Source organism: Adiantum capillus-veneris, chromosome 22 (genome assembly GCF_014529385.1).
Source record: "Adiantum capillus-veneris isolate H3 chromosome 22, ASM1452938v2, whole genome shotgun sequence".
Classification (NCBI taxonomy): Eukaryota; Viridiplantae; Streptophyta; class Polypodiopsida; order Polypodiales; family Pteridaceae; genus Adiantum; species Adiantum capillus-veneris.
The window spans coordinates 74,317,947-74,462,125 of record NC_140952.1 but is presented as its reverse complement, the minus strand read 5'-3'; the positions used below and the strand labels follow the sequence as shown (position 1 = coordinate 74,462,125).

The window sequence follows — 144,179 nt, the reverse complement described above, 5'->3', positions numbered from 1 at the left end:
TTAAAAGGTGGAGTGGAGTTTGTGATGGGATGTTTTGGATACATTCTGTCGCCAGCCAAAGGTCCGCATTTTTCATGCCTTGCGATCTTAAGTTCTCCTTCGAAGCTTTAGAAAGCATCTGTTGTTTCTTTTTCTTGCAGAGGGGTTCATACTCTCGTGAGAGGTCTATGTGCATGTGATACACATCTCTCCTATTCCTCGTAGAAGTTTTTTGTAGAGAAGCTACAAGTGTCGACTGAAACATGACTGATCGAAACTGTGTACAGAAGGAGGTGGGGGCGATAGAAGAATGGCAATTTGAATATCACACATGCGTGAGAGAATGCAGGAGGGAATTGGGGGGGGAAGAGGGAGGCGAGAAAACATAGCTTAGTTTTCAAAAATGCATAAGATTGAGATATTCGGCATTGAATTTAGTAGCCGCCGCGCATAGTGAAGTGTTATCATGACTGGAATACTTTTTGGGTTTTTTAATAAACGTACCTTGCATGAATAAGGTATCCAAATTTTAGAAAACATATATGAAAAAGGGTTGAAATGAATTTTTTATTATCTCTCTCTATGCTGACATGGCATTTCTTACAAGGCCCAAATTTGAGTCCAAACTTTTCCTAATGCACACACAAATCATATCTCACTGGTGGAAGCTTAAAAAATCTTCAATGGCCCCCCTTTTGTTAAATTTGCATAATCCTTCAAGAATGAGCCCCTCCTTGAATGAGAGCATGACCTAATAGATTATTGAGGGTTTGAAAATATGCATGGATTAGGATTATTCACAAATATGATAAATGGATATGATGGGAAAAACAGATTAGTATATAAACAATTCATGGAATCTAGAATAGTGTCAGTTGTATATAAATATAAAATGAAAAAATATAATATATAAACATAGGGAATCAAATGAGGGGACCCTCATTTTTTTTATTGATTTAGGACTATTTACAAGAAGTAAGGAAAATTGCATGTAAAAAAATGGTAATTTAGTAAAAGGGAATGACTAGGTGAAAGGTATTTTTGTGATTTTTCTTAAATTGGGTTCACACCAAGATTTAGAGAGGTTTGCATGAAAATATTTCTCTATGCTATATGGAATAAAGAGTATGCAAAATGGTAAGAAAAGTTATGGTAATGGTGAGTCAATGTATATAGCATACTTAAGCAAACAATGCACACCTAGGTAAAAAATAGTCAAATAAATACCAAAATAATTATAATTAAAACCCCTTATATTTAGGCCTTATACACGATGAAATATTTACACATAAATGGGTCATAACATATTTTTATTTATTTTTTTGGCTCAAATAGCCCAGTGACTAGATAGCTGAGGGTTTTTAAGGAGATATGGGAAAAGTCCCCTAGCTCACACACTCCTATGTATAATGAAAATGTGAGGATATCCATAGTGTTTGAGTGATTTTGGTAGGGTGAGGTAGCTCACTGTGGCAATTTTGGATAGCCAAAAAATGGCTATCACTATGATGGAACCTTTGGAGCAACTAATACAGTGTTTGTCCAACAATTTGATGCGGCTTTTGGAGATGAAGACTTCTCGAAATCTTCAAAGCTCCAAAATGTTTCTATGCATTTCCAAAAGTCAGCTCATCAATGATGGGCAAGCCTATGTAGTCAAGATGAAGCTCCATAGACTTGGAAAGCTCTGAGGATTGGTATTACAAAGAAATTTCTTCCAAGTGATGCCAAAGACAAATTCCTCACAGAATGGTGAAGCTTGAAGATGACCCCATACAAGTCTGTCCAAAAGTATATGGATAAGTTTGGGAAGCCATTGTCTACAAAAAGATAGACTTTGTAGAACAAAAGCAACAATTTTATGCTGGCATATGTGAGGAGATGAGTGAGTATATCAACTCATAAAGACCTAAAACTATTACGGAGGTAATACATCATACTATGTCTGCTTCAAAGATTCATTTCCAACAAGGGATCAAGAAGTGCTCAAAGCCAATGGAAACCAAAGGATCGACTGAGCCAAAGGGGAAGAACAAAGCGATGCAGAATTACCCCAAGTTTAAGAACAACAGCAACTAGGAAAAGGAAAAAGGAAAGGGCTACAAAGGTAAGAATAACTTACTTGTGAAGAGGTTGAATGTTATTGTAAAGATAACAAGTGTTTCAAGTGCAGAGAGCAAGGTCATATTTCCCGTGCATGTCCCAAGAGAAGTGAATATAATGACCCTTCTAGAGTCATCATGGTGGAATCTCTTAAAGAGGAAGGCCATTGCAAAGGAGTACAACTCTCTTATGCTTGGGGAAAAGTAAGAGATCATGATGGTTTCATATTTTTTGACCCTAGCTCCTAAATGAGTTCCAAGATGTGTTTACACAGGACATTCCCAGGGAGGGGACAAGATGATCATTCTATAGAACTTATACATGTAGTTCACCCTCCTTATCGAGTCTCACCAGCTCAGCAAGAGGAGATTATGAGGCAAGTGAACGAGCTTGTGGAAAAAGGGATGGTTAGGCCTAGTTCATCTCCATTATATTCACCCGTTCTAGTAGTACAAAAAGAGATGGTACATATAAAATGTGTGTGGATTATCGGGTGCTTAATCAGATAACCATAAAGAATAGATTTCCTATTCCCAAGATAGAAGATCTATTCCATAAGTTAGAAGGGTCTACCTACTTTAGTAGAATAGATCTCAAAAATGGCTATCACCAAATAAGGATAGTACCTGAAGACATTCATAAGACGACCTTTTGGACAACACCCAATGCCCCAGCTACCTTTAATCAAATGATGGAAAGGCTCTTCAAACCTCATCAAAGCTTCACGAGAGTGTTCTTTTGCGACATTATCATCTACTCAAAGACTGTTGAGGAACATAAGCAGCATCTTCTAGTAATATTTCAAGTTTTGAGAGACAATAAGCTTTACATTAATCAAAAGAAAAGGGAGTTCTTCTTAAAAGAGATTCAATATTTAGGTCATATTATCTGTCAAACAAGATGGACCTTGCAAAGTTGAAAGTAATAAAAGAATGGCATATACCAATGAATCTACATGAATTGAGAAGCTTTATAGGCATGTGTGCATACTATAGACGCTTCATAGAAAAATCTCACTCATAGCAGGCCCATTGTATGATTTAACTAAGAAGAATATTAAACTTGTATGGATTTCAAAAGAGAATGAAGATTTTGAAATTCAAAAGGCAAATCATATCTCTCAACTCGAGCTAATATTATCAGACCTTTCCACAGATCATCAAAGTCATAAATACTTTTTGATGCAAACTAAATTAAGCGATAAGAAAATGAGATGTGCAAGCATTCTCACAGTTTAATTTTCATATTGCTCACATAGCTAGTAAGCACAACCAAGTGGCCAATGCACTTTCACGAAGGCCAAGGGTGAGTGTTGTATCAACAGCTACTAACAAAAATGATCTATCCTCTATGATAGATGAGTATGTTATGGATCCAAACTTCAAAGATGTAATCTCAAATATTGCACTAGGAAAGAAAGAGGAACTATACAATGTGCAAGATGGTTATCTTCTCTATGGAAATAGGCTATGCGTTCACATAATTTATGTGATTTATAAAAAGGTTATGTATGAATCTCATGTTCCACCTTATGCTGGACATAGAGAGATTCAAGCTACTCTCAAGGGAGTAGAGATGTACTTCTATTGGCCAACAATGAAGGTAGACATACTGGACTATGTTGCCAAATGCATTGTATGTCAAAAGACAAAGTATGATCGAGGAAAAAAGCCTCGCTTGCTTCAACATTGTCTATACCTGATTATCCATGGGAAAGTATATCCATGGATTTTATCGATCTTTGGATTACCCAAGTCCATACATGGAAATATAAGAATATGGTTGATAGTAGACCAGTTTAGCAAGCAACCACATTTCATACCGGTCAAAAAGACTGTTAAAGCACCATATGGCAACCCTCTTTATCTCACAGATCTTTAAGTATCATGAGTTATAGACATCTATAGAATTCGATAGAGATCCAAGAATGACTAGAAATTTTTGGAGGGGTCTCTTTGAGAATTTGGATACTAAGTTGAATTTCTCCTTGGACTATCACCCACAAACGGATGGCAAAAGTGAGATACTAAATTCAATGATCATTGATTTACTTAAAGACTATGCTACCAAAATAGATCAAAGAGATCAATGGAGAAAGTATTTACCCTTAGTAGAGTATGTGTACAATAACAATGTCCATACTTCTACAGGAAAAGCACCCTTTGAAGTAATTGAAGGAAGACCCAATCTCTCATTGATAGTCAAGATACTTGGGAGTTGTATAGCAAAGATCGTAAAGAATCATTTCAAAAGTTCTAAGAAGTTATATCCATAACACGACAAAAGGCTACTGCTGATAAGCATATACGAGCCTTGACCTTCAAAGAAAATGATTGGGTAGTGCTCAAGTTTCCAAAAGCACACCTAAGTCATACTATGGGCAAGGGAGCACAAGGACACCCGACAAGTCACCAGAAATATTGTGCTAAGCCTAGGGGGGTGCACCATGTAATCATGTTAATGTATAACGTGAGTTCAAAAGGAGGAGTTTTAAAATGCAACAATTTTAAGCAATTTAACAGAGATGCATTAAAATAAGGGGTTTTTATATTCAATTTTTGTTTGTTTTTTTTTTTTAATCCAGACATGTTAAAAGAGGGATTTTTTTAATACTCTGTGAATGCACGTTATATAGGGGGTACTGAATGGTGAACCCCCCGAGTGCTAAGCTAGCAAAAAGATATTATGGCCCATTTCAATTCCTCAAGCCAATCAATGAAATAGCTTACAAGTTAAGATTACCAAGTACGTGGCTCATTCATAATGCCTTTCATGTGAGCCTCTTGAAACCTTATAAGAGCAAGCCACCCAAAGAACCAATAATTGAAGAACCACCTGATTTGAGGGGTCATGAAGAGATTTTGCAGCCAGAGAGTATCCTACAATACGAAGACAAAGTTTTAAGAAGTGGTAAGACTATCCAACTATATCTTGTCAAATTTAAAAATTATCTTTTTGAAGATGCAAGGTGGATACAAGACATCCAACTAAAGGATAATGTAAAGCTTGTAAATACTTACAAATGACTCTTATCAAAGGTAAGAATTAGGTATGAACAAGTATACTTTATAACTAATTTTGTCTTTTTTGACTCTAAGATTTATTTTAAATGTTCATAAGTTTTAGTGTATGCATACCATGAATCAAGCTTGAAGCACCTTAGTTTCTCAAGCATCTAGTAGACCTTGCCACTCTACCATGAAAGATGATTAGGGATAAGTAAAGACATGCTTGCGACAACTAAGCCTTCCAAGAACTAAGTGGAGTTAGTCACCACTGTGGAAGAATGTCGACGGATAAAAAGGGATCATCTATCCAAAGCAACATGACTAATTAAGACTTTCCATCCCATAGTTGAGGACAACTATGATTTCAAGGGAGAGGTAATGTCATGAATATTAATTTAGTATTTTCCAACTTAAATTGGCCACTTAAGTTCAAGGAAAATAAAAGAGATGAAGTTGATTAAGTGCTAATGGACCAACACAGTCAAGGCTTGGGACCAAAAGGGGAAAGTCCATATAAGAGCAAGGGTAATTGCTAAGTAATTATGTCAATCATAGGTACACGTGAAGGAAAGATATTTGTATCTCGGATAGCCTTGATTAAAGGTACTACACAATGGAGATGACCAAGAGAAATTATGGGAGTCTAAAAATAGAAAGTGATTGTGCTAAGCTCAAGTCTTTAGAACAACTCTTTATACTTTAATTATGAAGTCTGGAAGCCTTAGGGTGAAATTCTAAGTTTCCACAAAGTGTTTAAATTTAGCAGGCCTAAATTTAGCAGGTTTTGGTAGCAGCTTGAACTTGGGGGGTGCACCTTTGAGAAACTATTCATATAACTTGCGTTCAAAGGGTATTAAAAAAAACCCTTTATTTACATACTTAAGGTAATAAAATGATCCCTTTTTTAAAAAAAAAACTTACGGTTTTTTCTCTAAAATCGATTTAAAAACCCGTTTTGTTAATATAATCCTGTTATTAAAAAACCCATTTATTTGAACTCACGTAGTAACTTACATGTCTAAGAGGTGAACCCCCCGAGAGCTTGATGGCACGTCCAAAGCATTGTGTGCTAAGGTTGTGCACAGGAGGTGAAAGTTTTAAATCCCAAAGGGTGAGTTTCATTTTTACTAAAATTTTATCCTAATTTACCAGGTCCTAAATTAGCAGGTAAACTACAGCCCCATGTAAGCTTCGTAAGCCTCCACGGTTTGTGCAAAGATCTTGCGCTTGAGCTATGAATTAAATGTAAGTTTATGGTTTTTATTAAATGAAAGAGAAAAGATAAAGACTAAGGCTACATTGGCCCTTCCTCATTTAGTAAGTTGATTCTAGTCTTTGTTTCCTAAGCTTAGCTAGGCCACGTGTCTAAAGTAGCACACACTTGCTTTGTGTGAACTTTGCAAGAGTATGTGAGTGTGTGTGGTATGTACACTTGCCAAGAAGAGTCTAAGAGAAGTGGGGCCAAGTTCTAGCATGCAAGGCAAGAGGGGACAAGTGTTGGGCATGCTTCAGTTGCACTAGGAGGTGTTCCCACCTCATTGGTCAAGAGTGAAGCATTTTGATTCAAGTTTAGTTGCACACTTGCATAAGCTATATAAGAGGAGTCTTGTTGCATTTTTGAATACCTAGCTCCTCTCAGACACTCTCTCAAGTGCCCAAGATTGGGAAAGCAATCTCTCTCTCCCTCTCCCTCTCTCTCTCTCTCTCTCTCTCTCTCTCTCTCTCTCTCTCTCTCTCTCTCTCTCTCTCACACACACACACACACACACACACACACACACACACACACACATTCTCATGGGAGCTCTAGAGATGGACTCTATGCTCAAGTTCTTCACTATGGATGCAAATCCAAGCCAATGAAATTTTCTTCTTCTCCATCTCTACTATTCTATTACTAAGGTATGCTAAGAGCTTGTCCATGAGCAAGTGTACATAGAATATCACTTCTCTTGCATTGAAATACTTCTCTCCACCTTTATCTTCCTCTTTCCCTGTAGTTCCTTTCTCCCTGTTGGGTGTCTAGGGTTTGGGAAGGAGGGTTATACCATGGAATTTTGAAGACATCATCTTCTTGATTCAATTAAGGCTCTGCAAGAGCACAAACATGTATTGGAACAAATCTCTCTTTTGAGAGGATTATAATACAAGTCCTGTTGGAGGAAGGACCGCCGGCTCCAAGCAAATTCGATCATCACCAAGTTGTCAATCTTAGTTGGTTATTCTCTTTAAATTATGTGCATGGTTAAAGTGTTTTTAAGGTGTTGTAGTGTAAAGAAATCATCCCGGCACAGCTTATGTTCTCCTTGCTATCTCTCTCTTAAAGAAAAACTCTCTCCTTTCATAGTTAATTTCCGCTAAATCTAAAAGTAAGTGTTATATTCTCTAAGACATGATACATAATTGAAGAAAGATGAAGAGCATGAGAGAGCACGAGAATATGTGTATGTTCACCTGTTAGAGTGGAGTGATACACATGCATGGAGAGGAAAGGGGAGATAGGAGTGTAGAGGAGAAGAGAGATTTAGGAACTGGGTACAATCTCTTCCGTACAAGAGTGAGCATTTCCCTCTTGCACATATTTACTTCTATTCTATCAATGCTAAAAAACGATTACAAATGTCCACTTGAACATAAAATGACCCTTATCAACTGCTCTTTTCCACTTGTCCCTTGCAATAGAGGTTTTTAATCCCATTATAGTAGATGCATGCAAGTTTCTAGGTGATCACACATTTCACAAGTATTTATAAGGTAATGCTCTCTGTAAGGAATACCATCATCCTTGCAAAGGTAGCGTACAATTGTTGTGCTTGTGAATCAAAATGAATTCAAATTTAGGACCTTAAGATCTAGATATCCGAGTTGAGTTGGTCTGTTTATAATGATCTATTATGGTAGAGATGTTCAAGTGCTAGTTGGTATCCATTAAGATTCCTATGAAGGCCAGTTTCTACAAGAATCACTACTTATAGATGTGAGAGGGCTTTTTTTAGGGCTCTCTATACTCATAGTTCAAATGCCTTCCTTGTTGCACAAACTTGTGGTTGAGCTAAGTACATGAATGTTTTGCAAACAAACATGACCAATGAAGAGTGTAGTGCACGGAATGTGTGCATACAGTGCGGTGTGTGCATGTGGGAAGGGGAGAAGGAGAGAGTGCAAGGTAGTGTGTGGGTGGATCGAATCTTAAAGTGAGAGGTCCTTATTCTATATATATGTGAAACAATAAGGTTAGTGGGTGGCCGAACATTGGATGTCCAGCCTCGGGCAAAGGCACAATGCCTTTAATCCCAACAATCTCCCACTTAAAGGCAAATGTGCCAATAAGTGGGTGCTTCTAGCTAAACTACTAGCATGTACAAGAAAATTGATGAGAGAATCTCTCAACCTATGTCCACTGACTTGCTCAGTCAATCTACATGCAACCGTATCATCTCTAGGGATAGGAAAGCATGCATATCCATGCTAGAGATTGCATGCAAATCTCACCGACAACTTTGTATACTTTACAAAACTCCACTATGCATCATGCTAGTGTCAGTCATCATCGTACGACTGATTGCTGCAAATGCTCCCACCGTAGCCTCTAGGTCGGGCCTTGTAACATTTAATGGTCTAGTAACTTGTGTGTAGCGGAAAATAGCATGAACATAGTGAGCATTTCATTAGAATAGATTCCTAATGAGATTAACAAGAGTGCTTGGGTAGAGAGAGCAACAAAAAGCATAACACCTAGTTAGATAGCATGAACAATACTTCAAAAGAGAGAAATTAAGCAATTGACAACAGTTGAGGACCAGATTTGCATGGAGCCGGTCCCCCCTCCAAAAGGCTTTGTATTATGGTTTCTTCCATCAAGAGAGACATTTTACAATACAATTCTTTGTGTTCCTTCAATACTAGCTAGTGCAATGAAGATGGAAACTTCATGCACTAAGCAACACACTTATCAAACACAACATCAATTCCCTCACGGTCTCAGACCCAAGACCTCACACACCTTCGAAGATGGTGAGAGCTAGCGGGGTATGAGAGTAGATTGAGAGGAAGAAGGAGTATTCTTACGAGAAAGATGTACATATCCTCACATTATCACTCATATTAGCATAGCTTAGCTTAGTAATTAGCATGGCAGAGGAGATGAGCATGCATTGAAGCTTGGCTCTTGGTTGGAACCGCATCACAAAGCCAAGAGTTGTGGTGTAGGCCTTCCTTCTCACAAGCTTGGAGTAGGTGATAAGCTTTCCATTAAAGCTTGAGAAGGAGAGAGAGTCTTCTTACTTCCACACATGAGCTAGTGTGAGTGTGTAGGTGATAATGCCTTTGAGAAATCAGCCCCCTCTCTCTCTTGGTCGACCCCTCTTGTTCTTTGCTCTTGCTAACATCCTATTGGACCTCCCCGGGCTTAGCCAATGGTAATTAAGTAGCATAAGTGATAGCCTTTTGACATGTGTCCCCCTTTCCCCTTTTGTGAGAGCTTTAGGTAATTAATAAATGCAACTAAACTCTCATTGGACCCCTTGGGAGACTGTCCAATAGTCCTCTAGAGAGCTTAATTCTTATTGGTTCTTTTATTAAGTGTTTTAAAATGACTTAAACTAGATTTACTCTAGCTTAATTCTGATTGGTCCACCTCCAAGGCCATCCAATAGGAATTCGGTACACCTTGTGGGCATCTAGGCTAGGGAGTTGACATGTGTCCCTCATTCCCTTTGTGTAAAGGGAGCTTGTGTGTGTGTGTGTGTGTGTGTGTGTGTGTGTGTGTGTGTGTGTGTGTGTGTGTGTGTGTGTGTGTGTGTTTCTCTCTCATCCCCTACTTGCAAGGCTCGCCCCCTCCTATGTAGGGATTGATAAAGACTTTTGGGACACACACAAAGCATCCAATTCCCCCAATGTTTCACCTTTGGACACAACCTTTGAATTTTGGAACCTTAGCATTTTGGAAGTCTTAATGGGCTGAACCTTAGGGTCTTTTAAGCCCATTGTTGCACATGGCTCTTTCACAGATGGCCCCTTCTTTGGATCCCTATTTTCCCTCCTTTGGATCCCTACTGTGGCCGATCTGCTAGCTTAACCAATTTCTAGCTTTTTCTCCCCTAGCACTTCCCCATATTAAATGATCAGTTTAACATGAGAAAATCATTTAGGAGAATTAGATATTGATTATCATGACATTACCTCTCTCTTGAAATCATAGTCGTCCTCAACTATGGGGTAGAGAAGATAAAGAATATTCATTAGTCCTTTTCTTAGCGGGTAGAGGATCCCTATGTTACCCTACGATATCGTTCCAGACTGGATGACTAGTCCATTTTGTAAAGAGTGAGGATGCAAGAGAGCTACACAAGACAAGCACCAAGCACACAGAGATGGAAAGCTTCTTCTTCTTCATAGAAAAGAGAGTACAAAATGACTAAGTGCTAAAGCTGAAAAGTAGCACATATGTACATGCGGTCACTAAGTGTGAACTCGCTAGAAGCGTACTAGGCTGGCACTATATGTGTAGTCCAGCTGTAGAATCACTGGCAGAGATCCTCCGTGTTGGTCACCTAACGCACCAGTGAGTAAATGCCGTAAGCGGCCAAGACCCGTAGTGGATGCCAGCTCAAGGTGTAGAGCTCGACATCTCAACACATTTGGTGCTTGAGAGCCTAAGCTGCCACAAGCATGTCTGCACATTAGTCCTATCAGTCTTCCATAGTAGAGTGACAAGCTCTACTTGGTGTTGGGAGACGTCGTCTCCGCAAACTTGATCTAAGCATGCATACTACTTCATTTTTGTGCACAATAAAGAAAAAAAGAGTCTTATAAGACAAAAACTTTGTTCATTTTTGACATTTGTACATTTGCTTACTCTAGGGAAGCATTGTAAGCATTGACAAGGTTTAGGTTATCCTTTAATTGTATGCCTTGCATCCATCTAGCATCTTCAAAAGGATAATTCTTAAACTTAATAAGATATCGTTGGATAGTCTTACCACCTCTTAGTACCTTGTCTTCATGTCCGAGAATGGACTCGGGCTGCAACACCTCTTCTTGGTCCTCTATCTCCGGTGGGTTTTCAATAGTTGGTTCTTGAGGTGGCTCTCCTTTGTAAGGCTTTAGTAGGCTCACATGGAAAGCATTGTGTATGAGCCAATGGTTGGGCAACTTGAGTTGATAGGCCATCTCATTGATTGGCCTAAGAATCTGGAAAGGACTATAGCCTTGGGAAATTTGAGTAAGACCCAATCATTTTCTTTAAAGGCTTGGGCTCTTCTGTGCTTGTCAGCAGCAGCCTTTGCCTTTGTTGTGAGATAGAGATAGCATCCTTAATCATTTGGAAATATTCTTGTAGGTCTCGGCTATACTCGTCTGCAGCGAAGACTTTTTTATCTTCCCTCTATTACCTCAAAAGGTGCTTTTCCCGTGGAAGTATGTACAGTGTTATTGTAGGCATACTCCACTAAGGGTAAGTACTTCTCCCTTTGGGATCTTTGATCTACTTCTGTTACATATGCTTTTAGTAGACCGAGAATTGTTAGGTTAGCTATTTCACTTTGGCCATTCGTTTGCGGGTGATAGGCCGAAGAGAAGTTTAGCCTTGTTCCTAAATTCTCAAAGAGACCCTTCCAAAAATTACTGGTCATTGTAGGATCTCTATCCGACACTATGGACATTGGCGAGCCATGGTACTTGAAGATTTGTGAAATGAAGAGGGTTGCCATTTGATGGGCTTTGATAGTCTTTTTGACAGGTATAAAATGAGCTTGTTTATTGAACCTATCTACTATCGTCCATATTCCCGTATTCCCATGGATAGACTTAGGCAATCCAAAGATAAAATCCATGGATATCCTCTCCCATGGCGAATTAGGGATTGGCAAAGGTTGAAGCAATCCAAGTTGCTTCCCTCTATCAAACTTCGTCTTTTGGCATACCACACATTTAGAAACATACTCTTGTATGTTTGCTTTCATGGTAGGCCAATAGAAATATGTTTCAATCCCCTTTAGGGTAGACTGAATCCCTCTATGCCCTGCATAAGGTGGAGCATGAGATTCATACATTACTTTCTCACGTAGTGAGCTAGTAACGCATAGTCTATTGCCATAGAGAAAATAACCATCTTGTAAAGTAAATGGTTCCTCTTTCTTCCCTAGTGCAAGGGCTGAAATCACATCTCTAAAATCGGGATCAATAGCATACTCATCTATCATAGAAGATAGATCATTGTGAGTTGCTATGGAGACCGCATTCACTCTCGGCCATCTTGAGAGTGCATCGACTACTTGATTATGCTTGCCAGCAATGTGAGCAATATGAAAATGAAATTGCAAAAGGAAATTTCCCACCTCATTTGTTTGTCGGAGAGCTTGGTCTGCATCATGAAGTACTTAAGACTTTGGTGATCCGTTCTCAGAATGAAAGGAGTCCCCAATAAATAGTGCTTCCATGAGTCTAAGGCATGTAGAACTGCAAGGAGTTGCTTTTCATATATGCCTAGAGCTTGCTCAACAGGGTCGAGCCTTCGACTTTCATAGCCTATGGCGTGCCCTTCTTGACGCAAAACAGCTCCAAGGCAATCACCACAAGCGTCACATTGGACCTCAAATGGCTTTGAGAGATCCGGTAGTGAAGCACAGGTTGAGAGATAAGCTTTTTGAAAGCATTGTTCTCCTTGGCAGACCATGTGTACCTAACGTTTTTCTTTGTTAGGTTTTAGGCCATCCTTTTATTACCTCTAACTTTGATGGATCCATTTGGATGCCATCTTGAGAGATAATGTGACCTAAATATTGAATCTCTTGTAAGAAAAATTCAATTTTATTTCGATTAACATAAAGTTTATTCTCTCTTAGAACTTGAAATATTACCTGGAGGTGTTGCTTGTGTTCATCTAATGAATTAGATTAGATGATGATATCATCAAAGAACAATCCAATAAAGGTTCGGTGAGGCCTGAATAGATTCTCCATCAAGCGGTTGAATGTGGCTGGTGCATTGGTCAAGCCAAAAGGCATGACAATGTATTCATAAAGACCAAACGTAGTGCGAAATGCGGTCTTTACAATGTCTTGATCAACTATCCTTATTTGATGATAGCCACTTTTTAGGTCAATCCTACTGAAGTAGGTAGACCCTTGTAGCTTATCAAATAGGTATTCTACCCGTGGAACAGGAAACCTATTCTTGATAGTGATCCTATTTAATTCTCTATAGTCGACACGCATACCATATGTGCCGTCCTTCTTTTGCACTAGTAGCACAGGAGAACAAAATGGAGATGAGCTAGGCCTAACCATGCCCTTCTCAACTAACTCATGCACTTGCCGCATAATCTCCTCTTGTTGAGCTTGAGAAACTCTATAAGGAGGTTTGTAAGGTGGTGAACTTCCTGGAAGAAGTTCAATTGCATGGTCATCATTACCTCGTTTAGGAGGTAGCTCACAAGGGATGTTTTCAATAAAGACATCTTGAAACCCGTTGAGAAAGTTGGTTAACTCTAATTCCTTTTGATTGTGTATATTTTCTTTTGCTAAAACATTAGGTTCATTTTGAGAATGTTTAACAAAAATCATGTACATGGAAATAGAGCTCTTTATTGACTTGTTGAAAGCTGGTGTATGTACAATGGGTATAGTGTTACCCATTTCCTTAGCATCTATATACATATCTTTTTCCCTGAACTTAAAGGAGATTCTCCTTTTAGGGAATTTAACATTGGCAGCCATGCGATCAAACCATGGTGCCCCTAGGATTACATCCTCATGCTTGAGAGGAGAGATAAAGAAGTCCTCTTTGTCCACATAGCTTTGGACATGGAGCCTCAATTTCCCGATTAAGGGAGTGACTGAAGTTTCTTGCCCCTTGAAAGCACCATCTGCGGGTAGGACATCTCCCATCTCGTAGGCTTGTATGCCTAGCTTTGTGGCCAACTCTATAGATATAAAATTGTGAGTAGAATCGGGGTCAAAGAGAATAAAAGCATCATGTTCTCTTATCTTTCCCCAAGCATGGCATAGAGGAGATCCTTTGTGGTGAGTTTCCTCCTCTTGGATTTTGACCAAGGTAGCTCTAGGAGGATCATGGCGGTTGTTCTTTTGGGGACAAGCGTGGTACGCATGCCCTTGTTCACCGCACTTGAAACACCGGTTATCCTTGCGATAACACTCAAGCTCTTCAGGAGAGAGTTTATTTTTGCCTTTGTAAACTCCCTTCTCCTTAGCTTTGTTGGAATTGCCCTTAGGAGACTTTTGGACATTGTCCTTCCCCTTAGGCTCCTTGGAACCCTTGTTTTCAGGGGGCTTAGAATTCCTCTTAGTCCCTGTTTGGAAATTGATTTGAGAGGCCACCATAGTATGATGTATTACCGCCGATATGGTGCGTGGCCATTGGGAGTTGACATACTCCGCCATTTCTTCGGTTAAGCCCGCACAAAATTGCTGCTTTTGCTCTCCAAAATCCAACTTTTTGAAGATAGTGGCTTTGAGTTGTAGGTCCCAAAACTTGTCTACATATTTGTGGACAGATTCATAGGGAGAGAGCTTCAAGATTCGCCATTCGGTGAGTACTTTGTCTTTGGCATCGATGGCCAAAAATTGCTTCATAATGGAAGCTCTTAAATCTTTCCATGTTCATGGAGCTTCACCATTGGCCCGTAGGCTAGACCACCATTGTCTGGTGGACTTTTGAAAGTGCATAGCTACATGGCATAGCTTAGAGGACTCCGTGAAGCCCTCATCTCCGAACACCGCATCGAATTGTTGGATAAAGGCCAAGACTTTGTCCGTAGCACCAAAAGTGCCATCGTAGGTAAGGAAAGAGATGCTCTTCCCTCCCTCTTTGAAATCATTGAGCTTTGATGACCTCTTCCACGCGGCATAGGATTTCCTATGGCCTCTTCTTTTTGATGGTTCAAAGGTTGCACCATCACTTTCTTCAGCAGATGAAGAATTTGAGGAAGATGGAGCAAAGGGTGACCTCTTTCTCGCCTTTTTCTTGCCTTGATCTTCGTTGTTGTCACCATCCCTTTCATAAGAGGAAGAGGATGAAGAAGATGGAGAAGAGGGTGTCCTCTTTCTCGCCTTTTTCTTCTCTTGCTTTTTGTCATCCCTCTTTGAAGTATGGTGTGGAGAAGTATGCAATGGTCTTCTCCATTTTGGAGGTGATGGACAGCGTTTAGCCCACCGTCTTCGTGGAGCCATCTCCGTTGAGGTGGCAGGAGACTCACTTCTTTCTCGTTCCTTCGGTGGAGGCTCTTGAGTTCTCCTTTGAGAAGGAGAGGCATCATCAAGGAGCAAATTTCTTTGCCCTTCATAGGGATCCTCTTCTTCTTCCCGAATCGGAGAGAGACCTCTTTTGGAAGTCTCGCAAGGAGGCTTCCTAGGTGTTCTCTCGTCATGGTGGGGAGCTTGAAGAATCCCATGAGCACGAAGCTACCGTTGCACTTCACTTTGGAGGGATGGATTGCCCATGGCTTGTTGAAGCTTAGAAACAAGATAGTTAACAAGCATCGGGGCATCATTAGTAGCTTGCTCATTAGCAAAATCAAAGTTATCAACATTAATTTCACTCTCTTTACTATTGTTAGCCATTCTAACAACTTTTAGGTGTAAAATTTTTAGGTGTACTTTGGCACTTCAAGCCCTAGTTGCTACTCCTCTTTACCCCTTTAGAAAAAGCACTCAAGCTATTGTACCCGTGGCTCGAATACCATTAATTGCAAGGAATAGAAGAGAGGATCGTTCAACACCAAAACAGCACCGGCTCCTGTCAAGCTTCTAATAGCCCCGTAAAACTCCACTATTAAGACCATAGCTCTCGACAGTGATGCCCCGTTAACTTCACAAAGGCAGGCGTACTGCAAGGCTGAAAAATCCTTATTCTACTTACTCACATGCAATTAATAGTACCAACCATTTATAGCTAGCTTGAGGACCTATGCATTTGGAAAGACTGCTCTCTAAGCAGTGTCTGACACCCATAATCTGCTAGCCGTCTCACTGAGATCAAGCTTTGTCTCAATTGAGGAACATATTGCACATGTCGTAGCGTGTATGATGCACCCCTGGGAAACGACAAGCAAACATCACGTGCACGTGCAATGTCAAACATTGACGAACCATTAGCCAAGTGCACACATCCAAAGCTTCGACTAGAAAACTGTTGAACCACTCAAGGTGGGTGTGACATGGAAAATTGCATCCTCATCAATCAACCAATGGGAAGGTGTGTCACCTCTAGAAGACAATGTAAGGAGGAGGAATGCTAAAGGGAAATGTGGCATCACCGTCATTGGCATATGAAGCCATCGCTCTAGCATGTGTCAAAACCTCATCTCCATCTCGCATACATTTCCACTGCTATCTCATACATCTGAAATAATGGTGCCTAATGTGCCCTCGGTGACCACAATGCCAGCATAATGTATATCGGCAACTATGAGACCGCCGTCTCTTATGATTGTCGACTCCAAACTGTCACACATAACTGCAACCATAAGTAATTGTCAAGAAACCAAACTATTTGTGAGAAATCTTGGGAGAAATCTGGCAGAGTCTCCCCTTTAAAGTGAGCAAAAAACTCAAGAAAAATCTCAACCATAAACCATACCAAACTGGCAACAGAGTGGGAGATCACTCCATCACTACACAATCATGAAAAACCATGACCAATCGCATCAACATTGATGCTTGTATATGCGTTAAATAGTTCTACAAAGGTATACAATCTGAAAGCATAAATAACATCACTAAGCCAAGTGAGCTAAGTCTGGGACAAATAGCTCAACCAAGCATAAATCGCATAACGATATGCACAAGTAGTGAAAAAATAGTGCTACAAAAATGCATCCCAAGTAGGCATGCAAAGATCTTCCAAAAATCTAAAGAATCTGTAAAGCCTATGATTATCCATTTGTAGCCACATGAGCATATGCAATCCTCTCCTGCGAGAGTGTGTACTATAACACTAAAATGTGTCCAAGCTGACAAAACCTATCAAAGTGGGAGTCAAACTTGACCACTAAACCATCAGAGAGTATACCGTGTGAATATGTGCAAAACATGGTGAGAATCTGGGGACAAATGGATTGAGTTTCTCTTATATTTTGAGAAACATCTCAAAAATATCACCAAAAAATGCATGAAAAGTAGACACTTAGTGTCTCAATAGCAAAATCCATAATCTGGTATAATCAACTATCAAAACCCTCGCAAACAAGCTCACTCCTAAACAAGTGGCTCTATGGACTTCTACCTGTCCAAGAAACAATGTAGACATGTGAACCTGCTACCTACAAGCTATACCTAGCTCAAGCTGTATCCGCAAATGCATACATATCAAAGGCTGCACAAACCATGCTAAAAACAATCTCTGGAATGCCCCAAATAGTCATACATGAGAATCAATATGTTGCATAATGTGCAATGGAAGGACTACGTAACCTATGAGCAAACCGCATGGAAACTGGCACACTACCTCATCGATTGGAAAACACATCAACCAGAGAACAAACACATAGCACAACCAAGCACCTATGGTTGTAAACATCATCCAAAAGCCTTGCTCATGGGAAATCTACTCCAAAATGGTCCGTTAAAGCCACTATGAGCCGATGTGTGCCGTTGAGTTGAAAATTGGGGAACCGTCGAAATCGAAGCTCCTCCAAAGGGGAGAGGGGGAGGGGGGGGGGGGGGGGGGGGGGGGGGGGGTCGCTAATGAGGAGATGCTATGGGGCCAAGTTGGCTCCGATAAAGGAGAGCCGATGTCGCTCTCACTTGATCATCTCCTGCTAAGTCGAAATCAAGAAGCTGGGATGTCGGGGATGTTCGTCGAAGCAAATCCGCTCCGAAAACTTCCACCACTGGAAGGAAGCACGCTAGCCAAATAGCCGCCAAATCAGTTGGGGCTAATGCCGAGTCGCCAATGCAAGGCCAAGAAGAAAACCATCGAGAGCCGAGTTGATGCCGAGCCATAGAATAACGCCAAGAAGAGTCGGCCAAGAAAATATCTCTCAACCGGGATACCCTAGCTCTCCAATGCCGAGAGCTAATACGAGAGCCGAGGCCACCGTGGGGAGAAAGCGGCATAGCCAATGCCACTTTCGCAAACCCGAGAGAGGATGTCGTCGATGTTGAGGGCCGAGACTCAGCGCAAGCGCTTGCCCTCCTATGTATATGCACCCAAGGGCACATGCTCTCTCTCTCTCTCTCTCTCTCTCTCTCTCTCTCTCTCTCTCTCTCTCTCTCTCTCTCTCTCTCTCTCTACTTTTCGCTGCTGATGCCAGCTCTTCTCTTTATTTCTTGCTTTTTCTTTCGCTAACGAGTGTGTGTACACACTCTAAGAATTAAAAAAAAAATTAGCTCAATTTCTTTTAATTTCCTACTTTCTCTGCCAACTCTCCCTCTATGTGTGTGTGTAATGGAATTAGGCTAATAACATTGATTGTGGCGGAATTAAAACAACAGTAGTGAGCATTTCATTGATAGAATTCCTAATGAAGATAGAGAGGAAGTACTTGATTAAAGATAGCAATATAAACATAACAAAAGAGAATTAGAGAAATTGACAACATTTGAGGACCGGATTTACTTGTGCCCCCTCCAAAAGGCTTTTTTATTATATGTTCTCCCATAAAGAGAGACTTAGTACAATACATTCTTTGTGTTCCTTGAGACCTTGTTGATGCCATGAAGTGGAAAGCTTCATGCACCAATATTATGCCCAAAACAACAATTAAACTTACTTGCAATAGCATAAACTTGTCCCCGGCCTCAATACCAAGACCTCAAACACCTTCAAAGGTGAAGAGAGCTGGCAGGGAGTGAGGAAAGTGAAGAGGAAGAAAATGTAACATACAAGAAAGAAGTATTCTCCTTACCATAGATTACTCTTAGAGCTTAGCTTAGCACACTAATAGAGATGGTGGAGAAGATGAGCATGCCATTGAAGCTGGACTCTTGCTTGGTTTTGCATTCCATAACCAAGAGGTGTTGGTGTAGGCTCTCTACTTCTCGAGCTTGAAGAAGGAGATGGAGTTCTTGCTCCACACATGAGAAAGTGTGAGTGTGTGTGTGTGTGTGTGTGTGTGTGTGTGTGTGTAGCTTTCTCTTGCTTGGTCTACCCGTCTCTCCACAAGGGTTGCTCAAACCATAGTCCAAATTTACAAAGGTTTAAAAAACCTACCATAGGTAATAGTCACCCCTTTGGTCCTAGGCCTAAAGGCTTTGAGCGTTAACCTTTGGAGGTTTTGATGAAGCTTAAACCAAGGTCTTTTAAAGATCCATTAAGTGCACATTGCTCTTTGGTAGACCTCTCTCCATTTGGACCCTTTTTGAGATAAGCTTTATCTCTCCTCTCGTCCCTGTTGAGAATAGATCTAACAACCCATATTAATATTCTAACTCTTGCTCCCTTTTATCTTCCCATATTAAATGATCAGTTTAGTATGAGAAAATCATTTGGAATAGTTAGATATTAGATTTTATGACAATGTGTGTGTGGATCACACACACCTTCCCCTGCTCAATGTTTTGCTCGATGCTCTCTAAGATCCGAGATTGCACTAAGCCTTCAATGCCTTCCCAAGCTCTTCAATGCATGAGAGCTGCTATAGTGTGTGTGTACACAGACACTACACCACACACAAAATGCCTCTCATCGATTTGGGTTGATTTTTTTTCTGAGCGATGTAAGATTTCCTCGCTTTGAACTTCCACTGCTGCACTCCCCTAAGCACACAATCAACCTACAGATGCCGCTTTCAATTTTTCTTTCTCACTTCAAGATTTCAATTAAAAGCTTGCACCTAACTTGATTGAAATTGGCTGCCCAATTCTGCTCACCAACATTCTTCACACGGACTTACTTGACGAGCTTGATTCTCTATCAGAGAGCTGCTCGTTATGTAGCTCTTCTATTGATTGTGTACTGACACACAAGCCCTACTCACTGTTACGCTCCACCACCGCACCCCGCTTTTCTGAGCTATTGGGTGCCAAGAGTGTGTCTGTGTAACACACACAACCTACCCCTCGATTTTGTGCAAATCTTGTTGCTCCAATGCCTTGAGCTCTAGAGCTACATACTTGATTCTCACTTCCCCCAAAAACTTGGTTGACTTGGCTATTGCAATCCAAAGAGCTTTGAAATTTTTTGCTCTGTTTCTTTTTGCACTTGATTCCTCTCTCCTGTAGCAACTTTCTCTTACACACGGATCCCCCAATTCCTTTGCAGATACCAAGATACTTCTCAAGATTCCAAGCTTTTTCGAGAAGGTGTTGTGTTGGAATTAGGGTTGCAGAGAAACATACACAGCTTGGAGAAGACGAAGGAAGCTCAAGGCACACAATAGAGAGTGTGTTACTTAGTGTGCTTTGGAAAGATGGATAGCCCTAGAGTGATGGGCGTATATACAATGCACGGGGGAAAAAACCTCCTAAAGAGGGAAAAAATGCCCCAGCGGTCCTAATGTGCTCACACACATCACTACCACATGTATATGGTAACAAATCCCCCCTGGAGTGATGCGGTGAACGAGAGCTGGCACATGAGTAAAGGGAAGTGCCATGCCCTGAGGACAGGATCAATCCACAAAGGGGAGTAAGCCCAAAGCTTTGCAGAAAGCTTCAAGCTTCTCACGAGACAATGCCTTTGTGAAAAGATCTGCAAGGTTGTCCTGTGTTGGCACATAAGCCAAGCTGATCTCTCCTGCTGAGAGCCTCTCCCTGACATAGTGGTAATGCACCTCAATGTGCTTTGTGCGAGCATGAAAAACTAGGTTCCTCGCAATTGCCAATGCGCTCTGACTGTCAGTGTAGATAGTGTTGGCAGTGTCTTGTCCAACACCCAAATCAGCCATAAGGCGTCTGAGCCATACACACTCGACCGTAGCTGTGAAGACTGCCCTGTACTTAGCCTCACAACTCGAAGTGGCCACAGTAGGTTGCTTCTTGCTCAACCATGATATACATGAACTGCCAAGCATGAAACAAAAACCACTTGTGGACACTCTTGTGTCAAAACAACCAGCCCAATCTGAGTCCGAAAAAGCATGTAAGTCTGGCGGCAATGATCCCCCCTTGGGATAAAACAAGCCAAGATGTAAAGTGCCACTAAGGTAGCGGAAAATCCTCTTGACAGCCTGCCAATGCTTAGACCGTGGGCTATGCATAAATCTGCTGACCTGTGAGACTGCAAATTGAATATCTGGCCTCGTGTTGCATACATAAATGAGGCAGCCAACAGCAGTTTGGTAAAGAGTGACATCAGCAGGATCGCCATCATCATGTAGACTCAACTTCAAACCTATTTCCATGGGAGTGGCAATAGGTTTGCAATCCTCAAGTCCAAACTTACATAGCAATGTCTCTATGTAACTTTTCTGACACAAGGCAATACCACCATCACACTGCTTAAACTGTATGCCCAAATAATGATGCAACAGCCCCAAATCTTTCATCTTGAAAGTAGCATTCAAATCAGCCTTAAATTCAGCAATATGTCTCTCATTTGGTCCAGTGATCAGCAAATCATCAACATAAAGAACCACGATGAGAAATACATCACCCTCACGCTTTACATACAATGTGCTTTCTGTTGGACTGTTACGAAAGCCTTGTTTGACCAAATGAGTGTCAGCTTTCTCATACCAAGCACGAGGAGATTGCTTCAACCCATACAAAGCCTTGTTACATTTGCACACTTTGTCCTCTTGTCCTTTTATGACAAAACCGCGAGGCTGCGTTACATAAACTTCCTCAAATATGTCACCATTCAAGAAAGCAGTAACAATGTCTGATTGATGTACATCCCAACCAAAATGAGCTGCCAATGCACATAGAAAACGTACAGTAGTCGTATGACAAGTGGGAGCAAAAGTCTCTTCGTAATCTATGCCTTTTTGCTGTGCATAACCCTTTGCAACAAGTCAAGCCTTATGGCGATCGATCTCACCATCCGGTTTGCGTTTCAACTTGTAAACCCATTTCGTACCAATGGCCTTTTTGCCAGGAGGCAAATCACATAAAGTCCATGTGTCATTTTCTATAAGTGCATCATATTCTGATTGCATGGCAGCCATCCAATTTTCTGAATTCTGTGCTTCATCAAAAGTCAGAGGCTCCTCAACATCATGTAAACTAGACACAGCCAAAGCATAACAATCTGATGCATAAGATGCATGGCGAGAGCCTGAACGAGTACAACTAGACAAAGGTGCATCCAATTTACTGTCACGCAAAGTGTGCACCAACCATTTTGGCATACCTCTAGCCTGCTCATTTTCAGCCCTTTCCTCATCAAGTACATCATGTACATCTGCATCAGTAATAGGCTGATCTAAAACATTTTCAGAAACCCCCATAGGCTGTACATTTGCCTCATTGGAACTTACATTCATATTTCCACCACTAAAAAGAGGCAACAAAGTGTCATAAATGTCCTGTGAGCTTACATTACTGTCTCTAGTACATGACAGCAAGGGCTAAACAGAATCTTCCACAAACACTACATCCTGAGAAACCAGAGTACGTTTTGTTTGCGGATGATACAACTTGTAACCTTTGCTTTCAGCACTATAACCAACAAAAATACATTTGACAGCCTTATCATCCAATTTTCTGCGCTGCACTTGTGGCACCAAAGCATATGCCAAACAGCCAAAAACACGCATGTGCTCAATAGAAGGCTTTCTATCATGCCATGCTTCATATGGAGTAATAGACTGCAAAGCTTTCGTAGGACACCTGTTTAGTACATAAGTGGCACACATGATGGCCTCAAGCCAAAAAGAATGCAGTAAAGCTTGACTTTTGACCATACATCATGCCATTTCCGTCAGTGACCTGTTTTTCCTCTCAGCAACACCATTTTGCTGAGGCGTATAAGGCACTGTACATTGGTGTTTTATCCCATGACTAGCCAAAAATGCATTAAATTCATGAGACATATACTCCCCCCCTCGATCGGAACGGAGGGTGCCCATAGTACATTTTGAGACATTTTCAGCCATAGCCAGAAATTGTTTGAAGCACATAAAAACTTCGGACTTCGCTTTAAGCGGAAATACCCATGCATGCCTGGAGTAGTCATCAATGAAAGTCACGAAGTACAGGTAATTGCCCAAGGACGGAGTTTGCATGGGCCCACAAACATCACTATGCACAAGCTGCAACCTGCATGTGGCCCGAACTAAACCATCCTTTGGAAACTTAGAACGCTGCATCTTACCCAAAATACAGCCTTCACAAACATGTTTGATAGGTGCTTCAAGAGGCGGCAAAGAAGCAACCATATCAGATTTCTGCAAACGCAGCAAACTGGCAAAATTCAGATGACCAAAACGTGCATGCCAAAGTTTTGCATCTGAAATAGCCCTTGAATCTGCAACAGCATTTGCAAAATTTTGTCCACACTTGTCATACAAAGTGAGCTTATACAGCCCACGGCACAAAAGGCCAGATGCAACAATTTCATCACCAAAACTGAGATCATGAACTGTACATCTGTCATCCACAAATTTGACTACAAGTCCAAGTCTAACAAGTGCGGATACAGACAAGAGATTCTTCTTGATCCCAGGTACATAAAGTGCATCAACAAGTGTGAAGGAACTGCCATTAGTAGCAGTGAGCACAATCTTTCCAACTCCCTGAACTGGATAAGAGGCATTGTTGGCACAAGTGACTGAATTCCCATGAGGGACAGACTCGAGAGAGGTAAACAATTCACGATGTGAGGTAATGTGCTTTGTAGCACCACTATCGAAATACCACACATGTGAATCTGCAGCAACTGACAAGCATGCATCATGGACAACAGGATTGTAAGTGCACTCTGCGCTAAAAGCCCATTCTGCATCAACATCAGTAACACTGTCTCCTTTCACACAAGACTCAACAATGGCTGCATTTGTAGTGGAACCAGCATTTGCAGTGGAACCACCCTCTTTCTTCTTAGCCTCTTTGGCCTTCAACTTAGGACACGACTTGATCAAGTGATCATTGGCTTTACAATAATGGCAGCGCATCTTCTTTTTGCCCTTATCACCAGAATTGCCAGACGAAGTACTGCCAGCATAAGCATTAGGAACAGAATTTTTTCCACTCGCAGCAGAACCATAAGAAGTGGTTGCATTACTGTTACCACCCTTTCTTTGAGAAGCAATAAAAGCCTGTTCAACTGCACGCTGTCTAGTCCTGTTTTTTCTGGACAGTGACTCTTGCAACAGCAATGTGCATAATGCATCAAACTTGACAACTTCTGGATTTCCTTGGGTCATCAGTCTCCAAGTACTAGCAAAAGTCTGGTAGGAATCTGGTAAGGCATCAAGAACAATCTGCACAAGGGAACTGTCTGAAATGACTTCACCTGCAGAAATAAGCTGCTCATTGATATCCTTGACACTAGCAAGGAAAGTGTCCATATCATCTTCCTCATGCATAATCTTCGACTCCGGCTCTTTACGCAGCAAAGCAATTTTAGCCTCATTGCGGCTTGCATAAAGACCTGCTAAAATATCCCAAGCCTGTTTTGCATATTTTGCTGAACGGATGTGAGGAACAATGGTGCGCTTCACAGACAACGCAATCAATGCATGAGCCTACGCATCCTTAACATCCCAACGAGCTTGTTCTGTCGTAGGCAAAACAACTCTAACAGCTGCAATCCTTGCAGCAAGACCTGCAACATCCTCAACATCGCCTACATCCTCAGAAGCCAGGACGTACATCAATGCCCTGCACAATGTTCCAGACACCCTTTGACACAAGAACATGTTGCATCATATAAGCCCACATAGGGTAGTTGTCCCCATCCAACCTGTCCTCGACAGCAAACATCTTGAACACATCTGTGTTGTTGTTGTCAGCCATGGTAAATGCTGCACCTGATGTGAAAACTGCCCGAAAATAGGAGAAACGAAGCGGGAACAACCTGTGCTATATAGCACAAACCGTAGAAAACTATAAGGCACCTGTTATGCAGAAATTGACACTAACAAAAATTCTGCACAAAATGACGAAATAGCCTGTGCAGTACTGCCTGTAGTGGAAATGGAGGCCGAAATGAGTCCAAATCAAAATTATGAGCAAACCAAGCTCTTCGAGCTTGCCCAAAATATTTGTCGACCTGCGAACGCTTGCCAAAGCTCACTGAAATCGGAGAAAGTGAACAGGCGTTTGCTGGAGCAGCTGACGACTAAGCCCGGGAGGACGTGACCTGCTCTGATACCAATTGTTGGAATTAGGGTTGCAGAGAAACACACACAGCTTGGAGAAGACGAAGGAAGCTCAAGGCACACAATAGAGAGTGTGTTACTTAGTGTGCTTTGGAAAGATGGATAGCCCTAGAGTGATGGGCGTATATACAATGCACGGGGGAAAAAACCTCCTAAAGAGGGAAAAAATGCCCCGGCGGTCCTAATGTGTTCACACACATCACTACCACATGTATATAGTAACATGTTGCACGTGTTGGGACTTCCGAGCTCCGAGCTCCGTGCAGATCTCTTCCGATTCGACTCCTTGACCCTAGATCTATCGCCGTCAAGCTCACCATCGTTTCTAAGGGACCGCTCTCGCCGACCGATCACCAATGCTCTGATATCAGTTGAAGAGTGCACCACGCGGAATGTGTGCGTGTGGTGTGTGCATGTGAGAAGGGAGAAGGAGAGAGTGCAAGGTATTGTGTGGGTGGAGCAAGTCTCAAAGTGAGCTGCCCCTTATTCTCTGTATATGTACGTAAATAAGGTTAGTGGGCGACCGGACACTGGACATCCGGCCTTGAGCAAAGGCACTGCGCCTTTAACCCCAACAAGTGGTACTAAGCAAAAGAATCTTTCTAGGGATGTACACAAACTTCAATCTCATTATCACCATTCACATTCATCTAATCTCGTTTACAATAATTTCAACCTCCTTAAAAACATTTGTAACTATGTGGCTACATACAAGTGCACTACTACAGGCTAAGGTGAAGCATACTTGCAAATATACAAAATAACATGCGTACGAGCGATAAAACATACCCGGTGAATCGTACAAAGATTGAATGTGATACACAATTGGAGTAAGATACAAAGCAAGAGAGAAGCACAGGGGCACATGCATGCTTCACCTCTTAGAGCAGAGTGCTATGCATGCATGCAACCAAAGGTGAGAGAGGGAGAGGAGAGAATAAGGGAGACACAGAGCACTAGGTGCCATCTCCCCTGGTGCAAGCATGAGTATTTTCCTCTTGCACGTATTTATTTATAGATTTTTGTCAATACTAAAATATGATTACAATTGTCCACCTAAACATAAAATAGCAGTTCTCCAACTATTAAAATGTCCATAGGTTTTCTATTAATTGCATACAACATGAATCTCCTATGCTTGCCACCTGTCAATCATATAGCAAATATTCATTAATGCACATTATTATATATTATTAAATGCACAAGTTTACCTACAAGCTTTTCTTAATGTGCACATGTTGCATTGTAAAAAGCAAGATGATTGATTCCACATCATCCCATACATGCATTGCAAATTGCTATCCAAGTTGCACACCATATATAGAGGTGTTGCAATCATGACTCCATCAAATAATCAAACCATAAATTGCTTATTTGTGAGCACGTATGTGTGCCTCAACATGGGTGACCATTGGAAACTTTCAAATTATATCATCTCTATGAGCAGCGAGCACTCTATATCCATCCTTTAGTAAACCCCCCCCCCCCCCCCCCCCCCCCCCCAACCAAAGTGTATTTCAAAGACCAAGCATATTGTGTGCCATTCATGTTGTTCCACATGAGCTATTGTGTACTCATGTTATACTTATTTTTAGCATACAACCAAATCTTGCAAACGAGAAGAACATAGTTCATAATCTTTATAGAATTACTAAAGCTAGAAGTTTGTAGATTTTTGAAAAACGCATATAATGTGTAGCAAGTGAAGGATAAGAAAAGAAGCATTTTATTTGATGACACTGGCATGAACTGCGGTGTGCCTCGTTTACCCACAAAGTGTCAAGGAAATAGAGATGCTACTTTTGCTACTCCGTACGACGAGGAGAGCTATAATAGCAGTACAACTAGTGAAACAAGAAGTTCTGCCACTCTATTGTTGTGTCTTCTCCATCCAAGTGCATATTGTGCCCTTCCTTTCTCAAGTGGTGTAGAATGGGCCTATAAAACAAATGTCAACTATCGATCATAGTGGCTTCCATAAGATGATGCATAGTTGATGCGTCTCATACAAGGAATAGGAAGAAAGAAAATTGTCATCTTTAACTTTGCCATGTGGCACTAATCGAAAACCTAAATTTATCCAAGGGTCCACAATTGCTTTCAGAGACAACAACGGTCTACTAAGGCCTTATGCAGGACCACAAAAAAAACCTTTGTAAAGGGCAAAAACAAAAAGAACTTTTGTACTTAAAAGACCTTTGAATGCCAGCATACCACTTTTTTTCTCCAGTGTCTAGAAAAATGACCTTCGGGAATAGTGGAGCAGGCAGGCATGAGTAAAATAGTAGCGATGCTCTCTCTCTCGGGGGACAACACTGTGCGTGAAAAGCCAGAGAGAGCAACTATGCCAGCCTGCGCTAACATCTCATCTGAGAAGCGTCCTTTTGGGTGATAATCGCTTCACACACATTAATCAACGTCTCCACTATTGCTGGTGAGTCTCCTATATTTTGCAGCTCTGACTGTACATCTTGCCCGAGAGAAAGCACTCTATCTTTAATGCATCTTGACATATGCCCTGTACCCCCTCATGCTGCGTAGCTGGGTGCTCTGATTCTCCTTAGGAAGTGCTGTAAACTGTGACCAGTCTCTCAAGGTGCGGGTCTCTTAGGGTGCGAGTTGGACCCTCTCCCATGGGACCCCATGAGACATGGGGTCTGCTGCCAACCATGTGACCTCACTGTGCAATGACCAAAGGGTTTCATGTAAGAGGATGCCTCAAGCGCTCCTTAATGCATGTGGGTTGGTGCTGCTGAAGTCCCCCCCTCAGCTGCTCCCAAGACCAAAGCAAGCTCAATGCGAAACGTTCCTCCCATCTCTTGCTCAGGCCAACTGCAGGCATCTCTGTGAAAATCCAACGAGTGGATGGGCTTCAAGGGCCACCCGTCTGTGGGACTTGGCCTCTAATGGGGTCCAACAAAAGCTCCTTCTAGGGGTCCTCTGAAACCGGCCCATGGTAGGGCGGTAGGCGTTGGCTTTCACTCGAAATTCTTTACTTTAGACACACACACATAGCACTTTGCAAAGGAAACCTGCGACGGGAATTAACACTTGAATACACACACTGCTCGGAAGCTAGAATGCCCCGAGCAGACGCCGACAACCTGTAGGCCCCAAAATTGGCGTCCCTTTCGGTATTTCTTTATACCTTGAGAGGGTAAATTTACAAAGTAGAGTCCTGGGAATCCTTTGTCTATATCCAACTAGATACCACTTGATTTGGCCAAATTTTGGCAGCATAACAGTCCCAAAACTTGCGCGAAACCAATTCCCCTGCTTGAACTCACTTCCACTAGCATAAACCCTCTGATTCCTGCCCAAAAACAGTAAATTCAGCATGCTGTATTTACTGGTTTTTGCCCTGTTTTCAGCCCCAAACAGTCCCCTAATTGTCCTCTACCAGTGAGGCACTATTCCCAATGGTTCTAGCGTCCGTATGGCTGAAAAACAGTCAATTTACAGCGCATACACAACACTGAAAACGCACCTGTACGGTGAGGTTATGACCCTCACCAGTGCCTGCTTTGGAGTAGCAGTTAGCCACCTCTGTTCTTGCTCAAGGAGGCTCTTGCTTCAGCACAAAAGCATGAAACCACACAACTGTACATCAGTCAAATGAAGAGCACTCTTGTGGGGCATCACATAACTGCACGTAGGGGAGAGAGGGAGCAGTGTGTAGTGTGCAGGCCATCACTCCTAGCACCACACTGTACATAGAGAGGAAGGCAAGCACTCCATAGCTCTTAACCTGTGACAGGTTCTCAATGAAGCATCCCCTAAGGAAAAATCGAGTGCCCCCTCTGCTGCCCTTGACCTGTAATGCATTTGTGAACAAATAGATGCAAAAAGGGAAAGATTTTCATGGCTGCCAAAATCTGCGTATCGTTGAAAACGTAGCAAAATAGCCCTGTAAACACGCATCTGATGCCTTCCAATGAAAATGAGCTTCTTGGTCCTAGGTAAAGTCATGGGAAGCTCAAAAATGGAAAGAAATGGTTGAAAATCATAGTTATCAGCCTCCAAAACTCCTCTAGGAAGTCAGTTACGAGTTCTGTTTTCTCAAACTTGGTAAATTGGCCAAAAAGTGCCACTTGGCACTCATACATGCAATTTCCCCGCATTGGGCTTCCTGCTTAAAAATCTCTCAACTGGTGCATCAGTTGACTTTGCAGCAGAGTAATAAAATGTTTTCCTTGTCATTCTGATGCTAATGACACGAACAGATTTCACGGCCCAAAATAGCAGTTCCCTAATTTTTAGGAGATGCTTTCGTTGGGCTCCCACTGGTCATCTGACCATCTATCCTCATTGGGACCGCATCCAAAAGTGCAATGTGGCCCAACTGTCGGATACTTTCTGTTGGTGATCCCATCTTGACTTTATGCCTTTATTGAGTTCACTTCCTAGTATCCACCAACTTGCTAAGTGCGACGGGGGGACCTACATGATCTTGAATTGAGCCTAGACATCCTTTTACTTTACGAGTTCCAGTGCCGGCAAACTTCCCGTCTGCGGGTGAAACTACCGTTCACATTGGCCATACAATGTCCGACCATTTGCAACTTCAAAAAGAGGGTCTCAAAAATTAATAAAAAATCATTGGAAAGAAACCAACAACTAAGGTTAGCAGTTGCCACGTCCTCGCGACATACCCCCCTTTTGAAATCGCAAACGTCCTCGATTGCATACCATAAATACATGCCATAGATGATCTTGTGTGGTAAGCACCCTTTTATCATCGCATGTATCTGCAAGAAAGGTCGTAACACATAGATACAAATGACTTAATGAGACCTTCATACTTTTTTCATTTGCATCTATTATACTGAATTCATATGTACATTTGATGTACTAGCTCTATCATTACCCCTCCTTTGCAGACATTGGGTTGAGGCATACGTAGGCTGTAACCCAAAGGCCTCAAGGTAAATCTGTAATACATTTGGTGACTCTGACAGTTCATACTCTTCCATCCACTTTGCATCCATAGGTGGATAGTTCTTGAACTTCACCACATAGCATCTTGCAACCTGTCCCTTAACTTTTTACCTGTGCAAGAGGCTCTTGCCTCTGCAAACGAGCATAATTTCACAACCTGTGACGTACCACCCATGACCAAGTAAGCTCAAATTTCAAGATGGTAAGTCTTCAGAGACTTCATATATATCGGGTTCTGGGAATATTTCATCAATCTTTTTACACACTTGTCAACCTGCAGTTGACATTTGTACTCCGCTTTGGCAAAGTTCCCCATCGGAAATTTGCCTAAATCTTCATTGCTTTCTTCAATTCCTGCGCGGGGCCTTAACTTTTCTACACCTCCTCGCAGAGAGGTGCTCTCTTTCACATTCTCCCTGGGAACCCATGTGTGCTGCAGAAGGGATTGGATCCTTTGTAGAAGAAGAATTTTTTGGAGCTTTGATACGATTGTTACAGGCTTGGACACTCCAAGGGAGAAATCAATAGCAACACACAAAGAGAAACTGCAAAATAACTGAACTGACGCGAGAGAGAGAGAGAGAGAGAGAGAGAGAGAGAGAGAGAGAGAGAGAGAGAGAGAGAGAGAGAGAGAGATTTTATTATCGTCCTCGAAGGTCAAATATGACCTATGGGACCAAAGTTACATGTAATGTAGTATGTGTGTGGTTGATGAGTGACAATTGACTCTCGATGCTTCAAATTTGTGGTGATGAGAGTCGCAATGGAGAGCCCACACTGTTGCTGGGAGAGGAAAGTGTGTAGGTCTAAGTCATAGCTAAAAATGTGAGGAAAGCAAGTTCGGATGTGACCAAAAGCTCAGCACTCTAGTATAGTGTGGTACTTAGACTCTTGAACTTGCAGTGAGCATAATGTGCACAATCGATTTGACTCTTCTCCATTGTCCCAACGCCCTGTCTCGCATCGAAGGGAGTGGGAGCTAAGCCGAATGGTTGCGATAGTGCGTATCGTTGACAAGGGGATAGGCTCAAGCATGCAAGGGTGAGTACGGTTTCCTCTTTCACCAAAGAACATGGTTTTGTAGTTGGGGACAATATGGGTGGTGTAATGTATGAAGCGTGACCCACCGGATTCCTCCCAAGCCGTAATATATTGGCGTTGTAGAAAAGCTTCATTCACTTGGGAGTCAATTGAGTCATCATGTAACAAGGTAATGCATCCCATCTCCCAAACCACTTCTTTATGTCTTGCATCCATCCCGTGCTCCAGATCTTGCTTTTATGCGTCTTTTGAACTTTTTTGCTTGCTTCCCATGCAATTGTAGGAAGTTGATGTGAGGGGTTTTGACGCATCTTTGTTAGAGTTTTGGCATCTCAAGTGAACTGCCCAATGTGATTCCATTATTTAGTTTGGCTTTTAGGTATTTATTTTACTTATTTGTCAAATTCTGGGTAGGGCAATTTATTGAGGTCGCTATATAAGCAACCCTCAGCCCCCATTGTATTACATCAATTCATTGCCAAGGTTGGTTGGTTCACATTATCTCTCTCTCTCTCTCTCTCTCTCTCTCTCTCTCTCTCTCTCTCTCTCTCTCGTGTATTCTCCCCGCATGTGTAGGCTTCCGCATCGTCGACTTTGACATGATATCAGAGCCTCGTTCTCCTTGATCACGGAAGAGAATCGGCACGAAGCAGAGTGCGTCACAAAGAAGAGGATTGGTGTTATTTTTTGCTCCCTTGCAGCGTTTTGACCACGATGCCTAGAGGAGCAGTGTCCTGGGGAAACTTTGGAGCCGTTTGGCGTGCAAGAAGGAAAGACCTATTCATTTTTAGAACTTGTACCTCAAGATGGTCCCCCCCTTGCTCAACAACGGATGACTCAAAGAACCAAGACCAACACACGGCTATGGAAAGATCGACTACCATCCAGTTATTAGTGGCCTATGCTTTGACATAGTTCTCAAGGAAACTGGCAAATTGTTTGGCTCGAGATTGTGAAGCCAAAAGCAAATGGTCGAGTTCACTAGAAGACAAAGGCAAAGGCAAGCTTGACAAGGATGGCAGTACCAGTACTTAGTTAGCTGCCTCGGTACCCTCATGAGGTACGACAACAGTTGTTATAAATGTGATTGGACGCTTTGTTTGGCTTTGTTGGAGTTTGAAGCCAAAGACAAAAGCAGGAACTCACAAGAAGACATAGTAAAAGGCAAGTTGGAGAGAGATTACGGTAATAAAGATTTGACAGAGGAGATCGACTTGGCACACGTGGTGGAGACCACAATGGCCACAACACCATATTTCTAGTCAAGAGGCAGTTGCCGCCACTAGCTTCCAGAGAGAGGCTTGTGAGTGGCAGAGAGGGGCAAACAATGCTTTGTATAATTTATTTGGACCCTTGTGTTGGAGTTCAAGTTATCGGTGTTTGAACCCACCCGTAGGTCAGAGTTCAATGCACATGCATCTGGCAAGAAACCAATCACACATATCTAAAACACTATGGATGAGTGCACCAATCCATTGTTGTTGGTCGGATTATGGACATGTGTTTCAAAGCTCATTATCTGGAAAGTATTTTCGGATGTGATGTGTTCACTTTTCATGAATGGGGATTCTTGGACGTAGTGTGGTCTACAATTCAATTTTCTAAAAGGCAACCAATGCTCAAGGTGGCATTCTTCTAAGGTACAAAGTTGAGGGTAGCATAACCGAGGTGTATCCGGTAGACTGATCAACTACTGGGTTGTCCATGGTAGCTTCTTTATCGACTTGGTCTCACTATTTATGTCCACTATCATACTATGAGCTACAGAGAGGGTGTTAGAGTTTTGGCATCTCAAGTGAACTGCCCAATGTGATCCCATTATTTAGTTTGGGTTTTAGGTATTTATTTTACTTATTTATTAAAGTCTGGGTAGGGCAATTTATTGAGGTTGCTATATAAGCAACCCTCAACCCCCATTGTATTACATCAATTCATTGCCAAGGTTGGTTGGTTCACAATCTATGCAAGCAAAGTGTCACAAAGCGATGGGAAATCAAGTCTATGGCATTTGATGTATGCGTGGTCCAAACAATACTTTACGGTGTAGAGGTATGGGGGGGGAGTATCCCCGCTAGCACTTGGAAGTTGGAATGACATTGAAAAGATAGAGAAAAAATTCCTATGTAGACACATGGGGATCAAAACTACCACCCCATACTCAGTGATGCTTTTGGAGACAAGCAAGAGACCCTTGGAAATGTAAGCCTTACAGAGGGTACACAGATACCTCATGAAAGTTAAGATGATGCCGGAGAGCCGTCTACCCCACATGGCATGGCAAGCCGGATGTAAACCGCAAAAGAATTACAAGAGTAAATTTCTCACATCCAGTCGCGTAGAAGACATACGGAAATGGTTCTCTAGATGGAATGTGGGAGACCGTGTGGACATGTATATAGAGGAAGGCCCTACACACTAGATGGAGTACAACAGCGCACAGGTCCAAATTTGAATACTACGGCAAACACATCAATATACGATATTGGGAGACCTACAAGACTGGGGACACCCAGATGCATATCAGGACACCTATGTCCCACCGGGCAAGACGGGCCATTACTTTGATGTGGACGCGATCACACATGCTCAAGATTGAAATGGGAGGGTGGCTGAATATTAAGGAAAATAGAAGGACATGCACACAATGCAATTTAAACAAAGTGGAAAGCGAGGCCCATGTCACCATCGAGTGCCCAGCATATGCACACATCCCTGTTGATTTCCCATTGCTATTGCAAGGGGATGTCACCTTTGAGGAGCTTCTCTCTCGGACACACCCCTCCCCAGTAGCTTTAGGCATCTACTTTGCCAAAGTATTGGATCATCACACAACACTAACACACAAGAAAGCTACTAGCCCACTACCCCCTCTACACACATGAGGGGAGCATCTTGTAGATTTTTTTGTGGTCCCATGGGTCATTTTGGCCCCCCGAGGACGTAAATACAACATCATCATCATCATCATCATCATATCTCTCTCTCTCTCTCTCTCTCTCTCTCTCTCTCTCTCTCTCTCTCTCTCTCTCTCTCTCTCTCTCTATCGTATATTCTCCCCTCATGTGTACGCTTCTACATCGTCGACTTTGACATCTATATCATGTACTCCACGTATCACAAATTGCTGACGTGTCAAACCACTGAAGAACGGAGCCGACTTGCAAATCCAGGCCGAGGGACCTAAATCCTAGAAGAAGCAGAAGAAGAATTACGTGGGGAACTGATGATGTGGCAAAGTTGTACGGAATCCGGGATTTCAAGTTGACATGCTGACGTGGCAGCTGTACGAATTTCCGCAATTTTTGCTGACAGTGTTGACGTGACAGTTGTACGGATTTTCGTGTTTTACGTTGATGATGTGACAATTGTACGGATTTCCGCAAAACGCGCTCGCAGCTTTTGGCACTTTTTGACCAGTTGCTTTTGAGTTTAAGGCTTTTCATGTAAACTGCTTTGAATGGTCAAGGGCCTATAAATATGAGACTAGGGCTCATTCTCTGAGACACTCTTCTGGGAGAAGGTGCCGAGCGTGGAGTATCGGCTTATACTGTGTTGATGCAATATAAAGAAATACCAAAAGGGGCGCCAAGGTTTGGGGCCAATACTCTCTGGGTGGAGTTCCTCCACTCCGTGTCGCGTGTCGTCTCTCTCTTTCAGTTCAGTTCTTATTGAAGTGCTAAAAGTCTAATCAGTCTGCTTTTTTCTTTTGGTACGTGGTGCCCGTCATGTGACAATGGTATCAGAGCATCAGGCGTGTGCTTTTCTGAAAGCATACCGGTCCTACAAAAGAGCAGACAGAGCAAACCAGAGACTACTGGAATTTTATTTGAAGTATCTTCAGGTCCCGACCCCGGACTTATTAGCCACTCCCACCCTTATTTCATCGCGCATCGGGCGCGCTCCCGTCTCACCGCTCTGTCTTACAGGGCATAAGCCATAAAGAACCCAAGACATGGTGTTCATGGATTCAACAGAATATTTGCAGTTTCTTCTCGACGAGCTTCACAACATTCTTTCGCAACATCCTCAGCACAATCTTCCGATGCTGCAAAGTTTTGAACAATTTTTGAACTACATGTTACCCCCTCTGATGCCCCAGGTGGTACCTCCTCCGGCACCAGAAAGTACGAGAGCTTCCAATCGGCAACCTTCTCAGCCATCTGTTCCGATCGGGGGAGTCTTCAGGAGTATGGTGCAGGCATCTGACCCTGATCCAATGAAACCGCCTTTGCCACCGCCATTGCCCCCACCTTCACCACCGCCATCGCCACCGCCACCAGGCTACAATGGTTGGAGCCCATATGGATATCCTTATTATCCGTACCCGGAATACGCGCTTAACCAACCCAAAGATTTCAAGGATGGCGGCATGACAATCAAATTTTTCACTTTTTCCGGGGTAAAAGATTGCAAGAAAGCATTGCAGCTCCTAGAACAATTCGACAACATCTATGCTTTGGGGAACTATACAGAAGAATCGAAGATTTCCCGAGCAGCGGGATTTCTTAAAGATAATGGTATGCAATGGTGGAGTTCAATCGCGACACAGCCGCATGCTCCAAGGACTTGGCAAGCTTTCAAGATAGTTTTTGCACGTAGTTACATGATTTCTATGTTTGAAGTCCGGATTTTGGCAGAGTGGGGCAACTTAAAAATGCTTGCCACCGAAACTATGGACGACTATAACCAAAGGTTTCTCGACGTGTACCTTCCGATGTCCTTCTTTAGATCTGTTTCCTTGGAGGCCCAATGCGAGCGATACACCATTTGACTACCATCACCATTGCAAGAATATTCTCTTTCCAAGCAAGTCTCCACCATGCAAGAGCTTATGGACCATGCCGCGGTCGGCCACAAACTCATGAAGGGAAAGTTGGAGTTCACCACAGAAGAACGTGCGGCCACTAACCACAACTCTCGACAACAACGAACAAAGTCTCGTGAGTCTTGTGACACCGAACCTCAAAGGCCTCGTCTGACACAACGTCAACGAGAAACCCTTTTACAAGAAGACCAATGCTTTGGATGTTTTCAAACAGGACATACATTTACTACATGTCCTAAGCGAGCCTCGACGTCTTCAGAGCAACCTTCTGCTCCCATGATTGAACGATCCTCAAGGCCACCGCCAGCCAAAAGAGCTAGACTAGCTATTGGACCAGTCCCTAATATCTATGACATACGCCTTGAAAGTACAAATGAATTGTGTTGAGCATATGGCAAAGTCCCCGAAGCTACAAAGAACTTCATCTATCCAGAATTCTTGAAGCAGACGCACTTTGATTATGATGCAGAGGGTGGAGAAATTGAAGTTGGCTAGCCATGGGGCAAACTCAAAAAGTGGTACTACTCATTGGTGCTCTTTGAGTGACTATCCAAGATTATCATGGAAAAGCCGATTTTCACATTATAAAGTTGGGCAATTGCGTGGGCATGCTCTGGCATGACAAGAATGATGCGACACTCTAGGTTCGGAACCGAACCATCGCTGTGTCACAGAAGGGCAAGCCAATCATCCTCAAAGTTCGGTTGTTCGAACAAAGCCCTGAATGAACTCTCTAGTTGTTTTATAGTTAGATACTTTGAACATTGTTTGAGAAAGTATTGTTTGAAATGGATGCTATCTCTTTTAAACGTGTCTTGGTGTAGATTTGAATTGTTTGACTCTGGTTTTAATACTGGTTTCAATGATTGGTGATTTTACTCTCGGGTGGAGTAGTGAGACATGCTGTTTTGGTATTGTTTGAATCTCACGACGACGCAGACGGGATGTCCGGGGAGCGTTTGGTTGTATGATTGAACGTCCAAGCAACGCAGGCTGCGGTATGGGGAGCGTTTGGTTGTACCAGTCCTCTAAACTCATGGCCCAAACCTTTTTTAGGTTATTTGCAGGGGGAGTGACGAGGTAGTCATTGAGTAGCTTCATACTGTAGACCGTTTGTCTCGGGGGAGTACTCAGCGGCGCTGTTTGTTGTGTCTGTAACATGCATATGTGAGCATTTGTGTTGCATTGTGATGTGCCAACCACTGAATATTCTTAATTGGACGAGATTACCTCGATATGTAGTTTTAGTGCATCAAGACTAATTTAGGGTATGTAATCTGGGTGTGATGGCTAATTTTACTACGTCGGAATATCAAGAGTTCCGATCTGGACGAAAGGAGAAGCCAACTCCTTAACAAAAGAGCTGAAAGAAGAAGCCAACTCCTTAACAAAAAAGCAAACAGACTGTCCCTCGGAATGTCCCTCGAAAATTTTTGAGCTAACTTGAGTTGTTTTGCAGATATGCTGTAATCGCGAACGATTACTCTCTTTTAAGAAGGGGAGATGTCACAAATTGCTGACGTGTTAAGCCATTGAAGAACGGAGCCGACTTGCAGATCCCGACCTAGGGGCCTAAACCCTAGAAGAAGCAGAAGAAGAATTGCGTGGGGAACTGATGACATGGCAAAGTTGTACGGAGTCTCGGATTTCACGTTGGCATGCTGACATGGTAGCTGTATGGATTTTCGCAATTTCCGTTGACAGTTTTGACGTGACAGTTGTCCAGATGTCCGCGTTTTACGTTAATGACGTGGCAACTTTACGGATTTCCGCAAAATGCGATGGCAGCTTTTAGTACTTTTTGACCAGTTGCTTTTGAGTTTAAAGCTTTTCATGTAAACTGCTTTTAATTGCCAAGGGCCTTTAAATATGAGCTAGGGCTCATTCTTTGACACACTCTTCTGGGAGAAGGTGTAGAGCGTGGAGTACCGACTTTACTCTATTGATGCAATATAAAGAAATACCAAAAGGGGAGCCAAGGTTTGGGGCCAATACTCTGTGGGGTGGAATTCCGCTACTCCATGTTGCGTGTCCTCTCTCTCTTTCAGTTCGGTTCTTATTGAAGTGCTAAAAGTCTGTTCAGTCTGTTCTTTTTTTGTGGCACGTGGTGCCCGTCTTGTGACACCACAACCCCTTCCATGCCCATAACCTCAATTGAAAGAGATCCCGACTCAAGAAGTAGGAGCATATATGGCGTTTGTGCCTTAACTTCGAGAAAGTTTGTAAGAAAACGCTTTTGGACATTCTCAAACTCTTTCCAAGTAGACTTTGAGATGCTTCCGTCCCACACTTTTACTGCTTAAAGAAGAACCAATGTCATCAATGTGTCGAAAAGGTACTTGAGAATCCAACAGTTGAGAGAGAGAGAGAGAGAGAGAGAGAGAGAGAGAGAGAGAGAGAGAGAGAGAGAGAGAGAGTGTCACAAATTGTTGACGTGTCAATCCATTGAAGAACGGACCCAACCTGTAGATCCTAACCAAGAGGACTAAACCCTAAGAAGAAGCAAAAGAAGAAGAAGCAACAGAAGAAGTTTTTACCAAATTCTTGGACCCCGTCCAATTGGGGCCCAAGTGACCTAAATAAAGCAGGAGACACCTTCTTGCCTGGAAACTGATGACGTGGTAGATTGTACGGAGCTTCTGGATTTTTCGTTGGCATGATGACCTGGTAGACTGTACGGACGCTTGCGTTTTACGTTGATGACGTGGCACCTTTACGGATTTCGTAAAGAGACCAAAGGCCTTTAAATATGAGGCAAGGGCTCATTCTTTGGCATGCTCCGCGTGGAGGTGCAGAGGATGGAGTACCGACGATGTACCGAGTTCAAGCAATATAAAGAAATACAGAAAGGAACGCCAAGGTTTGGGGCCAGTGCTCTCTCGTGGTGGAACTCGTCTCGTGTGTCGTGCACTCTCTTCCAGTTCAATTGTTATTTGAAGTGTTTAAAGTTGTTCAGTCTGTTCTTTTCCGTTGGCACGGGGTGCTCGTCCCCGTGACAACCTCTGATACCAATGTCACGGGGACGGGCAACACGTTTCAACGGAGAAGAATAGACTGAACAACTTTAAGCACTTCAATAACAACTAAATTGAAAGAGATAGAGAGTGCACGACACACGAGACGGGGAGTGGCGGAGTTCCACCTCGAGAGAGCACTGGCCCCAAACCTTGGTGCCCCTTTCGGTGTCTCTTTATTTAGCTTGAACTTAGTACAATGCCAGTACTTCATCCTCTGCGCCTCTACTCGGAGCATGCCAGAGAATGAGCCCTTGGTTCATATTAAAAGCCCCTTTGCCTCCCAAAAGCCGTTACAATGAAAAGCTTCAAGTTCTAAAAGCATATGGTCCAAAAACTGGCGTTGAAAATCAGCCAGTGCAAATTACGAAAATCCGTACAAGTGCTACGCCAGTAGTGTAAAACGCGGGCATCCGCACAGTCTGCCTTGTCATCATGCCAACGAAAAATCCGGAAGCTCCATACAATTTACCACGTCATCAGTTTCTACGCAAGGTGTGTCCTGCTTTATTTAGGTCACTTGGGTCCCCATCGGATGGGGTCCCAGAAGTAGGTAGAAACTTCTTTTGTTGCTTCTTCTTTTTCTGCTTCTTCTTCTTAGGGTTTAGGCCTCTTGGTCAAGATCTGCAGGTTGGCTCCGTTCTTAAGTGGCTTGACACGTCAACAGTTTGAGAGAGAGAGAGAGAGAGAGAGAGAGAGAGAGAGAGACGCCACGAGAGAGTTTCGCGCCCTGAGGTCGATGCCTTGTCTATGGATGAAATCTCAACGGATTCCTCTCTCTCTCTTTGAGGACTATGTTGTTCCGATAGCTATTTTGGCAAGATATGGAACGAAGTCGAAGTGGGACATGACTCGTGTACAGGCTTGGGTGGTCCAGAGACCCAAGTGAGTCATGTTGGAGAGACGGGACAGTGACAATATTCCATTAGAGGTGGAATATTGTTTAGAAATGGGAAGGTCTGCATGCCGAAAATCGATGAGGTTCGACAAAAGATTTTGTTCGAATGCCACGATGTTCTTAGAGGCATCCAAAGAACTTTGGCTTTGGTCAAGCGATATTTCTATTGGCCAAGGATGCGCTCCTACATAGAGAGCTATGTGAAGAGATGCACTCAATGTTAGGTCAATAAGATAGAGCGCCTTAGGAAAGCTGGCTTGCTACATCCATTAGAAATCCCAGATGCCAAGTGGCAAAGCATTTCCATGGACTTTATCGTTGGTTTGCCAAATACTAGTCGGGGCAATGACGCCATTTGGGTGGTGGTCGATAGACTCACAAAAGTGGCGAAGTTTATACCATCGAAGTCGACAGTAAAAAGCCATGAGTTGGTGGTTTTATTTGTCGACTAGCTTTACAAGCTAAATGGTCGGCCAAAGGATATCGTCAGTGATCGAGATACTAAGTTCACTAGGTGATTCTCGCGAGGTGTGTTTGCTCATCTTTAGACGAAGTTGAGTACGTCGTCTTCTGACCATTGTGAGTCCGATGGACAAACAGAGAGGATGAACCAAACGTTGGAGGACATGTTGAGAGTTTATGTCTCTCGCAAACAGTCTGGTTGGGAAAGGTATCTTCCACAGTTAGGAATCACGAGCTTGGCGATCCTTGACTTTCTCTAAGCCAATAGCAATCGGGGATTTAGGCTCAAATCCATACATCAGCATGTCAGCCGCCTTAGAGAAAAATTAGGCAAAGCCTACGTTGTTGTGCCTATCGAGGAAAATATATGGCAAGATATGAAAACTGAGTATATTCCTCGAGAACCAGAGGCTGATTTAGATCATCGTACCCGTCATTTGCGCCAAAAAGCTTATGACGAGTACTTAATTAAATGGAAGGGTCAATTGAAAAGGTTTGCTACTTGAGAATCAGTTAGAGCTAGCTCAATACCCCCACTTCATTGGTGAGGACATCAATGGTTCTTAAGGGGGGAAGTATGTTATGTCCTGCTTACAAGAGAGGGGATCTAGCCCAGACGCCGTCAGGATGGGTGTCCAGTGTCCGGGCGGACGTAGTGTGAGCCTGGTCAGTGTGGCCAGCCATTATTATAAAAAGGAGGCCAAGGCCTCATTTGTAGTTATCGACCCCCACTGGTAGAGTGCCAGTGGTTAGCCCGTGAGGCTAGGAGTGCGCAAGGTCACCTCAAGGAGGTGAGGCCGGGTGGTATGGGACGCTCGGTCTTAGAGGTGCATGCTTACGTCCTCAGACGCTGGCCCGAGCACGGGGAGCTACCGGATGGTGGCTATGGTCGGGTGGTTCGTCTCTAGGTGTCTCCCGGTGTGTGAGCCTCTCTCTTTGAGTAACCCTGCTCGATATCACTGAATCTCCAATAGATAGAGGTCAAGATGAAACCGGCCCGTAGGGCGGTAGGCGTTGGCTTTCACCCGAAAATCTTTACTTAAACACACACACAGAGCACTTTGCAAAGGAGACCTGTAACGAGAATTAACACTTCATCACACACACGGCTCGGAAGCTAGAATGCTCCGAGCAGACGCCGACAACCTGTAGGCCCCAAAATTGGCGCCCCTTTCGGTATTTCTTTATTCTTTAGGAGGGTAAATTACAAGGTAAGGTCCTGGGAATCCTTCACGTGTATCCACCTAGATACCATTTGATTTGGCCAAATTTCGGCAGCATAACAGCCCCAAAACTTGCGCGAAACCAATTCCCCTGCTGGAACTCGCTTGCACTGTCGTATACCCTCTGATTCCTGTCCAAAAACAGTAAATTCAGCACGCTGTATTTACTGGTTTTTGCCCTGTTTTCAGCCCCAAACAGTCCCCTAACTGTCCTTTGCCAGTGGGGCACGATTCCCAATGATCCTGGCGTCTGTATGGCTGAAAAACAGTCAAATTACAGCGCATACACAGCGCTGATTTTGCACCTGTACGGTGAGGTTATGACCCTCACCAGTGCCTGCTTTGGAGCAGCAATTAGCTACCCCTGTTCCTGCTCAAGGAGGCTCTTGCCTCAGCACAAAAGCATGAACCCACACAACTGTACATCAGTCAAATGAGTAGCCCTCTTGTGGGGCATCACATAACTGCACGTAGGGGAGAAAGAGAGCAGTATGTAGCGTGCGGGGCATCACTCCCGTCACCATACTGTGCATAGAGGGCAAGGTAAGCATTCCATAGCTTCTGTACCTGTTGCAATCCGCCTGTGGTTGAAAATGGCGCCCCCTTTGATGATATGCAGCTCGTTTTTGCCTCCCAGAGTGGCAGAATCGCTCACAAGCTGACACGTCGCCCAGTTTCCGAGTTTGGGCTTTCCCTGCTAAAAATATCTCAACTGGTGCGTCAGTTGACTTCGCGGCAGAGTTGTAAAGTGTTCCCCTAGTCATACCGAAGGTAATGACGCGAACACATTTCGTGGCCCAAAATAGCAGTTCCCTAAATTTTAGGAGATGCTGCCGTTGGGCTCCCACTGGTCTTCTGACCATCTATCCTCATTGGGACCGCATCCAAAAATGCAATGTGGCCCAACTGTCGGATACTTTTTGTTGGTAGTCCCACCTTGACTTTATGCCTTAATTGAGTTCACTTCCTAGTATCCACCAACTTGCTAAGTGCGACGGGGGGACCTATATGATCTTGCTCTGAGCCTAGACATCCTCTTACCATACGAATTCCAGTGCCGACCCCTTCCCGTCTGCGGGTGAATCTACCGTTCACATTGGCCATACAATGTCCGACCGTTTGCTACTTCAAAAAGAGGGTCTTAAACAAATAAAATAAACCCCATTGGAAAGAAACCAACAACCAAGGTTAGCAGTTGCCACATCTCTGTGACATGGTTAATAACTGCCACGTCCTCGTGACATACCCCCCTCTTGAAATCACAAACGTCCTCGATTGCATACCATAAATACACGCCACTGATGATCTTGTGCTATCAACACTCTTTTATCGTCGCATGTATCCGCAAGAAAGGTCGTAACATACATAGATACAAATGACTTAATGAGGCCTTCATACTTTTGCCATTTCTATCTATGGCACTGAATTCATATGTACATTCGATGTACTAGCTCTATCATTACCCCTCCTTTGTACACGTTGGGTTGGGGCATAAGTAGGCTGTAACCCAAAGGCTTCAAGGTAAAGCTGCAATACATTTGGTGACTCTGACAGTTCATGCTCTTCCATCCACTTTGCATCCATAGGCGGATAGTTCTTGAACTTCACCAAATAGCGTCTTGCAACTTGTCCTTTAACTTTTCTGTCCTTATGTGCCAAAACTTGCTCAGGTACCAGGATCTCATCAAGTTCCTCAACTTCTGGCTGATCCTCAACTGGCATATCTTCTGGCACATCACCCACGAAGGGTCTTAGAAGACTCACGTGAAACGCATTATGAATCTTCCATGCATCAGGCAATTTCAGCCTGTAAGCCACATCGCTGATCTTGTCAAGCACTTGAAAAGGCCCATAGTAACGCATGCTGAGCTTAGGAAACAGCCGTTCCTTGCCCTTCATCTTCTTTAACCTTGCCTTTTCGAACCTTAAGAGAACCCAATCACCAGGTGATAGTAACAATTCACGACGGTGACGATCAGCAGCCTTTTTCTGTTTTGCCTGAGTTTTCTCCAAGGCAACTTTAATCTTCTTATACATCTCATCCATGTTCTCAACATATCGATTTGCCTCAAAGATCTTGTCCTTTGTGTGCAAAATGGGAGGAACCTTTTTGCCGCCTTCAACAATTTCAAAAGGTGCTTTGCCAGTAGACGAATGCACCGTATTATTGTATGCATACTCAAGCATAGACAAATACTGTTCCCACTTGCCCTTATTATCTGACACATAGCATTTCAGCAGATCTAAGACAGTAGAATTGGCCTCTTCTGACTGTCCATCAGTTTGTGGATGAAACGAAGACGAGAACTTGAGCGTAGTACCCATGTTCTCAAACAATCCTCTCCAGAACAAACTGGTCATGCGAGGATCACGATCACTGATAATCGATTGTGGCATACCATGGTACTTAAACACATTGTACATGAACAAGCGTGCCATCTGATCAGATTTTATCTTCTTCCTGACAGGGATAAAATGGGCCTGCTTGCTGAACCTGCAGATAATGGTCCATATACCATCATTCCCTGTTGGCGTCCTTGGAAGATCAAAGATAAAGTCCATAGCAATGCTTTCCCATGGCTTATCCGGAATCGGCAGTGGTTGTAACAACCCTGGTGCCTTTTGCCTGTCAAACTTGACCTTTTGGCAAACTATGCATGCTCGCACAAAGGCATCCACATCTCTCCTCAAGGTAGGCCAATAGAAGAACGTCTCTACCGCTTTAACTGTTGCATCAATGCCACGATGCCCTGCATACGGTGGGACATGACTCTCTTCCATGACCTTATGTCGCAGTGGCCTAGTGACACAAAGTCTGCCATGCATCGTCATAAAACCGTCTCTGAGGAGGTAGTGCTCGTGATGTTGCCCCTCTTGTAACTGTTCAAAGATCCTTGCAAAATCTTCATCAGCAGTATACTGTTCCTTCATGTCATCTAACTCATGATGATAAGGAATTGACACAGCTGAAATTTGTGGCTTTCTTGATAACGCATCAGCCACAACATTCTTCTTGCCTTCCACATGCATAATCTGGAAGTGGAACATGGAAAGAATGTTTGCCCATCGCATATGCTTTTCGGATAACTTTGATTGTGTCAAGAAGTATCGCAAGGTCTGATGATCTGTTTGGACAACAAAATCAGCACCTAAGAGGTAGTGCTTCCAGCTAGAAAGCGCATGAATAACGGCCAAGAGTTCTTTCTCATAGACTTGCATAGTCCTCTCTGGCCCTTGCAAAATTCGGCTTTCATATGCTACTACCCGTCCATCTTGCATTAGCACTGCTCCGATGCTACTGCCACACGCGTCACACTGGACCACAAATGACTTCCTGAGATCTGGCAAAACAATAACTGGATCTGAAGTCAACTTTTCCTTTAAGAGACTAAAAGCTGAAATCTCTTTTTGGGTCCATCTGAAAGTGACCTCTTTCTTTTGCAATGCGTGAAGAGGCGATGCTATCTCTGCAAAATTTCTGATAAACCTTCTATAGTAGGAACACAATCCCAAGAAGCTTCTGACATCGTGCACAGTCTTCAAGCCTGGCCATGTCTTGATAGCTTCGACCTTTGCGGGATCCATTCTAACACCATCCTTTGAGACTATGTGGCCCAGAAAGTGGATCTCTTCAAGGAAGAATTCACTTTTCTTAGGATTGACAAGTAACCTGTGACTGCGCAGCTCTTCGAACACAATGGTCAAGTGACGCCTATGCTCCTCTTCATTCTTCGAATACACAATCATGTCATCGAAGAACGTTCCAACAAACTGTTGATGCGAGCGGAAAATCCGGTCCATCATTCTGTTGAACGTGGCAGGAGCATTTGTTAGCCCAAACGGCATCACTAGAAACTCATAAAGACCAAATGTCGTTCTAAACGCAGTCTTGTGCACATCCTCTGGGCGTATACGAATCTGATGGTACCCACTCTTCAGGTCTATCCTACTGAAAATTGCAGCACCCTCTAAACGATCGAGAATATCATCAATGCGAGGAATAGGAAACCTATTCTTGATGGTATTCTTATTCAACGCACGGTAATCAATACACATGCGCCATGAGCCATCCTTCTTCTGCACTAGGAGCACTTGGGAGCAAAAGGGTGAAGAACTAGGCTGAATCAGCCCCTTCTCTAATAACTCCTCAACCTGGCCCATAATCTCTTTCTGCTGCGCCGCACTAACCCTGTAGGGAGGTCTATTTGGTGGGCTACACCCTGGCACCAAATCTATCCGATGGTCCTCAGGTCTCTCTGGCGGTAATTGCAACGGTAATGAATCAGAAAAACAGTCACTAAACTTTTGCAAAAATGCTGACCTTTCTTTATCTAACATAGATAAATTTGACTGATCCCTATCTGAGACATCACGTGCAAAAATCAAGTACACAGAAAGATGATTCTTTATTACAGAAGTGATAGCAGAAGCAGATACAATAGGGACTGACTCTCCTTTAAGCTTTACATCCAAGATGTGAGTTTTGCCCCTATGCTGTAGAGTGATCTTTTTGTTGTAGGCATCCAAGACTCCATGCACTCGGAACATCCACGGGATCCCCAACAAGGCGTCACAACCTTCCAGCGGCATGATGTAGAACTCTTCAGTGTCCACATACGATTGAATATGCAGACGCAGTTTTCCAATGATGGGAGTAACACACTCTAAGTGGCCAGGACATGCCAACCCTGCCTCTGCTGTGTACCCCATCTCTTCAGCTTTGATGCCGAGCTTCATAGCTAACTCTGGTGAGATAAAGTTGGCTTTGGCACCGGGATCAAAGAAGATGAGTGCCGTATGATCCCTAACTTTACCCCATGCCCTGCATAACTCACTGGCATCTGTGCTGGGCCTGTCACCCACCATGTCTGGCACTAAACCTGCCGTGGGTTTTGGCTTCTTGCCTTTCTGGTCTTCTTTATCCTCTGAGTCAGCTGGCCTTTTCCTTTGTGGACAATTGATAGAAATATGACCAGGCTGCTCGCATATAAAGCATTTGTTCTCAGCCATTAGGACCTTCTTTTCCTCGAGCGACTTGCGCACAAAAGGCTTCCTTTTTTGTTTCTTTGCCTGCGCTCCAGAAGTCCCAGCTGAATCCTTGTCCTTGGTGGCCTTTTCTGACCCCTGTGACGCATCAGGAGCCGTCTTCACAAAGGGCTTCTTCGCTGAATTTTTCTTTTGCTGCCCTCCTTTATCACTGCTCGGAAATCCACTGTCCTCTCCTTTCAACAGGGCAAGACCAGTGTTCGCAACTTCCATAAGCTGAGTAAGGGTAGCCACTCTATTCTTTGTACAGTAATCGCGAAGCCCTTTAGGCAACCCACAACAATACTTCTCTATCTGCTCTGTCAGTGGCACAAATCTGTAGGAGGTCACTGAGAGTAATGCTTTACAAAACCTCCTATTGTACTCCAGCAAGCTCTTGCACGAAGCTGCCGTAAGCTGGTGCCAATCTGTCAGGACATCGGCTTCAAATTCATTTGATAGCCAAGCAGATGCAAACATTTGCTTGAAGTAAACCCAAGTGGCGGGTGCCTGTCCTTGCATTAACAATGTCGTCCACCAGGTAAGCGCATTGTCCTTTAAGAAAGTGGCAGCTTTCCTGACCTTCGAGGCCTCTGTAAAATTCCCTCCCGCATAAGCTGTATCAAACTGCTGGAGGAAAGTGAGTGCCTTTGTCTTGTCCTCGAAACCACTGAAGGTACTGAACTTTACTGTTGCACCACCCTCTTTGTAAGCCTTCGGCTTCTCTAGTGCCCCCAAGTTGTCATACGGAATGGTCTGCAACATGGGCAGTGTACTAGGCATGATCGGCACGTGTTGGCCATTCACATTTTGCGTCAGAGGTGCGATATCTGGCTGCTGTCCAGAAAAACAAGCCATGCCAAAATGACCTTGTGGCACCCCAAACTGGCCCTGGTTGCCGTGGAAACCTTGCTGCATGCCGATAGTACCATACATGGGGTTTGGCATGATGCCTTGCATACCCCCGAACACTGTTCCTGGCATGTACGGCTGACTTCCAGACGCATAACCAACCATACTTTGGAACACTGATCCACCCCCGAAATACCCAGGATGTACCGTGGGTGGTGGAAAAACTGAGTGCATAGCCTGGTATCCAGCTCCCTGTCCATACAAGATAGTATGCTGGCTCTGAAAGGTGGCGGGCTGAACTGGCATAACCTGTGGAATAGGCGTTCTAGCCACCTGTTCAAGCACGGGAGGAACCTGCTTTGGAGCCCCCGACTCCGCAACATGCGAGTGTTCCCTTTCCTCCTGCGCCTCATGTAGTACCTGGGCTTGAGCTTCAACAAGCTCCGTACGCGGCGTAGGTTGCCTATTTTGATGTTGCACTGGTGGCGCTTGCAAGAATTCCATAAACCTCGGATTCTGCACCAGCTGCGAAAAGACATTCACCGCGGCAACTAACTGAGTCTTAAACGCATCATCCTCGAGTTGCCCTGTCATAAAGCCCTGTACTACTGGAGGGACATTCACGTTGACAGGAGGTACAGACTGACGTGGCCGTGAGCTCTCGCCAATCTCAAAAACCATAGGAATCTCCTGCCTGTCCTTTGGAGAGGAACCCTCTTCCATAATTCCCTTCCCCTTGTTGGCCATAGTGTAATCCCCGTGTTCTTGCACTGTGTGTCTTTACCCTGAACAATCCAGGCTCACTCTTTGAGGAAAAAGTGATTGATATCCCGGCGATGGAACCATGAAACCGGCCCGTAGGGCGGTAGGCGTTGGCTTTCACCCGAAAATCTTTACTTAAACACACACACAGAGCACTTTGCAAAGGAGACCTGTAACGAGAATTAACACTTCATCACACACACGGCTCGGAAGCTAGAATGCTCCGAGCAGACGCCGACAACCTGTAGGCCCCAAAATTGGCGCCCCTTTCGGTATTTCTTTATTCTTTAGGAGGGTAAATTACAAGGTAAGGTCCTGGGAATCCTTCACGTGTATCCACCTAGATACCATTTGATTTGGCCAAATTTCGGCAGCATAACAGCCCCAAAACTTGCGCGAAACCAATTCCCCTGCTGGAACTCGCTTGCACTGTCGTATACCCTCTGATTCCTGTCCAAAAACAGTAAATTCAGCACGCTGTATTTACTGGTTTTTGCCCTGTTTTCAGCCCCAAACAGTCCCCTAACTGTCCTTTGCCAGTGGGGCACGATTCCCAATGATCCTGGCGTCCGTATGGCTGAAAAACAGTCAAATTACAGCGCATACACAGCGCTGATTTTGCACCTGTACGGTGAGGTTATGACCCTCACCAGTGCCTGCTTTGGAGCAGCAATTAGCTACCCCTGTTCCTGCTCAAGGAGGCTCTTGCCTCAGCACAAAAGCATGAACCCACACAACTGTACATCAGTCAAATGAGTAGCCCTCTTGTGGGGCATCACATAACTGCACGTAGGGGAGAAAGAGAGCAGTATGTAGCGTGCGGGGCATCACTCCCGTCACCATACTGTGCATAGAGGGCAAGGTAAGCATTCCATAGCTTCTGTACCTGTTGCAATCCGCCTGTGGTTGAAAATGGCGCCCCCTTTGATGATATGCAGCTCGTTTTTGCCTCCCAGAGTGGCAGAATCGCTCACAAGCTGACACGTCGCCCAGTTTCCGAGTTTGGGCTTTCCCTGCTAAAAATATCTCAACTGGTGCGTCAGTTGACTTCGCGGCAGAGTTGTAAAGTGTTCCCCTAGTCATACCGAAGGTAATGACGCGAACACATTTCGTGGCCCAAAATAGCAGTTCCCTAAATTTTAGGAGATGCTGCCGTTGGGCTCCCACTGGTCTTCTGACCATCTATCCTCATTGGGACCGCATCCAAAAATGCAATGTGGCCCAACTGTCGGATACTTTTTGTTGGTAGTCCCACCTTGACTTTATGCCTTAATTGAGTTCACTTCCTAGTATCCACCAACTTGCTAAGTGCGACGGGGGGACCTATATGATCTTGCTCTGAGCCTAGACATCCTCTTACCATACGAATTCTAGTGCCGACCCCTTCCCGTCTGCGGGTGAATCTACCGTTCACATTGGCCATACAATGTCCGACCGTTTGCTACTTCAAAAAGAGGGTCTTAAACAAATAAAATAAACCCCATTGGAAAGAAACCAACAACCAAGGTTAGCAGTTGCCACATCTCTGTGACATGGTTAATAACTGCCACGTCCTCGTGACACAAGACATCTCCGATCCCGGTATCTCATAACTCTAGCTAGACAGAGGCCCAAAACCCTCTCTAAAGAGGTAGTGAAAGCGGCCACGTACCTCATAGTATGTTGTACAATGGCATGTATAGTGAAGCTCCGTCTCTGGCTTTCTCTGGCACAGCTGGCACAACCTGACCTCGACTGAAATGCCTCGATATCGGCAGTCTCAATCTCCAACTAGTGTGATAATGTCTGAATTTGTCCAATAGCACACTGTAACCCTTGGAACAAGTGTGCCCATGTAGGCAGGCATAGATAAGAACCCATCCTCTGTGAGCCTGAGAAAATGCTCTCTATATGTAGTCATCTTGGTGCTCATCTCGTGTATAGGCTATATCCATGTCCTCTGGGCATCCAATTGAGAGAGAGAGAAATGAAATGAAATGAAATGTTATATTAACATCTTCAAAAGGCCAAAGTGACCTATGAGACCAGAAAGTTACAATGTGGTGGATCTGATACAAAGTCAGAGTAACAAGATGACAAAAATGAATGACAAATGTCACAATAAAATACTATGGAATCCTAAACTACTAGGTGTGAACTAAGCAGCTAGCTGGGATAGCTAGATCACAAGAGATCCAGCATTGGTTGCTGGCGGATCTCATCAATCTCCTCCATGGTCAGTAGTCTGACCAGGCGTCGTGCATGTCGAGCCAAAGTGATCCGAATCCTCTGATGCAGCCTCCGTCGATGCTGTGTAGTCCTCCGCAGTCGTGGGCATCTGGATCTCCCCAGCTCAGTCGCTCGGTCGATCAGTGTGCCTTTGGTGTGAGACGACGAGCTCTGCTGTGGTAGTAACTCCTCCGGGTGTCCAGGGCAGGTCTAAAGAAATCTGTGATCTGTCTCTGAGACTGGCTAGCCTTTCCTCTCATCAGGTTCTCTCTGTGTCTGCGTAGCTCGAGCAAAAACAAACCCAAGCATCTCTGATCCTCGTACTGCATGACTCTGGAGAATGGTCCAAAGCCCTCTCTGAACAAGCAATGGAAGCGGCCTCGTATCTTGTAGTAGACGGGGCAGTGGCATGTGTAGTGCAACTCTGTCTCAGGCTCGATGTCACACAGGGGGCATGTCCTGGCCTCTGCTGGTACTCCGCTGTATCTCCCAGTCTCGATCCGCAGCTGGTGTGAAGATGTGCATATCTGGCCGATAGCACATCGTACCCCATGAGACAAGTGGGTGTCCATGTATCTGGGCCTCGTCACAAAACCATCAACCGTAAGCTGGAGGAGATGCTCTCTGTAGAAAGCCATCTTCGTGCCCAGCTCCTGTGCTGGCTGTATCCATGTCTTCCTGGTGTCTAGCTGAGTCAAGTCTTGGCGGATGAGCTTGGTGATCTCGGACTGTGTAAGAGTCAAAGAGGGTGCACAGAGAGAGAGAGAGAGAGAGAGAGAGAGAGAGAGAGAGAGAGAGAGAGAGAGAGAGAGAGAGAGAGAGAGAGATGATGATGATGTATTTACGTCCTTGGGGGGCCAAAATGACCCATGGGACACAAAATCTCATATATGAGACTCCCCCCTTCCCATGTGAAGGAAGGGCGTGTCATGATTCTGTGGTGATCTTGTTTGTGAGTGTGGTGTGATGTTCTAGCACTTTGGCAAGATAGATGCCTAGTGCTACTGGAGAGGGATGTGTTCTTGAGAGAAGCTCCTCAAATGTAGTACATCCTTGAATAAGTTGAGGAAAGTCGACCCGAATGTCACATATGTTGGACATTCAAGGGTTACATGTGCCTCATTTTCCAATGAATTCAAGTTGCATTGAGTGCATCTCCTCATGTTTGCATCAATATTCAGCCATCCTCCCGTTTCACTTTTGAGCATGTGTGATCTTGTCCGCATCAAGGTGATGGCCTGTCTCGCACGGTAGGACATGGGTGTCCTGATATGTATTTGGGTTTCCCCGGTTTTGTATTCTTCCCAGTATCGCGTGTTTATGTGCTTGCAATAGTATTCAAACTTGGACCTGTGCATTGCATTCTTCCATTTGCTATGAAGGGCCTCAAGTAATTGTAGTTCAAAATTCAGCTCGTACTCATGCTCGGTACCTTCCTCTACATGCATGTCCACATATGCTCCCACATTCCATTTAGAGAACCATTTCCTGATGTCATCAACAAGGCTAGAGGTGAGAAACTTGCTTTTGTGGTTCTTTTGCGGCTTACATCCTACCTCCCATGCTATGTGAGGCAAACGGTTATTAGGCATCAACTTCACCTTCAAGAGATATCTATGCATTCTTTGCAAAGCAAGCATTTCCAATGGTCTTTGTCTAGTCTCCAATAGCATCACTGAGTATGGTGTTGTGGTTTTTATCCCCATAAGTCTACATAAGAACTTTTTCTGAATTTTCTCAATGTCATTCCATGTGCTGGCCGGAATACTTGATCCCCATACCTCTACCCCATACAATAGCGTTTGGACCACACACGCATTGAAAGCCATGGACTTTATTTCCCACCTTCTAGTGACGCTTTGTTTGCACATGTTTTCAAACTCGTAATACCTTGCTTGTCCTGCCTCAAATCTTGTTTTTGCACATTGCCCCCATCTATGATTCGAAGGTATAATGATGCCAAAGTATTTAAAGCTGTCAACTGCTTGAATCTCATGCCCATCATACATAAGGGCGGGCTGATCCTTTGATTTGTGTGTACAAGTCGCCATACATTTTGTTTTTGTGACATTCAGTGAGAGTCCTGTAGCTTCGCAGAAAGCATGTACCGCATCCAAAAGTTTTTGCAAAAGAGATATGCTATGCGCTAAAAGAACCACATCATCAGCATAAATGAGGAGTAGCAAAGTAATGAGGCCTATGTTTGGTGCATCTTCATTATCTTGCGTCGTTTGGCATATAAAGTCCTCAAGCTCATCTATGCATAGCCCAAATAATGTTGGGACAAAGGACACCCTTGTTTGACGCCTATTGTGCTAAAGAACTCTTTGGAGAATCCTGTTTGCATTTTCAGTTTACATCGAACCGCATGGTATAGGCGTGCCATCGCAATCCTCAAATGCATGGGAACCCCAATGGTCTCCATGCGGGACCATAACCCATGACGAGATACCGTATCAAACGCTTTCTTAAAGTCCACAAAACAGCAGTACATAGTTTCCCCTTTGAGTCGCGCCTCTTCCATCATAAACCGGATTGTAATCAAGTGGTCTATGGTACTATGTTTTGCTCTAAAACTTGCTTGACCGATAGCCCTCTTTCCACTATTTTCAGCCCATGTGCTAATATCTTTTTCTATCAGACTCCCAAAAAGTTTTGCCATGCAAGAGCCCACCATGATGGTGCGGTGGTTTGTGAGTAGGTTATAGTCTCCTCCTTTAAACAAGCTTTGACCCAATTCTCTTGCCAATCTTCAGGCATACCTTGGTGAATAGCTTGATTCATCATGCAGTGTATCCATTTCTTAGCTTCATTACCCGACCATTTCAACATTTCGGAGTTGAAGTGCAAAATGTCAGAGGCTTTCCCAGTGGCTAGTTTTTTCAAACCTCTCAAAGCCGCTGCAAAAGTTATAGGTTCCTTAGTGTCAGCCTGAATTTCAGCATTCATCATTATTTGAGCATCGGTGGGAGCATAGAGAGAGAGAGAGAGAGAGAGAGAGAGAGAGAGAGAGAGAGAGAGAGAGAGAGAGAAGAGAGAGAGAGAAAATAAATTAAACTAGGATAACAAAATATAAATACTGCGGAATCCTAAACTAAGCTGATAGGTGTGAATGGTGAAAGGCGTGAAATGTGTGAACTAAGCAGTACAATGTGTAGACAATATGGGAGGGAAGTAGAGATCCATTTTCATCTGCACTCTGGACGACGAAAAAGTATGGCTCGAATCCTTTGTTGTAGCCTCCTTTGAAACTGTGGAGCTCCTCTTCTCCATCGGGGTCGTCTAGATCTCACTAGCTCCAATGCTCGGTTTATGAGAATGCCAGTAGTGCGGGCAGACCTCTCCACTGTTGGCTGCTTCTCTGTCTGTTCTTCTGGATGTACAATATCTAGTGTAAAGAAATCTGTGATCTGTCTCTGGGGTTGTCTCTCTTCAACTCTCCTCAGTAAAGTTTCTCTATGCCTGTGTAACTCAAGTAGATATAACCCAAGACATCTCTGATCCTCATAACTCATGACCCTATATAGAGGCCCAAAACCTTCTCTGAATAGACAATGAAAACGGCCTTGTATCTCATAGTACACTGTGCAATGACATATGTAATGTACCTCTGTCTCTGGCTCTAGATGGCATAAGCAGCATATTCTACTATCTGCTGGCGTCCCTCTGAATCTGCCAGTCTCAATCTCGAGCTAATGTGAGGACGTGCGTATCTGGCCAATGGCACAACGCAAACCATGAGAAAGATGCGTGTCCATATAGCTGGGTCGAATCACAAACCCATCCCCCGTGAGGTGGAGAAGATGCTCTCTATAGAAAGCCATCTTTGTGCCTAACTCCTGTATCGGCTCTATCCATGTCCTCCTCGTGTCCAGCTGGATCAGTTCCTGACAAATGAGTCTATTAATCTCTACCCGCGTCAGAGACCTCAAGGGTGCCTGTAGAGAGTATTGAAAAGGAGGCAACCTGTCCATGGTGAAACCATGTGTCTGAAACCATGATGCCATCTGTGCATACCAGCATGATGTATCCCCATTAAGAGCTAATTGTCTAACAAGACTCTAGAGCCACCCTAGCATATCTGTCTTTGGTAGTATCCCACAGACTGTGTACAAAGGAGACTGATCTGGTAAGCGACTCAATCTCCATAGGGGGGGCAGCTAATTCCGCTCGAATGATATCATGCGGTACGGAAGCCTTGGCTCTAATCAGCTAAGAGATCATAGATACCAGGGGCTTCTCCATACGCCTCCAACCATCCTGGCCTACAGAAGGTCCCCAAACCCGCGCCCCATATAACATATTAGAGGCAACCAAAGTATCAAAGAGCCATAACTTTGTCCTAGGTTCCTGGCACTGAACCTGCGAACACATCCTCTCCATTCCTCCCAGAGCCACACCAGCTCTAGTTAGTCTAGTCTCTGTTGCTCTTCTCAAAGAAAATGTAAAGACTACCCCCAGGTAAGTGTATGCATCTGTATACTCTAGAGTCTCCTGACCATATTTGAAAGTAGGTACTGATCTCCTGACCCATTGCGGTGTGGTGTTAAACACCATAACCTTGGTTTTACCTAGGTTTACACACAATCCACTATCCTCTGCAAAACTGCATAGTGCATCCAAATGTCGTTGCATACCTTCTGGTGAGTCAAATATCAGCACAATATCATCAGCATATAGCAACAATGGGATCCACGTCCCCGCCAGCTGGGCACCCCTGTCACCCTCTCTGTCAATGTAATCAGACCCTCATCAACATACATACCAAATAGAGTAGGAGATAGTGGGCAGCCCTGTTTCACTCCAATAGTAGAGTGAACTAAATCAGATACCCCTTCCGGAGTGCGTACATGTCCCATCATTGATCTGTACAAAGCCATAATCCCCCAAATCACCTCTATGGGCACCCCCATCTCCTTTAGTCTGCACATCAATCGAGCTCTTGGTACCATGTCAAATGCTTTGTGAAAATCCACAAAGCTACAATAGATCCGTCACCCATGTGCTCTGCCCTCCTCAATGATAGCCCTGAGTGTCAGAATATGATCACGAGTGGAGAAACCCCTCCTGAAGCCGGCCTGACCCTTTGCTCATACACCCTCGCCCTTTGCCCAATTACTCAAGTGTTGCTCCAGAATAGACGCATACAACCGTGCCAATGTGTGTCCAACCATAATAGTGCAGTAGTTCCCAGGCTCTGTAGGGTCACCAGCCTTGAAGATGGGCACAATATTAGACAACCTCCAAGTCTCAAGTAATCCCTCACACATGGCACGATTGAACAACACTGCGAGAACCTCCATCAGCATATCCCTGGCATGTATAAAGTGCTCTGCTACTAGACCGTCATGATCATATGCCTTCCCGGTCCTCATCCTGTCGATGGCCTTTTGTACCATCTTAGATGTAAAGAAAGTGCCCGTAGCTGGGCAAGGCTTGGTAGGGTCTGGAAGGGTTCCTGTCCAGGGACCGTATATAATGATGTCGCATATTGGCCCCACACATCAGGTGAAGTAATCACTGGGGGAGGGGAGTGCTCATGGAAGAGTCGCCATGCCTCTCCTGAGTCCCTACTCAAGAATATCTGATATAAGTCTCGCTCCATCTGAGCTAGGTAAGCTCGCTTCTTCCGTTGCACAAGGCTTCGGAAAGCAATCCGAGACTGTCTGTAAGTGATGACTCCTAAAAGAAGATCCCTCTGAAGCTGGGCTCTCATCTCTTTGCACTCCTCATCATACCAACTATTCTGGAGCATGCTCCCAGAATGTCGTCTCTTGCCCGGCTAAGTGTGTGGGTATGCCACTGATGCAGCCCCATGCAGTGTCTCAGTCAGTAGAGTGGTGCACTCCTCCACTGAGAGGCCTGTACCATTTGTGCCAGCTGTGCCTTCCAATAGACGGTCCCAAATCTCCTCTGTATAAACGAAATCAGTCTCTGGTGTAAATGTATAGCGGGTGTGTGACCTGTCTCCTGATGTCTGGGTTGTACTATACTGAAATTTCACGGACAGTGTCAAGAGAGCATGATCTACTGATATGCCCACTGGCCTGGCTCCCACTGTGAAATCCTGAATGCAGGGGACAAAGCTCGGTTGTGTCATAACATAATCCACTGTACTGGTCCCATGTTTGTGTGGAAAGCATGTGAAACCGGCTGCTCTAGGAAATCGTTGTAAGCCATTAAGTATGCCTAATCCATGTGTAGTCGTCATTTCCATGAGGTATCTCCCATACTCGGTCTGCTCTCTGTCATCTGAGTATCTGTCAAGTCCCAACTCACCCACATCCAACTCTCTAAGCATCTCATCTGAAGTGTCGTAGAAGACTGTCTGCGAGTTGCCCGTTCGGGCATTGAAGTCCCCTAGGAGAATGATATCACCATCCCCAGAAAACTCCCATATGTCATCATCTAGTATAGAGAAAGGCGACTGCCCTCTGGATGCAGCATACACTGATGCACTGGGAGGAAAGTAACATTTGGCAATATATAGGAATCGACCTGTGTCAGCTCTCAGTCTCACCCACATATATCTAGCATGATCATCTCTTCGTACAATATGCAGTAATGGTTGTAGTTCCTCTCTGAATAGCACTGCTACTCCTCCTGAACCTCTACTCCCATGCTCAGATCTTGCATTTGTCCTGTGAGCTATCTCCCATCTGTATCCCACCACATGTGGCATCACTTGTCCAAGGGCCTGATGAGTCTCTGAGAAGAATACAATAATCCTTGTCTTTGAAATTGTCCTCAAATGCACCCACGTCGAACCTCATAGACCCATTACAATTCCAGGTAGCCATCTTCAGTGTGGTCCCATAGGTCTCGCACCGTCATGCAGTGCGCCGCTCTAAATTCACCACCCGTCCATCTCTGTAGAAGGCTATCTTTCCCTTCTCCCTTGCCGCTGTAATCTCTGGCATTACCTCTCTCATATACGCGAGCTTTGAGAGAGTCAGGTCATCACCGAGGAAAATACTTGTCTTTTTGAGAGTAGGCCTCTTCCTCAAGAATTCCTTCTTCTCTTCCAACGAGGGGAAGCGTAGTATGAGAGCTCTCCCCTTTGAAGACTTTGCCGTGCCATCACTTTTCTTACCTACCCTCCATGCAGGGTAGTTTTCGTACGACGTACGGAACGTCTCGTTCCGTACTGCGGGTCACGTACCGTCGCGTACGTTTCGTACGTTTTGTACGGTTTTTAAAAAATAAAAATAAAAATTATATAATGAAAGCAAAATTCACAATTTTGAATGGATTACATTGAGCAGCCCAACTCTCTCTCTCTCATGCTCTAGCCTCTTCCTATTTAAGCAATGCCTCTCCATCTTGTTCTCCAACACTTCCAAGCTCTCAATGCTCATTGCTCTCAAGCTCTCAATGCTCATTGCTCTCAATGCTCTCACTGCTCAATGCTCCCATGTTCTAGCTCTCAAGTGACAAGCTCTAGAGACTAGAGTCTTGCCTCTCCATCTTCTCTCCATTGGGTCTCTCCCTCTCAAGCTCCCATTGAAGATCTCATAACGTCAAGTTTCTTTAAGTGTAAAGTTTAAACCCAAGGGCCTGAGCCTTAGACGTAAGAATTCTTTGTTTTTTTATTTTGAACGTACGTAACGTCATCGTACATCTTAATATCTTTTAGTTCGTTTAGTACCGCACATCATCGTACGTGTACAAAACGTATGGGACCGTACGAGACCACTATGCCTCCATGCCTTTGTGTGCAAAGGCTTCTACATCCCCATCATGGATGTAAGGCTTGTTACCTCTTTCTCCACATTGTTTATGTCCTTGAGACCGGTCACTCTCACATGTAGTGCTCGCATCCGCCTTCTTTGTTCCTCGTCGAGGGTCATGTTGATAAGCGTCGATGTACAAGGAGTTTCTTGACCTTTCCCTTTCTTGGCGACCTCAATCCATTTTTCGGCCTCGTTTGCCTTTTTGTGTCCTTGCTATCATCTCCGCCCATGAAGATGTCTTTGCCACACTCAGTTTCTCTTCCTCTGTGATCATCCTTACCTGTTCCTCGATTTCCTTGATTTCATCTATTACCGAGTGCTGAAATTCGCCTTAGCTCCTGTTTAAGGGCTGAGACTTCTTTTTTTAGTGTCTGTATCTCGGCGTTTGGGTTCTTTTGTTTGAGGGCTGAGACTTCTTCTTTGAGTGTCTGTATTTCTGCGTTAAGGCTCTCTTTCTCCTTCTTCCATTGTGTGCCTTCATTAAAGACCATCTGAAGGAGGTTGGCCTTCTCCTTCCACCATCCTTCCATCTCTGTTTTCCACTCCTTCATTTCCCTCTCCATCTGCGCCATCCGCTTGTTCGTGAGCATGAAGGTTGCCTTTGCTCGCGACTTGCAAACAGGTGAGACATTGAGGGCTTCCGTGTCCTGTGCAGGGGAGATTGCTTCCATGTTTTGTCGTTCAAGAGATGTATCGGGCTCACTTACCATTTCGAACACAAAATTTCCCACTGAATCCTACGCGTATGATGTCCCTTTGTGTTATGATGTTCTCACCTGCACCTATCAATAGAATCAAAAGCACACGACCCCCACTGTGGGTAGACTCGCGGCCTGCACAATCAAGAATGCACGCGGCCCCCTTGCTGGGTCAGCTCGCGGCGAACGGCCCCCAATTTGCCAGCCCCGCTGGAGCTCATTGGAGGCTGCAAAGGGTAAGGGAGGGTGTGGGGGCTAAGGCCAGGGAAAGGCTGGGGGTTAAGCGGGTGGGCTGAAGGTGAGCAGGGACGGAAAGGGCAGCAGCGTCAGTGAGCAGCGGCCTAAGGCTATTGGCAGGTGAAGGCAAGATGACCGGATCCTAGCCCCTATCTTCAGCGGGTGAGCCAAGCAAGGCAACAATCCCCAAACTCAATCAAGACGCAAGCAGCAACCAACCAACAGACTATCAAAAGCAGGACCGAGTGCCTGCCGAACATCAGGCTACACTAGAGCCTCAACATTTCCAAGAGACAGGATCTTCACAAGCAGGACCATGTGCCTGCAGACCATCAGGCTATGTAAGGGCTAGTTAGCATTAGCAAAGCCTTGGACCCGATCTCGACTCGGGTGGATCGTGCACCTTGACACTCAGCCAGCCGAGGACCCGATTTCGACTCGGGTGGACCGTGCTCTTTCTATACAGCGAAGCCGGGGACCCATAAGCGGTGGACCGAGCCCCGGCAGCCCTTCAGCCATGCCGGGGACCCAACTCGATTTGGGTGGACCGTGCACTTCTTCTTCGAAGCCGGATGACCCAGAAGTGGTGGATTGAGCACCACAGCGAAGCTGGAGGCCTACGAGCGGGCGGGCCATGCATCTTTTTCCTTAGCACACAGATTCGGGGATAGCCCCCCACAAAGATGGCTCAACGCAAGAGCCACATGAGGAAGGCCCCCTCACAAGAAGGCCGGAGGTTGAGTGATGCCTCCCGCAGTGATGGTCTACGAGATAGCACTGCTCATATTCCTAAGCCAACATCAACCCAATCAGAGTGGGTACATCTTCCGCAGAAGAAGGCAATCAAGGCTATGCCCACTCAGCGGTGACATAGACCCAACTAGCAAAGCTACCTACATTCGGGCTCAGACAGGAGCCGCTACAGGTACATTGAAATCCAGACCTACATTCGGCTCAGACAGGAGCCTCTACAGGTACACATGCAGTCAAGCCCCACATTTGGCTCAAGATGGAGCCTCACGGGCACACAAGAAAAGGTATGTGGTGCTTCCACATCGGGCTCAAGAGGATGAGCCCCACCATCAACCCTCTTTCTTTCAACCGAACTTCAACCGTTCATCCAGATCGCAGCAGATCCAAGCAAGGGAAAACAAGAAGACCCAAGATGAGTGATTCTCAGGTTTGTTTTCGTCGGCCAACGAAAGCAGGTTTGTTAAGAACAAGTCAAAGTTCTTCCAGATCTAAACAGATATATATGAGCACTCAGGCTCAACTCAAGCGACAAGCTTCAAGCAGATAACAAGGAACAGAAGCGGATCGGCCAATCTTCTTCTCTACGAGTTACCTACTTCAAGTCTTGCCCTCAAGTTTGCAAGACTCACATCAGAACATTCAGGTTCAACCGAGTCCTGGAGTATGCCAAAGCTTCAAGGTATCAATGGGATTGACCCTCCGGCAATCTCAGGAAAACCTTGGTTTGTATGCCAAGGAAGGAATCAGATAGGCTTCGTCTTTTTGGTCAAGGGATGGACCGGTGCTCAATAAGCCTAAAAGGTACCCTTCTGCAACGTGCCTTACTTCAACGAGCAGGTAAGCTCATATCAAGACTTCCAGGTCTACTCGAGCACTCAGTAAGTGCTTCAAGAAGGAAAATCCAAAGGCAAATCAAGCCTACGGATCCAGTTCGGTAGAGTAACTTACTGAGTGAGAGAGACAGCCCCAATGTTAGGTGCAGCGGAATGATTTTTTGCACTTTGCTCAAGATGAGTGCTCCGAACTGTGCTCAAGGTTCCTTTTAGTTCTTATGGAAGGTAGAGCCTTCCGTTCTTAATGGAAAGTGCTATGATCACAAACAAAGTGAATGGACACTGTGCGTGCAAGTGTATGAGACTGAGAGATAGAGAGAGAAGAGAGATACGACACCAGAGTTGTTGTAAAACCCTCCTCCGAAGGCCCCACTCTTGTCGGCGAAAGTGGTCTACTATTGATTGCACAAAGTGGTACAATGCGTATGCAATGGACTGATGCAACTTGGGACTATGCTGACAACGACGACGGTGGTGACGACGACGACTTTAGGGCTGAAATCTGTGGTCTTCTAACTACTGAATTTCGGGGCTGTTTCGGTGGCTGAAAATGACTGTTTGGCTGCGTTTTCGAGGGCTGAATCTGCTATTGTGTCTAATGCTGAAAACGCTGCTGTTCTGACGCGAAATAGGCTGCAAACCAAAAACGCTTGTCTAATTTTACTAACGCTAGGGAAAAGGCTAGGGCTGAGGACAAAGTTGGCGATGACGGCAATGGGAAACGCCAGGCTGTTGGTAGGGCTAGCGACAGATGAAATCTGCAAACGCTAGGGAACTGTAGGGTTTGGCGATCATGGGAAAAACGCCAAGTGCTGAAGATGCGCGGCGATGAAGGAACTCCAAAACGCTGGGAGTACTCCTGAGAAGGTGTCTGTTGAGCATGTGCTCCTACTGCCTCTTCTGCCAAAAAGTGCTAACTTGGGTTTGCTTATATATTAACTTAGCAAAATTGCCCTACCTACTTTTGTTGGGAAGTCACTTAAAAATAATAAGTGAAAATACCAAAAATAGGGAAAATAGGCTAAATGCACTGGAAAATTCCCCTAACTGAATTTGATGGATTCTGAAGGGAATACTGATGATCATGCTGTGTGCAACCAGAGGATATGCATCTATGCTAAGTGACTGGGCATGCACGGTCTACGAATAGACTCACAAAAGTGTCAGATCACTGCTAATCTAGACTGACTGGACTGACTGAACCCTGATCATGCTGTAGCTTGTCCACGGACACATAGGGTTGGATGTGTCACGTGACATCCCCTTCTTTTCAAAGTGAGGTACTAGTATCGAACTGTATGGCGTCGAGGGAGATCGCCAATAGTATCCGAAATCTTGGAAGGGACCCTTCGCCGGCCCACTCTGATGTGTGGGTCGTGCGGTACTTGAACTTCATAAAGGTCTGCAACGCTTGCTTCTTTGGGCCGCGCTGAAAGCGACACAAAGTCTTCTGTGGCTCCTTCCTTGCTTCAACTTCGTCTAGAGACCTGCTTCTTCCGTCTTCAAGAATCTCCATGGCTGAAAATTCCTGAAACCATCTCCAACACAAAACCATGAACATACCCATTCCATGTAAAGTGAAAATCTTGTCTACCTCAAAGATTGTGCATGCAATGTGGTTGAACAAAGAAACGGAGTGCTAAACCGTTCACCACATACACGCAAACAATGAGATCGAATCTTTCTCTTATGATCTAGAGCAATCAACTGTGGCAATTCACAACGGAAATGCCCATGCTTGGTGCTCACACTTTTATGTGCTCGTTCGGAAACTGTGTCATGCCAAGGAAGAGACATGGAATGTGACTTCCTTACATGCATACTTTTCAGCTTTTCACGAAAAATCCACATACATTCGTGCTCATCCATGAGAGAAACGTGCTCAACATACAATATGTCATGCCTAGGAAAAGGGATCACATAACGATGCTGACGAAAATACAGGAAACGATCACGAATGAAACACTCGAACAATGCGTGCGTATCAATCATGCGAACACATAATACTTCCTGTGAGGGTTCTTTGGACCTAGGCTCGAGAGCCAAGATCGATCCTTCTTGAATGATCGAATCGTTCTGTGGGGGTTCTTTGGACCTCGACTCGAAAGCCAAGATCGGTTCTTTGTGATTGATCGAATCTACAACGAGGTTAGCTTCGCTAGAAAAAGCATCCACTAACACATCATCCTTGTGAACAATCACATCATCTTCATGCAACTCATCATTCTTGTGAGAAATCACATCTTGATCATGCAAATCATCATGCTTGTGAGAAATCACATCTTGATCATGCAAAGCATCATGCTCATCATTATCATCCAAATCATCATGCTTAGCAATATCATTCAAATGATCATGCTTATCTTTGTCATCCAAATCATCATGCTTATCATTGTCATTCAAATCATCATGCAAATCATTGTGAGTCATGCTTCACACAATCATGCAAATCCTGTGTGTCATGCTTTGGAGAAGAAGGACTGAGAGAGTCTCCTTTTCTCGATCCTGTTGCATCTGTGCCTGCATTCGAGAAAAGAGTCGCAACATCTCTTGCCTTATTGCTTTGTTCTTGCGATCTATGGCTGCCATTCTTTCTGTGTAGTTACGCTCTATGGCTCCCATTCTTTCTTTGTGTTCACGCTCTATTTCTGCTTTTCTTTCCTGGTCCAACTCCTCCATAGAAGTTAGCGCAATCCTTGTCGTAGATGGTGAAGGGGGAGGGTCGGAAAAACCTCCTGGTGGGGAAAATTCTTCTTCGCCTCTCTCATGCTCATCACCTCCAAGCGAAGTATCCATTCCGCTTCGAGTGATGATCATTCTGAAGTCGTGGGTTCTTGTGGGTTCTTGGGATCTTCGGTTCTTAAGTCCACGAGGAACTTGGGTTCTTGGGTTCTTGAGGTTCTTGAGGTTTTCTTTGGCTTGCAAACCGCGTTTGAGAAGGATCTTGTCACAAGGCGGGCACCACGTGCCAATAGAAAAGAACAGGCTGAACAAACTTTTAGCACTTCAATAATAACTGAACTGAAAGAGAGAGAGACGACACGCGACACGGAGTGGCGGAATTCCACCCCAGAGAGTATTGGCCCCAAACCTTGGCGCCCCTTTCGGTATTTCTTTATATTACTGCCGATTCACAAAGTACAACAGCACCTCCTCTGCAATCTGCCCGCTAAAGAGTACAAGAGAGGGCCCCCAAGGCTCATATTTAAAGGCCCCAAGCCTAAAAGCATCAAATATGAAAAGTTGACCCCAAAAAATCACTTTCCTAAAATTTCGGGATTTCCCTAAAAATTCGCCGCGAATTCCGGGACGTCCGTACAGGTGCCACATCATCATATTTTGATGTGCAAAGTCTTTTGAGTGTGTTTAGCTTTATTTTTAATGCCTTTATGTCACTTGGGGCCCCATCGGACGGGGTCCTCATAAGTTGGTAGGACTTCTTCTTCTGTTGCTTGTTCTTCTTAGGGTTTCTAGAATTAGGGTTTGCAGGTTTCAGGGTTGGGTTTCCAGAATTAGGGTTCGCAGGTTTTAGGGTTAGGGTTTCCAGAATTAGGGTTTCAGCAGTTAGGGTTTCTGGCAGAAATTAGGGTTAGGGTTTTTGCTCTTTGGCAGCCACATCATCTGTAAGTTGGCTCCATTCTTTAGGCTTTGACACATCAGCAGTTTGTTACATCTCCCCTTCTTGAAAGAGAGTAATCGTCCGCGATTACAACATATCTGCAAAACAACTCAAGTTAGCTCAAAAATTTCCGAGGGTCATTCCGAGGGACAATCAGTTTGCTCTTTTTATTAAGGAGTTAGCTTCTCCTTTCGTCCAGATCGGAACTCTTGATATTCCGGTGTAGTAAAATTAGCCATCACACCCAGACCGTACTGATCTTCCACGGGTGTCTTGATGCACTAAAATTACATACCCAGGCAATCTCATCCAATTAGGAATATTCAGTAGTTGGCACATCACAATGCAACACAAATGCTCACATATGCATGTTACAAGACATAGAAACATAAAGCCGCCAATGAACACTCCCTCCGCAAATAACCATCCAGGTCTGGGCCATGAGCTGTTCAACGACTCCCTCATCACTCCTCCCGCAAATAACCTAAAAAGGTCCGGGCCATGAGATATAGACGCCTTTTACAACCAAACGCCCCCCAGACCGCAGCCTGCATCGTTTGGAGGTGCTGAGAGTAACCACTGCTCAGACTTCTTAATACTCCTCCCGCATAACCATCCAGGTCCGGGCCAGGAGTAACAACAACAATACTCCCCCCGTAAATAACCACAAGGGTCCGGGCCATGACTAAAAACAACACTTTTTAATCATTCAATACTCCCCCCGCAAATAACCACAAGGGTCCGGGCCATGAGTATGAACAATCATTCTCAAACATCATTTCTCACTTCTCCACCCGGGAGTAAAATCACCAATCATTGAAACCAGTATCAAACCAGAGTCAAACAATTCAAATCGGCACCAAAACAAGTTTAAAACAGATAGCATCCATTTCAAACAAATTCCAAACAGGATCATCGAACAAGTTCTCAAACAGATTTGAAACTTAAAAAAAGCAATCTCGACATCAGTCGAGCTCGAAAAGTCGACCGACTTTCCATCCTGGAACCTGCACCAAAAATTAGGGTTAGGTTCATTCCGTAAGTTCGTAGCCGAGCACAGCATGGTCCATCAGCTCTTGGATAGACAATGTTTTGTTGGCGGCGATGGTAGTCTCAAGATAGCAATCGCACTGGATCTCCAAAGTCATCTGCTCGTGAAGAGACATCTACTGAAAGATGTCGAGAAATTTCAAGTTATAATTTGCTAGGGTTTCCATGGCAAGCATTTCAGGATACCCCACTCTGCCAGAAGTTGCACTCCGAAGAAAGATGTCAGAAACCATATAACTTCGGGCAAAAATTTTCTTGAAAGCTTGCCAAGTACTTGGAGTATGCTGCTTGGTAGCTGTAGACATCAACATCTGCATGGCACTGCTTCTGAGAAAAACAGTGACTTGAAACAAATCTGGATCCTTCTCTTGCAAGGGATCTTAATTGGCTTATGCCCTGTAAGACATGAGCGGTGAAGACGGGAGCGCGCTCGATGCGCGATGAAGTAAGGGTGGGAGTGGCTAATACCTCAAATATAATTCAATTCCAATAGCTCTGTCTGCTCTTTTGTAGGACCGGTATGCTTTCAGAAAAGCACACGCCTGATGCTCTGATACCACTGTCACAAGGCGGGCACCACGTGCCAATAGAAAAGAACAGACTGAACAAACTTTTAGCACTTCAATAACAACTGAACTGAAAGAGAGAGACGACATGCGACATGGAGTGGCGGAATTCCACCCCAAAGAGTATTGGCCCCGAACCTTGGCGCCCCTTTCGGTATTTCTTTATATTACTGCCGATTCACAAAGTACAACAGCACCTCCTCTGCAATCTGTGCGCTAAAGAGTACAAGAGAGGGCCCCCAAGGCTCATATTTAAAGGCCCAAAGCCTAAAAGCATCAAATATGAAAAGCTGACCCCAAAAAATCACTTTCCTAAAATTTCGGGATTTCCCTAAAAATCCGCCGCGAATTCCGAGACGTCCGTACAAGTGCCACATCATCATATTTTGATGTGCAAAGTCTTTTGAGTGTGTTCTGCTTTATTTTTAATGCCTTTATGTCACTTGGGGTCCCATCCGACAGGGTCCCCATAAGTTGGTAGGACTTCTTCTGTTGCTTGTTCTTCTTAGGGTTTCTAGAATTAGGGTTTGTAGGTTTTAGGGTTAGGGTTTCCAAAATTAGGGTTCACAAGTTTTAGGGTTAGGGTTTCCAAAATTAGGGTTTCAGCAGTTAGGGTTTCTGGCAGAAATTAGGGTTAGGGTTTTTGCTCTCGGGCAGCCACATCATCTGTAAGTTGGCTCCATTCTTTAGGCTTTGACACGTCAATAGTTTGTTACAGATCTTCTCTTCACCCGAGTTCTACTCCGTTCCGTGGGCGCACCCCTAGGCGGCCTTGCGCTCACACCAAGGTTTCTTTTTCCCACCTCACGTCGATTGGCCGGCCGCTAAGTGCACGGTCCGCTCTCAATGAGTGAAAAGAGACACAAGGGGAGGGTGAACAAGCCCTTCTTTCTTGGGATTCTTGTCACTCTTCAACAAAACACGATTATGAATCGACACGCCCAAGCGAACTTGGGTTCGTGCGACCTCAACAAGCAAAAAAAATTCTTGTGGTTCTTTCCTTGAGTGATACAGAACACTGCCAAAGCTCTGATACCAATGTAAGGTGCAGCGGAATGATTGTTTGTGCTTTGCTCAAGATGAGTGCTCCGAACTGTGCTCAAGGTTCCTTTTAGTTCTTATGCAAGGTAGAGCCTTCCGTTCTTAATGGAAAGTGCTATGATCACAAACAAAGTACGTGCAAGTGTATGAGACTGAGAGATAGAGAGAGAAGAGAGATACGACACCAGAGACGTTGTAAAACCCTCCTCCGAAGGCCCCACTCTCGTCGGTGAGAGTGGTCTACTATTGATTGCACAAAGTGGTACAATGCGTATGCAATGGACTGATGCAACTTGGGACTATGCCGATGACGACGACGGTGGTGACGACGACGACTTTAGGGCTCAAATCTATGGTCTTCTAACTGCTGAATTTCGGGGCTGTTTCGGTGGCTGAAAATGACTGTTTGGCTGCGTTTTCGAGGGCTGAAAATGGGGGTCTTCTGCAATGCTTCAAGGGCTGAATCTGCTACTGTGTCTAATGCTGAAAACGCTGCTGTTCTGACGCGAAATAGGCTACAAACCAAAAACGCTGGTCTGATTTTACTAACGCTAGGGAAAACGCTAGGGCTGAGGACAAAGTTGGCGATGACGGCAATGGAAAACGCTAGGTTGTTGGTAGGGCTAGCGACATATGAAATCTGCAAACGCTAGGGAACTGTAGGGTTTGGTGATCATGGAAAAACGCCAAGTGGTGAAGATGCTCGGCGATGAAGGAACTCCAAAACGTTGGGGTACTGCTGGGGTTCTGCTGAGAAGGTGCCTGTTGAGCATGTGCGCCTGCTGCCTCTTCTGCCAAAAAGTGCTAACTTGGGTTTGCTTATATATTAACTTAGCAAAATTGCCCTACCTACTTTTGTTGGGAAGTCACTTAAAAATAATAAGTGAAAATACCAAAATTAGGGGAAATAGGCTAAATGCACTGGAAAATTCCCCTAACTGAATCTGATGGATTCTGAAGGGAATACTGATGATCATGCTGTGTGCAACCAGAGGATATGCATCTATGCTAAGTGACTGGGCATGCACGGTCTACGAATAGACTCACAAAAGTGCCAAATCATTGCTAATCTAGACTGACTGGATTGACTGAACTCTGATCATGCTGTAGCTTGTCCATGGACACATAGGGTTGGATGTGTCACGTGACACCCAAAAATACGGGCACCACTCTGCAACATATTTGTTCAAGAGGGGGTCACATATAACCCCCCCCCCCCCCCCCCCCCCTTCCCTGGCTCTCGAGTCACATAGACAGCCCTCGCGACATAGTGAACTAGGGAAAACCAAATAAAATTCTTGAAACTCTCTAATGGGCAAGCCTATTGGGTAAGGCGATACATGGCAATATAGGCCGGGAAAGCTATGTATACCTCCCCCGCCGTAAACAACCCTCACTTCCTTTGGGAGGTTCCAGAGCTATGTATACCTCCTCCGCTGTAAAACAACCCTCACTTCCTTTGGGAAATTCCAAAGCTATTTCATGCAGGAGGTGACATTCTTTTCAAAAAAGTAAATAATTGTGTTTTTTGAGCTGTACTTAATGTTGTTCCGCCTAATTATGCAGAGAGGGTGCAAGGAACGCACACATGTGGGCACACACTACACACCCGCACGGACGCATGTGTGCACACATGCATGCATGGAACACACACGCATGCAGTCATGGGCGCACACAGAGGAGTTTATTCTTTCTGAATTTTTACCATGGCTCTGGATGTTTGTAGGCAGACAACCATTGATGAAGCCAAGTTGTGGTTCATGTAGTAAAAAGTACTTATATTTAATATTTTTTGTCCTTTCTGAGCTGAGGGTCATTTGTCTGATACTGCCTAGTATAGCATCTGCATAGGATAAAAAATTTCCAGCTTGCTATCTACAACAACTTTTGGATCAAATTGGACCAAATTTATGTCCAAGAGTTCAGCATCGGTGGCGCTTCGGGGTGCACTTTCTTATTGTGTGCAGCAGGTTCAAGTCCATGACTATGTCCATTACTTGACACTGCTTCATCTACCTGTGGGGCTTCGTACAGCAGCATTCACACTACGTGCATTCAATGTCGAGACAGGACGTATCCTTGAAAGTGCCAGGGAGCCACATCTTGCAATGATGCGCTTTCAATGGTGGCGAGAGGCACTGGATGGCCTTTACAAAGGCAAGTTACTGGAACATCCAGTGGTCACTGCCCTCAGTCCAGTTATCGCAGAGCACAAGTTGAGCAAGCTCTGGTTTTCAAGGATACTTGATGCAAGGCAATCTGATTTGGAGAGGGAGGGTGCACCAAGGACTATGCAGGAGGTTGAGAAATATGTGGAGAATACTGCCTCTGCTTTGCTATATCTCACCCTAGAGGCCGCTGGAGTACGATCAACCTCTGCTGATCATGCTGCTTCTCATGTAGGCAAGGCTGAGGGTATTGGTCTTTTACTTAAAGCTAGTCCTCATCACAGTTTGTTCCATCATACGTATATACCGATAGAAGTTGCAGCAAGGCACAGTGTGTCGCAGGAGGATATCTATCGAAAAGTATATAGTGAAGGTTTAGCTAATGCAGTGCTGGATGTTGCATCAGTGGCAGAAGCGCATCTTTCCAAAGCCCATGCATTGGCGGGCACAGTACCGTCCGCTGCTGTTCCAGTGCTTTTACCAGCAGTTCCGGCTGGGGTGCTTCTCAACTCCTTGGAGAAAATGCATTTCAATGTCTTTGATCCTAAGCTTGCTCGTGGAGTAAATGGTATATCACCACTTTGGATGCAGCTGCAATTAAAATGGCACGCCTTAAGAAAGACTTATTAAGGCTGTTTTGCAAGAACATGGGGAGATTTTCCCGTTAGGTGAATTTCTTTTCACTGTGGCAATGTGTTCTTTAGCCTTGCTTCAGCCATTTCTAATTTTGTAGTTGAGATGGCATTTAATTTTGATGCAGAGATATTAATTTCCCTTGGGCACTAAAGAGCCAAGGTGAAGTTCATAAAAGAGCGAAGTCTTTGTTCATATTGCTGGAAGATTGTGGTTGTAATAAAAAAGGAATATGTTGCTGTATTCTTTTTGCTTGTAAAACATATTACTTATTGAAGAGTAAAGCCAGCTCCATTGTTTATGCATACAAGAAGTTTTGATTGGGAGCAATTCATACCCGGGCTCTTGTGGCCCATAAACTAGGCACTGATTAATCCTTTACCTGATTGTGCTGGCGTCAAATAGACCTTCCCTCCTGTACTCCCTGAAAGCATTATATGTATGTTCGGTCGCTGCTTTGGTCCAGCCAAATTATTGTCTTCTTTGTTAAGCCTGCTAACATATTTAAATTTGTGTGTTAAATTACGTCGCGAAACCGTGAAGTCTTCTTTGTTTCTTAGTGTGTTAATGGGCCCCTTCATGACAGAGCCTCACATTTACTTTATGATTAAGAATGCCAACATGAGTCTTCACCTTATTCAACCTTTAGCTTGGATTGATGGTAGTACCTCAATGGGGTGCAGTTGTTGTCAATGTTATTGCACTGATTCAATCTCAAACATTCTTGCATTGGGTAATGAAGTATACCCGCTTGGGTTCTTCATTTGCCTATTGTCACCCTTTTAAGTCACATGCATCCTGGAAAACTGCAGTGTGACTTTCAAGTAATAGTAGTTTGTATTGCAGGTAAAACTGAGAGTTTTCATTCTTGACTTGCAAGCTTTGGATTATAACAAAATGAAGGTTGAAGTGGATGGAAACATTGGTCATGTGCTAGGAAGTTCACCAGCTATGCTATTTGCTTTGATGTAGCGGATGACACAATGAAATGGAAACAACAGTATATTTACCAAAAGGAAGAAAGGAAAAGAATCGGTCGTATGCATGAGCTAGACAGGATGTCTGTTGGAGCATTACTTGCCCCATCTATAGTGCTAATATGTCTCACTAATTTTTTCACTTTGATGAGAATGTAATGTACATGAGTCTTTGCTCAGTACCTTCTTCCCATCATGAAGTGATGATTTTTTCGATCATTTTCAACTTCATGAAAAGTGCAATGCACACACAAGCAGGATTTTGGGAAGGGCTTTTGTAGGGGAATGCTCTGAAAGAGGGCAGCACCAAGAAACTTTATCTAATCCAACCTGTAGCCTACTGTGGTAAAATTCCAATTTTGAAGGTGCCAAAGTTAATACAATCTTCCTATTAGCCAGCTTGACCTTAAACTAGGTGTCAACGTCATTATGAGTTTGGGTGCAATGGTGTTAAGTGCTTTTATTCTTAATCAATTACATAGCACAAGTATTCGACTACTTATTGATTAGGTACAAAGTTTAAGTTGAATAATAACAATCTCGTCCTGATTGCAATTTTATCCGAGCAATCTACATTTTTCTTTTTATAGTTCTTTGATGCCTTCTATGAATCAGGAGGTGATTAAACTTGTGCTATTTGCGAAGTATAACAATAGCACATTGCCGATAGTGATAACTAAGAAAACAAAATCAGAGAGCTTCACACATATTCAGGGTTTGATTCCATGAGACAAGAAATTCTCCTCCTTAGTAATTGAAATTTTTCTTAGAAGATGGGAGTGTGCATCGGACCACAAACTTCACTGTATTTAGGATGTGGGACATCTAGGATTCTTTTGCTATATTTGGAGCCGCCCCAAGATTGGCTTCGTTGGTGTTGCTCTTCTACTATCTTGATTGTTACCTTTAAAGTTGTTTACACTCATCCTTACCTCACAACAAACTTTACCCCCTAACATGGGCAGATGTTCTCTCTCAACCCATGCAAATTGAGAGCCATGCCCAGTTGCTGTTTGGTGGCATTGTTGGCATGGATTGTGCTTTGGTTGACGTGGAAGGATTGGAGACGAGATACATGCAAGACTACTTAGAAAGATGAGTCTCACCACCCCTCCTTTTAAAGGATCTTGATAGCACAAACTGCATAGTCTAGATTTCTCTTCTTACAGGGATGATTACAATGCAAACTGCTATGACCAGCTTTCCCTTCTCATGGACGTATAAGTGGTGGTCCGTGCAATCTATAAGTGACTGCTACATGATATTATAGCTTGTATAGCACAAGCCACTTATTTTGCCTTCTGTGATGCAAACTTCTCAATTAAACGTTCCTGATGTTTTTGTTGATCATATTGCCTGGCCACATTAGGGTTGCAGCACCTTCCTCTTTTTTTTCAAATGAATGACCACAAATCTTGTTGGTTCTATATCCACAAGTAGTTGCTAACTTCAAGACCTATCTCTTGAAGTAGTACCTTTCCTCTGTATAGCAACTGTCCACATTGCTTGTGACGACATCTTACCACAGAGATCTCTTGGTGGTTGGGATCGGTGTGTCTCTGGTGCTAGCCACTAGCCACCCATTGCATTTTCGGAGGCTAGTCATGATGGTTATGGGCAAACGGTCAGCTCTCTCTCTCTCTCTCTCTCTCTCTCTCTCGTTGCCAAAATCCTACATTCAGAAGTACTATTTGCAATGTTGGTCAATTCCTGAATGTGAAATGGCCGAGAATCTCCCATGCACCAATTAAAAATGAGGTAGGCCTAAATTGCTGCTCACACAGTGCGTCCTCAAGGAAGTATGTCATATTTATTGTACACAAATTATCTGGGGCATTCAACCTACTTAAAGGGTCAAGATTATAGCTCCCTCCGTCTGCTTAACATGGCCTCCCCCTGTTCTTGGCTCCATAAACCTCGCCTTGTGCACTGCTCTGACTCCACTCCGATTCCGTCACATTTGCTCCTTATGTAGAGGACTGTTGATCATCTAACACTCATCCAGAGTCCAGAACTTCAAGCGTCATAAATTGTGATGACCTAATACCAGAAGAGGTCCCAAACCCTCACTATCTGTTGCCACACTACTGGTAGGACACATTCAAACCACTATGCCACACTCGAATTTCCAAGCAATGGTCACACCATAGGAAACGAAACAAACTAGAGATAACCACAGACTTACGCTGTATTCAAATAAATGGCAAGCTGAAATACTGTCCAAAATTTTAGAATTTTGCATACACCTCTGCATGCTGTTGAGGAGAAATTCTCATGCACCGACACTTTCCTTTCGAATACATGAAACCAGACGAGATACCCTTCATCTAAAAGCATACCTAGCAGTAAGCCTTTACGGCTGATGAAATGCCACACCCCAAGAAGCTTAGAAAGCCTACTGGAGTAACAGGAAACTCGTTGGCTGTGGACAAATATTATCTCACTCATGTATTGGAAAAATTTACAAAACTGTTGACATTGAATAACATCATATAGAGCTACATACACTACACAGAAACCCCACTGGATAATTGTTAGGGATCTGGTAACACCGTAAAGCCTCACAGCCAATGTAATCTCAATTACGCCTCTCCACCAACAGCTGCTACTGTTGCAACATCCCCACTACCATTCTTATCTGTGTTGGGTTTCTCTGAATTTGAGCCTTGCCCAGCAACTTTTCCTTTGTTGTTGGGTGCCAACACCATGGAAATGCTTCTCACCTCCTTGCTCTGCCTGGTCTCAACAATTGCTTCCTAAAAAAGGTCAAAGACTACTCATAAGCGATCTTTTTCTTTCTTTTTTTGTTGTTTGTGTGTGTGTGTGTGTGTGTGTGTGTGTGTGTGGGGGGGGGGGGGGGGGGGGGGGGGGGGGGTTTGAATGTAAGATTACCTCTCCAATGTCTTCTTGGAATCTGTCAAAAAGCTTCATGCCAAGGTCTTTGAACTCTAACTCTCTACCCTTAAATTGAATAATTAACTTCACCTGCATGAAATCATAGTCAGCTTGAGTATATTATATTTCATGTGATATGTAATGCTCACCTCATGTGATGCTCACAGTATTGCCACAAAAGGCCCAGCATTTAGCTGGTTTAATGCGAGTCTTCTATCTACATACCTTATCGCCATCTTTCAAAAACTTTTGGATTGATTTTAGACGAACACCATAATCATGAACGTCGATATTGTACCTGTAAATAAAGAATCAGGTACAATCAATAAAAACTCTCTCTCTCTCTCTCTCTCTCTCTCTCTCTCTCTCTCTCTCTCTCTCTCTCTCTGTTTAGGGTTTTGAATTTCTGTTTTTCCGCTGTTTTAGGGTTTTGCCAGCTGTTTTAGGGCTTCACCTCCCGTTTTAGGGTTTCGAATTTCTGTTTTTTCGCTATTTTGGTTTCAACATGCTGTTTTAGGGTTTCGCCATCTGTTTCTGTTTTAGGGTTTGAGTTGTTCTTTTGCTGCCCACACTACACACTACACTCCTCCCCCACCACCATTTGGCGTTTCCCACCTGGAGCAGGCACTCAGCCTTGAGTTTTCCCCAGGTGAAGGGTTGCGGGTTCCAGTCAACATAGCAGAATTTTTTGAGCATAGATCAAGGCTTGATTGCTGTGGAGTTTCCCCATTGCTGCCCAGCATATTCAACTGTGTTCTCAGCCAGTTATCTCCGCAGGGGACGGCCGTTTACAGCCATCCGGAGTAATCTGAAGTAGGCTATTTGCACCCGATTGCTGTTTGCATCGATTGTTCGCTGTCTAGCCAACCAAACATACTGTTCTCAACCCGGTTGGGATGAAGGTGTTTTCTGTACGTAGCTTGGGAAGATAGCACATCTTCTGCAATGGAGACCAAGAGTAGCTCACCCGTGAGCAAGTCTCCCTCAACGGTAACGAAGGCAACATTCATGGTCACAAACAAGAGGATAACACGGGTGGAAAAAGAGATGAAAGAGTGGAAAACGGAGATGGAAGGATGGTGAAAAGAAAAGACCACCCTCATCCAAATGGTCTTTAACGAGGGCAAGCAATGTAAGGAGAAAGAAGACTTTCAGGCGGAAGTCCAAGCGCTCTGGGAGGAAGACTCAACCCTCGAGCAAGAGCTTGCGGAAACTAGAGCGGGGAGTGGACTTGAAGAAGGAGAAATCCAGCCCTCAATGATAAAGGAACTCAAATTCATCAAAGAACAAGTGCGGAAGATCAAAGAAGAAGAGAAACATGAGGCGAAGACGTCTTCGTGGGTAGATGTAATCACGAAAACACAGAAGAAGGTAGATGAGGCCGAGAAATGGATAAAGGTTGCCAAGAAAGCAAAAGAGAAAGAACCAACAACCATCCCCACTCCCACAATCATCAACATGACCCTACAGGAAATCAAAGAAGGAAGGCTAGAGCTTTACATGTACGAGTAACCAGTCTAAATGACCGTGATGATGTGGAGGGGGAAGGCAAAGAGCTTCTAAATATGATGGGTAGTGAAGCCACTCACACAAAAGGCATGGAGAGTGGGGAAGAAGAGAGAAGGAAATGGGGAGACTTCCAAGGAGAGAACATTGTTCCTTCGCTTCCCCTCCATGGAAGCAAGAAGGATTTCTTGAAGAAGCATCCTATGCTAAAGAAGACGGGGATATTCCTTAGGGACGACCTCACACTCTCACAGCTTGCTCATATGCAAGAAGTTATACCTCAGATAAGGACAGCCCGAGAGAAAGGGAAATTGGCCTTCTATAGAGATAGACGAGTGGTTATTATGGAGAGGTGCTCCGCATGACGGCGCGAGACCTATGGGACCACACCCAAAGTTGCTACTTGGAATTGTAATGGATCTCTAAGCCTTGATGTGGGTGCTTTTGAGGATAGTTTCACTAGGAGGGACATCATCTTCTATTCTGAGACACATCAGCCCCTCGGCAATCTATGCCACATGTCAACGGATACAAATGGGAGACAGCTTGCAGACAGGAAACTCGGTCAGAGCACAGAGGACGTGGCTCAGGGGGAGTGACAGTCTTATTCAGGGAGGAGTTGCAGCCATCGATACATATAGCCCACGGGGATGGGCGGGCTACGTACATATAGAGAACTCCCATACGTCATCATCCAAAATAGAGAAGGGGGATTGTCCTCTAGTTGGAGGAAAGTAGCAAATAGCAACGTAGAGGTATCTACCTGTCTCTGCCCTCAGTCTCACCCAGGGATGGTGATGTTATCATCCTGGGAGATTTCAATGCTAGGACTGTCCATCACCAAAGAGTATTTTATGATACTTCAGAGGAGATGCTAAGAGAGCTGGATATTGCACATATGGGTCTATCTAGAATATCACAGGATATGGAGCATACTTAGTACGGACGGCACTTGATATATATGGGGATTGCACATGGATTGGCCATTTTGAATGGCCTATAGAGATTTCCCGCTGTGGGAAGTTTTACATGCTTTCCACACAAACATGGAGCCAGCACAGTGGATTATGTTATGGCACAATCGAGCTTTATCTCTAGTATCCCGAACCTCACAGTTGGACCTTGGTGTGGCAGTAGATCATGCCCTTGTGTCGATGACCATCTCTTTCTAGTTTAGTGTAGCACAAATACCACGGATAGCAGCCCCTACTCGCTACACCTTTACACGGGAGACGGACTATTTCTACATAGATTGGATCTACAGATGCCTGTGCACTGAGGAGCCAGGGCGACCTCTGGAGGAGCTTAATACTATACTAACACAAACATTGCATGACGCAGTAGTAGAGGCAAACCCACACACCGAGCTTGAGCAGAGACGACGTTCTGGGAGCATGCCCCAAAATGAGTGGTATGATGAGGAGTGCCACAAGATGAGAGCCAGGATTCAGAAGGAGGTGCTTTTGGGAGAAATCACTCACAAACAGTCACAGATTGCCTTCCGACGCCTAGTGTGGCGGAAGAAGATGGCATTTGTGGCTCAACTAGAGCAAGATCTATATCAACTATTCTTGCGTCAAGACTCAAGTGCGGCATGGCGACTCTTTCATGAGCACTCCCCCCCTCCTGCCATTACTTCTACAATGCCTGGGGCCAGTATGCGTCATCTTTGTATACAGTTCTTGGATAGTCGCCTCTTCCTGACCCCGTCGAACCATTCCCACACACATGCGCTTTTTCATTGCTGAGATGGTGAAGAAAGCCATTGATAGGATGAGGACTGGGAGAGCATATGATCATGATGGCTTAGTGGCTGAGCATTTTATACATGCCAGGGATCTGCTCGCAGAGCTTTTAGCAGCGATGTTCAACCGTGCCATGTGTGAGGGTTTGCCTGATACTTGGAGTTTATCTACTATTGTACCTATCTTCAAGTCAGGAGACCCTATGGAGCTTGGGAATTATCGCACTATCATGATTGGACACACATTGGCACGGTTATACACATCCATTCTTGAGTAGCACCTGAGTAGATGGGCAGAGAGAGGGTATATGCGCAGTCGGGCAGGCAGGGTTCAGGAGAGGTTTTTCTACTCTTGACCACATTTTGACACAGCCATTATTGACGAGGACAGATCACATGGGAGACAGATCTATTGTAGCTTTGTGGACTTCCACAAAGCATTTGACACAGTGCCCAGAGCTAGATTGATCTGCAAACTACAGGAGATGGGAGTACCCACAGAGCTGATCTGAGGGATTATGGCATTATACAAGTCTGTAGTGGGGCATATACGCACTCTAGAGGGATTATCTACATTAGTTCACTCCACTATCGGGGTGAAGCAAGGTTGCCTGCTCTCTCCTACTCTATTTTGTATGTATATGGATGAGGTTTCTGACTATATTGAGAGTGAGGGTGATAGGGGTGCACAGCTCGTAGGGACATCGATTCCACTATTGTTATATGCTGATGATATTGTGTTGATCTTCGACTCTCCCGAGGGGATGCAACGTCACTTGGATGCTTTGCACAGGTTTGCCCACGACAATGGTTTGTTTGTCAACCTTGGTAAAACCAAGGTTATGGTGTTTAACAACACCCCACAGTGGACCAGGAGATCAGCATCCGCATTCACATTCACATACGGCCATGAGACAATGGAGTATACAAATATATCTTCATAAGTTCAGAATAGTCTAAACTCACGTATTATAAGAGGGAATAAAGCACTCATAAAACTATGAAAGCAAGGGACACAAGAAGAGAAAAGAAAAGAAAAGAAAAGAAAAAAACAAAACAAAACAAAATAAAAAACAAAAACAAACAAACTAAATCACTTTATTTGCTACGAAACAAAACTAGATAAAACAAAACATTTTTAACTTAATAATGTTTTTTGAAAAGGCATGCATAAAATAAGATGATGCAGCTTACTTGGCTTAAAATACGTACTCAACTTTAAGCAAAAAAGGATAAGACATCTTAAAAACTTAAATCTAGAAGTCAAAATTCACACAACTACTTCTAAAGGAACAAATTCTTAAGTCCTCAGGTAAGCTAAATATGAAATCGAAAAATGAATACTACTACAAACCTACAAAGAGCAAAGATCCAAACTTGACAATATGTGACCTCAACTTCGCTGCTTGTCCAAACAGGAAGGATAAGATTATCACCTTTATCATGCATAGCTTGGACAACAGCTACGACATCCATACTCACGTCATCAATGCCCAAGAGTAGGTGCAGGTTTGTATAGAGGTGCTTACACCTACCTTGGGGTGGTCTTTGCTGGACTATCATTTTCATTGAGGAGAGCAGCAGACACTAGACTGACCAGAGCACAGGGTGGATTGGAGAGGATGTGTTCATAGCAAGGTTGTTTCAAAACGTACATACGGATCCGTTCCGTATCGTAAGCCCGCACCAAGGTAGTTAGGTATCTAGTGTTCGGTACAAATTCGGTTTGTAAGGTACGCAGTACAAAATGGATTCAGTTTTTAGATACGTAAAATTCATACTTTTTTTTTCACAAAGCCTAAAACTGAGAGTACTTAATACATTTATATATGCATTCACCAAGACTTCTAATAAAGATAAGCAAATCAACAATAGTCCATTACAAATGCCAAAAACTAGAGTCCACGACTCTAACCAAACAATCAAAACACAAAGCTGAGCTTAGCTAACCAATGTCTACAACCAAATAGTGCCAGATGTCTACTATCATGGTCACATAAAACTAAGAGCATCAAAATAAATACATAATGAATCATGATAATCAAACACAAAGCTCAGCTTAGCTAACCAATGTCTACAACCAAATAGTGCCAGATGTCTGCTGTCATGGTCACATAAAACTAAGAGCATCAAAATAAATACATAATGAATCATGATAATCCAAGACTGAAGTCTGAAGTCCTGACTCTAATAGGTCGTAAGTACTACAAACCGCACACTGCACTCAAAGCTGGCACCTACAAGAAAGGAGCACCCACTGCATTGTACCTTGTATCTCTGCTAAAACTAGACGCTCTTAGCTGCAGCAAGGCGTTTTTTGAAAAGAGGCATAATCGGCTGAAATAGAGCAGCCCTTCAAAAAAAAAAAGGGATCCGTACTGCCATTGTGTACGGATATAACCCGCACGTATGTACGGATGCAACCTTGGGCCATCGAGTAATTTCATGAGGGTTTTCAAGCCATTCTGTACACTTTTGGCCACATAAACAGACATACCTTCAAATGTCTCTAAAAGCTAATGCATGCAATATTGTTTTTTATTGAAAATGTCCTAGAAAGTTCAATAATTTGAGTTTTTTTTTACAAGAGTACGTATTTTTACGTACACATTTTTTTTTCCTGTATGGAACAACGTACAGTACGTACATATCCGCCACGTACAGTACGTTCTGAACCACCTTGGAACTTCATAGATTCACTTTCACGAGCCTCGGACGAAGCTCTGGCTTTTTGACACTCTGGTGGCTTCCACATTGCTCTATGGAGTTCAAATATCGGGGCCTTCATTGGACCATCACGGGAGGTCGGGTTGCACTGATGGATCGGGAGACGTGGAGAAGCTTCTGGTCTCTATGATCTCGCGACTTATTAGAGCCAAGGCTTCCGTACCACATGACATTATTCGAGCAAAGCTAGCTGCCCCCCCACTAGTGGTTGGGGCGCTTACCAAATCAATCTCCTTTATACACCACTTGTGGGACCTCCCCAAAGACAGATATGCCACCTAGCCCTCTCGACAGTTAGCTATGTAGGGAGATACAACATGCTGGTATGGGCAGATGACATCATGGTTTCGGGTACATGGGTTCAACACGGACAGATTGCGCCCCTTCCAGTACTCATTGGATGCACCCTCTCTAACTCTTACACAGCCCGAGATCACCATGCTCATCCGTCAAGACCTGACTCAGCTAGATCCGAGGAGGACTTGGATACAACCGACACAGGAGTTGGGCACGAAGATGGCTTTCTGTAGAGAGCATCTTCTCCAGCTTACTGAGGATGGTTTTGTGACGAGGCCAGATACATGGACACCCACTTATCTCATGGGATACGATGTGCTATTGGCCAGATACGCACATCTTCACACCAGCTTCGGATTGAGACTAGTAGATACATAGGAGTACTGGCAGAGGCGAGGACATATCTCCTATGTCAGATGGAGCCTGAGACAGTTGCACTACACATTCCATTGCCAAGTTTACTATGAAATACGAGGCCGCTTTCATTGCCTGTTCAGAGAGGGCTTTGGACCACTCTCTAGAGTCATGGGGTATGAGGACCACAGATGTCTGGGTCTGTTTTTGCTTGAGCTGCGCAAACACAGAGAGAGCCTGATGAGAGGAGAGGCTAGCCAATCTCAGAGACGGATCACAGACTTCTTTAGAGTGGACACTGGGTAGCCGGAGGAGCAGCTACCACAACAGAGCTCACACTCTCCTCACACCAGAGACACGCTGATCGATCGAGCGACCTAGCTAGGGAGATCCAGATGCCCACGACTACGGAGGACTACACAGCATCGATGGAGGCTGCATCAGAGGATTCGGATCACTTTGGCTCGACATGCACGAGCTAACCATGGAGGAGATTGATGAGATCCGCCAACGTCCGATGATGGATCTACTGTGATTTAGCTCTTTTGAGGATCGTACACCCTTCTCATCTTGTATCAACCTTTGTATCAACTCTCATCCATTATATTCCCACACACACACCCACATTATGTTGTGATGGCCCCCAGTCACTACTTTCACCCCCTACTCATATCCTACACAATTCCAACTAGCTATTTAGTTCACATCTAGCATTTAAGATTTTATTTTTCACTTCATTTTATCTTTGTACCCAGAAATTCTATAAGATTTTGGTCTCATAGGTCATTTTGGCCTTTTGAAGACGTTTAACATAACATTTCATCTCTCTCTCTCTCTCTCTCTCTCTCTCTCTCTCTCTCTCTCTCTCTCTCTCTCTCTCTCTCTCTCTCTCTCTCTCTTTGTATTACGCAATCAAGTTGCAAAGCGCGTAGGCATTACATAACCCCGTCGAAGCAAAGAAGAAACCGAGCTGGTAGTGAAAAAAATCCTTCAATATGACAATTACAATAAACCATAGGGAAAAAACCACCACTGATACAATCAACAACCCTATGACGCGCGGGGGAAAAAGTTGGAGCCGAGGCAAAAATCGACCCACAACCGACCAACTACCATGGTCCATACCCACACAACCTCTACCTCTAATGGGCCAAAACCTCCAACAAACACCCAAAAACACAGAAAAAATAGCAACCAAAGCAAACAACAAGAAACAACAACAAAGATACACACACCATCAAGGAAAACAAGGGAAGCACAAGAAACAAAAGGAAAGCGTACACACACAAGCGACAGAACCAAAACAAGACCCATCGGAAAAAGGAAAGAACAAAAAGAAGTAGCAAACAGGGATAGGGCCTAGGCATCACAAAGGTTATCAAGAAGGCAAAGGAGGAGGGGAGGGAGGCTACCATTGGAAGGAATCAAGGTCGAAGCTAAAGGCGAACAACCTCTTTAGGCCCCTCCATCGGGCTATGTAAGTTGGTGAGGACTTCTTCTTCTTCTAGAGTAATCGTCCGCGATTATATTTGCAAAACGTAATCAACTCGGCTCAAAAAAAAAGATACGAGGGACATTCGAAGGATTGTTCCTGAGGATAGTTTAATTTTCTCAATCCAAATTGGAGCTCTTGATATTCTGGGATGGCAAAATTAGCCATCACACCAAGACCGCACTAATCTTTAATGGTGTGTCTCGATGCACTAAAATTACATACCCAGGCACTCTCACCCGATTAGGAATATATTCACTAGTTGACACATCACGATGCAACACAGATGCTTACACATGCGTGTGACAATACATAACACCATACAGTCGCCAATGAACACTCCCCCCGCAAAGAACCTAAAAAGGTCTGGGCCATGAGCAATTCAAGGACTACCTCATCACTCCCCCCGCAAATAACCTAAAAAGGTCTAGGCTATGAGATATAGAGACTTACTAAACCAAATGCTCCCCATACCGCAGTCTGCATCGCCAAGAGTACAATTAAACATTCCCTGGACCACAGCCTGTAACGTTCAAAGGATCCAACAATATAACTAAATGCTCCCCAGACTGCAGCCTGTAACGTTTAGGGAATCTACAACTAGCATGAACACTCCTCCTTGGAAAGCCCGAGCCAAAAGATATTCAGACATTATCAAGCACAATTTTTCTCTTCAATACTCCTCCCCGAAAAGCCCGAGCCATGAGTAAAACACCAACATCAAAACCAGAATCAAGCAATCTCAAGTCGGCACTAAAACAAGTTCAAGACACATAAATTTCATTTCAAACAAATTCCAAATAAAATTCTAAAACAATTTCTCGTGCAAAATTTCAAGCCAATGGTTCTCCTCATTGCAAAAGAGTGGATGTCTAGATCCATGCTCCCAAATGCTTCCAGTATTACCTATTGTCTACAAAAAGAATCCAAAGCATAATTTTGACCTATACTGCAGAAATCCTAATTTTTTAAAATTGTCGAAATCAAAATTCGCTCACATCAAACGCATAGGGCTCGTCAAGAGGATAACTTTGACTTCTCTTGCATATCCAAATTCTCAAAGGTTGAAGAGACTTTCAAAGGCCTCTGCAACACAAAAAAGCGTCAAAAAAGCATGTTTTTTGTCACGTGACACATCCAACCCTATGTGTCCGTGGACAAGCTACAGCATGATCAGGGTTCAGTCAATCCAGTCAAGTCTAGATTAGAAGTGATCTGGCACTTTTGTGAGTCTATTCGTAGACCGAGCATGCCCAGTCACTTGGTATAGATGCATATCCTCTGGTTGCACACAGCATGATCATCAGAATTCCCATCAGAATCCATCAGATTCAGTCAGGAGAATTTTCCAGTGCATTTATAGCCTATTTTCCCTATTTTTGGTATTTTCACTTATTATTTTTAAGTGACTTTCCAACAAAAGTAGGTAGGGCAATTTTGTTAAGTTTGTATATAAGCAAACCCAAGTTAGCACTAAATGGCAGAAGAGGCAGCAGGAGCATATGCTCAACAAGCACCTTCTCAGCAGAACCCACAACCCCCCCCAACCTTGGCGCTACCTTCCCTTGTAGCTAGCGTTTTGGTTTCCCAGCAGTACCTCTCCAAGATCCGGCGTGTCAACATTGCATGTGTCGCCACCAACACAAAGCCCTAGCGTTTTCAAATGTGCATCATCGCCAGCACACCAAAACCATCAGAAATTCACTAACGCTAGCAGATGTATTAGCGTTTTTGGATTTCATCAGCAACTACAGCAGGCAGCCTCAGCGTTTTGGTTTTCAGCCCTTATCACTGCAGAAGGACAGCGTTTTCAGCCCTATTGGACAGCATCAGATTCAGCCCCAGTTGGTTGCAGAAGAACCCCCATTTTCAGCCATAAAAACGCAGCCAAAACAGTCATTTTCAGCCACCCAAAACAGCCCAAAGATTTGCAGATTTTCAGCAGTTAGAAGACCACAGATTTCAGCCCTAAAGTCGTCGTCGTCATCACCATCGTCGTCACCGGCATAGTCCAAGTTGCATCAGTCCATTGCATTCGCATTGTACCACTTTGTGCAATCAAAAGTAGACCACTCTCGCCGACGAGAGTGGGGCCTTCGGAGGAGGGTTTTACGTCGTCTCTGGTGTCGTATCTCTCTTCTCTCTCTATCTCTCAGTCTCATACACTTGCACGCACATTGTCCATTCACTTTGTTCGTGATCATAGCATTTTCCATTAAGAACGGAAGGCTCTCCCTTCCATAAGAACAAAAGGAACCTTGAGCACAGTTCGCAGCACTCATCTTGAGCCAAGCGCAAACAATCATTCCGCTGCACCTTATATTTTTAGAGATTTTTAGGGGGAAAAAACGGAATCCTATTTCTTCTTCTCACCCTCCTCTAGTCGTTTCTCCTTCATCCAACCTCCTAGCTTCCACCTCTGGTTGATATAGAACCAGTTACTCTCCTGAAAGGAAAAAAAAACTTGTAGAATCTTGAAACGCCATCTTGCTCTATCTGTTCTTGGCACGACCGATATGCTTTCAGAAAAAGCACACCCCTGAAGCTTTCATACCACTATACCAGAACGGAACCACGTGCGAACTAAAAGAATAGACTTTTAGTTTAGCACTTCAAAACAACTAAATTGAAACAGAGAGAATATCACACGAGATATGTAGTGGTTGGGTTCTACTTCCAGACAACAATGGCCCCAAACTATGGCACCCCTTTCGGTATTTCTTTCTATTGCTTCAATAAGGTACAACTCTGTGGATTTGCTTTGAATCTCTCGTGAGTAGACTGCCACTGAGAGAGGCCAACACATGTATTTAAAGGTCCCTAGCCTCTAAAAGAAATTACATGAAAAGCTATTTCCACAAAAGCTTTAGGTTCAAAATCTCGCACCCAAAAAGCACCTCAACGTAAATCACGGAAATTCCATACAGCCAACCGCACAAAATCAGGAATGGTCCATACAGCATGCCACATCATCAACCTACACACGGTGAGCACGCTCGTGAGACCATTTGTTGTGCATCAGGCGGACTAATCAACTGGTGGCTTTCTCGGTTGGCAGTGCTCCTACGCCTGATTGGCTGCCAGGCGACGGTTTCAGACGGACCCCCCCACAGACTGCAGTTTGATACTTGGGCTGTCAGGTTGGCTTGGACTTGTCTCCTGAGCACCAGATTGCTCCCCTCCCCCTATCCATCAGGAGGAAGCTGTTACATTGGAGCTCAGCAAGCTTTGGTAGGCAGAGTTGTAGTGGCCAACCAGGTGTTGTTGACTACTATATGGTACATTACATCTTATTGGATCTTTCGAGCTCCTGCATCAGCCAGGTAGAGAGGTTGATCAAGAATTTCCTTTTGTCAAGGGGCGATACTCACATAGCCCGGGCCAGAGTGGCCTGGCAGGTCATCACTCTACCTTGTTCTCAAGGGCGGTTAGGGATCATAGACCCAGCATAGTAGAGCAGAGCCTTCCTTGGGAAGTTTGTTGTCAGAGGACTGCTTCCAGGGGAGGAGCCCTGGAAGGAGTTTTTGATTCAGCGGCTTAGAGCTAGAGTGCCTCAGGCTAGAGGCCTTTGGAGACCTTCCACCAAATGGATCTTCACAAAGATGCGCAGAATTGCCTTGAGCAAGAGAATCAAGGAGCGTTTTGTTGTGAGTCTGCTTCGCTCTTGGGAGCAACTGCGAAGAGGTCTGGAGCAGCACCAGCCTACTTGCAAGGAGGAGCGCTTGAGACAGTCCCTTGTTTGGAACCCCATGGTCAGCACTCAGAGAGGCCACTTGGTTGGTAGTAGGCCTCATGTTTCTTGGGGTTCCATGGCAGAGGGTCCAGCACGCGCTTTTGGTGACTGGCTACAGTTCTCAGGTTTGTCAGAGGAGCTTCAGTGCATCCCGCTACAGGGCATAAGAGGGCTGCAGAGCATGTGTCAGGACATCATAGAGGAAGTACCAGCTGAGTGGCTTACACCTCTTGAGTCAACAACGCCCAGATGGATGGGGGCCTTCACGCGACTAGAGGTCCTCATCACAGTTCTCGAGCTTGCTCACAGACTATACCCTCCATGTTTTTCGAGCTACAGGGCGAGGGTCGTTTGCACAAAGTCTTAGTAGAGGCCCCACAGGTTACAGAGTGCTGTTTTCAGAGGATCCGAGTTGTGGGCATCTCTGGGAGGACTTGTGTCATAGATCCTGACCCAGCAGCTCTTGAGACAGGCCATTGGAAGCTGTGGGCTTGGAAGAGTTGCCCACTGGCACGAGTGCAGTGGGATCCTGGAATGTGGTTTTGGAGGGACCCTTTCTCCTCAGCCGACCATCCAAGTGTCCCTTTCTTTCAGTACACTGTTCGATTGGGACGTCACATACTGGCAACACGGAGAGAGGCTCGTCCTGCTGCATCACCTAATTGGCAGGAGGAGGATCTCACAGTTGAGTTCTTGACAACTTTTTGGGCAAGGTTGTGGGATGCCGCCAGACAGCCGCGGCGAGTCAGGTTGTTCCAGTGGTTGGTTGCACATAGAGCTACAGTTGTAGGGAGCTGGGTTGTACATAGTCGCCTTTTCGGCAACACGTGCAACTTGTGACCATCCTTTGGAGAGTTAGCGTCATTGTCTTTGGGACTGCCCTATGGCAGAGCAGGTTTGGCTTCGGGTCCTTCGGATGATGCTAGCTCTTTCTACAGCACGACAGTTCACTTGGGGGGGCAGTTGCTTGGTCCACTCTCACGGGCCCAGCATTACAGTTTGAGCTATCCTCCACCAGCAGGATGATCGTGATACAAGGGGGTCGACCTACACTCTAGCCTGCTACAGAGCTTACTCCACAAGAGTGGTGCAGTGAGAGAGAGGTTTGTTGGAGCTCGTTTGTGGCCTGACACTCTGGTTCATCTGGCGGGCCCGCTGCTTCCGCATCTTTGAGGCTCGCCTTGTGCCACCAACAGAGACTGTTCGAGATTTTTGGCTAGAGCTGATCCATACTCTCAGGGGACAGTTCGAGAGACTCCAAGGCAGCTCCGACCGCATGCGGGAGCGTAGAGAGGCGTTCCTTCGACTCTGGCACCCTAGGCCTTTCTTCACCATGGTCCAGGGTGTGCTCAAATGGCACTACCGTCCACCTGTGTGGCTTTTCCCTCCTTCCATCTAGTGATTTAGACTCATTGTACATATGCTGTTTTTTTCTTTGGGAGAGTTTCCCCTTACGATTGTTGTTGCCCTCTCTAGTAGAGGTGGTTGTAGCCCTATGGGCAGTGTCATTAACTAATAGAAGGATCTCTCTCTCGGAAAAAAAGGATCCTACTAAGGGCATGCGCCTTTACAGTAGCGTATCTCAAAATCAAACTCCTGCATGACTTTGGTCCACCTTGCCTTATGACCTCGAAGGTCAAGCTAATCACAGAGATGTTTCAATGAATGGAGGTCAGTCCATACCACAAAGCGGGTACCATAGAGGTAATGATGCCAAATATTCAAAGCATGGATAACTACCAATAGTTCCTTTTTCTAGGCGGAGTAACAAGATTGCATGTGTATGAGCTTGCGACTTTCAAATGCTACAGGTCGGCTGTCTTGATATAGAACAACACCCAAGGCATAATCCCTCACATCCAATTCCACCATGAAGGGTTTGTTCGGATCCACTATCTACAACATCGATATAGATGTAACTAGTTGTTTCATTGTTTTAAAACATTGATCGAGCTCATCGATCCACATGACAGATGGACTAACCATGTAAAGTGTTCAACAATCTTAGCGTACTCTTGAATAAATTTTTTGTGAATTTTGGTGAAACCTAGAAAAGATTTCACTTGTTGTATGATTCATAAGACGGGCCACTGTAAGACCACTCGTACCTTTCAGAGTCCCTTCCAAGAAATGACATGAGCTAGAAAAGATTTCACTTGTTGTATGATTCATAAGACGGGCCACTGTAAGACCACTCATACCTTTCAGAGTCCCTTCCAAGAAATGACATGAGCTAGAAAAGATTTCATTTGTTGTATGATTCATAAGACGGGCCACTGTAAGACCACTCGTACCTTTCAGAGTCCCTTCCAAGAAATGACATGAGCTAGATACAACAGCTTCGTGTAGAGAAATTCACACTCGGATTGCTTTGTAAGAGGAGGCAAAGGTGTTGCAAATGCTTCTCGAGTGTCTAACTATAATTAAGTATGTTGTTCAAAAACACAGCAATCCACTTTCTCAAATAGAGATGAAAGAGGTCATTCATCATCTACTGGAAAGCTTCCAAAGCGTTGGTCAATCCATACGGTAAGACCAAAATATGGCAATGTCCATACCGCGTATAGAACGTTGTTTTTGCAGCTATCTAATGGTGAAAACCAAACTAAAGATCGATCTGGATGAAGTATCGCGCACTCGGGAGTCGATACATGAGGTCATCCATTCGAGGTAATGGATACTTATTCTTGACGGTGTAACTTATTGAGACCCTTGTAATCTATGCAAAAGCGCATCCTCCCGTCCTTTTCAGCAAGAAGAACAAGAGCACCCCACAAAGATTTACTAGGCTCACTAAAACCTTTTGCAAGATAGGCTTCCGATCTCGTCTTCCTCTTTCGGGTTGAACCTACAAGATTGTGGAGAGACGAGATGGCTACCGAGCAGAAGCTCTATCTCGTGATCAAGGTCGGGCCCGGGAGATGGAGGAAGCCCATTCAATAAATTTGATGGAAACACATCAGCAAACTCTTTAAAAACCAAATCCATATATCCTATATGGTAGCTCATAATCAAACAAAGGAACATCATGCTCAGATGAAAGCACATCAATATTTGAACTTATTAAATGGCGGTGAAAAAAAAATAATTCAGCATTGGAGTCCTTGACAAAACAAACTCAAACTTCAACATTAGGATCATCACACCATGTATCAACTTCTTTTGCTGAAATAAGGTTTACATCAAAATCGGTGGTTCCGGAGGATGGAGAACTCTCGACCACATGGTACACAGTATCAAGCTCAAGAAATACAATATGAGATGCAAAATCTATTGACAAAGAAATTGTCTTGTTGGTGAACCACGGCATGCCTAGAATGATGTCTACATGCTATAAACTCATAATACAGAAGTCCAAGACTTCATGATAGTGTTGAATGTGGAGGTTGATTTGCGACACGACTTCAATCCATTGATCCAAAACTTGAGTTTCCCCATATCGAACCGAGTAGGAGTAGTCTACGGAAATTGTGTTGAGCTTAAGATCATGTACCACATGAGAAGAAAGTTGAAACAACCACTGTCAAATAAAATCGTTATGACTTGGCCATTGATCTGCCCATTCACATGGAGCTGAGACAATCTTGGCACCTACGCGCATTAACATGGAAAAAGAAAAAGACAAAATACCTAGTTCGTCAATCGTATTTACCAACGTCTTTGCCGCTACGGTTTCTCCTTTCGTTTTAGACAATCGTTATCGTCACAGAAGTGGTCAGCCTAATGCACACATAGCATCAATTCTTCTTGTGATCCTCAGTACGAAATGTCTTGCCTTTGCCATTTTCCTTGAATTTCTTTCGGAGAGGTGCAGTTGACTAATTCAAAGCTATTAATTGGGCAGAAAGCTTGAACTCTGACATGGAGGTGCCCCGTTAAACTAGACCGGCGTGGCACATAATTGCGTTAGTTGCCGATGCATCTCTTGCAATTGGCGTTAAAGCACTGCAGCAAGAGATGCATCAATGGCGGGAGATGGAGAAGGAGAGCCCTTGGCACAACACCTGTCACAGACGGGAGTGGGAGTGCATAAAAATATCAATATACTCTGATAATCAGAATTTATCCTTAATATTGAAGCCAATTGATATAGAGAGAAAGAAAGAAAGTTGAGAAGATGGACATAGTACTCGCAACCAGAAGATGGGCTGGTCTCCCCCCCAAATAGAGTATCTTTATTATTGGGGAGAAGTCTATACAAGCACTTGAACCGAACTAATACCAGGTTTGTTCTAGATCACACTCGATGGTACTCGGAAGCCTCAGCTTCTTGTTCTTAGGGCAAAAACCCCAGTCAAAAGAATCTCTTTTCCTTACTTAGAATCCTCGAGAAACAAGGTTCTCGCCTCTAGAACTCACCTTCCAGACTCAGGGCATGGCATCCCTTTAACTCCTTTTCGGACTCTTATCTCCAGAATCCTCTTCCGTAGAAATCTTAGTAGCAACTATGCTTTCCTAGACACATAGTCCTTCCTTGGGAATCTCACTCCCTGATCCCAACTCGAGAGTCTACCACTCTCAGATCCGTGGATCTACTCCCAAACTCAGAGTACGAACCCTTGGGCTGATGTGGCTCTAGTTCCTCGGAGCACTTTTCTCCTGCAGAGGCTCGTGCCTTCCTCTGCTCCTACTCCCTCGCGAAGAGGAAGTGCTCATGCAAACAAACACTCAGAGATCACAATGTGGAAAATGTTACTTGTGAGCGCTCGAAACTCGGAATGCAACTCGGTTCTTGAAAAGCAACTTCCCAGAAGATATCTCCGAGCGGAGAACCTTCTCCTTCAATCTATACACAAAAGAGGTGTGTTCTCGGGTTCCTTCTTGTAAATCAGCCCCGTCTACGACGTCTATGGGCTGAAAACGGAGAAAAACAGTAACTTGTCGCGACGGAAACAATCTCCTTAAGCACTTGTTCGCTATGGAACTCGCCTACTTCCTACCAACATCTGGTCCACTGGGGCAACCATGGGAATCCAGGCGGCGTCATCTTCACAGCTGAAATCTGCAGCAGCAGGGGCTGAAATGTAGTGCTGGTTTTCTGGTGTTGAGAGTGAGAGAGAGTCTGCTTTTATAGCTCCTGGCAGGCAGCATGAGTAGAGGGGGCCTTCCCGGCAAGAATAGGGCAGAAAGGGGAACATCTAGGGCTAGAGATAGAGGGATCGCTTTTTCTCTTGCTAAAAAAGAGAGAGAAAGTGGGGGCGCTAGGGTTTTGCTGCTTTTTTTAACCTATGGCTGCCCACTTATTAAGTGGGCGCCGGGCTTAAAATGGTCTAAACCTGCTAAAAACTCAGTAAAAACTTATAAGTTGAAAAGAATGCTTACAAAATCACAATCTAGGCGTCCCTGGATGCAGTCTCATCCACAGAAGCAATGCTAACATAGACCTCTTTACGGAAAAGCATCTCGCTTTCTCAAAAAGCAACATTTCCTCAAAGTTTTCCATCTTCATGCAAGTGCTTGCTCAATTCTTGTGCACAGTTCTAACTCCGTTCACAATACCTCCTGACTATGGAATATTTCCTTCCCGATGCTCTCGTCACCCACCCTGTGACGATCAGGGAATACCCATCACCTAGTCCTTTCTCACCGAACTCACAGTACAATCTCCTTTGCGATGTTGTATGTCACCCATCCCATGACCCATCAGAGATGTCCGTTCTGGATGGTCCAATACTTCTTCCCAATGCTCCCTGTCACCCATCCAATGTGACGTATCAGAAGTACCCATTCTTGGTGGCCCTACACATATTTCCGTTCATAGTGCTCCTGTCATTACTCTAAATGACGCACTAGAAATATCTGTACTCGAATGTCTCAAGCAAGAAAAACCCTCTCACTTGTAATTCTTTGTTAAGAATTATTTTTCTTCAAATAAAGCTAATTTAGCAACAACACCCATGAGAATGTGTAGAGTCAAAAGGAGGAAATGGCATGTCCTCCATGGGTTGCGGCATGCTAGTGGCGCCATTCTCATGCGAAGAAGCATCGTTGGATTCCAAGGCGCATACGCAAAGATATCCGAGACCTTGTAAAAGTAGCAAACTTGGGGGAGACGCCTAAGACAGCGAGAGATAAAGAGCGTTGCACAGTAGAAAAGGGACGGACGCAGTGACTTAAAAAAGTCACTGCCTAGCTCGTCCGTGCCAATATATTCAAAAAGGGAGGTGAGTCACCTACTCAAGTGCTTGGGAAGTTTCCCAAGCACCTTCCTTTGGCTTTCGGGTCGCGAACCAAGTTCCTTTTATAACTCAAGAAAGATATTCAGCAGATTCCATACCCAGCCGGCCACTTCGGAAGGGGTTTGCTTAAGTGTGACGTTCACACTTTACTTTAAAACGTAAGTGGATTTGGGGGGTCACTTGTCAAACGGGGGCACTTCTTAAACACTTTAAAAGGTTAAAAATAAAACCTTTAATGTGCAAGAGCGTGAAGAGCTAATGCCACTACCGCATGACAAGCCAATCTATGCAGTCGCTTGACTGATAGCTCCCCGTGAAGAAGGGTGGGCAACCGCCCTCAAGGCGCCCGCATGCACCGCCCACAATGCCAGCTTGCGCGCATTGAGCAGTTGCTGACCTAGCGAGACCATGCCGCGTGCGCAGCAAGTGCCCTCATTCGCTCAAGGACAAGTTGCACCCAACCTGGGTGTTGGATCGAGTGCTACCAACCAACCAACACAGCCCTATCGTACATCTGCAGAGATAGCAAATCGAAATTCTCTCTCCATGATGTGAAAAGAAGAGTATAAAAAACAATATATGTTCATGCTGTGAAAAAAAATCCTCTCCCCATCCTGTGAAACAATCTCTCCATGTTGTAAAACGAAACTCAAACCATCCCATGCACGATTAATCGATAAACTCCTTTAACCATGAATAATAAATGCACGTAGAACCCTTGTTGTCTTTCGTAGAGGCCAAAACAAACATTCATTATGGAAGAAAGTCAAGCACATAACTCACCTTGAAACCAAGTGACTACCGCCAGCAAGCAACCACCACACACGAGAATCTAAGTAAAGAAAAATAGAATGTATGGACCATAGAATCCCACTATTGGCTAGCATATGCCCCCCTTGCTCTCCTCTCTTGCTAGTAGCGTCCCATACCGCCCTATGCAAGAGTTAGGATAACCTATGGGCTGGGCCATCAAGACCCCATGAGATCTATGGTTTTGTGCACGTAGCGACGCGATTTGTTGTAAAGCAAGATATGGGTCTAATACCAATGTTAGTCCCTCGTCGGATCCATCGTGCACAAATGACATGACACAAGCCCAACTCACAACATAAACAAATGTAGAGAGCAGACATCACGCTCACCTCCCAGCCATAGAGCCAATACGGGCTCCCCTTGAGCCTAGGAGCCTACAGCCAATAGGCTAGTCTCCACCACAAGGCTTTTGGCCGCTTAAATGGTAATAGTGGTCCAAATGTTATGCTAGCTAGCATTGCGGAAAATAAAATGATGATGCCTCATGGGTTGACACCTCTTTCTATGTGTTCTTAGTTCTTATACTCCGTTGGGTCTTTAACTTTGAGTTCATGCATGGAACCGTCGACTTGGCTTTCCTCTCAGACTTGTGCTCACATGCACATGCCTCGAAATGCCGTGTGAGCGAATTTCCGTAGTGTCTAGTACCATTGTGTACTTACGCGAGAACATTCTCTTGTCATAGGCTCATGAATAGGGACCATCCATACCGACGTTGCATTGCATAGCATATATATGTGCTTGCATGCCTTATTTTTGCCTCTTATCTTCTTGCATGAATACCGTGAATTGTTTCAAAAAATGGGGACGCCCACCGCCCAAAACCGTGTGTATGTTGTTTACTAACACATTTTGCGGCTTGTGAACAAATGGTAGCATATATATGTGCTTGCATGCCTTATTTTTGCCTCCTATCTTCTTGCATGAATACCGTGAATTGTTTCAAAAAATGGGAATGCCCACCGCCCAAAACCGTGTGTATGTTGTTTACTAACACATTTTGCGGCTTGTGAACAAATGGTAAGTATAACCCTCTTTATGGGATGAGAAAATCCTAGGACTAGAGCATTGGGCAACCAAAAAGTCATTAGAACATTAATAAATGTATATTCACACACAGCTTTAAGTGGACATAAAGGACTTAAATTGACCAAATTGACAATTTTGACAAGTGGCAAGTACAAAAAAAATTACTTATAAGAGAAATTTAAGAGTTTGGACTACACAATTTTGGTGGCTGAAAACTCAAATTTATCAACATTTATTTGCACTTTGAAGCTTTCCTTGGCCATATTACCTTGGGGAAGCCTCTTTTCATCATCCTCTACAACTTTTCTACGTAACCGGAGCTGTTTTTCATCAAAACAATCCACTCTATTGCTGAATTCTTTGTGTTTCTGCACTTCCCTTGCAATTTCGGCCATTCCTCTTCGATGGAGTTCATGGGAAAGCTCTTTGCTCGACCTATGTCAACACTAGAAGAGGTTCATCACAAAGAATTGCATCAGAATTGAAGATTTCAGCAATTCAACGACTTCCATCGCGAAGGCTTTGTTATCTACTCTAGTGTGGGCATTCTCTTGTCCTATGTGCTTGCGAAGATTGTGACTTTTTGTTTGGAAGACAATTGCAAGCAGATGGAAGAGAATTTGGGCACTTGAGAGAATAGATAGAAGGAACAAGCGGCTTGGAGAATCAACATTGGCATTCACCTGTTTGCAGTGCTGAATTTTTCACTAGCATCCGTATGAAAGTCTAGCATTGTATTGCCCATGATACTATGTACAATTCTCCCATAAATAAAGAGAAGTTTTGAGGGAGGAGCCAGCTGTTCCGGTTCATTGTGTGCCTTGTTTCATTTCAGCTGTGTCTTTGAAATTATAGAAGTGTTTGCCCACTTAGTGTCCAACCACCCACCAATACAGGTGTGTGGGTAGAGCTAGTGAGAACCTAGAGTTCAAGTGTGTTCATCACACAAGATGTCTTACAAATGAGACCTTTGTCCTATTTATAGGAATCACCTAAGCATTTACACTCGGCTGGACATAGCTCCGGTGCCCATCTTGATATCTGGGGACGTAATGGCTTGCCATACCACCCCTGCCTACAGAGGCTCTCTTTAGATAGTATTTTTCATCAAGAGATTGAGGAAGCTACTCAAGATTGGCTTTCAAGCAGAGCTCTCAAGGCATTTAGACAGCTAGCAAAGGCACGTGACGATAGATTATACATAAATGAAAAGCAATGGTTCACCACACATGGTCTGGATGCAGAACAAATCCCACCATTTCAATACAACCCAAACTCACCATTCATAAGCCTTCCAATTAGTGAGAGGAACCGGGTCCCGACAGGATCTTTGGCAGTTACATATCCAAGGGACATGGATTACACCAAGGCAACCTCTTCCATCGAAGATGTTATATTACATAGATCACTTCATGAGTATTCTAGAATGCTTCATCCAACGGCCACAATATATGGACATATATATGCCACATAGTGCTAGAGTGGCGATTGGACAACTCAAGGTTTCATCTCACATACTAGAGATTCAAGTTGGGCCCGCAGCCTAGATTGACAGACCAGAGGAGCTGCACAGTATGTAGGGGTGGTTTAGGAATAAGGAGCACTATGAATGCACACCCCAACATATAAACGCAGAAGGGGTCGACATACAACCCTTTTCACAGGACAGGCCACACTAAGAGTATTATTGGAGTCGAGAGACCGGAGATAACAAGGTCGCTTCTTACTAGAAATTCAAAGACATAGTAAGACTCTCCTCTAATCACCACCATTAGGAGAAGGATGCGGTCTAGGAGGGCCACTTATCTGGGCAGTTTAGCAATCTCAGCAGTGTTTGTATTATGTTAATGTAAGACTCCTTTGGTTTTAAAAAAAGTGGCAAAAAATACTCAAAAATAGGTGGGTGCATGGTTTCCCGCAAGCTTTCATTTGACATGGGTGGGTTTCCCTAGGATGTAAGTGGGTTGCATTTGAGATGGGTAGATTGTGCCCTATGAGATCAGTTACTTTTTGAAATTGTGATCCTTAAATTAAATGCACGGGCAGCAGCATGCCTACATGGGCTATCAAAAATAGCGACGAATGTTGACATGGATGGGAGCGGACTGTATAAAGCTGCCACTAGATAAGCCAGACTGCAAAAAGCTGCCGTGAGGCACGCTGGAGCTCAACATGCATTTAATGGGGAAGAGGTGCACCAATAAGCAGCAGTGAAGGCCCTTGATCAAGTGTTGTGTGAGGGCCAGCCATGGTCGCCATAGCGCAATCCAACAGCTGCCCATTCTCTTCCTCCGCAGCATTGTGTGTACTCGCGAGTGCATGGTTAAGAAGGCAATTTTTAATTCTCCGACTCACTAAAAGTGCTCACACTCGACAATGGGCCATTGAAGGTAACCCATTTTCTTCCCCAACACACAAAAAATCATCAGTTTTTTTGAGAATGAAGGACATTCAAGGAGAATCTTATTAAGCACTTGTAAAATGGTGCGTTGCAGTCCGCTTGGCAACCAACCATTTTGCCCTTCCCGTAAACTCCTTGATTAGGCCATGGCAAATTAAGTGGCCGTCCCTCACCCCATTCTCTCCTAATGACTATATGAGTCGATCAGACAGAGGCAAATAGAGTGGGCTTTCTCATATCCTGCTGCTATGTTGCGAGGGCTCGTCACTCCCTACCCACCTATGCATGGTCTTTTAAATCATGGTTGTACTCCCTATCCACCTGTCTTCCACTATGAAGACCAAGGGAAGGTACCAAGATGAGGAGCTCTGTAACCACACCAACCTACATACCTGAGGATTGGCCTTAGTCCATGAAATATCTGGCCTCCCCCAGCGTCTGCTCCTGGGACCTATAAAGTATCATAGCCTGTAACCTTTGTCCCGAGATACCATGTGAGGTCTACAACCTGTATATAATCATAGGTGCTCTCTTTGGACCTCAAAATGTTAGGCCCTATGAAAGAGAATACTGCATCAAGAAAAGGTCCAGACATAAAGGCCTTCCCACAAAGCAGTGTCGGGAGATCTCCACACACCCAAGGCATTGAAATGGGCAGGCAATGACAGGGCTAGAGGAACATCTGATGGTGAAGCAAAGCCCGCCTAATAATCAAAATCCTCAAGGAGACTCTATATCCTGTTGTCTCGTTGTAGTGCCTATTGCTCTGAGAGCAGAATATAGAGTCTCCTCAATTCGTCGAGGACGCTGTGTTCTACTACTTGGAAGCCCCTAAGGGTGCCCAAATGGTGTCTATCCTCAGGGCAAGTACAAAGCTGTAATACAAATCAAACCCGTAGGCTGAATCATGTAAGTGCTGATACAGACTGAACCACACAAGGGCCATACTGGAAAACTGAATAAACCTATACAACTAGGCCACATCAACCAACTGACCAGTTGGAAACAGCCAATGACTAGTCCCTACATACCACAGCTTACAAGAACCTAGAGATGTGGCACAAGGGATTGCAGAAACAAAAACAATTTACCTGCACAGTGATATAATCTCTCTTTTTTGAAGAAAAAGAGAGGTGAACTTGAATATAAACCAAAAAAACCCCTGGCTCACCCAGAAACAAACCTAAAAGGCATGAAGGGTACTTACCTCATTTTCAGCTCCTTTAGATCCATACGTTTAGCTGTGTCAAAATTTAACAGAGCTTTTAGATAGCGTTGAGGATGAATACCTTTAGAAAGCACGGTGTTTGAATTATTACCTAGACTCTTTTTCTGCTGTTCTTTCTTTCGTTTCTGAAGTTCATACTTGAGCTTGCTGTTATGTACAAAGGTGAAAGAAAAAAGGGGAATACATTAAAGTTGCAGACAGCTACCGCTTTAGTTCAGCAATATACACAAAAAGTCAAAAAAAAAAATCTGTTGTCACCTGTAATCAACAATCTTTACACATGGTGGATCTTGTTTATCCAATTGCACCTACACACAAATACTAATTAGAAAACTTCCATTTGTCTCACTAGAACTTTTACTAGCTGCAAGTCAAATGCTACAAGCATTTCAAAATAATAGAACCTGCGAACTGAGATAGGCTTTAATTTGGATTCATACCAGATCAAGATCCATGCCTCTGGCTCTAAAAAGGGCCTCATCTGTTGACATTTTTCCAACCTGAAGACATATCAACAAACACAAAATATTATGTTGGCTTTTCCTAATTATTTACTGATACGATATACATAAAGAAGAAAGTCACAACACGTAGATAAAATAGACCACCCATGAGAATTTACAAAGCCTCGGCAACGATCATATGACTTGACAGTTGACATATAAAGCGAGATTATCTTTTTTCCGTGTGCACACGCCGCATGTGTGTATGGTGCCGCCCTCTTTGACCACCCACTCTTCTCCAACCTCTCCTCCCCCACCATCTCCACCTACCCCCTCTCCTCCTCCCTATTCTCTGCTCTCACCCCCCCCCCCCCCCCCCCCCCCCCAAAAAAAAAAAAAAAAAAATCAGCACACTCCCCCCCTCGATCTTACTCACTCCCTCACTGCGTCCCCCTCAATCTCTCCTCCCCTTCAACTCTCTCCCTCCCCTTGACCACCTCTCTCTCTCTCTCTCTCTCTCTCTCACACACACACACACACACACACACACAGCAAGTGATGGCGCACATGCAGCCAGCACACATGGCAAGCGCTCTCTCTCTCTCTCTCTCTCTCTCTCTCTCTCTCTCTCTCTCTCTCTCTCTCTCTCTCTCTCTGAGCAAGTGATTGCATCGTGAGGGGCTGAGCAGCTGATAGGCAACCAGCAGTCCGTATGATACTACAAAGGCTCCAAGGCTACGCGCACAGAATTTTGTCCAGCATCGTACACTAAAGCCTATTTTAACATAGGCAAGGGGGCAGCTTAACCAGAGGGGGAGCTTCAACAAAGAGGCAGATAACATTTTGGTGTCAAGTTCGCGTGCACAGAGGGGGTGGTTGGTTATTGCAAGCAAGGGGGGAGCTTGGTGTGGGAGGCTGCTTGTGTGTGGACATGTACTGAGGCTCTCTCTGGATATTTGGCAAAGCACACTGAGTGTCCCGCAGTGGGCTGTGGTAGTACATATACCCGCATTCGGGTTGTGGTTATTACTTCTCCGCCTGTTTTCAGCCGAGCCAAAGCGTCGAGCTATACCCGCATCACCATTGGAGGCCATGAGCGCTTCGCCAGTGGAGGCCATGATCGCTTCGCCAGTATGTAAGCCCCATACGAAGGCAACCTTTGTGCTTACAAACAAGCGGATAACACAAATGGAAAGGGAGATGAAAGAATGGAAAGCAGAGATGGAGGGATGGTGGAAAGAGAAGGCCAACCTTCTTCAAATGTTTCTCAATGAAGGCGCGCAATGGAAGAAGGAGAAAGAGGACTTGCACGCAGAGCTACAAGCACTTAAGGCGGATTCACAAGCACTTAGAGAAGAGGTCACAACCCTCAAGCGAGAGCTTGCGGATAGAGTAAGCAGTGGACTGGAAGAAGGGGAATTCCAGCCCTCGGTGATAGAGGAGATCAAGGTCATCAAGGAACAGGTACGGATGATCACAGCGGAGGAGAAACAGAAGGTGGTAAAGACGTCTTCGTGGATGGATGTGATCACGAAGATGCAGAAGAAGGCGGATGAGGCCGAGAAATGGATAGAAGTCACTAAGAAAGGGAAAGGGAAAGAAACCACATCCGTCCCCACTCCTACAATCATCAACATGACTCTAGAAGAAGAGCAGCGAAGGAAAACTAGAGCCTTGCATATAAGAGTAACCGGTCTAAAAGACCGAGATGATGTGGAAGGACAGGTCGAAGAACTTCTCCGCATGATGGGTAGTGAGGCTACTCATACAAAGGCATGGAGGGTAGGGAAGAAGACACAAGGCAATGGGGAGACTTCAAAAGGGAGAGCTTTAATCATCCGTTTCCCATCCATGAAGGCAAAGAAGGACTTCTTGAAGAAGCGCCCTACACTAAAGAAAACGGGCATATTCCTTGGAGATGACCTCACTCTCACACAGCTTGCGCATATGAGAGAGGTAACGCCAGAGATTCAAGCGGCAAGGGAGAAGGGAAAGACGGCCTTCTACAAAGATGGCCGGGTGGTGATTGTAGAGCGGCCCTCCACATGATGGTGCGAGACCCATTGGACCACACTCAAAGTTGCCATCTGGAATTGTAATGGATCTATGCGCCTTGATGTGGGTGCTTTTGAGGATAGTTTTACGAGAAGAGACATCGTCTTCTACTCTAAGACACATCAAGCCCCGGGGCAATCTATGCCTCACATTAGTGGATATAGATGGGAGACAGCCTATAGACGGGAGACACGATAAGAGCACACAGGGCGGGGCTCAGGAGGAGTGGCAGTGTTATTCAGGGAGGAGTTGCAGCCATTGATACATATAGCCTGCAGGGATGAGCAAGCTAGGTACATGTGGGTGAGATTGAGAGCAGAGACAGGCAGATATCTTTACATTGCTATTTGCTACTTTCCCCCGAGTACGTCAGTTTATGCACCACCTAGAGGACAGTCCCCCTTCTCTATTTTGGATGATGACACATGGGAGTTCTCTAGAGATGGTGACATCATCATTCTAGGGGATTTCAATGCTAGGAGTGCCCATCATTAGACAGTATTTTATGATACTTCAGAGGAGATGCTGATAGAGTTGGATGTTGCAGAGACAGGCCTATCCAGACTATCACACGATGGAGAACACACTGAGTATAGACGACACTTGATAGACATGGGGACTGCACATGGATTGGCCATCTTGAATGGCCTACAGAGATTTCCCGCTACGGGGGGTTTTACATGCTTTCCACACAGACATGGAGCCAGCACAGTGGATTATGTCATGGCACAGCCGAGCCTCATCTCTAGTATCCAGGATCTCATGGTTGGACCCAAACCTGTTGGTGTGGCAGTGGACCATGCTCTTGTGTCGTTGACAATCTCTTTTCAGTTTAGTGTAGCACACACGCTATGGGCAGCAGCCCCTACTCGCTACACCTTCACGCGTGAGACGGACTCTGTATACATAGATGGGATCTACAGACGCCTGTGCACACAGGAGCCAGGGCGACCTCTGGAGGAGCTTACTACTATACTGACGCAGACACTACATGATGCAGCAGCAGAGGCATACCCACATACCCAGCCTGAGCAAAGACATCATTCGTGGAGCATGCCCCAGAACAGTTGGTATGATGAGGAATGCCGGGACACTAGAGCTAGACTTCAGAGGGAGGTGCTTTTGGGGGACATCACTCACAAACAATCACAGATTGACTTATGACGCCTAGTGCGGCGGAAGAAGAGGGCATTTTTGGCTCGCCTAGAGCAGGATCTATACCAGCTATTCTTGAGTTAGGACTCACGTGAGGCATGGCGGCTCTTTCATGAGCACACACACACCCCCCCCCCCCCCCCCCCCCCCCCCCCCTTGCCATCACTTCTACAGAGGCATGGGGCCAGTATGCATCATCTATGTACATAGTTCCTGAGCAGCCCCTCTTCCCGACCCCCCCGATCCATGCCCACACACGTGCTTTTTTCACCACTGAGATGGTGAGGAAGGCCATTGACAGGATGAGGACTAGGAGAGCATATGATCATGATGGCTTAGTGGCTAAGCATTTCACGCATGCCAGAGATTTACTAGCAGAACTGTTATGTTTAACCGTGCCATGTGTGAGGGCTTGCCAAATACTTGGAGCCTATCTACTATTGTACCTATCTTCCAGTCGGGAGACCCTATGGAGCCTGGGAATTATCACACTATCATGATTGGACACACATTGGCATGGTTGTACGCATCTATTCTTGAGCAACAGTTGAGTAGATGGGCAGAGAGGGAGGGGATACGCGCAGCCGGGCAAGTAGGTTTCAGAAGGGGTTTTTCTACTCTTGACCATATCTTGACACTCAGAGCCATCATTGAGGAGGGCAGATCGCATGGGAGACGGATCTATTGTAGCTTTGTGGATTTCCGGAAAGCATTTGACACCGTGCCCAGAGCTAGATTGATGCGCAAATTACAGCAGATAGGAGTACCCACACAGCTCATTTGGGGGGTCATGGCATTATCAGGTCAGTAGTGGGGCATGTACGCACCCCAGAGGTTCTATCCACACCCGTTTACTCCACTATTGGGGTGAAGCAGGGCTGCCCGCTCTCTCCTACTCTATTTGGTATGTATGTGGATGAGGTTTCTGACTACATTGAGAGAGATGGTGATAGAGGTGCACAACTGGCAGGGACATGGATTCTTTGCATAGGTTTGCCCAGGAAAGTGGTTTGTCCGTCAACCTTGGTAAAACCAAGGTCGTGGTATTTAATACGACCCAACAATAGATCAGGAGGTCAACGCCCGCATTCACATACGGCCAGGAGAAGGTGGAGTATACAGATGCTTACACTTACCTTGGAGTGGTTTTTAGTGGGCCAGCATTTTCATTGAGGAGGGCAGCAGAGACTAGATTGACCAGAGCCCATACAGCATTGGGTACATTGGAAAGGATGTGTTCATAGGTTCAGTTTCAGGAGCCTTGGACGAAGCTCTGGCTCTTTGACACTTTGGTGGCTTCTGCATTGCTTTATGGAGCTGAGATTTGGGGACCTTCACTGGATCATTACGGGAGGACATGCCGCAGTGATGGATGGGGGGACATGGAGAAGCCTCTGGTCTCTACGATCTCGCGGCTCATTAGAGCCAAGGCTTCAGTACCACATGCTATTGTACGAGTAGAGCTAGCTGCCCCCCCACTAGTGGTTGAGGTGCTCACTAGATCTGTCTCCTTCATACACTGCATGTGGGAACTTCCTAGAGACAGATATGCACGCCTTGCACTTGAGTCCTCTCGACAGTTAGCCATGCAGTGAGATACAGCATGCTGGTATGGGGAGATGGCATCATGGTTTCAGGCGCATGGGTTCAGCATAGACAGATTGCCTCCCTTCCAGTACTCACTAGATGCGCCCTCTCTGACTCTTACACAGTCCGAGATCACCAGGCTCATTCGCCAGGACTTGACTCAGCTAGACACAAAGAGGACATGGATACAGCCGGCACAGGAGCTGGGCACGAAGATGGCTTTCTACATAGAGCATCTCCTCCAGCTTACGGAGGATGGTTTTGTGACGAGACCCAGATACATGGACACCCACTTGTCTCATGGGATACGATGTGCTATTGGCCAGATACGCACATCGTCACACCAGCTGCGGATTGAGACTGGGAGATACAGCGGAGTACCAGCAGAGGCCAGGACATGCCCCCTGTGTGGACTTGAGCCTGAGACAGAGTTGCACTACACATGCCACCGCCCCGTCTACTACGAGATACGCGGCTGCTTCCATTGCTTGTTCAGAGAGGGCTTTGGACCATTCTCTAGAGTCATGCGGTACGAGGATCAGAGATGCCTGGGTTTGTTTTTGCTTGAGCTGCGCAGACACAGAGAGAGCCTGATGAGAGGAGAGACTAGCCAGTCTCAGAGACAGATCACACACTTCTTTAGAGCTGCCACTGGACACCCGGAGGGTTTACTACCACAACAGGGCTCGTCGCCTTACACCATAGGCACACTGATCGACCGAGCGACTAAGCTGGGGAGATCCACACGCCCACGACTACGGAGGACTCCACAACATCGACGGAGGCTGCATTAGAGGATTCGGATCACTTTGGCTCAACATGCACGACGCCCGGTCAGACTACTAACCATGGAGGAGATTGATGGGATCCGCCAGCGACCGATGTTGGATCTCCTGTGATCTAGCCATCCCAGCTAGCTGTTTAGCTGCTTAGTTCACACCTAGCAGTTTAGGATTCCATAGTATTTTGTTTTCATTTTGTCATTCTGTCATTTTGTCATTTTGTTACTCTTGTTACTCTGACTTTGTATCAGATCCACCACATTGTAACTTTCTGGTGTCATAGGTCACTTTGGCCTTTTGAAGACGTTAATATAACATTTCATTTCATTTTCATCTCTCTCTCTCTCTCTCTCTCTCTCTCTCTCTCTCTCTCTCTCTCTCTCTCTCTCTCTCTCTCTCTCTCTCTCTCTCTCTCTCTCTCTCAAAATTGTGGTAGATTGGTTATGCCATTTCCCTCTTGAATAACAAGACTCGAGTTCAACTCTCCTCGTCGGATAGATCTTTAAGGTCTCTTAGGATAGTTTCCTATGACGTTAAAACTCTCTTCTTCTTATCTTCTTCTTCTTCTTCTTCTTCTTCTTCTCTCTCTCTCTCTCTCTCTCTCCCCAAAACGGGTTTGGACTCTCATTGTTTTTAGGGTTTCGTCACCTCTTTTTTGCTGTTTTTAGGGTTTCATCATTGTTTTTTTGCTGTTTTATAGGGATTCGTCACTGTTCCTTACTGTTTTTAAGGGTTTCAAAACCGTTTTTTGCCGTTTTTTAGGATTTTGCCACTGTTTTTTTGCTGTTTTCTAGGGTTTCAATTATGTGTTTTGCTGTTTTTTAAAGTTTCGAAGCTGGTTTTCTCTGTTTTTAAGGGTTTCACAAGCGTTTCTTGCTACTTTTTAGAGTTTCTTGTTTTTTTTTTTTTTTTGGTTGTTTTAGTCTCTCTCTCTCTTATGGTCTCCCTCTATTGGGCTACCCATTGACCCCATTTCACATGGCCTCTCCAACATAGTTACCCGGAAACGGGAACGAGGAACGGGAATGGGAGGGTCCGGAACAGGACGGAAATGGGGAGGAGGATGGGGGGCGGAACGGTCCACCTAAAGTAAGGCTTGAATTACCTCCATTCAGCTTAGTCCCAAATAAACTCCTAAACAACCCCAAAACTGCTTTCAAATCTCCCCCGTAACCTGCCCTTAAACTGCACCAAATATGTTCCCCGAACAGCCCCAAATCTGCCCCCAAGAGCCCACTTTGTTTCCCCCAAATGCCTACTTTTGCCCGTTCCGCCCCGCGTTTCACTGTTCCGCCTTGTTCCCCCCATTCCGGAACACCACCGGAACGCCGTTCCGGTTACACCCCGTTCCGGAACGGCGTTCCATTCCCATCTCCGTTTCGGGAACGGGACTCGTGTGGAACGCCGTTTCGGAGCGTTTGGGCCGTGTTCCCCCCGTTCCCTGTTACAGTGCTCTCCAGTGGCTATAGCCCGCCTCCCTCTCAACATGAAGTTCTCGGTTACCAACAAGCGGATATCAACACTTGAATTTGAAGTGAAGGAATGGAAGAAAGAGATGGAGGCAACCCTTGTTCAAAAGATGGAGGAATGGCAAGAGGAGAAGAAGAACCTATGCGAAAGGATTTCTCGCATCGAAGAGCAAGTGGCTTCACAAGAAGCCACAATCCGAACTCTCCGAGGTGAACTTCTTGCAGCAGCAAGAAGTGGGCAGCTCGAGGAAGGCGAAATTCAACCATCCATGATGGAAGAATTGAATACCATGAGAGAAGAAATACGGGTTATCAAGGAAGATGAGGAGAAGAAGTCATGGGCCGCGGTCATCTCCGCAACACAAAAGAAAGTAGAAGAGGCCGAAAAATGGATTGAGGTCACGAAGAAAGGGAAAGGTAAGAAAGCTCCTTGTACACCCACTCTTATTAACATGATCCTCAAAGAGGAACAAAGGAGGAGGATGCGGGCTCTACATGTGAGGGTAACCCGCCTCAAGGACATAAACAATGTTAAAAAAGAGGTCACAATCCTCACATCCATGATGGGGGTGCACAAGCCTTCACACACAAAGACATGGAGAGTGGGCAAGAAGAGTGGTGGCCCGGGAGAATCTTCAAAAGAGAGAGCTCTCATACTACGCTTCCCCTCCCTAGAAGAGAAGAAGAAACTCCTAAAAAAGAGGCCTACTCTCAAGAAGACAAGTATTTTCCTCGGTGAGGATCTCACTCTCTCACAGCTTGCGCATATGAGAGGTAATGCCAGAGATTACGGCGGCAAGGGAGAAGGGAAAGACAGCCTTTTCCAAAGATGGTCGGGTGGTGATTTTAGAGCGGCACTCTACATGACGGTGTGAGACCTATGCGACCACACTAAAGAAGGCTACTTGGAATTGTAATGGATCTATGAGGTTGGACGTTGGTGCCTTTGAGGACAGTTTCAGAGAGAGGGACATTGTTTTCTTCTCAGAGACTCATAAGGCCCCTGGACAGCTTATGCCACATGTGGTGGGATACAGATGGGAGACAGCCCACAGGATAGTCGCGAGATCTGAGCATGGAAGTAGAGGTTCAGGAGGAGTAGCAGTGCTATTTAGGGAGGAGTTACAACCACTACTACATATTGTACGAAGAGATGATCATGCTAGATACATGTGGGTGAGACTGAGAGCTGACATAGGCCGATTTCTATACATTGCCATATGTTACTTCCCCCCAGTACGTCAGTATATGCTGCACCCAGAGGACAATCGCCTTTCTCTATACTAGATGATGATATATGGGAGTTTTCTAGGGATGGTGATATCATCCTCCTAGGGGACTTCAATGCCTGAACGGGCAACTCTCAAATAGTCTTCTACGACACTTCAGATGAGATAGTTAGAGAGTTGGATGTGCGTGACTTGGGGCTTGACAGATGCTCACATGACAGAGAGCAGATGGAGTATGGAAGATACCTTACGGAAATGACGACCACACATGGGTTAGCCATACTTAATAGCTTATAGCGATTTCCTAGAGCAGCCAGTTTCACATGCTTTCCACACAGACACGGGGCCAGTACATTAGACTATGTTATGGCACAGCCGACCTTTATTCCTTGTATTCAGGATTTCATATTGGGAGCCAGACGAGTGGGTGTAGCAGTGGATCATGCTCCTTTGACATTGTCCGTTTCATTTTAGTATAGTACAACACAGACATCAGGAGGCAGGTCACATACCCGTTATACATTTACACCAAAGACAAACTCGGTTAATACAGAGGAGATCTATAGCCGTCTATGCACAGCTAGTCTTGGTCTCTCAGTGGAGGAGTGCACCACTTTACTCACTGAGACACTGTATAATGCAGCATCAGAGGCATACCCACACACTCAGCCTAATCGGAGGCGACATTCTGGGAGCATGCCCCAAAATAGTGGTATGATGAGGAGTGCAGAGAGATAAGAGCCAGCTCCAGAGAGATCTTCTTTTAGGAGTCATCACATACAGACAGTCTCGGATTGCTTCCTTGCGCCCTGTGCGACGGAAGAAACGAACTTACTTGGCCCAGATGGAGCGAGACTTGTATCGGTTGTTCTTGAGTAGAGACTCGGGAGAGACATGACGATTCTTTCATGAGCACTCCCCTCCCCCACTGGTTACTTCTCTTGATGTGTGGGGTCAATATGCGACATCGTTATATACAGTTCCTGGACAGAACCCCTTCCAAATCCTACAGAGCCATGCCCACCTAGCAGCGCCTTCTTTACCACTAAGATGGTAAAGAGAGCCATTGACAGGATGAGGACCAGCAAGGCATATGATCATGATGGTCTAGTAGTAGAGCACTTTATACATGCTAGAGATATGCTGGTAGAGGTTCTTGCAGTGTTGTTCAATCGTCCCATGTGTGAGGGGTTACCTGAGACTTGGAGGTTGTCTACTATTGTGCATATCTTCAAGGCACGTGATCCTACAGAGCCTGGGAATTACCACACTATTATAGTTGGACACACATTGGCACAATTGTATGCATCCATTCTTGAGCAGCAGTTGAGAAATTGGATAGAGGATGAGGGTGTACGAGCATAGGGCCAGGCCAATTTTAGGAGGGGTTTCTCCACTCTTGATCATATTCTGACACTCAGAGCCATCATTGAGGAGGGCACGTCACATGGGAGACAGATTTATTGTAGCTTTGTGGATATCCGCAAAGCACTTGACATGGTATCGAGAGCTCGATTGATGCGCAGACTGCAGGAGATGGGGGTGCCCATAGTGTTTATTTGGGGGATTATGGCTCTATACAGATCAGTGATGGGACATGTACGCACCCCAAAGGGGATATCTGATTTAGTTCACTCCACCATTGGGGTGAAACAAGGTTGCCCATTGTCTCCTACTCCATTTGGTATGTATGTTGATGAGGTGACTGATTACATTGACAGAGAGGATGATAGAGGTGCCCAACTAGCAAGGACGTGGATCCAATTGTTGTTATATGCTGATGATATTGTGTTGATTTTTGACTCACCAGAGGGTATGCAGCGACAGTTGGATGCATTACAGAGTTTTGCAGAGGATAGTGGATTGTTTGTAAACCTTAGTAAAACCAAGGTTATGGTGTTTAACACCACACCACAGTGGATTAAGAGATCAGCACCGACTTCACATATGGTCAAGAGATTGTAGAGTATACAGATGCATACACTTACCTTGGGGTTGTCTTCACTGGGCCGAGGTTTTCTTTGGGGAGAGTAGTAGAGACAAGACTGACTAGAGCTTTTGCGACCTTGGGAGGCTTGGAGAGGATGTGTTCGCGGGTTCAATTCCAGGAACCTTGGACAAAGTTATGGCTCTTTGATACTTTGGTAGCCTCAGCTACGTTGTATGCGGTGCAGATATGGGGACCTTCTGTAGGCCAGGATGGTTGGAGACGTATGGAGAGGCCCTTCGTATCTATGATCTCTCGACTGATCAAAGCCAAGGCCTCCGTACCCCACGCTATCATTCGAGCAGAGCTAGCTGCCCCTCCTATGGAGATTGAGGTGCTTACCAGATCAGTCTCCTTTGTGCACAGCTTGTGGGATACTACTAGAGACACATGTGCTAGACTGGCCCTTGAGTCTTCCGGACAGTTAGCTCTTCAGGGGGACACTACATGCTGGTATGCACAGATGACATCCTGGTTTCAGATGCATGGCTTCACCATGGACAGGCTGCCCCCTTTCCAGTACTCTCTTCAGACACCCTCGATGTCTCTTATTACACAGGTGGAGATTACTAGACTCATTTGTCAGGACCTGATCCAGCTGGATACCAGGAGGACATGGACAGAGCCACCACAGAAGTTGGGCACGAGGATGGCTTTCTATAGAGAGCATCTTCTCCACCTCACACGAGATGGGTTTGTGATTCAAACCAGCTACATGGATACACATATGTCTCATGGTTTGCGGTGTGCCATTGGTCAGATACGCACATCCTCACATCAGCTAGAGATTGAGACTGCTAGATTCAGAGGGATACCAGCAGACAACAGGATATGCCGCTTATGCCAGCTAGAGCAAGAGACGAAGCTACATTACATATGTCATTGCAAAGTGTACTATGAGATTCGGGGCCGTTTCTGTAACCGGCCTGTTCAATCCAAAAAGGGCGGTAGACTTTACTTTAAACCTTGATATAGCTTTCGCCCATTATTAATCGTCTATTTTACCTGTACTTTCAAGACACAACAAAGGGGAGAGGGATACAGGCTGCTAGATTGCACCTGTATGAGTAGACCGACACCAGATTGGCCCCTAACTTAGGCGCCCCTTTCGGTATTTCTTTATTGTTCAAAAGAGGGAATGAACGCTGTGGATCCCTACAAGCTGCCCCGCACAAACTTCGCTGAATTTCAACTGTTCCGGCCTGATTTCGGCAGCATAACTGTACTAGGACCCTTCACAGACAGTATTCCCACGCATTGACTGACCTTCCCGACGCATACGGGCACTTTGCAAAACCTGGCGAGAATCTGCAGCACGCTGAATTCTCTGTTTTCAGCCCTGAAAATGCGCCAGATCGCCTATACAGCGGTCCCCTTGCGTCCCCGAACCTCCTGGGGGTATTAGGGTCCGTTTAGGGCAAAAACCCTAAACCTGCAAAAATACACAGCAGGCTGTAATTTACTGTTTCGGGCTCCGTTTCGCATGCTGGTCGCATCCGTAGCAAGTCCTCGAGCTCCCGCACCTGTAGGGCTACTTGCCCTTTGAATCGGACGAGATTTCTGGCGTGAAACCTCTCCGAATTCACCTGTACCTGCGGGGGGATTAGCCGCTAGCTAATCCAGTACCTGTGCAAGAGGCTCTTGCCTCGGCAATCGCGCATGAACCCACACAACTGTACATTGGTCAAATGAAGAGCCCACTAGAGGGGCATAACATACTGCCAAAAGGGAGAGAGAGGGCAGTGCGTAGCGTGCAGGGCATCACTCCTAGCACCGCACTGTACATAAGAGGGAAAGCAAGCACTCCATAGCTCTTAACCTGTGACAAATCTGAAAATGAGGCTCTCCCCCTCCTAAATTCAGCGCCACTTCTTGAAGCATGAGGCAAGTGCACCAGAAGGTGCCACTTGGCACATTTATAAGCATTTTCCTGTTTCGGGGTTGCCGTCTAAAAATATCCCAACCGGTTGCCCAGTTGACTTCACGGCAGAGTAAGAAAATGTTCCCCTTGTCATTCCGGAGGTAATGACGTCAACACATTTTCAGGTCCCAAAATAGCAGTTCCCTAAATTTTAGGAGATGCTGCCATTGTATCTTTCTAGGTCATCCGACCCTCTTTGTACATTGCGGCCACATCCAAAACTGAAATGTAGCCTCTGTAGCAAAGGATTCCACTTTGGCTAGTCAATGACCCCACTTGGCTAACCATAGTCCTTGTCCAACCTTAGTGCTCTCTTGCCCTCAGGCCTGGACTCCCTCTGGACAATTCCACACTAGCTATGCAATGCAGGGCAGTTAGATTTCCCGAGGGGTGTTTCCAAAAAGTGAAAGTAAATAGATAATAAGAAAGAAATCAACAAAAAGGATAGATAGTAGTCACACGCTGGTGACAGTTTCCACTGCTTATTTAAAGAGGGTTTCGGTCCTTTCTCTAGGGTCATAAGTTATGAGGATCATAGATGTCTTGGGCTATATCTACTTGAGTTACACAGATATAGAGACACTTTACTGGGGAGAGCTAGAGAGAGAGAGAGAGTCCCAGAGACAGTTTACAGATTTCTTTTCACTAGATATGGAACAGCCAGAGGAGCAACCATCACTGCAGAGCTATGCCCACACTCATTCGACCACTACCGGCACTCTCATCGACTAAGCACTGGAGCTACGGAGATCCAGACGACCACGATTAGTAGTAGTAGTATTTTTGTACCCAGACATGGTATCAAATTCACAATTTTGTAACAATTTGGTCTCATAGGTCATTTTGGCCTTTTGAAGACATTAATATAACATTTCATTTCATTTCAGTTCTCTCTCTCTCTCTCTCTCTCTCTCTCTCTCTCTCTCTCTCTCTCTCTCTCTCTCTCTCTCTCTCTCTCTCTCTCTCTCTCTCTCTCTCTCTCTCTCTCTACTTCAGAGGGAGGTACTTCTAGGAGTCATTACTCACAGGCAGCCATGGATTGCTTCTCGACGTTTGGAACGACCAAAGAAGAGGGCGTTTCTAGCTCGACTAAAGCAGGATTTATATCAGTTGTTTTTGAGCCAGGATTCAGGCGAGGCATGGTGACTCTTCCATGAGCACTCTCCCCCACCAGTCATCACTTCTACGGAGGTATGGGCTCAGTATGCATCATCTCTCTACACACTCTCGGGGCAGCCACCTCTTCCAGATCCGCCAAAGCCATACCCCCACACATGTGATTTCTTTACCGTCAAGATGGTAAAGAAAGCCAGTGACATGATGAAGAGCAGGAGAGCATATGATCACAACGGCGTAGTAGCAGAGCATTTATACATACCAGAGATTTGCTTGCAAAGCTTCTAGCAGTGATGTTCAATCGTGCCATCTGCAAGGGCCTATCTGATACTTGGAGTTTGTCCACTATCGTACCTATCTTCAAGTCAAGAGACCCTATGGAGCTTGGCACCTACCGCACTATCATGATTGGACACACATTGACACGGTTGTACACATCCATCCTTGAGCAACAATTGAGTAGATGGGCAAAGAGAGAGGGTGTATGGGCAACAGGACAGGCAGGTTTCAAGAGAGGTTTCTCTACTCTTGATCATACTCTAACACTCACAGCCATTATGGAGGAGGGGAGATCCCATGGGAGGCAGGTCTATTGTTGCTTTGTGGATTTCCACAAAGCCTTCGATTCAATGCCCACAGCTAGATAGATGCGCAGACTGGAAGAGATGGGGTACCCAAAGAGTTGATTTGGGGGATCATGGCTCTATATAAGTCAATAGTGGGGTGCAATAGGGCTGCCCGCTATCTCCTACACTTTTTGGCATGTATGTGGATGAGGTTGGTGACTACATTGAGAGGGACAATGATAGAGGAGCACAGTTGGCAGGGACATGGATTCCACTATTATTATATGCCGATGATATTGTGTTGATTTTCGACTCCCTGGAGGGGATGCACCGACATTTACATGATTTGTGCACATTTGCCCACGATAGTGGATTGTCTATTAACCTGGGGAAAACCAAGGTTATGGTGTTTAACACCACACCACACTAGGTGAGGAGGTGAGCACCCACTTTTACACATGGCCAGGAGACGGTGGAGTATCAATATCAATGTCTCAAGAATTAAAATATCAATGTTTTCTCATGCGCAGTTTTGAACCTTTGCAATGATCCAATAATTGTTGCTTACCAAAGCACTTCTACTTGCCACCTTGAGTCCTCAATGGTGAGGGTAAGCAATGTATCACTTTCTAAAACTCACAAATACATCAAAAACATATTTTTCTTTGTATACAACGATATGCTTGAAATGTTCATCTCAAACATGTACAACTTTCCATTATTTTATATACTCTCAAGTAAATCTTTTTGCACATGAAGCTTGTAATTATCTATAGCACAATTGTAGAAAAGTCATATACAATTTTCTACAAGGTCTCTTCGTTTTTTCTTGAGCTTATAAAGTCGATTTTTTCAAATCATCATTCGCAATCTTACGGGGGTCCACTTGATGAGTATAGTTCTTGATCATGATAGCTTCTAAAATGCAAGGTTATATTTTTGAAAGACCCTCTAGCTAACATATTTAAGCATATCAAGATGATTTTCTTAAATACACCGTGTGGTGCACGAAATTTGTAAAGTGTCCTGTTTTGATACCAAACTTGTCACGCGCACATGGCTCTATTTGCCACGTGGACATGCTTCATCGACTTCCAGAGCCAATTCTCCCCTTCTTCTTAGATAGGGATGTCTAGAATCCTAGGAGGATTAGAACCCGCAATTTTGTGAGCCTGTTCGCAGGACTTGCATGTCCGGACAAGTCCATTAGATTAGGTTTTCCAGTTTTGGAACAGTCTTGCATAAATGGTTTGTACACGCGTTTTGATAGATGTTATTACACTACGGTGGGCATCTGGCATGACGTGCATGTAGTTCTAGGTTAGAGGAATCCAACGAGCCATTCCTTGCGTCGATCGCATTCCCAGGTGGACGGATGTGCGACAGTTTCACCCAAACGGACACCCCCTGGCTCAATTTTTAATAAATCATTTTTATGATTTATTTGTTGGGTGACCTGGTGGACAGTTACCCTACCTCGGTAACAGTGTGGGGGCCCTTGAGAGGGTTGGTTGGGACCCCATCGGGTGTCGCTCTCCTCTTCTCTCTCTTTCTCTCTCCCTCTACACATCTCTATTGCATTCTCTCAGCCCCTCTCTTCAGGGGAAAGTAAAAGGAACCATCATTCAAGCACAAAGCTATCACTAACGCAATGAAAGAAAGAAACGATTTTGTGGAAGTGTAAAACTAGATCTTCACCATAATCAATTGCGCTGCACCTAACAAAACTAGTGTTAATAATCACCATGTCCCACCTCCATGTTGAGAGGACTGGATTTCATATCATGAAGGGAGAGCTGTTGGGTTAAAGGCCTAAATAACCCCTTTTTGTACATTTTTATACTTTGTCCAAGTTCATATTGAACCTGGACACATTTTTTAATGGTCACTTATAATAAAAGTGGGAAAACCCAAAACTCACTTATTGAGTTTTCCCCAAAAACGTGAGCTCTCTCTCTCTCCCTCTTCGTTCTGCTAGTGCTTCCTCTCCTGCTGGCTTTCGCCACCCCTCTCTGCACACACACTGCACATCTTCGCGTGCTCTATCACTTGCACACACCGCCGCGCGCTCATCAACTGGTATCAGAGCCAGATTAGGGTTTCAGAAGCTTTGCGCAAGTGGCTGGACAGCAGGCAAAAGGCTTCTCTCGCGTCAGATTTCCGCTTTCATCGCGAAGCCCCTTGCTTCCGGTGTCACCTAGGGTGATTAGGGTTCCCAAAACAGCCTAAAACAGGCTGAAATTAGGTCAAAACAAGTAAAAACCTGAAAATTACAGGTAAAAACAGAAAAACGCAGGTGTTCTAAATCGATTCCCGTGAATGCCCCTTGTTTTTCCCACTCAAAACAGGTTCATTTGATGCAAATTGATGCGCCAAAACAGTAAATTTGCAGAAAATTCAGAATTTGACTGTTTTTTCGTACACAAATTGATGTTTATGTACGTCTTTTGTGGGTTTATGCAAGTACGCATTGGGGATACTTGTTAATTGCTGAAATTTTCAGCACATTGTATGCAACGTGCGGTACATTGTGATCACTGAAAATTTTCAGATTTTGTGTAGACACTTTCTGCTGCATTTTTATCCGTGCAAATGGTCTCTACTTCCTCGTCGTCTGATGCCAAGAGCTTGATGGAAATCAAGCAATTTGACGGTACAGGTTTCGACCTATGGCAGGACAGGATACAGGGGATTTTGTTCCTCAAGGATTGTGAGGACGCCCTTTTGGCTGTAAAGCCTGAGGATATGCCGGATGAGGATTGGGCCAAGCTCAACAAGAGGGCAAAGGCCTATATCAAAATGGCTGTGACCGATGACATTCTAGTGGACATAAAGAGCTTGGACACTGCACATGCAATTTGGCATAAGTTGAAGGCCACTTATGAGAATGCCACCCCCGTGAATCAGGTGCATTTGATGCGCAAACTGGTGAACATGATGCTTGACGAAGCCAAGTCGGCTTCTGAGCACTTAAGTGCTTTCACCAGTGTTATGAGTCAGCTACAGGATACTGAGCTTCAACCTTTTGATGACAAGTTGAAAGCCATATTTTTGTTGATGACTTTGCCAGACTCTTGGGAAACGCTTGTGGTTTCTTTGAGTAATAGCCCCAACCTCACATATGATGGAGTGCGAGGCTCCATCTTAAATGAAGAAATTAGACACAAGTCTAGTGGTGGGGAAGGTGGCAGTTCTGCTTACAATGCGAGAGGCAGAAGTCAGAAGCAAAATACAGGTCCAAGACTCAAAACAGGAGCAAAAGCAATTCTAGGGATAAGGATGTGACTTGTTACCAGTGTGGCAGAAAAGGCCATAAGAAGCCAGATTGCAGGTATTTCAAGAAAGAGCAGGAAAGAAAGAAGGAATCACAAGAGAAGAAGAAGACAGAGGATAAGAAAGGGGAAAAATCAACAGGTACCTCCTCCAAGGATTCGGACACTATCAATGTATCCTCCAGTGTGGTTATCACAGAGTTATCCAACAGTGAGTAGATCTTGGTTGCAGCTTCATGCCCCTCAGATTTTGTTGTAGCAAATGCAGAAGACATGCTTATCTCACGTAGAGATGTCATTGATGCATTGCTAAGTGCAAATGATGGCCTTACACAGTCTTGGATAGTAGACTCGGGTGCCTCATTTCATGTGACTCCATCTGTGGAGTGTTTTGCTTCTTATCATGCAGGCAAGTATGGCAAGGTTTACCTTGGGGATAAGCATGCTTGTGACATTGAAGGAATGGGCACTGTGCGCTTGGCATTAAACAATGGCCAAGAGTTTATGCTTAAAGATGTAAGGTATGTACCAGGCATCAAGAAGAGTCTATTATCTGTTGGCCAGATGGATGCACAGGGTTATACGACCATTTTTGTTGGGGGTTCATGGAAGTTGCTTAAGGAATCAATGCTCATTGTCAAGGGATGCAAGAGCGGTACATTGTACTATTTACATGGCAAAGCTTTGCCTAGCAAGTTTCTTGCAGTGGCCGAAGTTGCTTCTCATTTGGAGTTGTGGCACAAAAGACTTGGCCATATAAGCCAGAGGGGACTTGATGTGCTCTCCCCTTTAAAGAGGGTTGATGTAAAGAGCACCAAGTTAGATTTTTGTAATGACTGTTTGTATGGTAAACAAAAGAAGTCTTCTTATTATTCTGGTGTCTCGCGCAAAGCTAATGCTCTTGATTTAATTCACTCCGATGTATGTTCAATGCCTGTTAAGTCTTTTGGTGGTGCATCATACTTTGTTACATTCATTGATGATTGCACTAGGAAAGGCTGGGCATATTTGTTAAAGAATAAGAGTGAGACATTTAATGCATTGAAGAGGTTTCATGCTTTTGTGACCACGCAAAAGGGTAGTAAGCTTAAATGTCTGAGATCTGACAATGAGGGGGAGTACACGTCTGCTGAATTTCAGCGTTATTGGGAAGAATATGGGATTAAAAGGGAGTTGACAGCCCCTTATAATCCATCTTCTAATGGTGTGGCTGAGAGGTATAACCGTACTTTATGTGAGAGAGTGCGTTGCATGTTGTCCACGGCTAATCTCCCTCATGGGTTTTGGGGAGAGGCTTTGAAAACTGCAGTTCCTGTATGCAATCGCTCTCCTAACAGTACGCTAAAAAATGACATTCCAGAGGAGGTTTGGTCTGGCAAACCTGCCTCTTATGATCATTTGAGAGTGTTTGGCTGCGAGGCTTTTGTCCATGTTCGTAATGACTTGAGGACAAAGCTAGATGCCAAGTCCATCCAAGGACTCTTCCTAGGTTATGGGGAAGAGGGTGAAAAGGGCTACAGGATATGGTTGCCTCAGTTTAAGAGGGTAGTACACAGCCGAGATGTAGTGTTCAATGAGGCTAAATTGCTGAAAAATGCTATATCTTATGAAATTGACAAGAAATCGGTCAAATTTCAACCTCTCTTGCCACCTATTGATGTTGAAAAAGAACCTCAGGATGCATTACCGCAAGCTGAAATTGATAATCAGGCGGTTAACCTTGAGCCAAAAGAGGTAGGACATGATTTAGATGCTCCAAATGAGGATGGACAGCCACCTGTCATGGCTGAAAATAATTTTCAGCAGCATGAGCATGCTGAAAATGAGTTGCCTCCTGATGTAGAACCTGTGCCTGAGAATGTAGATCATTGGGTACACAGGTCTACTCGTGTCAGAAGGTTGATACACCGCTTTGACCCCTCTTTGCATCATGTTATGTTGACAGATGAGGGAGAGCCTCTTACATATAAAGAGGTAAAATCATGTGAGTTAAGCAGTAAGTGGGAGCTTGCGATGCAAGAGGAAATCAAATCTTTGCATGCAAACAATACTTGGGATCTTGTGCCATTGCCTAAAGGAAGAAAGGCTCTTCCTAACAAATGGGTTTACAAGGTCAAATGTGTTGATGGAAAGCCCAAGTATAAAGCAAGGTTAGTTGCCAAAGGGTATGCACAGAAAGAGGGGATTGACTTTCAAGAGATCTTTTCTCCTGTTGTAAAGCTTACGACATTGCGTGTCCTTTTTGCTCTCGCTGCAGTGCTTGACTTAGAATTGAATCAAATGGATGTAAAAACAGCTTTTCTTCATGGTGACATTGATGAAGATATCTACATGAAGCAACCTGAGGGTTTTGTAGTTCCTGATAGAAAGGAACTTGTATGCAAACTAAGAAGGGCACTGTATGGTTTGAGGCAGTCATCACGTCAGTGGTACAAAAAGTTTGATACTTTTATACTGTCTCAAGGCTTTAAACGCAGCCATTCAAACCATTGTTTGTATACAAAGAAGGATAATGATGGAAGTCCTATAATCCTTGTGCTATATGTAGATGATATGTTGATTGCTGGGAAGTATAAGTCTACCATTGATGCTCTTAAACGTCAGCTGAATTCAGCTTTTGCAATGAAGGATTTAGGTGATGCTGAGCACATATTGGGCATGAGAATCAAGAGAGATAGAAAGCTGAAATTGCTCTTCTTATCTCAAGAAAAGTACATTGCTAAAGTACTTGACAGGTTTAACATGGCTGAAGCTAAGTCACTTGGAGTACCTTTACCTCCACACACAAAACTTAGCAAAGCCGATTGCCCAAAGGATGACGTGGCAGTGAATGCTATGAAGGGAATCCCTTATGCATCATCTTGTGGTTCTCTTATGTATGCTATGGTTGCCACTCGTCCTGACATTGCCCATGCGGTGGGAGTTGTTAGTAGATACATGTCCAATCCCGGCAAAGCACATTGGGAAGCTGTGAAATGCATTCTGAGATACTTGTCAGGTACACAATCTAGGTGTATATGCTATGGCAAAAGTGACTTGAAGTTGCAGGGCTATTGTGATGCAGATATGGCAGGTGACTTGGATACCAGGAAGTCCACTAGTGGCTATGTGTTTGCTATTGCTGGTGGTGCTGTCTCTTGGTGTTCACGACTGCAGAAAATTGTGGCATTGAGTACTACTGAGGCTGGATATATTTCAGCCACTGAGGCTTCTAAAGAGGCCATATGGTTGGGCGGACTTGTCAAAGAGCTTGGTATGCCTGCTAGTACTCCTGTCTTGGGATGTGATAGCCAAAGTGCTGTCTATTTGGCCAAGAATGCCATGTTTCATGCACGGACAAAGCACATTGATGTGCGATACCACTTCATACGACAGGTATTGGAGGATGGTCTAGTCACCTTGACTAAGATTCACACACAGGATAACCCTGTAGATGTTCTCACCAAGAGTCTTGCTAAGGCTCAACATGAACATTGCATACAGCTGGTGGGAGTTGGTTAACTTAAAGGCGTCGTTTATGCCTTTAAGTGGGAGGTTGTTGGGTTAAAGGCCTAAATAACCCCTTTTTGTACATTTTTATACTTTGTCCAGGTTCATATTGAACCTGGACACATTTTTTAAAGGTCACTTATAATAAAAGTGGGAAAACCCAAAACTCACTTATTGAGTTTTCCCCAAAAACGTGAGCTCTCTCTCTCTCCCTCTTCGTTCTGCGAGCGCTTCCTCTCCTGCTGGCTTTCGCCACCCCTCTCTGCACACACACTGCACATCTTCGCGTGCTCTATCACTTGCACACACCGCCGCGCGCTCATCAAGAGCAAGGGATTTTGAGGAGGAACGGGTGGAAGAGGAGAGTGAATCTGAGTATTTTGTTGAGGACTGGAAGAGGTACAAGAGGATAAAGAGAAGCCAAATAATTGTGCAAAGCGTCCAAATCAATCCGAGTGTCTAGGTCTGCCTTTATTGCTCAGCCAGATAAACCAATTGTTGTACCACATACTGAGCATGAGTCTCCTTTGCACGTTTCAGATTGGAAGGACTCTATTGATATTCTCCATGTCCGCTTTGATGATCTCCGAGTACCGCCTCCATATTAATGGGACCATGCTTTGGTTTATAGAGGGCAAAGAAGCAATTGGAGCTATGATACCACTTTAATCACTTCCGGCAAGTGATCTGACAGAAACACGCAGACTCTACAACCTGCATAACTTTGGATCACTGTTTGGCTAGTAACAGACTCTTTATCCGGAAAGGTGGTCCTTGACTATCTCTGATTCTCTTGGTCAAAGCCCAAATTCTTTTACGTCGCGCACTAACTTTCTATCTCTAGATTCTCTCTCCTATCTCCAGACCTGAATTTCAGATTTTTTTCAAAAATCTACAAAACTTTCTCTCTTCCTCTTTTTATAAAATAATCATGGCCAGCTTTGAGGGGGCTGTTTTGCTAGCCCCAGAGAGAGAGAGAGAGAGAGAGAGAGAGAGAGAGAGAGAGAGAGAGAGGGGGGGGCGGGGGACTAATTCCTGAGGCTCCTTGCTTTTTGTGGGGTTTGATATTGTTGGAGGCCCTCTGGGCCTATTAAAGCAACCCTTTGTGCAACAATACACCCATGGGGTTTCGGAGTTGGCTTCTGCGTTATTGCTTGAGCACTTGATATCGAATTTCAGCCCTCGGACTTTTCGCACCAAAAGATGATCAATCAATAAAGAAATACCCAAATGGGTCGTTGATAGTGGCGGTTCAAGGCCACCGATCATCTAGTTATCAGCCATGCAAGATGTGGGCAATCCTCTCCAAGAAGACGAGAGAGCTCTCCAGAGAGTACCATCTCAGGACGGACATCTAGTAGTTCCATCATCATCACCCCATGCATCTTTCTCCATAAAAATCCTTACGGAATGATCCCGTTACTATTGTTTGGGTGATTTTGAACCCTCCAACGGCTTGGGAAAATTCCAAAACCAAGCCAAAAACATTATTTCAGCTCCAAATGTATGTAAACCCCCTTACCCATCATGGCTAGACGCATTTGTCACAGCCTCACAACACAAGTTTCCACATAGAGTCAGTGACCACATGTCAAACCTCCTAGCCAGACGCCACATTACATTTCCTTATTCTGCATTTTAAAAAGATTTTTTAGACATCTAAAGCAACTAAAGGAAAATGACACCACATTGAAGACCCCAATTCACATGTACATGGCGAAAAGCATTAAAAAAAGCACCACTTATGCACACTATATACATCATACCATCCTCAGATGGCTTCAAAATGCAATCTGCCGAGCTTTCCAAAAAAACTTATCTATTTTTATCATGGAAAAAGCGCATGACAACATGCTTTTAAGTTCTACCACAAAGATCCTGGTCATGAAAAATATTCATTGTGTGTAACATATTTATTTACATCTCACAAAGTTTGGGCCGGCAAAAAGACAGACCTTACATATGCCAATTCATATTTAACCACCTGGCTGTAAACAATATTGACTCAGATGAGGAAAACTAGTTTGTTAACCGAACAATCATCACAAAAACGGAAAGGAAGAGATCATATGGTGTGTCGAATTGACTTGAGAAAAGAATAGGTTAAAAAGATCTAAAAAAGCTTTGGACAAGTATGAATATCTTATAACATAACCTAATTTCTTCATATAGGGTGGTATATTCCAAAAACCCTTTCGATTTTAATGCTGCACAATTACACACTCGTTCTATTTTGAAGTACAGAAATCATTCGTTTACCAAAAAAAAACACTTAAGACCTTCGTAACTTGAGAAAAGAAATCATACCATCTTTCCATCCTCTCCAATAAGCATGACGAAATCAAACCTAATTAAAAAAAAGCGACATGGTTATAGGACTCTTTTTTAACTTGAGCATACACCAAAGAGCAAATTTGAAATAAATATAGCTTGATTCAGACATCATTAAGATACCTATGTGCACATCATTGACTCTCTCTCTCATTGGGGGAAAAGCAAGAGGGGGGGGGATGTGTGTGTGTGTGTATGTGAGTGAGCGTGTATCAATAAGAAGAGGAAATTAGAATAACCTTTCTATCGCCCAAGTGTGGTAGATTGGTTATCTGAGTTCCCTATTAAGTAGGTCTTAAGTTCAAGCCCCATAGGATAGATCTTACAAGTCTCTTGGGATTGTTCATACAAGATAAAAAACCTTATCATATCTTCTCTTCTCTTCTCTCTCGAAGCTAACTCCTATTTCTAGGGTTTAGGACAGTCTAGGAAGTGTTATGGCACCCTTGTGAGCCTGTACGCAAGACCTTGTGCCCTATAAAGGCATCGAAAGAACAGAACGACAAAGATGAAGACAGGCTTGAGGGTTCAAAAGTAGCTGAGGAACATGGACGAAAAGGCAAGATGAAAACAAGACTAGTTCCAGATTGCATGGGTACTGACCCAAGCACGATTGACGAGAGTAAAGAACTTTGCCGAGCTTGCGGCAAAGTGAAAGACCAAGAAGCCCTGATTTCCTTTGATGGAGGAGCCAAGGCCAACTTCATTTCACCTGAATTGGCAGCGTGGCTCGAGATCACACACGATCGGATGGGACCACTAGCAGAGGCAGTTCTAGCGGCACCCGGCAAGGACGTAGCCATCACACCTATCATTGGCAAACCTCGGTTGCATTGTCAGGGGTATTTAGGGCACGAGGACTTCTACATAATGCCCTTGGAAGGTTGTGATGTCCTCCTGGGAATTCCAAGGTACCATAAGAACAATACTGCGGTCGACTATCGGACGAGAAAAGCGACTTTCACTACAGAGAAGGACAGAACCATTGTACTTGATGTAAAACTTAAGGGCGAGTCTGTCCCTATTGTATCGGCTTCGGCCGTTTCAAAATTAATGAAATCAAGTATGTTTGTTTACTCCATCTTTTTGAGAGAGTTGAATGATGAGAATAGGACAAATATGTCTGAACTTGATAAAGAATGCCAAGATTTTCTCCACACTCATGCCGATTGCTTTTCCGAGGGCCTGCTAGACGAATTACCACCAGCTCTGAGTAAGGATTGATTCGATACCTGGAAGCACACCACCAAACCGGCCACCTTACCATGTGCACCGAGCCCAGAACGAAGAAATTATGAACCAAGTGAAAGACCTCTTGGAAAAGGGTCTTGTCCAGCCTAGTACTTCACCGTACTACTCTCCAGTGTTGTTGGTTTTGAAGAAAGACGGATCTTGGAGAATGTGCATCGATTATAGAGCTCTCCACAAAATCACCATCAAGAACAAATTTCCGATTCCTAGGATTGATGATATTCTTGACCAACTACAGCGATCCTCGTGTTTTAGCAAGATCGATTTCAAGAGCGGATATCATCAGATCCGAATCGCGCCAGGAGATGTCGACAAGAGAGCTTTTCAGACGACTTTTGGGTTATTTGAGTTTTTGGTGATGCCTTTTGGCCTAACCAATGCTCCAACGACATTTAACCAGATGATGGACAGAATTCTTCGAGAGTACAGACTATTTATTGGCACTTTCTATGACGACATCATTGTTTTCTCCAAGGATGAGACAAAACATAGAGAACATCTACTACAGGTCTGTCAAGCATTACGAGATCACAAGTTGGTGATTAATGCAAAGAAAAGTGAATTTTTCCTACCAGAGATACACTTTTTGGGACACATTGTGTCAGCACAACAGGAGTGCAGATGGACCCGGCCAAGATAGAGACTATACGTGATTGGTTCAATTTGAAGAATGTCCATGAAGTTAGACACTTCTTGGGCTTGTGTTCGTACTACAGGCGGTTCATCAGAAAGTTTGCAGAGGTTGCTTCCCATTTGCATATCTTGACACAGAAAGGAGTCCCTTTCTCGTGGGGACCCACAGAGGTGACTACCTTTCAGAAATTGAAAGAGATATTGACTACAGGACCAGTTTTGAATTTGCCGGACTTGCAGAAGTCATTTGAAGTATATTGTGATGCTTGTGGTCGTAGTCTGGGTACGGTCTTAATGCAAGAAGGCCATGTCATTGCCTACAAGAGCCGATTGTTCTCAAGGCCAGATTTGACAGCACAAATTTATGAGAAAGAGCTTTTGGCGGTTATCCATGCTCTTACTCAGTGACGACATTACCTACTCGGAGAAGATTTTACTATCTTCACAAACCATCAGAGTTTACGCTACTTCTTGTCACAGAAGCAACTATCGGAAAAGCAGATGCAATGGGCAAACATCTTGTCACAGTTTCACTTCCAGATTGTCCATGTGCAGGGACAGAAGAATTTGGTGGCAAATGCTTTGTCCCGAAAGCCGTTAGTTCTGGCTATTTCCGCGATACATCATAGGAGCTTCGAGGATATGGTCGATCAGTATGCCACAGATACAGATTTTGCAGATATTTTCACTCGGATACAGAATGGGGAGATAGTAGCGGGATATTCCATTCGGAATGGCTACTTGATGAGGAAAACCATGTTGTGCGTTACCCAATCGTTGAGGGAAAAGGTTATGACCGAATGCCACTGTCCACCTTTTATGGGTCACCGCGGCATTGCTACCACCTTGAAAGGTGTAGAGAGATACTTCTTTAGGCCGAGACTCAAGAAGGATGTGGATGATTTTGTACGTAGTTGCTTGGTATGCCAGAAGGTCAAGTTTGACAGGCATAAAGCACAGGGATTGTTCCAGCCTTTACCCATACCCACCCGCCCCTGGGAAAAAATTTCAATGGATTTCATTTTTGACCTCACGAGAACACAGAGTGGTCACGATGCCATCTGGACTGTTATTGACAGATTTAGCAAGCAAGCTCATTTCATTCCAGTGAAGAAAACAGTCAAGCCGGATCACTTAGAGAGACTGTTTGTGGCCCAAATCTTCAAATTACATGGCATGCCTGAGACGATTGTCTCTGACATGGACCCCAGATCCACGAGTTTGTTTTGGAAGGCTATTTGGGAGAACATTGGCACGCGGTTGCAATTCTCGTTATCTTTCCACCCGCAGACTGACTGGCAATCAGAGATTCCCAATTCAGTGGTACTAGATTTATTGAAGTCTTACATCTCGGATCAGAAGACTCAATGGGAAAAGTATTTACCTTTGGTGGAACTTGCCTACAATAACACAATACACTCTTCGACGAGGAAGGCGCCATTTGACATTATTAAAGGTGCTACGAAGGTTTCCCCCTTCCTAAGCACGAAAGATAAGATTTTTGAAGCCGATGAGTACACGCTTGACTTGGATACGGCTTTTGCCAAGGTCCGCGAGGCTTTGCAGAAATCTCAAGAAAGACAGAAAAAGGGCAGCAGATCGCCATCGTTGCGATTGGAAATTGAAGGAGAACAATTGGGTGCTCTTACATTTTGAGAAGGCACGCTTGAGAAACAAAAAGGAAAAGAAGAGGCTTTTTCCAAAGCTTAGTATGTGATACTACGGACCTTTCCAGATCACCGAAACGATAAATGATGTCTCCTTTCCACTGAAGCTGCCCGATACTTGGAGGATTCACAATGCGTTTCATGTGAGTCTCCTGAAACCTTTTAAAGGCGATGTGCCCGAAGATGGGGAGCCTGATGAGCAACCCGAAGTGGAAGAAAGCAAGGAGATCCTTGTTCCAGAACAGATATTGGCACATAAAGACAGAAAGATTAAGGGTAAAGTGATAAGGCAGTTCTTGGTTAAATTCAAGAACTATCCTGCATTGGATGCGAATTGGATGGAGGAGGAGGACCTAGCAGATACTCCTCAGATTGTGAATCTTTACCTTGAAGCATTTGGATCAGCATATTCTATCCTAAACGGAAACCCGAACTCACCTTGGGCGGAATCTGGTGCAACGGTATGCACAAGAGGGGAGTTGCTCCGCTCCTTTGTCAACAAATTGCCTCGGTTTTTTTATATTAACGTCACTGATGTCTCTTTGAGTTTCAGGGATATTGTGAGCTGATAGTATTCTGCTGTATGACTTTATGAACTGGAATTCCCGATGATATGATACTGATTTGTTCTTGACTTGTTTAAGTGCAGAAACTGATAGACGAAATGACTGCAACATTTTGGTATGAATGATCTCGATAGACATGGTTGCAATAAGGATTAGTCAATATGGCATATGTAAGGTCCCGACTAGATCTAGATGCGATTGCTAAATACGTTGCCGATAAATCATGGTCTGAGATCCGAATGAATTTGTGAATGTGATTTGTCATGTGATGTCCTGTAATGTGACTATCGATTGGTACATGTGCTAGACGTGTGTTCCTAGTGCGTCGGTACTAACAGTCAGTGTCTACTAAGACAGTTTATGGCTTTTGTCTGTTTTGCAAGCGTAATCGAGGGCAATTACAATGCTTTCAAGAGGGGGATATGTCACAAACTGGTGAAATGGCTGTCCATGGTACACACACTTGCTAGGGCTGGCTGCAATGCTGACATGGCAGCAGACCCTCGGTGTGACACGTGGCAGGCTGACGTGGCCTCAATACGGGCCTCCGCAAAATCCGGAATGCTGACGTGGCATGGGCTGTACGGAATTCCACCTTTTACGGAGTTGTACAGCTGCTTTTTGGCTACACAATGCAGGGCTGAAAATTTACGCAAATTATGGGGCAGCTTTTGGGAACAAGTTGCTTTATTTTGAATTGCTTTTGATTTACAGCTTTTGGGGCTCTACTTTTGGCATCCCTTGTAACTCTTTACAAGTGTAGTTGGGCTCCCACTTCTCAGAGCATTTGGACGCAGAGTCTAAGAGTGAGACCCAACCACTCCCGTGTACTTTGTGCAACAGATTAATATAAAAAGAAATACCGAAAGAGGCGCCAGTCTTTGGGGCCAATATCTCTAGGCACGGAACTCCGCCGGGCCGTGTCGAATCTATTGTGAACTGTAAACTGTTTTAAAGTGAATTCCTGTCGTGTCGCGGTAGAATCTTGACTTGGAGTGTCCAAGTCCGTTACAAAATGAGAGTGCTGAGAATGAGAGAGAGAGAGAGAGAGAGAGAGAGAGAGAGAGAGAGACGACACCAAACAGTTCTCAAACCCCCCTCCAAGGGCCCCTCTCTCTATGGCGAGAGAGGTCTATGCTATAGATTGCACAAATCTGGTACAATGGTCTAGATCTTGTGGTACTTGATGATGACAATGTCGACGACGATGGAGACTATGACGATGACGACGATGGTGTCGTCGTCAAGTCTGGGATCTGCTACGATGCCGAAGAAGGTGTCGTCGTCAAGATAGGGACTGCAATGACGATGGCGAAGGTGGCACTGTAGAAGCTATCGTAAGCTGCAGCAGTCACCGAAAGACCGCACGGACCACCACCGGATGGTGTCCTGTCAGTAGGTAGAGTTATCCAAGATGAGACGAAAGCTAGACTCAACAGTCTGTGCTGTGAAGGGCCTGTGAGAAGAGGTGTGGTCAGACCAAGCTGTCTGCACCGTAATCATCTTGTAGAAGTAGGGAAGCCAGACAAAGAAGTCTACGCTGTCTTGCCTGTATCTCTTGCCTCCAATCCTCCGGTGTCAACCAAAACAGAATTCGTGCCAACAACGCCACCAAACCACGACTCAGTGTGGCTCTCAATGTAAATGAGCTGGGAGTGTCCAGACTCCAACTGCCCAAGTCGGGGGATAAGTCTGTTGTAAGGTTACCGAGGGTGAGTGTAAGCAACTCTGATGGTAGCAATCCAATGATCAGGAGTGTAGACATAGCAGCTAAAAAACGCGTTTTTTAAATAGAGTACAGAACGGGACGTTTTAAAACGTTCAGTACGTTGCTTTGGTAAAAAACGTGGGCATTTGTATACACTGTAAAAATTTGAAATTCTCATTGATTGAGCAATGTGTTTAGGGTCTACACATGTCAACTTTCCATTTAATTATGTGCAACATTGGACTTCAATAAATTATATACCTTTGTGTGGACCCATATAAAATAATACTTGTAAAAATTATATATTTGAAAAAAACCGACGTATTTTATTTTGATCCTTGAAAAATACGTTTAGTACGCGTATTAAACGCCCCGTATAAAACGTCCCGTCCCGTATCTTAGCTGCTATGAGTGTAGAAGAGCAACTCCGCTACCATCCAAGCCAAGCTCCGGGTGACTCCGGATGTAGTCGCGTAATGATGCCTGATCTCCCGCATCTCGCAAGTAAACTCTCCAAGAGAGTCCAAAGCACTCAAGTCCCACTCCAATCTATAGATCCAAGCAATGAACCTTTCCAAGAAGAGATCCAAGATCCTCTCCCCGAGTCCATGTAGATGCTCCTGCGTGAGCAAGTGATCTGACATGTAGAGGTCAAGTGGTAAGTGTCTGTCCACCAAAGATGGTGGTGTCTTCTCTAAGAATGTTGGAATCCCATATGCCATGAGCATGGCCATATCTCGTGTGAACTCCTCTGATGAGTGCATAGGTGTGTCCATAGCAAACCACAAGCCACCACCCCCTCTGGAGTGCGCAACCGCCGAATGATGGCTGGAATGAACGAACCTCCCAAGGATCAATGGATAAGAGCTCAAGTTGCCGTAGAAGGTACCGTCTCCAATGCTGTAGCAGTCCACAATAACTGCTCAGACAACCACCGGATGGTGTCCTGACGAGCAATGGAGTGATCGACCACGCAATAGGCAAAAATTCAGCCTGCTGTTCGCCCAAAAAACGCTGCAAAGGGTGGTGAAAACACTGCTGTAACAGAGATTTCAGTGTGCTTGTACACCACCCATCAGTACGGAAGTGTCGTAGAGGTTCAGATGAGGGGGTTCTCGCACTTCTCAACCGTCGAGGGGCTAAAAACAGAGAAAAAACAGCAAGTAATCAATGCCAAAAAATGCCGATCTCGTGTAGATAACTGACCAGGGTGTAGATCTGCAGATGCAAGGCGGTGTAGGAGACTCCCGTGAGTGCCTTGGCCGCTGCCGTGTATGCAAGATGGCTTAGGGTTTGCTGAAAACGCAGCAACCAGTGAAAAACGCAACGAGGTCTAAAAACGCAAGTTGTCCCAAAAAATGCAGGTTTTGCCTTGAAAAACGCAGGGCTGATCTGGTCCTTGTTGGGTGCATTTCTCTGCAAGAAGGGGGCGCCAAGAAGAGCAGCAAATCGCAGGAAGGCCAAAAACGCTGGCTGAACTGCAAAAACACTGATGGTCCTAAAAACGCTAGCCTGAATTGTGCAATTCTCGTGATCAAAATCTGCAGAAGTGCTAGCTCTAGGCCTCCACAGTGAAATCGATGATGATTCTCCAAAAACGTTGGCTGTTGTGATCCCTTGGGAGGAGAACTTGATGCGGAGATGCTGTCACAAAGTGATGACGTGGCGGACAGCAGAAACCCTAATTTCTGCCAGAAACCCTAAAATTCCTACAAACCCTAATTTTTGCCAAAAACCCTAAATTCTGGAAATCGCGGAGACGGATTATTAAAATAAAAAAAATAAAAAAAATTTTGGAAAATGATGAGCGACCCGAATTTTGCTTTTGCTTTTTTTTTTATAAAAAAAAAAGAGAAAAGACTCTCTAAGAGAGAGAGAGAGAACTGATGCTTTTGATTTTAAAAGCTTTTGGGGCTCTGCTTTTGGGCATCCCTTGTAACCTTTAAATTAGTGGTGAGGGCCTCACTTCTCAGGGGCATCTGGACGCAGAGTCTGAGAGTGAAACCCTGACCGCTCTCTTGTACTTTGATGATTGATTAATACAAAAAGAAATACCGAAAGGGGCGCCAGTCTTTGGGGCCAATATCTCTAGGCACGGAACTCCGTCGGGCCAGTGCAAATCTATTGTGATCTGTGAATTGTTTTGAAGTGGTTATTTGGTGCTGTCGCGGTTGATTCTTGACTTGGAGTGTCCAAGTCTGTTACAGTGGTATCAGAGCACGGTCGATTTCTCTTCTACGGGAAATCCGATCCCCGAATTTTTTTCCGCGGCACCTATGGCTTCAGGCAATGATCAGTCGAGACTCGACTCCCTCTGCATCTGGAGATGCGGGCTGGGATCACAACGAAGATTCAGACAGAGAATATGGCCCGCCTCGGCCTACTCAGGCGGAGCAAAGAGAGATGGAGCGTCGTCAATTGATTGGCGATGCAACAAAGATGATGCTCAATTTTGCCAAGGACCCGAAGATGGCAAAATATATGAACCAGACCTCTTTGGAAGAGGTACAAGGGGAGTGGCAGAGAACCACAACACCACTCCCGAAACCCGCTCTCAAGAAACCTTCTGCCTCCAAGAAATATACGGAGAAGGAACTGGAGAACGTGGTTGATGCACGGATTGCTCAGCTTTTTGACACGCAAAAGAAAGCCAAAAAGCACGGCAAAAAGCAGAAGAAAGGCACTGACTTCCCGGGATATTTGGGTCGTCGGTCGACATTTGACAAGGCAAAGAAATTGAAGAAGCGCGTCAAGTTTGAAGACCTACCCAGTTCTTCTTCTTCTTCTTCTGACAGTTCTTCTAGCTCCTCGGATTCGAGCGAAGAAGACAGAAAAGGTAAAAAGCGAAGCAAGAAGCAACGCTTTGGAAAGGGCAAGAGAAAGGCAAAGAAGGCTAAATCTCGCCCAGAGACTCACAGTTCTACTGAGGACTCGTCTACAGACAGCTCAGGTTCCGATGACGGAAAGTTTTATGCGAACAAGAAGAATTTTTACAAAGCCAACCAGTATGACTTTCTCGAAGATAAAAGCAAGAAAGTCCAAGAGTTTAAGGAAGGTGGCCACTCGATCAAGTTTGATACTTTTCAGGATACTCAGATGCTTCGAAGGCTTTGTCTTTTATACAGCAGTTTGACATCGCTTTCGCGGGAGGACGCTATTCAGAGCACTCCAAGATTCGGAGAGCTGCCTCTTACTTTAAGGGGAATGCCCGTACTTGGTGGTCCACGCTTCTATTAAGCAAGACTGTGCCAGTTACATGGCTGAAATTCAAGAGGCTTTTTATTTCTTCTTGGTTGACTCAAGAGTTTGAGCGAGATATACGAGCTGCTTGGAACCATCTCCGGATGACCAAGAGCGATACAGTGAATTCTTATTGTGAAAGATTCTGGAGCTCTTTTCTACCCGCCTCTTCATTCAAGAAGATCTCGTTCAGAGAACAGATTGAGCGGTTTACCTTGGGTCTACCTACAGAGATCCGAGACCACTGCTTGGAACAGAAGTCAGCTTCTATTCAGGAGTTGATGAGTCATGCGAAGCGGGGCTTTGCAATTCACTCTGGCAGTCTGACCTACCCCACAGATGAGGCCATGACACAACGAGCCGAACAGACTTCTGGGAATGAAAGTAGAATGAAAAAGAGCAACCCAAAGGAAAAAAAAAAGGATGCACGACCCAAGCTTACTCTTGAGGAGAGAGCTCGCTTCATCAGAGAGGGGAAGTGCTTTGGATGCGGGGAACATGGACATATTTCCGCGAAGTGCCCTGATACGGCACAGAAAGAACAGCATGATAAAAACGACGACAGGTCTGAGAGTTCGAGAGCAGCTGAGGAATGTGGCAGAAAAGGCAGATAGAAAAGAAGAACTGGTACCACATGGCGTGGGACCTGCACCGAATCTAATGAATGAAAGTACAAACTTTGCCGCTTTCGGGGCAAAGTGAAGGATCAGGAAGCTCTTTTGAAGGAGCCAAGGCCAACTTCTTTTCACTTGGAATTGGCGGCTCGATTTGGAACTACGCCCGACAGACTGACGCCACAGGCGGAGGTAGTTCGACTGGCACCCGGATGGGATGTTGCCATTACACCGAGCATTGGCAAACTTCGTTTGCAATGACAGGGATGTTCAGGGCACGTGAGTGACGTTCTACTCGGGATCCCTTGGTACCACAAGAACTACGCCGTGGTTGACTACCGGGCCGAGAAAGCGACTTTGATAAATGAAGGGCTTAGAGATTGTACTTGATGAACTTCAGTTTTCTTACTCATTCTTTTGGGAGAACTGAATGATGGATAAAGGTTGAATATGTTTTGACCTGAAGAAAAGAACGCCAAGATTTTTTTTTTCTCCACGCTCATGCCGATTGCTTTTGAGAGGGCCTGAAGATCATACCATTGATCTGAAATCTAGAAGCACGCCACCGAATCGGCCACCTTATCGTGTGAGCCGAGTACAGAATGAAAAGATTATGAACTCAGTGAAAGACCTCTTGGAAAAGGGTCTTGTCCAGCCTAGTACTTCACCGTATTGCTCTCCAGTGTTGTTGGTTTTGAAGAAAGACGGATCTTGGAGAATATGCATCGATTATAGCACTCTCAACGAAATCACCATCAAGAACAAATTTCCGATTCCTAGGATCGATGATATACTCGACAGGTTACAAGGATCCTCGTGCTTTAGCAGGATTGACTTGAAGAGTGGATATCATCAGATCAGGATAGCACCGGGAGATGTCTACAAGACAGCTTTTCGGACGACTTTTGGCTTATTTGAGTTTTTGGTGATGCCTTTTGGCTTAACCAATGCTCCTGCGACATTTAACCGGATGATGAACAGGATTTTTCGAGAGTACAGGCTATTTGTTGGCACTTTCTTCGACATCATTGTTTTCTCCAAGAATGAGGCAGAACACAGAGATCATCTGCTTCCAAGTCTTTCAGGCATTACGAGATCACACATTAGTGATTAATGCTAAGAAAAGTGAATTTTCCCTACCAGAGATACATTTTTTGGGACACATTGTGTCAACAGCAGGAGTGCAAATGAACCCGGCCAAGATAGAGACTATCCGTGATTGGCCCAATTTGAGGAATGTCCATGAAGTTAGAAGCTTCTTGGGACTGTGTTCGTACTACAGGCGGTTCATACGAAAGTTTGCAGAGGTTGCTTCCCCTTTGCATACCTTGACACAGAAAGGAGTACCTTTTTCGTGGGGACCCACAGAGGTAGCTGCCTTTCAGACATTGAAAGAGAAATTCACTACAGGACCAGATTTGACTTTGCCGGACTTGCAGAAGTCATTTGAAGTATTTTGTGATGCTTGTGGTCGTAGTCTGGGTGCGGTCTTGATGCAAGAAGGCCATGTCATAGCTTACGAGAGTCGTTTGTTCTCTAGGCCGGAGATGACAGCACAGATTTATGAGAAAGAGCTTTTGGCGGTTATCCATGCTCTTACTCAGTGGCGGCATTACCTACTCGGAGCGGATTTTACTGTCTTTACAAACCATCAGAGTTTGCGCTACTTCTTGTCAAAGAAGCAGCTTTCGGAAAAGCAAATGCGGTGGGTGAACATCTTGTCACAGTTCCACTGTGAAATTGTCCATGTGCGGGGACAGAAGAATGTGGTGGCAGATGCTTTGTCTCGGAAACCGTTGGTTCTGGCTATTTCTGCGATACATCATAGGAGCTTCGAGGATATGGTCGATCAGTGTGCCACAGATACAGATTTTGCAGATATTTTCACACAGATACGGGATGGGGAGACAGTAGCTGGATACTCCCTTCGGGAAGGCTACTTGATGAAAAAGACTATGTTGTGAGTTACACAACCGTTGAGGGAAAAGGTTATGACTGATTGCCACTGTCCACCTTTTACGGGTCACCGCGGCATTGCTACCACCATGAAAGGGGTAGAGAGAGATTTCTTTTGGCGGAGACTGAAGAAGGATGTGGAAGAGTTTGTGCGCAGTTGCTTGGTATGCCAGAAGGTCAAGTTTGATAGGCACAAGGCACAGGGATTGTTACAGCCTTTACCCATACCCACCCGCCCCTAGGAAAATATTGAAATGGATTTCATTTTTTTTTATCTCCCGAGAATACAGAATGATCACGATGATTTTCCGATTACATGGCACGCCTGAGACGATTGTCTCCGACAGAGACCCCAGATTTATGAGTTTGTTTTGGAAGGCAATTTGGAAGAACATTGGCACGCGGTTGCAGTTCTCGTCATCGTTCCACTTGCAGACTGACGGGCAATCTGAGATTGCCAATTCAGTGATTTTAGATTTATTGAAGTCTTCTATCTCGCATCAGAAGACTCAATGGGAAAAGAACTTACCTTTGGTGGAATTTGCCTATAGTAACACGATACACTCTTCGACGGGGAAGACGCCATGTGAGATGGTTGAAAGTGCTGCGAAGGTTCCATCCTTCCTGAGCACGAAAGATTAGAAATTTGAAGCGGATGAATATTCGCGAGATTTGGATACGGCTTTTGCCAAGGTTCGCGAGACTTTGCAGGAGTCTCAAGAACGACAGAAAAAGGCAGCGGATCGCCATCGTCGCGACTGGAAACTGAAGGAGGATGATTGGGTGCTCTTACTTTTGAGAAGGCACGCCTAAGAAAGAAACAGGGAAAGAAGAGGCTTTTTCCAAAGCTTAGTATGTGATACTACGGACCTTTCCAGATTACTGACAAGATAAATGATGTCTCCTTCCGATTGAAACTGCCAGATACTTGGAGGATTCACAATGCATTGCATGTGAGTCTCTTGAAACCTGTTAAGGGTGATGTGCCTGATGATGGGGAGCTTGATGAACAACCCAAAGTGGAAGAAAACGAGGAGATCCTTGTTCCTGAACAGATTTTGGCACAAAATGATACGCAGAAAGGTAAAGTCCGAAGGCCGTTCTTGGTTAAGTTCAAGAACTTTCCTGCATTTGATGCGAAGTGGATGGAGGAGGAGGACCTAGAAGATACTCCTCGGATTCTGAAACTTTACCTCGATGTTTTGGTTTAGCATAGTCTACTCCAAACGGAACCCAGAACTCAGCTTGGCCGAAGATCTGGTGCAGTGGGATGCACAAGAGGGGAGTTACTCCGCTCCTTTGTCAACAGATGCCTCGATTTTGATACTAAAGTCACTGATGTCTCTTTGAGCTTCAGGGATACTGAGAGCTGACAGTATTCTGCTGGATGACTTTATGAAATGGAATTCCTGATTATGATACTGATTTGTTCTTGACTTCTTGTGAGTGCAAGAACTGATAGACGAAATGACTGCAGCATTTTGGTCTACTTGATCTCGAATAGACATGGTTGCAATAGGGGTTAGTCAATCGGACATCGATGAGGTCCCGATTGGACCTAGATGTGATTGCTAGCTACATTGCCGATAAATCATGGTCTAAGATCCGAATGAATGTTGAATGTCATGTGATGTCCTGTGATGTCTGGTGATGTCCTGTGATGTCGTGTGATGTGACTGTCGATTTTGTACATGTGCTAGATGTGTGTTCCTAGTACGTAGGTACTAACAGTCAGTGTCTGCTACGACGGTTTATGGCTTTTGTTGGTTTTGCAAGCGTAATCGCGGTCGATTACAATGCTTTCAAGAGGGGGGTATGTCACAAAGTGATGACGTGGCGGACAGCAGAAACCCTAATTTCTGCCAAAAACCCTAAAATTCCTGCAAACCCTAATTTTTGCCAAAAACCCTAAATTTTGGAAATCGCGGAGGCGGATTATTAAATTTTTTAAAAAAAATCTTTTTTTTTTTGGAAAATGATAAGCGACGCGAATTTTGCTTTTGCTTTTATAAAAAAAAAGAGAAAAGACTCTCTAAGAGAGAGAGAGAACTGATGCTTTTGATTTTAAAAGCTTTTGGGGCTTTGCTTTTGGGCATCCCTTATAACCTTTAAATTAGTGGTGAGGGCCTCACTTCTCAGGGGCATCTGGACGCAGAGTCTGAGAGTGAAACCCTAACCGCTCTCTTGTACTTTGATGATTGATTAATACAAAAAGAAATACCGAAAGGGGCGCCAGTCTTTGGGGCCAATATCTCTAGGCACGGAACTCCGTCGGGCCAGTGCAAATCTATTGTGATCTGTGAATTGTTTTGAAGTGGTTATTTCGTGCTGTCACGGTTGATTCTTGACTTGGAGTGTCCAAGTCTGTTACAGATGCGCCCTCAATGCTAACGACTGATACCATGTGAGTGCGCGTGCAGAAGCGTGAGAGAGGAGAGAGGAGAGAGAGAGACAGTGGACACAAACGCCAGAGATGGTGAAGAGGGGGCGATCAGCCTCCCATGACTACCAGAACTGAAGACCCTCAGTACAATCAGTATGATCTCTCTGAGATGTGGAAGTGGGTACCCCCCTGGCCCTATAAATAGGTGCCCAAGGGGAGGTAGGGCAAGGCCTAATAAAAATCCCGATGACCCAACAGAAAATGATATATGGAAATATATGAGGGCACCCGAACAAGGTGGGGGGCCAACCCAGAAGTGGGCGGCCGAACAGTGCAGTCTAAATGCATATGCAAAGGGAGGCCAGCCCCGGAGGCACACTAGCCGTACATGCATGCCCTAGACCTGTGAAGTAGCAGAGTGGTGTAAGTGTAACAAGATCTGCTCACAACCTCCTCGTCGAAGTCTTTGTCGTCGAAGTACCCCAGCATCTAGCACCCCTTGGTTTTGGCTTGACTCCTGCCTAGCTGTCAGGTGCAACGGAAGTGTTTAGGATTTAGCTCGGATCTAGTATTCCGCACAAACACAAGGGACACTTTACTCCACTTGAAAGAATTGAACTAAACTGAATGAAAGAGAGAGACACCTGAGAGAGAGAGAGAGAGAGAGAGAGAGAACACCGGATGTCGGGTCCCAAACCCTCAAGGGCCCCCTTCCTCTATTGCCAGAGCAAGTACTTTCTTTATTCTTGCACAATGCTGATACAATGACTAAATGCTGAGATGCTGATGCTAACGAGTATTGATGCTATTGATGTTGGGTACTACTGAGATACTTAAGAGAACTGAAGGTGTTGGGGTACTGCGGGTACTGAGGGGTACTGGGGTACTAATGGGTACTGAGGGGTTCTAACTTCTATGTCGACGACGATGATGACGCCGATGAGGAGGTACTGATGGGTTCTATGTCGACGATGAGGTACTGATGGGTTCTATGTCAACGACAATGATGACGAGGACGAGGTACCGAGGGGTTCTATGTCGACGCCGATGACGACGACGAGGAGGTATTGAGGGGTTTTGTGTCGACGACGATGATGACGACACTAAGGTACCGAGGGGTGCTATGTTGACGATGATGACGACGACAACGAGGTACTGATGGGTTCTATGTCGACGACGAGGTACTGATGGGTTCTATGTCGGCGACGACGACGACGACGAGGTAATGATGAGTTCTATGTCAACAACGATGACAATGACGACGACGATGAGGTACTGATGGGTCTATGTCGACGACGAGGTACTGATGGGTCTATGTCGACAACGATGATGTCGACGACGAGGTACTGACGGAGTCTATGTCGATGACAATGATGTCAACGACAAGGTACTGATGGAGTCTATGCCGACAATGATGACGACGACGACGAGGTATTGATGGAGTCTATGCCGACGACGATGATGTGGACGACGGGGTACTGATGGGTTCTGTGTCGACGACAATGAGGTACTGATGGAGTCTATGCCAACGACAATGATGTAGACGACGGGGTACTGATGGGTTCTCTGTCGACGATGATGGCGACGACGACGAGGTTCTGTGGATCCTTATGCCGAGCCAAGGCACAAGGGGTACTAGGTGTTGGGGTACTGTGTTGACGACGGTGATGACGACGACGATGACCACGACGACGACGACGATGATGTCGATGACGGCGACGATGGGCCTATGGCTGAATGTCGGATCTGCGGGCACTGTCGATGGCTTGGGTCTGCAACCACGACGAGGCTAGGGGCTGAAATGTGCAAGCGCTCCAAAGCTGAAAACGCTGGCTGTTCTGGCTGAAAATCGCCGGTCTCGAACGCTGAAAACGCTGCTGAGGAGGAGGACTGAAACGCTGGTACTCTTGCCTGAAAACGCTGGGTCTGCAAGTGCTCTGCTGGCGCTGCCTCTTCTGCCATCTAGCGCTGCCCATGGGCTGCTCTTGTTGGAGAGTTATGCTGGGTCGAGTAAGCAAAAGGGCAGCCCACGATTTCATTAATTTGCCCCAAGTGTTACTTATTAATTAATAAAGTGCTAAGAGGTGGTTCACGCGCAAATTGCATAAGTGCTGAAATGTTGTCCTGTGCGAGAGGGTATGCAACTATGACCGGCCTGGACATGCACGTCCTGCTAGAGGCTCACAAAGGTGCCAGGCTAGGTCCTAAGCTAAGACTCATTGCTAGACTGTAGCAGAAGCATGTCCACGTAGCGCAAGTGAAGTGCGCACGTGACATCCCCCCCTGTTAAAGGTGAGGCACAAATGCCGAACTTCTATCCCTAGATGCTTTCTGTCCTTCTAATGTTGACTGCTTGTGATGCATGTGGATGCATAAGCCGATGAAAACTTCTGCAAACTCGTGGGTACTGTGGATGTAGGTTTGGTCGGTGTTTACAAGTTACTAGGTAGCCTTAACTACTGTAGCAGAATACCAGCCTTCATGTTGATTCTGCCTTGTGAGCAAGTACTTCCACTCGAATAGTCCTGTTGTGAAAACATTACAGGTGAAGCGGAAAGGTAAGGGTGCTCGGAGGTATTTCCAAGGGTTTCTTGTCGACGGAAGTGGAAGCACGCTACATGCAAATGCGAATGCAGAAGAGGATCCTTGCTCCAATTGCTTCCATATCTGCATATGAGGCAAGTAGACCTTGGTACTCAAGATCTACATTGTCGTGTATCCGATGCTGGTCTTCCTTCACAGACATGGGAATGAAGATGGAAGCTAATAAGTCCATGACCAAGACTCGAAGATTCTTTCAGGGGGAAAAAAAAAACCAAGAGAGGTTCTTTGGGTTCTTGGTTTGGCTTGGGTTCTTGGGTTCTTGATGGTTCTTCCCTTGAGTTCACAAAGCCAAAGCATACACAGAGCTTTGATACCATTGTCAAGTGCAGCGGAAGTGTTTATGGATTTAGCTCGGATCTAGTACTCTGCACAAACACAAGGGACACTTTACTTCACTTGGAAGAACTGAACTGAACTAAATGTGTGTGTGTGTGTGTGTGTGTGTGTGTGTGTGTGTGTGTGTGTGTGAGAGAGAGAGAGAGAGACGACACCGAATGTCGGGTCCCAAACCCTCAAGGGCCCCCTTGCTCTGTTGCCAGAGCAAGTACTTTCTTTATTCTTGCCCAATGCTGATACAATGACTAAATGTTGAGATGTTGATGCTAATGGGTACTGATGCTACTGATGTTGGGTACTACTAAGATACTGAAGGGTACTGAAGGGACTGGGGTAGTATGGGTACTGAGGGGTTCTATGTCGACGACGACGACGACAAGCTACTGATGGGTTCTATGTCAACGACAATGATGATGAGGACGAGGTACCGAGGGTTTCTATGTCAACGACGATGACGAGGTACTGAGGGGTTCTATGTCCACGACGATGACGACGACGACGAGGTACTGAGATGCTGATACAATGACTAAATGCTGATATGTTGATGCTAATGGGTACTGATGCTACTGATGTTGGGTACTACTGAGATACTGAAGGGTACTGAAGGGTACTGAAGGTACTGGGGTATTACGGATACTAAGGTATTGATGGGTACTGAGGGGTTCTATGTCGACGACGATGACGATGACGATGACGACGACGACGACGATGAGCTACTGATGGGTTCCATGTCGACAACAATGATGACGACGACGAGGTACCGAGGGGTACTATGTCAACGACGATGACGACGACGACGACGAGGTACTGAGGGGTTCTATGTCGATGACGACAACGAGGTACTGAGGGGTTCTATGTCCACGACGATGACGATGCGGTACTGAGATGCTGATACAATGACACAATGCTGATGCAATGACTAAATGCTGAGATGCTGATGCTAATGGGTACTAATGCTACTGATGTTGGGTACTACTGAGATGCTGAAGGGTACTGAAGGAAACTGAAGGTACTCGGATATTGCGGGTACTCAAGGGTACTGAGGTACTGATATGATGAGGGGTTCTATGTCGACGATGATGACGACGACGACGACGACGACAAGGTACTGATGGGTTCTATGTCGACAACAATGATGACGACGACGCGGTACCGAGGGGTTCTATGTCGACGACGACGACAAGGTATTGAGGGGTTCTATGTCGACGATGACGAGGTACTGAGGGGTGCTATGTCGACAACAATGACGACGACAACGAGGTACTGATGGGTTCTATGTCGACGATGATGAAGACGACAATGAGGTACTAATGGGTTCTATGTCGACGAGATGACGACGACGACGACGACGAGGTACTAATGGGTCTATGTCGACAACGATGATGTTGACGACGAGGTACTGATGGGTCTATGTCGACGTCAATGATGTCGACAACGAGGTACTGATGGAGTCTATGTCGATGACGATCATGTCAATGACGAGGTACTGATGGAGTCTATGCCAAACGACGATGACGACGACGAGGTACTGATGGAGTCTATGCCGACGACGACGATGTCAACGACGGGATACTGATGGGTTCTGTGTTGACGACGATGATGATGACGACGACGACGACGAGGTACTGATGGAGTCTATGCTGACGACGATGATGTCGACGACGAGGTGCTGATGAGTTTTGTGTCGACGACGAGGTTCTGTGGGTCCTTATGCCGAGCCAAGGCACAAGGGGTGCCATATGCTGGGGTACTGTGTCGACGACGATGACCACGACGACGACGACGACGACGATGATGGATCTATGGCTGAATGCCGGATCTGTTAGCACCATCGATGGCTTGGGTCTGCAACCACGACGAGGCTAGGGGCTGAAATCTGCAAGCGCTCCAAAGCTGAAAATGCTGGCTGTTCTGACTGAAAAATGCTGGTCTTTAAAGCTGAATGCTGCTGAGGAGGAGGACTGAAACGTTGGTGCTCTGGCCTGAAAATGCTGGGTCTGCATGTGCTCTACCGGCACTGCCTCTTCTGCCATCTAGCGTTGTCCATGGGCTGCTCTTATAGGAGAGTTATGTTGGGTTGAGCAAGCAAAAGGAGGGCAGCCCACGATTTCATTAATTTGCCCCAAAAGTGTCACTTATTAATTAATAAAGTGCTAAGAGGTGGTTCGCGTGCAAATTGCCTAAGTGCTGAAATGTTGTCCTGTGCAAAAGAGGGTATGCAACTACGACCGGCCTGGAAATGCACAATCTACTAGAGGCTCACAAAGGTGCCAGGCTAGGTGCCAGGCTAGGTCCTAAGCTAAAACTCATGCTAGACTGTACTAGAAGCATGTCCACGTAGCGCAAGTGAATTGCACAAGTGACACTAGCTTAGCGTAGAGATCATCAGGACCTCCGTGTCCCCAAAGTATCCCAGATACCAAGCACCAAGTACCCGCAGTACCCAACACTTAGCCTCTTAAGTACCAAGTATCCTTAGCAGTACCTCTCAGCACCTACCGCAGTATCCTTCAGCACCTCAGCAGTACCAAGCATCAGTAGCATCAAGTACCCATTAGCATCTCAGCATTTAGTCATTGTATCAGCATTTGTGCAAGTAAATAAGGCAAGTACTTGCTCTGGCAATAGAGCAAGGGGGCCCTTGAGGGTGGTTGGGACCCGACATGCGGTGTCGTCTCTCTTTTCTCTCTCTCAGTGTCTCTCTCGTTCATTGTGTTCAGTTCAGTTTCTCTTTTCAAATGAAGTAAAGTAACCTTGTGTTTTTGTGGAGTACTAGATCCGAGCTAAATCCTTAACCCTTCCGCTACACCTGACAGCTTTGGCATTTTCATTGGTTAACCACGAGTGATGTTGCCCTCAGGCACAATACCTCATACATGCTTTACAAATATAGTGCCTTACAAAAGTGATTACATCCGCAAGGAGTTGCAAACTTCTCCGGTTGGTACAACGCGGATAGTGGAAATATGCGAGTGACAATGGGTTACTCCCAACATATGGGCATGTTTGAGTTGCTTTCTAATAGGCAAGTTTTGAACGACACTTGCAGACGCATGTTCCACACTGTGATTCCTTCTAAGGAGTAGTTTGAGGCGGTTTATATCTTGCGGTCTACTCCAACGCATGGGATAGACAAGATTTTTCTTAAGCTATCACCTAGCAAATTCCACAATTATGAGTTTTGTCAAGGAGCTTAGAGGGGGTGTTAAAGAGTGTGACACCTCTCTAGTCGTCTTGTCAAGGAGCTGCTAGCGCCCAGTATCTCCTCAGGCTAGGTTTTAGGGAGTGAGGGTTGTTTTGTGGCTATGCCCAGCCTATGTGATGTAGTTTCTCTCCATTGGGACACATGAGCCATGTTTCTTGAATCTCCCCACCATGTACTGCTAGCACGCTATGCTCTCCATTGTTTTTCACGCAATCACGATCACATTTAGTACAATGTTAGGGGGGCACCCAATTCTGAGTCAGTGACCCTTCATATTCCCAATTATTCATATTTATTGGGTCATGGGTTGTTACCGGGGAGTGTGGGCAGCAGCTCAGCATTTTCTCTCTCTCTTTATATCAACTAGTCGTAACTCAGACAAAAACTTCACAATGTGAAGTCTACATGTCTGCTATACGACTAAAAACTATACCTAGATGAATAGATGATATGCCCAGATTTCACCTTCTAAGGAAAGCGCAAGGTATAGACTAATAGTAGTCATCCACAAGTCAATACAACCATCAGCTCCATCAAGCATAGCATTGACTATATACGACATCCCCACTAACATCGTCAGTGCCACACACCCACACCACACCCACACACACACACGAGCATAGATCAATACAAAGATCTGCATACTAAGTTTCCATCATAACTCTAAAGATGCAGGCAAACTCAGCCATAATGAAAGCACTAAAAAAGCATTAAATAGAAAAAATTTGCACAAAAATAAGTTAGTGGATAGGGCATGTGCACCCCTGAAGATAGAAAGAATTAACACATTATGAAAACGCAACATGTTGGCAAAGGCCCACTATGGTCTGAAGTAAGCTCTCACGACTTGGTACAAAATACCTGATGCATTCATCAAAATGGGTTCCATAAATAACGTGCAAATCTCGATCTTTACATCTTTGAGCGTCACAAGCTCTGTCCCTCCCATCCCGACTCCCTTAGCACACTTGTGCCTTTCCTTGCTCAATTGTTTATCAAGAAACAATGGAGGGATTTCCAAACACTTGGGTAATGCATACCATCACCCCAATCCACATATCACGTGATCTCTTGGACCAAAGTAATTACAAAGTGATCATGGTTGGACACCTAGGTCCTACTGGCCAAGATACATGAGAATGTATTGAAGCCAAGGCTTAGTTCGTTCCTAGAAAACATAGGACTCAGAGCTAGGGGCCAAGCAGCTTTTCCATGGCACCAATACATAGCTTACTTACAAGAGAAAAGCGAATGTTACCCCTTAATGAGAAGAGTATAAGCCCTTTAGCAACACTCCACCGTAGAGACAGGCAGCCATTCCTATGTTAAGGAACAAGAGGTTACCTTGCCTTTGGGAGAGTATAAATTGGGTAGTATTATCTAGCTTTTTAATACAATAGCCTATTCCAGCGACCTGAAGACCTACAATATCCACTATTAAACATGCATCATATGAGGAAAACAGTTAAACATATGAACAAGTTACTTCATTATATATATTTTTAGGATATTGGACTTAGAAACACAGACGTAGACTAGTAGAGTACCTCAATATAATTATCACTCCACAATCTCTATTTCCATTTTGGCTATGCAAGATAGTAACGCCCAGGGAGTAATATATCAATGACAACACCAACAAAGGCGTTCAGACTCAAGCACTAAAGCCCTCTTGGGTTTGGAATATGTGATTCTATCTGTTATTTTCATAGACTGCAACTTGACAGAATTTCTTTGGATTCCAACCGTATCATCAGCTGAAAACAAGACATCAAAACATAGACAATACACCACCCAGATCTTGCCCCAAAATGTGGTAAATCATTACAAAATTCAGCTCAATGGCAAGTATCCTGAGTCCTAAATTTGACATGTATGCATGGGGGTGTGACTGATAAAGCAAGTGCATGTGGCTGAACACTTTGAAACCTTGCATGTATCAGATATAGTAGCAGGTAAAGACAGACCTCAGATTAAATAGAAGGGAAGCAAAAGATTACCTTATCTCCTCATTTACAGGAAGGCGATCTCGGTCTTCATTATCTGAAGATTGTTGCCTCGCAGTTTTGGGTCGGGGCCGTCGTGCGCCAGGAGGAGGACGCGAGCCACCAGCTCTGGCTACAATCTTCAGAGCTCCAATTCTGCCATCTTTTGCCACGTCAGAAATCAATATAGAGCCAAAAGAAGCCCTGGAAACAAGCAAACTTCTTGACGCACAGCTCGAGAAGTGTCTGTAAGGTGAAGCAGCTGAATTCGTTGTAGCAATGTGTGAGGCGAGTATCGAATAAGCAGGCGCTCTCACACCTGTCTGCATGCTTGAGTCAGGAGAAATAGAACATGAAGATAGACCTGCAGCTACTGAGCGCCCAAGGGAACCAACTGAGGCAACGAAGGCTGCCATAGCCTTGCCTCAGAACGCTGGGCGCTCTATATTGGTGAGCTGCTTCTCTCAAAGAATGATGTATTATCCTTCGCTGGCGCTGTAGCTACGGCAGCCTCAGCCGATGTGAGCTACAACACAGAGATACAGTGAGAGGAGTGAGGGAACACATATGCTGGATTAATATGTGGCCCTATCGGGAGACTCGAGCTCAAGAAGAGCTTGGGTTTTGTGGGGAGGGGGAAATACTTTTCTAAAGGGTAATGGAATGACCAATCTACTACACTTGGATGACCAGGAAGTCTAAGAACATAGACGTGCTCTTATATACATGAATACTTCGAAAGAATGAATGAGCAAAATCAAGCATTATGATGGAGTACAAGAGGGGAAAGCATTTGACACAATGAGGCGTGATGTAAGTGAAATGAGAAGTGTATGTACAGCAAAGTAATGGAATTGTGGTCAAACTCGCCCATCACTCATGTTATAGCTAAAGCAAAAGATGTTAGAAATGTTGATAAGGAATTTTTTAAGGAGCTTGAAAGAGTCACCAAGAACAATGAAATTTGTGGAATAGCCGAAGGAAGTCCAAAACACTTTTGTCTCTTACCTTCTCCATTGAGGACCTCTTCAAAATACACTTTGGAATGTCTAGGATTATTGATTATGGGGCACATAGAGTGGGTAAGGTGATAGCTCTAAGGTTTGGAGAAAGGTCCATTGTATGCACCATAGCAAATGAAACAACATGTAAGATCATCCTTGATAAGTTGGATTGATCTCAAATATACACGTAATTGTGTATGTGAAGATTGCACTCTTATGCAGCATAATGCTTATCGCAAAGCATATGAGGATGAAAACATGCTAATCAAGGAGTCACTCCTTAACAAGAAAAGACCTCCCAAGAAATCAATCACGTCCAACAAATAGGGACACATGACCTACGAGGCCAAGTCATGT

General features: G+C 44.7%; 2 protein-coding genes across 5 annotated transcripts; one reads left to right on the top strand and one right to left on the bottom strand.

Annotated features, from left to right (window-relative positions):
• Positions 1 to 27,538: 27,538 nt before the first annotated feature.
• On the top strand, positions 27,539 to 70,170 carry LOC147429598 (Terpenoid synthases superfamily protein). Of its 3 annotated transcripts, none has more exons than XM_086495860.1 (2): positions 27,539 to 27,748; positions 68,944 to 70,170. In XM_086495860.1, exon 2 carries the CDS (start codon positions 69,003 to 69,005, stop codon positions 69,888 to 69,890), a length of 888 nt encoding a protein of 295 aa, XP_086351986.1. In that variant the 5' UTR covers positions 27,539 to 27,748; positions 68,944 to 69,002; the 3' UTR covers positions 69,891 to 70,170. The 3 variants fall into 3 exon arrangements, with proteins under 3 accessions (XP_086351986.1, XP_086351985.1, XP_086351987.1); XM_086495859.1 differs by having other exon boundaries at positions 68,933 to 70,170; XM_086495861.1 differs by having other exon boundaries at positions 68,928 to 70,170.
• A 2,891-nt stretch (positions 70,171 to 73,061) lies between these two features.
• LOC147429597 (uncharacterized) lies at positions 73,062 to 143,423 on the bottom strand. Of its 2 annotated transcripts, none has more exons than XM_086495857.1 (9): positions 142,834 to 143,412; positions 120,647 to 120,686; positions 97,709 to 97,768; positions 97,527 to 97,576; positions 97,360 to 97,415; positions 97,248 to 97,281; positions 73,991 to 74,063; positions 73,763 to 73,855; positions 73,062 to 73,626 (listed from the first exon to the last, which is right to left on the bottom strand). In XM_086495857.1, exons 1-9 carry the CDS (start codon positions 143,232 to 143,234, stop codon positions 73,453 to 73,455), a joined length of 981 nt encoding a protein of 326 aa, XP_086351983.1. In that variant the 5' UTR covers positions 143,235 to 143,412; the 3' UTR covers positions 73,062 to 73,452. The 2 variants fall into 2 exon arrangements, with proteins under 2 accessions (XP_086351983.1, XP_086351984.1); XM_086495858.1 differs by lacking the exon at positions 73,062 to 73,626 and adding an exon at positions 93,908 to 94,074 and having other exon boundaries at positions 73,759 to 73,855; positions 142,834 to 143,423.
• Between the last annotated feature and the right edge of the window lie 756 nt (positions 143,424 to 144,179).

Coding starts and splice junctions, on each gene's coding strand:
- LOC147429598 (XM_086495860.1), top strand. CDS start 69,003: ATGTCCAAGAGTTCAGCATCGGTGGCGCTTCGGGGTGCACTTTCTTAT.
- LOC147429597 (XM_086495857.1), bottom strand. CDS start 143,234: ATGGCAGCCTTCGTTGCCTCAGTTGGTTCCCTTGGGCGCTCAGTAGCT. Junction 97,282..97,359: donor ACAGCAGAAAAAGAGTCTAG/GTAATAATTCAA, acceptor ATTTTGACACAG/CTAAACGTATGGATCTAAAG. Junction 73,856..73,990: donor TTTTGAAAGATGGCGATAAG/GTATGTAGATAG, acceptor GATTTCATGCAG/GTGAAGTTAATTATTCAATT.